Below are 144,179 nucleotides of genomic sequence, written 5' to 3' on the forward strand. Positions count from 1 at the left end.
GGTATCTCAGAGATTAGCAACAACCTATTTTTATATTGCATCCACATGAGGGAGGAAATACTGAAGCAGCTAGTGTTCGACCACCTGCAGGTACCCTGTTCCAGAAAGACAAGAATGTTTTCAAGCTGGCTGAAAAAAATAAAGGCGCACTGGTATATCTGGCTTAGGAGCAGAAAAGAGAATTTTATTGACTGCTCTGAAGTTGCATAAAATGGTAATGCACTTCTGATTTGGAAAATAGGAACTGCTGCACAGCAGTTCATTTGAAATGTACTTTTAAGCTATATAATCTTCATGTCTTAAATTTATTTGTATTTAAAGCCCTATTTTCCAAGACTGGGAGACAGATGGACACACATCCACCATCCTCTGTATGTTTGTAGGTCACAGGGATGAGCAGGCTCCAGAGAGCAGGAGCCTGATGCTAGAGATGATGCTTGTGAGATACAACTGCCAGTATCACTGAGCTGGGTGGAACTTGCTCCATTGCGGCCCCAACTTCCAGACTACACACCACTCTCCTTGGTTAGCAGTCTGCTCATCAGAAAACTTCTTCCAAAGCAAGGCTGTTATTATTATTAAAAAGCACACATGCATTGACTTTGTGCAACATATCTTTTTTAAGCTGAGTAATTTCCCTCTTATTCAAAACCTGAATATTCACATTGTCAAATTTATTTCCATCTTTGTGTGATTCTGGATCTCAGGAAAGACTATTAGGAAGGCTGCACTGAGGTACAATGAATAAACAATATGGAAAAAGCCACATCTGTTCTGTCTAGTCTGTGTATCACAGGACTTCCATGGCAAGAAAACGCTCTCCACTCCCAGACAGTAGTGCCCTCTGCGGGAGGCACCGATCCCAGTGCAGGGGCTTCCAAATCCCTCGTTACTACCCCAGGGAGAAGGGCAGGCTCAGGTACCAATTCTTTAGGCAGAGCCCTTGATTTTGAACTCGATTATGAATTCCAACTTTTCTTGTTTATGTACATAGCCATGCGATCACCCACCCCTTCAACTGTCCCATACTCCAGTTTGGATTACTACAACCTATTGTCGCCTGTGTTTAACCAAGCCTGTGGCAGCTGGTAGCCAATAGAGAAAATTGTCACTGTAATATTCTTTTACTAGATCTTAACAGTAGTCACAAGATAATCGCCTGGTCACATCTTCTCTTTAAACATACTACTGAAAACTAACTACAAAGGCAACCTAGCCTCAAATCTCTTACAAACTTTTATACTGCTATTTGATTGACATCCTATTTCTTAGGGCTGCCTTTTAAAAAAGTTTACTTCTAACTACTAAATTAAGGCAGTATTTAACAATTCTGCAAGAATTTCCTAAACAGAATGTCAACTTTACCAATCAGCTCAGAAGAAACAATAAAACTATTTCCGAAGGAGAAGGCAACATCAGTTTTAAGAACATGGCAGTGCAGTTTTTGCTTCTTCAAGGTACTGCATGTAGCATAGCACGTTGGTATTTATGTTATTAAAGCAAATCAACTCCCATTACTAAAGCACAAGAGATAGGGAAGGTAATCATTGTAAAAGATTTCACTGAGAAAAGATCAACCGCATAAGCAAGAAAAAAAAAAACTTTAAATTGTACAACTTGACAATATTTTGCAAATATAAAGTAGAATTTTATAAAGAAAAGGAGCCCAAAAGCTTTTGATTTCAATAGATTGGCAATGTTATTCTCAAATACATTGCATGAATTAATAGTAACAACCGGGGCTCCCATTTTTGCTTTGGTCAGAGCCCTCCCAAGTCCAGAGGAACAGAGCCAGACTGCACGTGTGTTATGCTCCCAGAAAAAAACAAGCTATAAGCAACCACTGCAACTGTGTGTTTGCAGTGATTTAAGTAGAGTATTAAATATTAAGCAGAATTTTTACACTGGAAGTTATTCAGGTTCTTTCAATCCACTGTTTTTAAACACAACTCAGTTTATGCAGATACAATAAATAGTTTATTAATGGAATGTACATGAGTTTCTCTCTCCCATCCTTCCTCTTACTCCCAGCACCTTACACACAGTTGTCAAAGCAGCTTCCAGTCCAAGCCGAGGACAAAAGTTAATTTCAAGGCAAAATGAAGAGAGGTTGAAAACTAAGACTGGCACCTTTGAGTGCCTGGTTCCTCAAGGGTTTGTCTGGTTTCCCAAACCTGCAGGAAAATGGGTGTTTCTTCTTTCCACACCTTCGTCTACCTGCATCTTCCCAACTTGTGCTCATTTAAGCTCTTCTTAGGCAGGTTGCATACTCCATCGGGGATGGTATAAAGTCACACCTGCTTTAACACTCCTTCAGCTATTGCAATATTCCTTTATTATATTATTTAAAAGCCCTACTATTATTATGCCATCTCTTTCTGATCTTCTGTAATAGTTCAGTTTAGCTTTGGAATTTTACAAAAAAGGAAAGAGTCTTTTTTTCAAAATATAGAGCACCGTGGCCAGGAATAAGGCAAGGGCAAGAAAGATTAGCAGCTTGTCCGTCAGTTCCCTGCGATTGTACTTTGTTATTAGCTTTCGCCCCAACTGAATTGTCCCAGACATAGACTTAAATTCTTCATTTGCTTCCAGGATGGTTCGTGAAGAATTGGCTGAAATTAAGGGGAAAAAAAAAATAAATCAGCTGATTGCACTTCAAAAACACATCACAAAGGATATAAGCATGTAATATTTGGCAATACAGATAGTGTTTGTGAAATCCTTGTGGGTCAGACTGATATATGGGTAAGACAAATGCAGACTCTGTTCTTGCAGAGGCTGTCACAACTCGGTAGTCCCGATGTGCTAAGAAAAATTGCAAAGCAAAACAAGAGTACTGAATGGCTTAAAGATCCTGTATCTTGTTCCGGGATTTTTAATTTTTAGGTTACCAGATCAAACCTAGGTCACATTTTTTATGAACAAAGTCAGTGCTACCTGAGAGCTTTCTGGAAAGAGAGTAAAATAAGAATGGTGCTAGAACCATCAATTTAAGAGAGAGAAATCACCATCACTATCAGCATCAATTCTAGAAGCAGCAGGACAGGTTGATATTTGAATATATTAATTGCACAACTGCAACTGTTCCCCCAAGTCAGAGCAGTAAATCAGTGGGATTCAGATGGGGTTGCAGAAAGTGAAAAAGCAGCATGCAACAGTAAGAGAACCTTAATTATTCAGCTCAAACAACTGAGACAGTTTTTAATACTTATATTTGACAAACATTTTTTTTTTTTTCCCTAATAAAAAAGAGAAAACCAACTAAAGGAAAAGTATGTTGATTCGTCTCAACTAAAGATACAATTTGAGAATATGACAAAACAGCAAGATGGAACATCAGTCCCTTTCAACTTCTCTTTTCCTGTGAGAAAACAAACAAGCAAATAAATGCCCATAACTCCTCAGCCTTCCCCCTTTCAAACTGCTACATAAAAGCAAAAGCCCAGGAGTCCCCTTTTTCTTATATCACAGAATACACACCCTGTATGACAGTGAATGCTGGTGTATCACTCTATACTGAACTGACTGATCACAGAAAGGTCAAACTCCAAGCATGTTGTCTGGTTCACAAAAACAAGGGTAGTAGAAATAAATCTGTTATATTTTGCAAACCATTACGTCCCATCTTAAGAGGCATTTTGATCCAAGTGAAAACAGAAAACTTGTTTCCCATCATTAATGGCAAAGCAGAGCTTCCCTGCTTCACAGCCACATATACTCACTGCATACTAGAAAAGGATTTGATCAGAAAAAAAGAAATTCTAACTACTGATTTGGAATTTACATCTGGGTTTTGTAAATGACCTGTGATAGTTTTTCTCTTGATGAAATCCAAGTGCTGTTCAGTCAGAAACAGGCTGAAAAAGCATCTGCCAAACTGTCTTTTTAATGGGAGAAGAAACATGCTACTTCTTCATGAACAAACCATGCCCAGCTGCCATCCTCTGATGGGGGCAGAAAACAAGCAGGGCAAAAGTTGTGTTATTTATCCTCGTCTTTAAAGTGTCCTCTCTTCTGCACAAAAACACAGCTAGTAAGAGGCCCAGGCAACACAGATCCAACATCTAAATGCTCCAAGAATTACCAGTTCTGACAGGTCACTTGATTTATTGTCTTGGGAGTCTAGGCCAAAGAACTGGGTGAAATCATGGTTTCACAGTCCCTGATGCACTGCTGACAGAGCAAGTGACCCCGGGTTCAAGTCACTTGATCTCCTCGTCTCTTAGTCATCCCAGCTGGAGACTGGGTGAAAACAGTCCTCCAGCCATACTAAGTTTCCACTGTGTATGGGCTTGTACCTACGCTTTTATTTCCTCTGCTATTACCAAATGCATGCCAGGACAGTAACACCAAACACACTCTTAGCACCATGTGAACTCGCATTGCTTTTACAATTGTTTTTATGAGAAACTCAAACAAAAGCTCCTCTTCCTACCCTGTTTTCCTACCTTCTTTTCCGTTTCATAATCATGAAACACAAACTCCAACAAACAGCTCTACACAACATACATTATGATTTTTTGTTTACATCCAACTGTTAGAGCAGTTCTGCTGGACAGTTCTTTAATTATCATCGTAGTATGTTCTCCTAAATAAAGCAGGTTTCCACTATGCTCCACACCATATCAGATTGCCTCTCCTTATCCTAACAGCACCATCCTAATGTGGAAAGGTGCTTTAATCATCCAGTCCATACCCAAACACCCAAGTAACACCTGTACCTAGGGTTTGCACGGTCTCCTCACTCTGCTGCACTTGCTGTGACATCATCCTGCTAATGCCCATCAGACTCTCTGTGATGTTACTTGCACTTTCTGCCAAGCTTTCCTTTGTAGTCTTTCTGAAAAAGAAAGGGAAAAAGTAAAGCAGGAAGGGATAAAATTATGTCTTTGCATACTGCAGGGAAAAAGCTGATGCCAGGTCGCTTAGAACAGAGCTTGGCACCAAACATCTCTGCCAATGCACAAAAGACACAATTAGTTTTTACTGCATGAGAAATTCAGATTGTCTTCACTAAACAATAAAAAAAAGTATTAAACCCATGAGCCAAAACAACTGCTAGTGGCTCAGAATCTCATGTGGGTCCATATTTCACCATTTTTTCACCCATGACAGTACAACTTCATGAGCTGGTATGGAAATGCTGATACAAACTACCACTTAATTACCCTAGGTATCCCATTTGTCATTTCATGACACTAAATATGCCAACTTTTCCATACAGAAGTTATATAAACTTACATGCAGTTTTGCACGTGAAAACAGCTTGCACAATGATCCATTACCTGTTCATAACCCTGAATGGAATTAATGTAAAAGACAGTCAGAAAAACTAGGAAGGCTAACTATCCCCCTTTTCACTTAGACAAGCCACATGTGAAATTGTGTGAAATTATCACAATCCTTAACAGTTTAAATCTCCATAAAAGCAAAATGCACTCATAAAAGAAAAGCTATGTTCCAGATATAATAACTTTAAAAACATTACATCACTTCCATTTAAAACTAGTGAATATAGCATACACTGTTTAAATCTCAGATTGTACAGTGGAACAGTCTAGTACCTTTGTCTTAAGGAATCTCTCCCCTGAAGCAGTTGATCTTTCTCAGAGTTGTCGATAGCAATTTTGCAAGCTAGATTTGCCTTTCTCCAAGCTGCCTGATTGCTGAAATGACAAGAGTACAATATTGTTACAGATGATAACACCTTGCAATCAAAAACAATTTTCACAATGCAATCACCACTGTAACCGAACACCTGACACACGTGCATGGACTTTCTCTATATAACGCCACAGAATAACATTATATTGTCCTGTTATTTCTTTTCCTAAGCGTACTGTTTATGGAACAAGGGAAGAAGAAAACTGCCAGCTGTCAAATGACAGACTCTACTTACATACCCAACCGTTCAAAGGGATGGATCATGGTTAGAAAGCCGTGACAGGAAAGGAGAAGGGAGTCCTACCCTTTCTATCCCTGATCATCTCTTCATCTTGGGCAAAAGAGCATCATGTCAACAGCCACATTTGCAAAACAGCATCCAAAAGACGCTGCGCAGACGTCGGATTATCTCTGGTCACCTGTAAACAGCACTGGCTGCCCAACCCACCTAAGCATTTGTTTCTTATGGCTTTCCACTTCCCGCAGTAAGGCTTGTTTCTCCGATTCTTTATCTTGCTCCTTTGCCATCTGTTCAAGCTCCTTTGGCAGAAAGCAGAAACACGAAAATCTGACCAACAACTGCTGCCACCTGCAACCCGCACACCCCACCCCCAGTCCCGGAGTGAATTAACAGCAGATTGATCCGATAAATTAACACCCCGGAACCGGGACTCCCCGCCTCGCACCGGCCACCCCCGGGCAGCCGATACGGCGCGGCCTGCGGACAAAGGCCGGCCGTCTCACCTGGATGCGGTCGCGCAGGTGGCGGAACTTCTCCTTCACGGCGGCATTGAGCTCCGTGAGGGCGCTGAGCGGCCCCGGGCAGTCTCGGATGTCCTGGAAGACAACGGCCCGGTCAGCGCGGCCCGCGGCGCCCATCGCTCGGCCCGGCCCGGCCCTGCCGGGGCTCTCCGCACAAGGCGGCGGCCGCCCCGCAGCCCTGGGAGGGGGGACGCGCCGCGGGGGCGGGCGGCGGTACCTGCACGGCCGCCTTGATCTCCAGGTCGAACTTGACGATCTCCTGGTGGCAGACCCGCACTGGCACACAGGCAGCCGCCGCCATCTTGGGCGCGGGGAGGAGGCGCGGTCCCGCCGCCGCCACGCGGGCGCCCCCGCCGGGCACCGAGGAGCCGGGGGGAGCGGGGGGGTGGGGGTGTGTGTGTCCGTCCCGCCCGCCGCGGAGCGGGCGCGGAACCTCCGCGGGGTGGCGAGCGGCGGTGCTGTGCCTTCTAACGCCTATCGTGTTCCCTTAGCGCTGCCAGGATTGCAGATTTATTTATATATTTATTTTTAGTTCTGCGGGTAAACGCCCCTTCACGCACAATATAAAGGCGTGAAGGGGCGGTTGGGTAGCTGCTGAGGGCTAAAGTGTGTCCCTTAGCCGTCAGAAGCTAAAACGAGAGCCCAAAGCAGCACCGGGGCTGCACGGGCCTCGGAACCTGCACGGTTTTATTCCCAACAGAGCGGCCACGGTTTCGGGGCGGCCAGGCCTGGGCAGATGAGGTCTTTGACCCTCAGCAGCAGGGATGATGGCTGGTGTAGATGTGAGGAGGCTGAGGGAACGCCAGCTACCTTCTGTACCCCTGAAAGGAGGAAAGGGGAGGCAACGCAACGGTCCTTTTGTTTTTTCCACCAATGCCTCCCCCTCGGGCAGTGCTGTGGGACAGAGCCCGTCTGGACTAAGCTGGCAGGTGGTGGAGGCCACCTCCACGGCAGAAAGCCTGGCAAAGGACCTGCTGGGTTGCAGTCCCAGTTCTGATGGTCCCACCACGCTGCCCAGCAGCCTCGCACGGCAGCTGTTTCTGTGAGTGCTGACCCCGGGGGAGAAAACAAGTTATTTCCTTACCTAGCTCTGATCCTGTCCAAAGGAAAGTTGCTGACAAGACCAGGAGGCTCAGAGCATTTACTTCAACAGACCACATGTCCTTCGCTATCATTCCACACATACAATGATTCAAGACAATATTTCCTCCACAATTTTTATTTTAAATTACAAAGGATGTTGCATACATTGATGAATTGGTATCTGAATAGAAGTGCTAGGGATCAAGGGTGACAGAGTAAACAAAGTCAATAGTTTAATTGTGCCTCTTTTCAAAAAAAAAAAAAACTGCACAACTATTAACCAACATTAAACATTGCAACTCTTAACAGATCATGCTTTTAACAAGGTAAATTTATTTTCTAACAGAGACAAGACTTTCAGTAAGTTTTTTTAAGCTCCAGTTGGAAGTTGATTATAGAATATCAAGGACAGCATTACAATCATGACCCTAAGCATAGGCAAAACAGGATGCCATGTTTTGTTTAAAATGCTTTTTTTTTTTTGCCTGTCGACCATCTACATCTGCATGTGCCATCAGCCTTAAGAGTTCACCCAACCACAAATACTGAGCAGAAAGTTTTACTTGGACATAATTGTCTGGGAGGACAGATAATTAAAATCAGTACGTATGAATATCCATTATTATAAGAAAGATTAATAAAATTGCTACTACTAGGTTCTGTTTTTTAATCAGAAGATTGTGATAGGGCAGTGTGGTTTTGCCAATACCAAATCCAATCCAGAAGTTTTCCCTACAGTAGCTAGTTAACTCACCCAAATTTGACTTACACAGATACCCAACTCAAGAAAAACTCTGAACACTGATGTTATCTAAAAAGTTTGGAGTTTTATTTTTTTATATTTAAAAAAAAAAAAAAAAAAGCTCTGGCTCCACTTCTAGCTCCACAGCTCATTAGAAAGACAATAAATGCATAGTCAGTATTTGCTCTTGTGGAAGTTCATGAATGTCTATGAGGCTGAGGATTATAATTCAGTGCGCACACACACCTTCTTATCATGCTAGAAGCATTGGGGGAAAAAACATGGCATATTGTGAAATGTAAATTGTAGAAAGATAGAGACATTTTTGTATGCTGCAAAGAAGATACAGCCTAAAAGTGCCATCTTTCATTAATGACATTTAAGAATCCCAGTTTATATTGGGAGATATTCAAGAGTGGTGTTTTCTCAACATACTAATGCCCTTAATACAGTTACAAGAAGAATCAGTCACTGAAGCAGTAACTGTTTGAAATGTACTTCACACGATCCCTGGGGTAAACAAAATAAACCTCAGCTGTGTGCAAGGCTGTGTCAATAAGCCAAGACCACATCTAGCAGCACACTTAACTGGATAATTCCAACTGAAGCCTCCAACTTAAAAAGAAAATAAAATCATGATTAGATGCATTCTTAAAATTCAGGTCTCAAGGCCAAATACAGATCCTAACATTCACTGTACATAATTGGGTTATGCCTCAACAGAATTTCAGGAAGACTAGCAAGCACATTTGAGGAACAGAATTGCATTTGCTATTTCTGCTGAAGGCAACTTGTATACAACCCTTTGAAATTCTCCTGATAAAGCAAAAAAATAGGTATGTTTAAATGATTTATGGAAAACAAAAGCACATCCAGTCTTTATATCTGTGAATAAGCTAACTGTTTTATTAATGAAGGCAAATATCAGATAAATATTAGGGGGGGGAAACTTTTTATAATAAAATCAAAACTGACACCACTGTATTTCAGAAGTGCCTGGTTGCTTTTAGGTTAGTTTAAAAGACCCTTCATCTATTTTATGGTTTGTTTGTTTATTTTAAAAAAACCTTTTTCCTGGCCCTCTTAGTGTGGAGAAATTACTATCTATAAAGAATTAGGAACTGAACACAGTTGAGCCTGACTCTCACATCAGCTTTACAGCAATGCAACTTCATTAAATCACAATGATTTCAACTGGTATGGTAAGAAAATCCAGCCCATCCACACGTAAACATAGCTTTAGTAGTAAGTCTCTCTCATCCAAAAAAAAAAGTACTCACCAAGTATCAGTAAATGTGTTCAATAAACCATAAAAGGAAGCGTTAGCAAAAGGGGTTTAGGGCTAAAAAACCACCCTTCATGAGCACCCCCACATTTTGCAAGGCCATTCAAAAACTGGTCTTCCATATAAATACAAAAGGACTACTATGGAGAGAAACTGAAATCAGATCTATCCAGACTTTCTTCAGGATGCTTTTATCAGTTCTGATTCAATTTCAGAAGGGTTAGGTTTGAAGAGTTCAGAGGGAATGAAAAACATTTAGTTCTAGATGTACAAGTAAGGCACAATATAAAGCCACATCATCATCTGTCATAAAGGAAGTAGGAAAGGACAAGAATCATACATGGTACAGTAGAACAAGCAGTCCATCAATTCAAAGTGTGGCACCTAAGTTCAGACTGACGAGATCTCAACAAGAGCAGTTATGACAGCATGCTTTTAATATGGAAACAAGTTCTAGAGAATCCAGTGTATCAGAAAAAGGAAGAGCTTTTGTCTGTATTAAATCAAAAATGTATAATTGTTTTTGGATATAGGATTAAAAGTGAATATTCACAATGCCTACACTCAAAAACAAACGAAAAAATCCAGGACTTCATTAAGATCCACATACCATGTATGAACACTGAAAATCTTTAGAAAATGGTCTTCTCTAAAGATCATCCAAAAATGCATGCCACAATTGCCAAAAAACAGAACATGTACATTTGTTGGTTTTTATAGCCTTATAAGATTTTTGTTTGTGATAAGTATACACTAAATGTATATATTTTAATGACACTAGAGGAAGCAGATTGTTACTGGCATTAAAGTACAACCATTTCTAGACGGTTTAAATGCCACAGAGTCCCCTGGTTAAAATGTAAAGCTGCACAGCTTGCCTATGTCACCTTTATGATAAAGTTAAACCAGCAAAAGGTCTTATCTTTACTCTACATTTTACTGCCAGGTTTTATTTATATCAAGTATCGCTGCAGCATTCTGACCAGCCCAGAGTTAGCAGCAAGTGGCAGGAATCATATAAAACGCAGTTTCTTTTTTTTTTTTTTTTCTTTTTTTTTTTTTTTAAACAAAGTGCTTTTCTAAGATATACATACATATAAATAGGTACAAAATAAAGTGTCAACATTAAAAAGCTCAACTATTTAAAAGCTTTAACTTAAAATAATACATAGAAAACACTGAAATGCAAGGGTATGGAATTCACTAAAGATTCAGAGTCTACTTTGAAATGCTAGACCAAAATCATATTCTGGTTTTCAGACAAAAATAAAAAGCTATAAAGTCGTATTTGCCCGGTATTTCTGAGCAGTAAAAAAGGGGCTTTTTAATACCTTGTCAGTTTAATTTGTCACAGAAGTTTTTACCCAATTGCAAAACTGCTCTCTTAATGTTTAGAAATGCTGCCTTGTCTACACAGTTAGGATATAGCGTAAGAACCTTTCGTATCTGAGCAGTGCATTAACACCATTCACGAGAAAGTAACAACAGTATTCAAATCTTGGTGTAGACACGGACTTAACTTCACAAGAGACATTCTTTGTCGGGGTTTTATGGGCCGTATGCATCTCCGGAATAACTGCAACATTGGCAATAATTACAATAGGAATACATCGGACCCACTGTGTAAAGCAGCAGCCAACCCTCACCTCACCCTAACAACAAAAACACCTGAAACAAAAACACCCACATTCCACTCAGATTTTGCAAGTCTTAAGTGGATTTACAAAGTTTTGCCTAAATTGCCCTGGGTATTTGTTCAGTCTCTTGTAGGAAAGACTTTCTGTACAGCTCAGTAGTGGTATTTTGGCCTCCTCCTCCCTTTTGAGTCTTCCAAAATATTTAGATACAAAGCAAGCTGTGTGCAAGTATGTGGCAGGACTGCCACCTTCATCGGCCACTCTTACTGCACTATTACCGATTCAGACTTTTATAGTACAAGCTTGGATATAAAAATAATCTACTTATAAACAAAAAGGAATCACAGTACAAACAAACTTAGACAAACTAGAAATGAAGTGGAGAAATTCCCCAAAGGGAGTGGGGAGAAAGCCTTCATGGACTTTTGCATTTTTTTCAGCAGCTACATTTGAAAATATTTGGTATTTCTATTTTCAGTAAACAGTGTTTTGTCATCTTTAAATAGGGAAAGAAAGAACGGGGAGGAAAAGAGGGGGGGGTCCATGAAACCAGAGAATGATCTTGCCTTGAGATAAAGGACTTTCTCATCAAAGGCTAAAGCTTTTAATCTGTACGTTAACACTGACTACAAAGCCAACTCTTATTAGCAGAAAAGCAAATAAGAACTGTTTGTTAATATTCCTCAATCATAGAAACTACTGAATTAACAAGAATAAGTCACATATAAGTTTGAAGAAGCTAGTTTCGAAATACCTGTACAAAAATATAAAAGTCTATAAATTTTTTTTTTGTTTGTTTTGTTTGAAGCCTGTGTTGATCCTTGGAAACATCACATGCATAATAATACATCAACTGGAAAAGTGGCAACTAAGGAATTAGATATTTGTAGCTCTTTTTTCTCTTTACATATATACACATTACAATAAAAATAATTTTATTTTGGTTGTTTGGTGGAAGTATACTACAACAAGCTAAATATTTTTTTTAAATTCTCGAAAACTATTTTACCAATACCTTACTAAAATCCAAATATATTAAAATCTCCTACAGTAAGTGCAGAGAAAAAAGATTTAAAGACTCCGAGACGGCCACCAACTTATCTACCATGGAAGCGAACTACAAGAACAGCAAAATAATATTGTTATGTATGAATGCTCCTTCTGTAGATAATTGGACCCAAACAAAAAAATTCACAGTTCAGTAAGATCCCTAACCCTGACCTTTAATTTTTTTTCTTTTTTTTTCATTTGTTTTTACATTCAGTACAGTATCATATAAGCTGTGCAAAACTTTACTTAGACTGGCAGTTTGCCATATCAGTTGCATTTGTCTTTGGTACAAAAATAAACAATCGCATTAATGTGCAAGTATTTGTTTTCTTCCGGCCAAAGTACCGAAATTGAGTTTTCTAGAGCCATCTTTTATACAATACATAGACTCTGTGGCATATATCTACATTTTCAACATATTCCTATATACATTCAAAAATTTTAAGAGCTGGAACAAATACATTAAAACCTATAATCTTACCATCTATACATCTTGTTTTTTCCCCTCAGGGTTTTCTTCATACAAAACTTTACCAGCTTATACTGATAGCTCTCCCCCCAAAATACAAGGCACAAAGAATATACTTTTTTTTTCTCTTGCTTGCACAGACATTTAAATACTATATTAAGCTCAGAAAATTAAAATCTTATATGGCACACTAGCTCTAATGCCACGTGTGCTATGTACAAGTTAATGGTTGCAAAGAAAGCTTACTGGTTTTTAAGAACAACAAAAGAAAATCCAATTATTGGGAAAAAAAACCAAAGCAAAACAAACAAACCAAAAGACTCCCTAAATTGACAGCTTTACCAAAAAAATGCTTCCTCTTATTTTACTTGGAGCATAAACCTGTCACAATGTCTGGCAAATGCTAAAAATTTTTGCTAGCAAAAACATTTTTTTGCTTCTAAAACAAAAGTGATATATTCTGGTCCTAGATAACTTAATTTTAAAAAGAATCCTCATCTCTGTATTTAAGCTTAAAGCAGCTTTCAAACTATCTGGTTTATGGTCCAAAAATGCTATTAAGCATTTCATATCATGCTTTGATTTGTTTTACTACATTGTTATTTAAAAACAATGGAACCTAATTGTAAGTGTTTACATAATGCTAAACTGCCATGCAGACCAGAATGCAATTTACAATGAAGTACTTGATAACACAGGTAGAATCTGACCGATGAGAACAGCAGAAGTCGTGTCTTAAACTTTTGACATTGGTATTCGTAGCCCTACAAGGCCACCAGTGGGATCTCCTTCTGCAGTCTTCTCTAAAACTTGATTCACAAATTCTGATGTCTGTCCAGCTACAGGTAGTCCTAAAAAGGGAGAGTAAGAAAATGTGCTGTAAGGTTACTATTCATTGCATGCACTTCCACATTCCTATAATACAAAGCCAACGAACACTTTGGTTAGTAACCAACCAAAAGGCACAGACAACTGAAACGAACTAGGAAGTTCTCCTTTCTTTTCTTTTCTCTATTTCAGAAATTGTTTGCAATCTAACATATTGTGGATTATACATCTCTTCACATACATGCAAATACATTAAGTTTACTGCTTACCAAGTGTGTCTTTAATAAGTACGTTCAACTTTTGTTCCATGCTGACTCCTCTATCATCTTTAGGTACCTGCACCCGATTAACTATTTCTTGTTTAATGGAATTGATCACAAACAGTAAATTATCTGCAAAGGAAAAAACCCAGATTAGATTTACAGCATACTCCCCTGGAGCACGAGATCCGCAGTTGTCCACAAATAGTTATCTGTAAGTGTCAAAGGTGTCACATCACACTTACTGTAAAATTAAGATGTAAAGTTTACATCTGTAAACATATTTAAAAAAATAATTACGTTACATGCATACATTTAAGTAATTTACATCTGTAAAGTAGCTCAACACTGCAGGTAACCCAATTTACATGTAATTTATGGAGTGGACTGCTTTTGTATGAACAAAATTTTGGGGTTTGTACCAACCCTGTTTTCTCTCTAAGCTGCCAGGTATGACCCAGGTTACATGATGGTGCAAAACACAGACTTGTCTGAACAAAAGAAAAATTAAGATGTGAAGAGTTGTATTTACCATATTCCGTGTTGAGACCCCAGAGTTTTACTTTATTGGCTTCATACTGGGCTTTCTTTTTTAGTCTACAAGCCCTATAGTAAGAAGAGGGGAAGAATTAGAACACTAACAAAAATTCCAGAATACTCAGAGCATCTGTTTGTTTGCCACAGAACTTATCAACCAACACTCCCAGAGCTGTGATGTACAAAATCGTCTATCTACTCACTCACCTTCACTGAAAGCACTCTGCTACCTATATTTGCTTACATTTCACACTTGTGGATTTTATCACTGTATCAATCATTTGCCCGGCAGCTAAGTAAGCCAGCTTCCAGTGGAAATACATCATTATCTAGGGAACAGGCAAACTACATCTCCAAAGTGCCAGTTGCCCTGCTTTTTGACAAACTGGTAATTAGCCCATTGCAGGAACTGCCATGATGAAGCAGGATCTCTTGAGACAAAAATTAGTTAGACTTTAATCATACAGTTGTAGCAATCCAAATTTACTCATCCATGCAGTATTATCTAATATATACCTGGAAGCCAGTTTGTTCTTTTCTTTTCTTGACCTTGGTCTGGCAGTTAAAGGAAGTTCACTGACTGGCGTCAGGTCACTGATCACCTTATTCAGCTTCCTCAGTTCATTACCAATCTGTAGAAGTTTTCTGGGGTTGGGAGTCAGGTCTTCTACATCAGTCCTCCGTGATTTCTTTGCTGCATATTTTCCTGTTTTAAACATGCAGAAAATTGGGTTGCGAAGTGACACAATACGTACACAAACCTGTGAAAAAGCATTCTTAAATATGTATTTTTTGGGGCACAGTTTAAGTTCTTTTGTTCGTTACAAGAGAATGGACTGGAATCATGTGATCCCTATGGCCTCTCACAACAGAAAGAGCATTTCCAGACAAACTGCTTAGCACAATTCATATTACATCCAGATCAGATAAGAGCAAATACTGCTGGCCAGGCTACTGGATGTGACAGACAGTATACACGCAACTGTGCTGAAAAATATATGTTACAAGTCCAAACCGAGTTGTTTTGCCCCAGCTGTAACTTGCTAACTTGTGTTCAGCCAGTATATCCTCTTGAATGCTCAAGTTGATTGAATTCCTAAATAATCTTATTGCTGAAGTTCTGTGTTAGGAAGGAGTGTCGAGGCTTGGTACTGAAATGATCTTCAGTGATACTGAGTTTAAATGATTGACATAAAGGCTAGTTAACCCCTTTTATAGGTATGTGAAGCTATTTAAGGCCTCGTTTTCTTGAGGAAAAACATGTGGTCGAAACAAAATCTTTATTCCTTAAGATGGTCTGCAACTCGTCTTTTTCTAGATTTCTACTGAAAATGCCGGTTGTTCCAGACACTTGCATGAAAAAAACCTGCTCCAGAAATATTTATTAGAGAGCTGATAATTTAGCATGATTTATCTGAGGTAGTAGATGAACTTAGTACATGTCTGTATATGAAAATAAAAAAACCCTGCACGTGTTATATTCTGTAGCTTCTGGATGCTAAGTAGTGTTTGATCCTACAAATCCCTTACATATGCACCTGACTTAAAGGTCAGTTGCTCCTCCAAGTGTCTGGTGGGACTGAGTCCTCAAGGCATGTTTGGTTATTTGTTGTTTAAGAACAAGTATAGATATAAGCCTTCATAAGAAGCAGCAGTGATAGGGACTTTACATACTGATATTTCACTACAAGATAAGTAAGCATACAAAAACTAAGGAGATTAAAAAAAAAGTTTTCCTCCCTGAATAAATACAAGTAAACAACAACAAAAAAATCTGCTGGTTTAACAGAAGGTAAACTGCCATATTAAAGATAGTAATTTTCAACTGTAAGGGAACGTTAACATTACAACCAGGGAAGCTGGTTTCATTTTCTCCTCCAAAGCCAAGATCAAGTTGAGCAGCCTACCAAAGAGGTCCTGTGACAAGAAAACAAACATTACTCTTAAGAGTGGTCTGTTCTGGGTGATGTTAGTCATCTGTGCAGTACAGCAAATTGCTCATCAAAAAGTTACGGGAATAAACCACAGTTATTAAACCAATTGGTTTAAGTTTCTAAAAGGGTAGTTTAAAGAAATAGTTTATTCACAGAAGAGTAACTGCTTCACTGTGCTGCATTCATATAGGTGGGAGAAACAAGTAGGGAGGAGCAAAGAAAGACAGTTACGCCTTATTGCTTGTCCTTTAGTTCATACTGCAGTTAATGTGAACTCTGCATCTCAGATCGCTTCCAGCTTACTTCTAACACAAGCAAGACTGAAACTAACAGCTACAAGGAACAAATACTGGTCAAGAAACCCATCCAATATGTTTACAGTATCGCACTGAGAAAAATTTTGAACTCGGGGTTTCTACTGAAAGGCATTGGAAGTTACAATTCTCAATTCATCCACTTTCCTCTGAAAGAAACCACACTGAAAGTTACTACTGTATGTTCACTGTGCCTTCCTTGGACACTGTGCAGAACTCTGCTAATTGAGCAACAGACCTACAGTGTTTTAATGATTTATTTTCATGGCCAAAACACAACTTCTCAGCACTTGCAAGGATGGGCGTTTGGCTACCGAAGGTGTCACAATTAAAGACTTTCACTTGTAACTAAGACTCTTCTTACCATGATGGAGACCATTCTTTTGATACATGTTACTTGGTAACGTATCTCGATTCCACTCAGATGGTCTCAGCATTCTTTCTTGTTGTGATGGTGTCAGTTGCTCGCTGTACTCCCAGAAGTATCTTCGCTTGCCTCTTTTCCGAGAGGATATTGCAGTCATTTCTTTTAAATCCTCCACAGAATCATTTTCATACCCTAAAAGGATGCATTGCATTATTTATATAATGTTGACAAAACTGCTTCTAGCCCTTTAACAGTGGACTGAATATTCAAGTTAGGAGCAAAACCACAGACGAGGCCTGTTTTATATTATCTAATAGAGTTGGTTTTCAGCGTCAGCTACAACTGGGTACTTGACTTAAATCCAGGGATAGACATTGAGCTAGTGATGGTGCTTCATTAGTTGAGACAAATTATTTATGCATTGAAAGCCCCTTTATGTTCTTTGACCCCTTAAGCTCTATTGCTCTTCTCCCCCACAATCCTACCACTGCAGAGTAGAGACAACAGCTGTTTGGAGAGTGTTCTTCCATCCTTATAATTTTCTCCAAGAATTTACAGGAACATAATCCTAACTCGCCTCCACATTTTAATTAATCTCTAATCAAATAGCATGCTAAGAGAAGCAGATAATAAAGATAGATTACAAGAAGACTAATAAAGAAATAAAAATTATTCAATCATAGAATATTCTGGAGTTGGAAGGGACCCATTAGGATCATTGAGTCCAACTTCTGCTCTTCGTTGAGTTTGCGTATCTTCGGGAAATAAATCAAACCACGCATCTCTATTAGACTAGAGGAAGGGGCCTCTGTTATCAGGGCAATGACCCAAAGTCCGTAAAAAAAGACCATCTAAATTGAAGGGATCTGGACACAGGCTGTTCCATCTCTTTCTTACCTATTTAGTGGGATGAAGAGAAATGATTCACAGTAAAGCTACACAGTGTTTTAGAGCTATATTATGAGGCACTTAATATAATAAACTGTTCATGAAGTACATGGAAGCTGTAACGCCACTATCCACGTTGTATACGTATTTATAACATAATTATGTAAACACAAACCACAGTTTTCAAAATCCTATGTATGCTTTAGCAAATAAAGACAGCCTACTCTAAGGTTAAAAAAACCCAAACCACTGCATCACCTTTTGTACTAAAATGCTATATAATAGTTTACATTTACTTAAAAAAGAATGCATTTCAAAACATCACATACACTGATGAAGCTTAAAGAAAAGCCAACCATGGAACAGACTGCAAGTTTAACAAGCCTTGACCCGATCTGCTTGAGCTCTGCTTCATCTTTTAACAGTAGCACAAAGAACACTTTCTTCTTTTTAAAACAGTCCATTCAATTAGTCTGTTTGCACTTGAAAAACCAGTTGAAAGAGGAAAAATAAACTTTCTTGCTTTGGTCTGACTCTCACCTCATAACTCAAAGTATGGATGAAAGTTAGGTGAGCAGAAGAATAAAATAGGTTCTAAAGTTCTGTTTCTAATCATTATTTACTTTTTAAAAGTAAATTTGCATTTACTTATTAAAAAGACTATTTTAAAGGCAAATCAAACAATGAAACATGCTCTATAAAACATTTTTTCTTGTATAGCCAAAATTATTATGACAATTTACATTATGGTTTCAAATACCATATTGTTAACTATACTTCCATTTTACCCAAATGCTGTTTGACATAAGTATCAAAATACTCTTTAAAAACCCACTTATTTTCCACTTGAAAAAACATGTCAAGCTATGTAACTCATTATATAGATATGTATAAATTTAGCCCATCTTCATGATAACACAGAATTAAGCCAACTGATGAAAACAAATCTCTGTAAGACCTGATGTGTACAAATGTACCAGGTTAAAAATCAAGACTTCCTGTTTGCTTATTTAAATTATAATTAAGTTAGCAACTTACATTATGTTGACTTAATGCATCCTGCCTTGCAACTCTAACACTGACCTGCTGTAAATTTAAAGTTACATAGAATAATCTAGTGCACAATGTCCAAACCTAGTCTGTAATGTACAGAAGTGCAACAAATCTGTTTAGCTGTACTGCACTCTATTAATCTTCCTTGAATTCTCCTCTTAGCAAAGATCATATAGCAGTCTCATCACTTTCTTTGGTGGGCTTCTAAGAGATCTGAAAGGGTTCTTGTATTTACCTTTCAAGATGTTTGCAAGTACCTCCTAAAAAGCTTTGTTCACATCCCTTACTATGGTTTTAGGTTTAAATTCACCAAGGTTAAATTAAGTAAAACAGAGAACAGAGTAGACACGACTACTGCATCTTCCCACATTAAAAGTAAAAACAGCCCCACCAAAACCAGCGAAATCCTTCTCTTTACCATTTAATCATACTGACTTCTGTCAAACCATTTATGAGTATTCTTTCCCCCAGTTGATGGTCCAGGTGCTCAGAACAGATGCAATGCAACTTCTTTAAACAATCTCCATGTCTCTACAAGCATGCTTCCCTTTCAGCTATCTCTTCTCCAGTGCTGCTGAAAACTGAATCACTTGTTGCATCTCCCATTTCTGGAATCTCTTTACTACTTGATGGGAGCAGCAGTCAATTACAGATCTTTCTATTAAATGAGATAGGTAAAAGGATACTAGTAACAGCAAAAAAAGTTTAAGTGCTAGAAAAGGCCTGGGCTGATAATGGCCGTAATAAATTTCCTTTGCAGGCAACTAAAATTGATAAATCTGTATCATGGTGATAATAAAAACACTGTTGCCCAAGCTTGCCCAACAGCCAGTCACACTTTTAGTTATTTCTCCAAGTTCCCGAAGTTCACTATATCTAAGTATTTCCTCAGACAACACTAACACTTTAAGAAAGCATTCCATGTACTCCAAGCACTCCAAAATTATACATGAAGAAGAATAAACAAAAGCAAACTGTGTATAAAATACAAGAGAGGGTCAGCAATAGCTATTAAGTTTTTGCCCTTTCAGTAAATTACATCTTCACTCTAAGTTTATCAACTGATTTTTATTTCAGTACTATGGAAGATTAAATCTTCCTGTGCCATGCCTATTTTTAGAAACTTTATCCATAGTATTTACCTTTACTCTAAAGGTAAAAAGCAACACAAAGTACCAGAGTGACATAATTAAAATACCTGGAGACATTATCTTCTAATATAATCAAAACATATGGTAAAACCTTTAGTATCACCATACTCAAGGTGAATGGCTTTATTCACTTTAAGTTCTAGCAAGCTTGTATAAGCCAAGTTCCTCAGTTACTGTACTGCACAATGTAGTTGCATTTAAAAGGCAAGAGCGATTGCCTGTCAGTAAAATTTTAACAAACGGCAAATAGTTAATGTAATTCCACCAACTGAAATACCAGTATTTTAATACGACATCTCTTTTTCAAGGTTACCAGGCTTTCTATGCAACATGCCTCCGTGGGCTGCACAGCACTGTGCAGTACAGCAATCATTACAGAGCTGTAATAGCTACTCAAAGCTCCAGAAAGTAGAGGGAGTTCAGTTCAGAAGAGGGGAGGAAGAGGTTTTAAAATGCTAATAGAAATGTGTTATGTATAAGTAAAAGTAACATAAAGGCATAATGCTTAATAAGTTTAATGCCAACTCAGGAAATCTACTTAGAAAATAATTTAATCTGAGAGTTCATTATGACAAATACTGACAAGCTTTAGGGAAGCTGCTGTTTTTAAAAAGGCAGAATTTCAGCTGCTTTCCCCCCTGAAGTTACATATTGCCATATGTCTGAATACCTTAATTCTTATACTCTACTACAAAGCATTTAAAAAATGTGAATATTATAATACTTCTTACAATGAAACTAATACTTGGTTACAGTCCTGTCCCTTTCCCTTCAGATTTTATTTTTACACAACGTTACCGCTTTGTTACCTTCTGGATGAAGGTTAGAACTTATTTCTGTTGTTAAGGCTCCATTTCTACATGCAGAAGAGAGGTACTCAGTATCCTTTGAAGACCCACTAAGTGTTACTGATGAAAACCACCGAGAAATGGTTCTATTAGTTTCAGTGGTAGATATTCTTTAGTTTCTGTGGAAAACTGTATCTACAGTAGGACTTACGTAATTATGAAATTATTTCACCCAGGCTATGATTTCATACCAGCTATCAAGGGATAGAACTCTGGATAAATTAAAAACAGCAACCTACTGAAGCACTATCTATCATCAAGCCACAAAAAAGAAGACAGTTGCAGGTAGTTGCTCTATAACCTTAGGCTCCAAGCTAGGTTGCCTGTATTCTTTATCATTATTTTTGTTGCATGAACACAGTTTATGTAGTTTTTCTCAAAACAGGAAAATAGAAACCTTGTATAGTTTTCATTAATTACATTTTTGCAATGCACTTAGAAAATCTGAAAGTTCATAGTTTAAGATTAGTGTTGCTCATCTGTAATTATAAATCATTCAAAAGCATTCTTTCCCACTTGGCAGACAAATCCATCAACATCCATGTTAACAAAGCCCAACATTGCTGGTACCTGGTTCTGAGAAAGTGTCACTGATGTCATCATCTTTATCATCCTCATAATCTTCTTCCTCATCATCATTTTCAGACAGCTCATGCTCACTGCCAAATCCTTCATCATGGTCCTCATCTTCAATATCGTCCTCATCATCTTCATCTTCCTCAGGGTCTCCTTTGGCTGACTGTTCACCCAAACTGTCTGTTACAAAAAGAGAGTAGTTGTGCTCTTCTTTTTTCTGTGAAGAATCTGACACCGATGTGCTGGCAGAAAGACTGCTCTCCCCGACAATGAGCCCTGGGGTTTCCTGGGGCGGGCTGAGGAGCAGTTCTTGAGTCTCTTTGAAAGGCAAAATAGTAGGCGTACTGTGACTATGTGGGGACTCTATTCCTTTTCTTTCTTGTCTCTTTGCTACAGCACCACAATAGCAGGTGTTTTCCTTTGATGCATCAGCATGTGTCTGGCTCAGCACTGGTCTGCTCTGTGGTAAAGGATTGATCTTTACTTTTGCCTTTTTAACGTAGTCTTTACATTCAACATGAATGTTCACCTTTTCGTTATTGTACACGTTGGTCTTCACCACGATTTGTGTACTGGAAGCAGGCTGAGTTGCAGGTTTGCTTGCCTTCTGAACACAGTCCGACAGAGGTGCCTCAGCCTGAATGTTCTTGGAGGAACAGACTGGGGCTGCTGCTCTGGTTGCAATTTTTTTGCCAGGTAACAAAGAATTTAAAGGGTTTTGTTTTACACTGAAGAGCAAATCAGGGTAATAGAGTGAATCAGAAACAGGTTGGGAGTCCTCACTGTTAAGCTGAGCCAGTGTGGGTGTTTTGCTTATCACCTCTTCATCTTGGTATGGGCTTGAAAAGTCATCAAGGCCCAGGTAATCCACCTCTTTTGTTCCCCAGATGTCACAGCTGGTTAATTTAGTGTACTTAGTTAAGTCTTCACAGTAGGTGTCCCACTGCTCCCACTTTGAGGTGAGAGCAGCTTCTTTGTCCAGGATGTCCGTAAAAGACTCTAAGTTCTCAAGGTCTTTGCAGTCCTCCATTGAAAGTAAGTTGTCTCTGGAGCTTTGCTGATAGTCCATTTCTCTGTCCTGTGCATAATAAGAAAAGTTAAAAATTAATAAAAAAAACCTATCAATCATCTCTGTCCTCTACTTAATCTGGTACGCAAATTCAATTCCAGTGAAGTGTAAGAAAGTGATAACATATGTAGATACCTCAACTTCCAACTAAAAGCTTCTTTTGAGGGTCAGCATGAAGTCCAGCATATGTGCTTCAGCAGCAGATCCTTCTGAAGAGATTGCTAAAGATACAAGTCAAATGCTGCTGGATCCTTTTCCTGCTATTGCAAATTCATCTGGTCATCAGGAACTGGACTAGTACCAACATCCATGTATTTTAAATATGAAAGACATCACAAGCAAGCTGTTCTAGTCTCTAATAATCTAACTCAATCTTTCCTATGTGCTTAACAGAATATGTCCAAGTTTACCAGTTTATGGAAAACCTCATTCTAACATGATCAATTAATGACTGTGAGCTACCTTTCTCTTTTGATGCAGAAAAAGAAAAGAAAGAAAGAAAAAAGAATTCCAGTATAAGTAGCTCATGAGTCAACTTTTATTTTGCTTCCCCTGCATTCACAGCTTGGGTGAAGTAGCATATAGCTGCTTGCTCTTGCAGAAAAGATTGTAAGGAACAGTCTCAAGCACCATTATATAACATCAACACAGCTCTATTTGATACTTATCTATCAAGCCTCTCCTGATGGCCAGCTTTAACAAGCGTCTATTAAGGAAGCATCACATTTTCTAGACAAGCAGTTAGGCTCTTCCCTAATCAGTAGCTAGTAATAATGAATACTCTTCTAGCATTCCTGAACAAATACACCTTTATTACTACTACTATTATTACTTATTACTACTATGAACTCAGGGTACTAGTCTAGGAGAGGAAGTTATGTACACACACAGAAAGATGACCTACCAGTTCATACATGAAGTCTGGATCTGAACTGCTTGCCAAGAGGTCCGTGCTCATCAGAGTCTGCTCTGAAAACACATGGCTCCGAAAGGCGTCCCCAAAAGGAGGGTCCATTCCACTCACACTGGGCTACAACAAAATTGATACTGACATTTGAAGCATGTTATAAAAAGGCGTATTATTTTCTTCAACAAAACATAAAGAGTATTGCCATTTCATCTAAGTCTCTGAACCTGTGCTTTACTTCCATCTGGAAGGTTTTTACCTACACAGATAAGCATGTAATTTCTCAGAGCAAGAGAATGCTTTAAGAGCAGCTAATAACATGCAGCTCTAATCAAAGGACACATTTGTATTCATCATATAGCTGCAAGAGCATTGCTCATTCATTCTTTTTTGTTGGTTTGAAATTCTCATGTGTTTGCCAAGTTTAGGGAAATGTTAGCATTTGTAGAAGAGGAAAGCGAGTACTGGCAAGATCTGTGAGTATCAATAGGCTCTACGCACTTGCAGGGCCTTCACCCTAATACAAACCATTTTGTACTAAAGCAGTGTGTTGCCTGTTTTTAGAACCATCGGAACACATAAAACTTCCATCTGAGATTGTAACAAAAGCAAAATTTATTACAACTAAATCAAGAGTGTTATATCTCTCAAGAATAAAGTGGAACTTTCTGAAAAAACACGCAGAATGACTGGGCATGCAGGGAATGGGCAGCAAGGCTTTCTGCTACATTTAATTCCAGACCTCTATTTCTCTTCTAGACACATTAGCCCTGAGGGTTGGGAAGGGAGAAACACTGTACTGCTGAAAGTCATTCAGTGTGCTGATGTGTGAATCACTGCAGTAATAAGAGGCTGCTCTCCAGGCATCCACCCTCATCAAGACGACAACTTTGCTGAGTCTCCCTGTGTGAACAAATACCAAGAACAGCAGCACAGCTTCATCCATAGACACTACTGGGACCCTAAAAAACATACACCATTTAATATTTTCTAAATTCTCCTTGCTAATGCCAGTCAAATTTGCCTTTTTTTTTTTTTTTTGAACTAAGGAATCAGAATTATTTACAGAAGCAAATAAAATCATTAACAGACTTACCTGAGGCATTTCCAAGCCCAGATTCTCCAAATCCAATTCCAAACTTTTTGTTTTATTCACCTGTAGATTCCTTTCCAGCTTTACTTCAGTCTCAGTGAGTTTACACAATCCATGCAATTAAATTTTTCCTTAGGAGAACTTCAGTTCACTCTGATGGAGCTCTTCTATTTGTAGACTTCTGTGTAGAATAAACACAGCAAACCCCCAAGGAGGTAAGTAATCCTTCACCAAAAAGGTAGTGCTTAAAAAACAGCCGAAGTGAAGACAAAAAATTCCCCCCAAAAGTGATTATTTCTCATGCTTGAATGTACAGCAATTTTCTTCCTCTGCCATCTTTCATCAAATGAAAAGCCACAGAAGCTACAGAACAAAGTTCCTGCAAAAACCTTTCTGGCTCAGTTATATTTTGTTGCCTTTTTCCTCACTACTGAGAGCATAAGCTCTATAGACATATGAAAAGAAAAGCCTGCCTAATTAGAAATAATGACTAGCATACTGCTGGGTATACAGGAGAGAAAAAAATCTTTATGACTAATGTAACAGAGCAAATAAATTCTAAAAATGTCTCAGGCAGACATCTCAAAATACTAATTTCAAAATAGGCAGAAATACTGTTTCAGTGGTATCTCCTCCTTTCCTTAAGAGATTAATCCATCCAGCACCAGATAAGATTATATCAATCACTCATATAGCAACATCTAGTGGTAGAGGGATTACAGCAAGCATGCTCACCGTTCAGCAACAGAGGAAGGGAACGGACTTCCCCAACAGAACAAATTAAAAATTGTGTCAAATACAGAGTTGCCTAATGAAATATCTTCTCTAGTAATTTCAAGTAAGGCACATGTTGAAATTAGTCCAATTTATCTATTAGTAATTTTACCAGTTTAGTAGTTTCTATAGACCTGTCGCTACTTCAGATGTATATCTAAATACTCTTCCAAGCCTCATATTCTGCTTAATCCTGCATTTTTAGCAACATAAGGAAAAACAGAGCTGTAAAAAACCAAGCACCTTAGCACAAACATCAGTAACTCTACACTAAAAGTATGACAAAAGACTCATAAAATAAGCAACAGGAAGTAAAGAACAATATTGTACAAAAATAAATTAAAAATAATCCATGGTACCAAACCTTAGTATCTAATGTAACCACACTGTCTCCAAGATTTTCCTTTCTTACTGTCTTGCTTGCCTGCAAGATCCCTACCCTCACATAAAAAGTGTCTAACAAAAAAGCAGCATTAGAAGAGCATAATTAAAAAACTGAACCATCATACTCGTACAGTTTTTCAGCATTATCAGTTAAAATATATTTGTTTTGTTGAGCAGAATTCTTCACTCAGCATTGTTCTTAAGTCTGACTTTGATGCAATCTACTCAAGCTATGTTTATTCTCTCATTTTGAAAAATAAATAGTAAAGTAGAAGTGTTCTCCCAGAGTGGAGCTAAGCTCAGAACCCTCCTCTCACCAGTACATGACAGCATCCCCATGATTATTTCTACTTTCAGATAATATCTCAGCTATTTTGTTATATTCAGCATATATACCATCAGAGTGTGGTAAAAACAGACATTACTGAAAAGTCTTTACTTATCAAAACATACAGCTTTTCAAAATGCAGCTAGAATACAAAGAACAACAATTACAAGTCCGTTACACACAAGTTCTCAGTAAAACCATGCTACCACTGCCAAGCAAGCCATTCCTTTTGTAGGGCTGTGTGTCGAGTTCCTCTTGAGGGTATTTTGTTTCTGCTCCAAAACTTCCAGGGAACTCTTTTTACTTATCTTAAAGTGACATTTAAAGTTAAGTTTGTGTCCCAGAGCAACGTGCCTCAACAACCTCTATCACTCTTCACCCAGCAAAGGCCACACCGCAGCGGAACTAGTCCTTCCTACGCTGTTGAACATGGCACGAACAACCAAATCGCTTTTCAATCTGGCCTGATCTAGGAGAAAGGGCCTGTTCTTTAAAACAAATAAATGATGTTCTCCTACGCAAAGAAAGAGGCAAGAAGGAGATAATCTTTATTACCAATCTGCACCTGAGTATATCTTACTTTCTTTCCATACAGAGTGGCAGAGATTGATGCCTTTTTCAACAGAACATCAGATTAATACTCTGACGTCAACACCAGACCACCACGCTCATCTGCATTCACATGGGAGACTGGCAAAGTTCTGCCATTGCATAATATAAAGGGGATAGAAAAATATTTGCTGCCTCTTTACAGGTTATTCTTTGTTATGTTTTTGTTAGAACAGGCACCTAAGCCTTTCCAATGTGTTTCATACACAACTAGGAAAGCAGGGTGAAACTTAATCTGTACTGACGCTGATTTCAGTAGCAAACGACCAACGCTTCCAAGTGTCAGGACCAGGGAGCTTCTGGATCATTTACAAATCCTCAAAACAAAGGACTAAGCATTCAAAATACTTTTACCATCTCAGAGATGGGAGTGATCTTTTAGCTCTAAATTTACAGGATAATTTAAGAATGACAGTATATGTCCTCCCAGGTCAAAGCAGTATATCAGCTAATCTGATTGTTCCCATAATTATCTTTATATTTCATTCTTGACGTTTTATAGTATTAATATTTAAATGTGATTTGAATCCTATTAGGATCTAGTCAAGTATTCTACAACATAAGATTTTTCTTGGTAGCTCTATGGAGGAGGGGAAACATGATGAAGTCATAAAAAGAAAGACACTGCTTCAGGGAGCTGCACATTCAGGCATGGTTCATGCTCCCAACAAAGCAGACTTACTTCCAACTGCTTTCTGAATTTCCCAGAATCATCAATATCTTCATTAAAAGACTCCTGATCACCGCACCTAACTACCAGCATTTTTTCATGAACTGGTAAATAAAGATGTATAGTAGAAGTCAATGACATATGTGGAAGCACAGATGTAAAATCTGAACTCACTGTAAAGGAAAGTAACTTTGTAGACTGCAGCTGAAGTCCCATTTTTACAGAACTTATTATTGGCACTCTCAGCCCAAGACTGAGGAAGAAAATAGTACAGTTGTTACATTATCTATAATGAATACAGATTTGAATGAACTGAAAGATCTATGGCAGAACTCAAGAATTGCAGTATAAGATAAATACAGCAGGAATTTCTACTTCAGGACAATTTTCATTAATGCCTTACATCGGCCCTTCCCAAATGCAGAGATACAGAGGTGAAATCCTGTAGTTGCTTCCCAGCAAATGAATTGAAGGTGGAATACACAGCCCAAGGCACCAGGCAGGGTGCCGCCACTCCTTTTGGCAGCAGCCTGCAGTTAAATCAGATTAAGGTGATTAAGGAACCAGTCCCTGACTTGATTCTGTCTGCAGATTCTTTAGTCACATCAGTGCGGAGCTGTGCCCCTGCTCCTGGGAGAAGGCTCTCTCCCTCATTTGGGCATGAGGAAGGGCAAGATGTCTCAGGAACTGCTATGTTCATCTAACATTTAAGGATCTGGGGTACCAATGGAGGCATGCATATATACATTGGTTAAAATCACCATCAGTCATCAGTAAGTAAACAAAAACCTGTTTCATAGAGTTAATAATTCATGAATTTTATGACAAATTCTAATAAAAACCCTAGGCATTTATATTTACTTTTTGAAAATGTGTATTTAAAATAGTTTAACAGTGGTTCCAAGACACCTGGGAAGACTGAACTTCAAACAAATGGCAGGGTTATTACACGACATTAATGATGCAGCACTACCTTTAAATTGGCAGACAGCTGGACCTAAACTTGAAACACGCAGCATTAAGGAGACGCACGGCAGTTACCACGCACGTGCCATTTCCCTAGACTGATGTGACAATGCATTATCTCCAAAGATGCTCCTATAAGAGAAAACCTGAACTGCCAGCTTTCAACTTGACAACTCTGAAAGTCTTCCTCAGTCACCTGTATGAATCATTTGTGCTGTAGCTATAACTAAAGTTGCTATTTCTGTCTCAATTCAGATGTGTATTTTGTACAACTTGGAAAGCACACATAGCATCGCTATACCATTTTGTTGATTGTACAGTGCTTATTATCACAGCAGCTAAATGCCTGTTATAAATACATCACACGAACAATTACACTTTCCATGATGGTGACTGCACCATACAGCACAGTTTGTCAAAGTTAAATTTTTGATGCAGATAAAAAAAAAAAGCATGCCATGAGAGCCTGGCAAACTCAGGCTAAAACATTCAAAACGCCCAACTCTGAATTTCAGAGAATGCACAAAAACTATAACATGTATTTTAAAAGAATCATTATGTACTATGCAATGTTTGCTCTATCTGGACATTTTATGAAGTATTACAGTTAGAGATGCAAGAAGTTCTCCTAGGCTTCTCTTAGAACTTTTTTCTCCTTCCACAGTTTGTGCCAGTTTGTTTCCTATTACAGAACATAATCTGCTCAGTGCAGTCTTCAAATGCAGAATGTATTCTTCTTAGTTTTGTTTTTGAGTGTTAGGGTTTTTTTTTTTTTCTCCTTTCTACATGTTTCCTCAATTATTAGCCAGACTTAAAAATATTCATTTACTTTTCTCTACCACCACAAAGACACTAAGTTTTCTTTTGTGGGGTTTTTGAGTTTTTTTTCCATAGCAGGTGAGCAGATACTCTTGCAAAAGGTGGTCTTCTGCTTCCACCCCTCATAGCTTAATTCACCCTCTCATCCAAAGAAACCAAGTCTCTACCTTCTCAGTGATGTATTTGTATTAAAATGCCAGCATAAGTCTTTAAGACATTATGCCCTTTGCTTTCTCTATCCTGAAGTGCAAACAATATCTGCTTAAGACATACAGATCCTAAGTTTGATGGAGCACTGCCATTTAAAAGAACTAAAGACAAGACTGTTTCACTTCTTTTAAGCCTCTTCCCTTCAGGAGGGAAACTGCTACTTCACTTCGTTCCTTTTTGTCTGCTGACCTCCCTTCCCCCCCTTATATTATTTTTCTAATCCTACTTGCCCACAGCAGACAGACTTCAAGATCTGGAAGTGATACCACTAAACAGAAGCTCTGGTCTCCAGTCCCGAACACAACACCTCAGGTGAAATAGCTGATGAATTACAAAAAAGAATACAGCACCACATTCTTTGTTTGAATTAATACCCCTACAACACTTCAATGCCAGCTACCCATCTTTGGAGGGGTATTCCACTTCAGCACGGCTGTGTGAGCAAATAGGCAGATACCAGGAATTGATCATCATGCACGAGGCAGAAGAAAAAAAGTGATTTTAAAAAAGAAAAAACAAACCAAACAAGCAATGTATTGCATCTGCATAATTTATAACTATGCTCAGAATAATATATTCCTACCAGAAGCGCTAGCTTTTCTGTATATTCTGGAATAAAGACTGAGATTTTATTATTATTTTAGTGCCAGGAGTTGTATGTGCAGCAAGTTAAACTTATTAGAACTATACTAACACACTTCAATTAATTTAAAAAACTTTTTATATTTAAAATATTAATTGCATAAACCTGTATTAAAATACCACTGTAGAGTTAGGAGAGTTGTTTGCACGAGAGAATTAGCAGTAAGACTAACATTCGGGTTTCTTTTTTTTGAGCCAGAGATTTCCCCTGAAGCAGAGTGCAGCCAAAGCAAAGACAGGAAACAAAAGCAAAACTAGACACAGCTTTGCTTACAATCTCCAGCAATATTCTACATTCCTACATGATGGTTGTTTCTGTATTTTTTTTTCTGACAGTGCAAAGTCTTTCAGGTTAAGAAAAAAATTAATTCTATACTGTCTAGAAAAAAATCTTGTGATTAAAGGAATGGCACAATCTAGTCTACTCTTCATACTGTAAACTATGTTTTGCTATACTTTTGTTAGAAATGGTTTATCAGTACAGCATATGTCAAAACCAGCAACAAATCAGAAAAACGCATCAGTCAAAATAGTCCAAAAAGTAAAAAAAACACTGTAAGAGTTCAAAAACAGAAGATTTTTTTAAAATATAATAATATAACCAGGGAAATTATTATAGCAAGATCTAAAAATCTACAATTTTCAGAAAACTTTTGGCTTGACTTTCAATCCAATGCCAACTTTCAAGCAATTTTTATGAAATGCCAAATATCCTTATCAAACTTCTATTTTCAACTATAATTAGGCTTCACAAACCACACAACATGGACATGCAAGTCACAGGAATCTAAAGCAGTGCACTTCTTTATTCATACCACACTATCAGTCTATTAGTCGGACAGAAGCTTCTATTTACTCCCAATTAATTCCTGCTGCGGCTGAAGGGACTTCAAACCTTTGTCCTTCAAAAAGCTCTTTTGTCACTCACTTTAAGAAAAACACAGTAAGGATATTCAGTGGCTTGATGACTCTGCTGCAGATTTCTCTTATCAGTTAACATTCCCATCAAACACAGAACAATTCTTTTTTAGCTCAGGTAAACCACTGTCTAAAAACACTGTAGGAGGTCTCCAAGTTATTATTCACACCTTTAAAAAAGTACTGTCACTGAGCGCTGATATTTCTACAGGAAACCTTTCCTGCTAAAACAACCACCCAGTATATTTCCCCCCGAAATTCTGACTTCTCATTTAAGTTGCCAAAAATAAAAATCGACCAAGTTTCTAAAGCATTTGGGTCTGTCCCTCTTTAACTGTTACTATGCAAACATAAGTGTAATAATAACAATTAACACTCCCCACAAGGAAGCTTAGAAGCACTTGGTTAAGCGACCTTAGACCAGAAGTCTTTTTATCATCATGTTTGAAAGACAGTATCAGAGTCTGATTCTGTTTTGCAGGTTATGTACTGCATGATTTCAAAAAGTTACCCTCAAGTTGCAACAACATGAAGACTACGCTTCCCTTAAACGGGAAGTTAACATTTCAGCTGGCATAGCTGAATGATTGAACCTGTTCAGCCTGTTGCATGAGGAAGCCTGAAAAAGAGCATGTGTTTTATACTGGAGCGTGACACAGTGAATTCTGGTCATTAAATTATCTTTGATATCTGATCAGTTATATTAGAGGGTGCCCTGGGAAGCAGTGTGGGGGCTGGCCAGGCCGTGCCGCCCGGCTGCGTTAAACCCTGCCAGCTCCCAGGGGCGAGATTAGGGCACGCCAGGAACATCGTTACGTAAAGTAACGCCCAAACTGTGGACCGTCAGGACGGAGGGGAAATAAAGTTCAGGCTTCGGTCCTGGGTGACATGAGAGGCTTTCGGCAAAGCTGTCCCCGCCTCAAAGCCTGCATGAACTTAACCCAGACCAGGAGAGGTGTCGAAGACTCGTGTGGGGAGATGCCGAAAGCCAGAGACACGCCTAGAGGCAGCTCCTGAGGCGGCCTGAGGAAGTTACCGGTATTTTGTAAATCAAGTCAGGGGGAACTGGCTCACAGAAGGAGGCGGGAACCCTCGGAGGGGGTCCGGAACCACCTGTGCTCGGGCACCGGCTGCCGGCCGGTTTCGGCCGCGCCTGCGGACCCCGGTGGCCCGACCCCCAGAACCGACGGACTGCGTGAGGTAAAGCGCTGCAGAAGGACGGTGCCGCGGGCACCCTCCGCAGCCAGCGGCCCCCTCTCCAGACCCCGTTCCCGCCCCGGGCTGCGCCGCGCCCCCGCCCCTGACCCACTAACACACCTCCCAGCCAACATGGCCGCCCCGCCAGCCAGCGCGGAGCGCAGCCTAGCCCGGCCGCCACCACCCCGCCCCGCCCTCCCCGCCCGCTCAGTGGCTCGCTCCTCAGCCACGCGCGCTGCCATTCGCCGCCACCCACGCCGCTCACCTGCCCAGCGGCCCTTTCAAGCTAGGGTGAGGCGACATGTAAACAAACCCCCTTCCGCCGCTCCGGAGGGGATCGGCCGCGGCCCCGGGCCCCCCCCGAGCAACACCCGCCCGCCGCCACGGCACCGCGCAGCCCACGCCGGCCTTTCCCCCGGCCCTGGCCTGGCGGGGAGGGCGCGGAGGGCTCCCCGGCCCCACGGGAGGCAGCCCCCGCCCTGCGGCCCCCGCGGCCTCCCCCCCACGCCTTTACCTGGGGGCAGCTCCTTCGGAAGCGGCCGGGGCTGCCGCTCACCGATGAAGCTCCATAACCCCCGGGCCAGTCCAGTTACATAAAACGCCGTGGCAGAGCGGGGAAGAGTCCCTCCCGCCGCCCTGCCCCGCCACTCGCACACCGCCCGCCGGCTCCGGACCCCCGCCCCCGTCTCCCTCTCCTCTGGCCCCGCTGCCTGCCCCAGGGACCGCAGCCGCCCGGCCGGTCACCGGCATGCCGCCAGCAAAGCCACCCCCCGCACCCAGGGCGGGTCAGCCCCTGGCCGTCCCGAGCATTCAAACAGGTCGAAAGCGAAGGAGGCGACTACGAGCCTGAACAGCAACAGAGCGCAGGGACTGGCCCCCAGCGCGGCAGCGCTCGACCGCATCGGCGCCGGGCAGCCTCGCCGTCCCTCCAGCCACACAACCAGCGCGACCGGTCTGCCCTGGCAGGACGGCGCTTTCGCTTCCCCGGCGCTCGCTGCGCGACTCGCTTTCCTTGTAAAGGCACGGGCCGCGCCTGACAGATAGAGGTTGGAAAGGACGCTGACAACTCCCTGCGAAGCCCGCGCTCCGTGCTCTGACCAGCCCGCCGCCTCCCTCCGCAGCCCCTCTCGCCGCGCCCTCAAGCCACATCGGTGCAGCCCCCTGCCCCCAGGCCCGAAACCTCGGCCCCAGGAGCCGGACACCGCCCCCCACCCCCCACCCCGCCGCGCACAGCTGCTCTCCCGCAGCCACACACCGCCCCCCGCCGCGGAGCGAGGGGAGCAGAGGGCGCGGCGAGCTCCCGCCGCTCCGCTCCCCTCCTGGGCAGAATCCCCGGACTCCTTCTCCTCGGCGCCCGGGAGCCGGGCTGACACACCCCTTCCCGCGCCCCGCCGCCGCGCACACACTAACACCGCCTCCTCCCCGCCGGGACGCGCTCCGCCCGCCACCCATCCCTGCAGCGGGGCGGCAGCCGCGGCCCCGGGGCGCCCCGCAGCCCCCCCCCACCCCCCCCCCCCCGCCGGCCGGGGCCGGGGCCGCCGCCGCCCCCCGCGGCCCGCACTCACCGGGCGGCCAGGGCTCAGCAGGGGGCGCCGCCCCGCGCGCTCCGGCCCGGACCCTCCATGCGGCTTCGGGGTTTGTTTTGTTTATGTCCCTTCCTGACGGGTTCCCGGAAATCGCGTGACTCGCCCCCCTCACGTGGGGAGGGCGGGCAGGAGAAAAGGGGGGGGGGGTGGGGGGGAAGGGCCACGCCAGCCAATCGCCGGCCGCCGCCCCGGCGGCCAATGGAGCGCCGCCCCGGCGGGGCCTCCCCCCGTCACATGAGGGCGGCGGGGCGCGCGGGCGGTATTTAAGGCCGGGTGGCGGGCAGCGCGCGCTCGCGCCCTCAGGCTGCTCGTCTTTTGGGCTTCTGCCTCGGCGGTACGGTGTCCACCCTTCACAATGACAGGCGGTTGGCCTCCATCGGTTAAATTAATAAAAAAAGAAAAAAAAAAACACCAAAACCCAACCATTCTTATCTTAGTATTTGTAAAGACTAATTCTTCTATAATTTAGATGTTTTTTTGCATTTCGCAGGAATAAAACATCTTCCCACTGTATCTAAACACCATCATGCCTGCCAATACGAATTAAAAAAGCAGGCTTCTTTTGCCCAAGAGACTTCATAGTACATGATTCTGGAAATAAAGGACCAGCCACCCACCTCTGATAACTAACTTAAAGCCCTTCACATGAGGAAAATGCTTCCATGATTTCCAGTAGAGGAAAAGCAAACCCCCATAAACTCTTCAGGACAGTTTTCTGAGGTGCCTGGATGCAGATATTTGAATTTCCTAAACAATACAAGCAAAAGAATTTAAAAGCATTTGAAATGACCCGACTCAAACACTTGCTCTACATGCTGCCAATGTTTATGACAAAGTCTTCGACTTGACTGTGGAGTCAGTTTCCTTAATCCTCCTCACCTTTTACCTTCCCCCCAAAATCCCCATACACATAGGGAGAGCAGACCTTTTCCCTGCAGATCCAGGCCTTCTCTCTGTTTCAAGGACCATCAAACTTCCTTCATATATACTTTAACATTTTGTGTTCTCTTCTGTTGTCACAAAAACATGAGGAAACTGTTAAAGGCTTTGATACCTGTACTGTTTGTTAAACACCAGTGGCTGAATCTGTCTGCTCTAATTTCCTACAGTCATGCAAAAAAATAAATTATCTGAAGCAGTGTTAATTCCTGGCACACACGGAGCAGGCCACTCCATAATCACGATGCAGACAGTAGGTCACACAACATTCAGCAGAACAGAAACAAAACATTATTTTTTCAATTTCAATCATGCTACTACTCGGTATCTGTTTCAGAGAAAATATTAACCATTTGGATAAGGAGAAATTTATCTGTAACACACCTAAATAAAAATTGAACTATGGCTTGTTTGTCCAGACTTTGAATAGTTCTTTACATTAAATTCACCAACAGTGAAACATGCCATGTGAACTCTGTTTTAATTCTGTATCTTCTACAATGAATGACAGCTTAAGAACCTAAAATAGAAAGCTTGTTACAGGGAGTGGTAATACCAATATACCTATTAGTCACCGGATGTTTTCTGATGTCTCACTTTAGGGTAAATACAACAGGCAGATCAATATATTTTAAAAACTGTGACATATTCAAAATTGTCAATGACGTCTTGAAGCATTTCTCCTCGTCCTGGCATTTTCTCGATGTCAACATGTATTATCCTCCACAGACTTTAAAAAAAAAACAACGATCCAACAACCTACACTTTTGTAAGATCATTTGGTTTCCAATCTTCTTAGTCAGTATTTGCCACAGACTATATAGTATTGTGGTGTACAACTTCTTGCGTGTTAAAATACAGCTCTCAGTAGTAGGTAACTTGAAAAAAAAAACACTATTCCAGTCCCAATAGTCACTATGATTATTTGTAGTAATGGATGTGTTCTTATTTCTTTTGCAATTCATGCTGTCCAGTTTTCGATCACTGCAAGTTACAGCATTTTGTCATGATCTCAGAATTCCTTTATAGTAATGAGTACCATCCCACTGAACAAGTTAACAGTGCCATCCAAAAGGAAAAAAAATGAACCACTCTGTTATGTCCTTAAGTGTAAACGCAATAAACAGTAAAACACAGTAAGGAATAATTGCATTTTATCTGGACACGATGTAAGGAGGTAAGAAAGTATACATGAAGACTCCTGTGCATGCAGCAGTATTTATAGTCTTTGAAGTTATTCGTTAGCAAATGACTTTCTAGATTCATTCCCAACCCAAAGATTCAGCTGACATCGAGGAGCTTCACCAATCTTTCATCTATGGCCTACACTGTCATGTGCTTCATCAGGTCTGCAATTTCAAGTGCAAGTGTCCAAAGTCAGTATAAAACAATTGCTACATTTTCTGTTCAATTCAAATTGACTGTTACTGTATGTATCCTCCAAAAAGGCCAGGGAGTAAGTCAACGTCCTATCAAAATTACTATTTACGCTTAATTCAAACTATGTTACTTCTGCTACTGAGTCCCCCTAGCATCAGATAATGGAAAGTTCAAGAAGAGGCTCGAGCTACACATTCACTTCTTCCTGCAGACCACTCAGCAATTTTAGATAGCAAATTCAGTCCTAGTTTAGAACTACCCAAGAGGTCTTTATATAGGCAGCAAGAATGCTCATCACACTATATGACTTTATTACTGTTTATCCACATCATCTAAGTTTCCTCAGCTCAAGTCTAGCCAACAGTTGTCTGATTAAAACTAAAGAAAAACACGTAACAGTTAAACATGGCACGAGAGCATTTTGTATAAAGTAGAGGATGAGTTTTATTTCCAGGCATGAGAAATTTAAGACCAAATTTCGCAAGAATACAACTGATCTTAAAAAATAAATGCCACCAACATGTGGCACCACTGCTTCTCCTTTCCTCATACAGGTTCATTGCACACATTTTTTTCCAAGTGCAGTCAAACAGAACAGGTTTGAACAGCACAGCAACAGACAACCTAAGACCTATAAGATATATACAGTGTTCCTATGGAGTAACATGAACAGGAAAGCTGACTCTATGATCCATAAAAATTTTAGAAATTTTCATCACATCTGAAGTTAACAGACAAAAATTTACAGTACTGAAGAGAAGCATAAATTGCATTAGGCACACCATTGAACGGTATAGTAGGAAAAAATACAGGGCTTTGAAGAAGCCATTTGAAGCACAATGGAAAGGTTAAGGCATTAATGCAGGCTTGGTATCCAACCAACTATGTTAAGGGCATCTTTGGGTCAGTGGAGTTTTTCATCTGGAAGAAATCTCTTCTTTACCTGCAAAGCAAGAGGCAACTTAATTATTCCTTTCCACGAAGACAATTTACTAATCGAAGATCTGGTTGTTAACCACAACTACTTCCATTCTGCAAGTGCGCTGAGAAATGGTCAAGAACTGTAGATAATTAATCTGTATGGAGCTTCAAGAATAATCTCTACTTTCTCGCTTTCTTAGCAGTTTAATTTCTATAGTTACTGCAAGTAGTTTTAGTTACATTATAAGCATGTAGAACAACTATTTTATTAGAAAGTTTTCAATGCTGTGACAGCATACAGTCATCTGGATGATAGCTCTTCTTCCCCTTGCATAAAGAAAGTTCCTGGTTTGCGAACACAGACTGTAAGTTGGCAAATTGAAGGAGAAAAGGTGGTGTTAGATCACATTGCTTAAAAGAGGCCACAGCCCATATTTACCACAGCTACAGAAATTTGCATGTTCTTACATACTGCCATCAAAGCCATTAATTCGATTATATAGACAAGTCATCTGACACATCATCATCACCACTTGAATTGGAGGGATACTGACCCAAAAGAGTGCCAAATTACAGAAGTTTGGTCTTAGATCAATCAAGACAGCATCTGTAGAAGCTCTTCACTAAAATGCAGTAGCCTTCTGTGTGCATTTTCAGCCTGCTCTTATTGGTCAAGTAAAACGGGTTTGCTTAGACTATCCTCATTTTTAAATAAGACCTCTCCACTCTGGGAGTTAGTACTTCATTCCCTTTGCTTTAACTTTTTGCACTGTCCATACTAATCCATCCAAACCTCAACTGAAAGAGAAATAGGAGGGAGAAAAAAGTATAGTACACACACCTTGGGTGCTGGAAAAGCACATCCTAAAAGCCGAAAATAACTGGTCAAAGAAGAAATGGTAGCTATATTTATGGGATTCTGTGCCATGTCAGATATATATCCCAACTCTTTCAGATGGAATCTAATTCACAGCTCCTGTCTAGTGAGAAATTCAACAGGAGGCTCTCAGTGCAGAGGCACACAACAGCAAAAGACAGGACATTGAAGCCTGATCAAGGCAGCCATCTCCTTGCCACTCAACACTACAAGAGTAATTCAAATAAGACCGCGGAGAACAGTATGTCTTGTAATAGCACATTTCTAGCAAGAAAGAATATTATACATAACTATGATATTTGAGGATCATTATATACTTTTACATTTTTAAAGGGTTCTTTTTCACAAAGAACCTTAATTCTATTCCAAAATTAAGTCAATGAAGTCAGACATATAGGTTAAAATAAACTGCTTCATATAACACAACAGCATACACTATATAGGTCTCAAATTCTCCATTAGTAAGTTTTAAAATGACAGCTCATCACAAACTTTCTGGCCATCCTTGAATGCATTAGTTCCCTCTCTTCCTTGGTACAAATTTACCTCTAGTTCTCTAGAAAATCCTTCACTGAAAGCAGTGGGAAAGCTCTGATTCTTTTAGCAGGCACCTAGAGTCCAAGAGTTGTATCTCATCTCCAGTTTGTCCTTTCTGGTTGCAACACACAGAGCATTTATCAGTCAGAAGGAAACCCAATCTTTAGATCCAAAGCATCCACTTGTCCAGATAACTACACTTCAATTACAGATTCCAGGTAACTGAATTATCCTACAGGATTCAGGGATCTGTATGTCCATTGCCAGAATACACACGTCTCTGCTCTAGCTAACGAGCAATGTGTTAACACACGAGCAGTGAAAATGCACGTAGGAAATTCAGCTTGACTGACTTAGCTAATTCCAGGCCTCGAAGCAGGGCCAACTCTACCTTTAGCTTCTGCTTGCTGCTTAAAAGGGAAGATGCAGACACATACACATGTCACAGTGACAACACCACAGTTCAGATGAAGCCTACTTTGAAGCAGTGGAGCTTTGCTGCAGGGTAAATGTTCAGGATGCTTTACAGACAGTATTTAACTGAGCAATAACATCAACTGTCATCTGTCTGCTGCTATTGGACTTCTGTAAACAGAAGTTAAAAGTATTAACAAGGGGGTAGGCAGTTAAACCTAAAAGGACAAAGAAGAACCCACGTGAACAACTAAGCATGTCTAATTATTCAGTTACCAGCATAGAAACTAAAATCATGGGTACTTCTTTCCACACCTATCCTTCATTTGAACCTTCAACTCCAAATACTGCCATTCTAGAGAAAACTGAAGTCATCATGGTACATTTACTACAAGACTTTTTTATTTTTGCTGGTTGTGTCAGAAAGCATGCCCAAGAACTGCAATGGCAACATTCCAATAGCACTACCCAGATAGCAACCATCAGGCTCATATATGATTAAAGCTGCACATAGGCTATCATTAACAAAAACAACCCCCCAAACAAAAAAACAAAAGAACCCCATTCATCTGTAAGATCAGTGTTCATGTTATACATTGACAGGAGAAAGAACCATTCTAATTGCAGTTCTCACTCTGACTTCCCAGGTGAACAAGTGCAACTGTACATAGCTTTGGAAATCTGGACAGGTCTCGGATGAAACGGTAGTAGACTTGAAAGAGGTTTAAAAATTGTTAAAGATTAGGAAATCCACTTATGCTAGTTACTAAAAGACAGCCCAGCCTGATTTTTTTGTGGGAAGAAATTTACAGTTCTCCTTACATACCCCTGCTTACTGAACATAGCACCACATGACACGATAGAGAAAAATAACTGATAGAGAAATGATAGAGAAAAATAACAAGAACTCAGTCCAAGCTTTTCATGGTATCCAGTCAAGATTAACATCCAAAATATGTTTTGCTGCAGCCTATAGAAAGATAGATTTCTCCTGCAAAACAGCTAGCAATTCTGAACACACTGCTTATACTACTGTTCAATTTCTCCTGAAGCTTTAATATACTAAATATAATAAATCTGATCATACTCACCTAGTCAATAAATTGCAGCAGAGGACAGACATCCTTAAGGCCAGTGATACTTAAGATACCAGATTGTTTCATTGCTTAACTGTGGCCCAAAGAGAGGGTTGAGTTGAGCCAGAATCGCAATCAGCCAACTGCAAGACAACCCCCCCAACCCAAAAGAGAGAACATCAGCCAAATTATAAAGCTTATGATAATGGCAAAGCTTGTCCAAAGTACTATCAGAGAAGAAAAGAAGATTTTCAGGAAGGTCTAGTATCAAATCAGATTTTACTCAAGCTCATACACAAAGACCAGATACCAGCAATGAAGATCTGGTACCAAATTATTCTGCAACTGAAACATTTATTTGCCCTGTTCAATTTAAAGCAACACAAAACCACCTGACAGCATTTCTCTCGTACTTTTTCTTTGACAGGAAAGTGTTCTGAGACATATGAAACTCAGGTATTTGTGGGCTTGGAAGATACAAACACAAGAGACAGACCTTTTCAGTGCCTTTGAAGCATCCTTTAAACAAAAACCTCTGAGAAACTCTCTCATTTGCACTTACTTTCAGCATATGACAACCTACCCTTGCAGACATGGTATATTTTTCATCAGAGGTTGAACAAAAGTGAATTTAAACCTGACACAGAGGTCAACAGGGACGTGAAGCAAAAGGGTATGATGCTATAAGAACACACAAAAATTTAAAAACCCACAACAAAACCAATATGACAACAAACCCCAGATCATCAGCAACAGCAGCCTTGTCATCAGAGCAGTTCACAAACTAACACTGCCAGAGCTGTAGCCAGAACCGAGAACAAGAGGAATGTAGTTTGTGGAAAATATCCAGGAAAAGCTAAACAGAAATAAATATTCCACTGTTAAAAGATGTATTTGCTTTGTAAGTATTACAAGATTCAGAAACAGTGATGGATGCTTCCATGGATTTAAATCTATGTTAAATACTAACTATATAAACACATTTAATGAACACACTGGCTCATCTGTCTGCTATTTCTAGAATGCTTTGTAAGGAGGAGAAAAAGCAGAGCAGCTTTGTAATGGGAGCTGCCACAAATGTATCAGAGTGCTTCGGCAGTCATGGAAAATTCCACACAAACCTTGATGCTCTGACCAGCAAACGAAGTACAGGTCGGCTGTAAAGTGACTAGAACAGCCAGGGGCAGAAGATGTGGGCCAGACTTAAAGAAAACACATCAATCCTCTTAAAATTTACCAATATTTATTTTCAATGCCACTTTCAGTTTTTGCACAAAGTAGGATCTATCTAAAACGACGTGCTCAGCCTGCAGCAGCCTATCACTCATGCAAGACTTGAAATATGTAGCAGGCTCTACAAGGCGATTAAACCATCAGCAAGACACCACCAAGAAGAGCCAATAACCTTTAGGTTGACATGTCTCTACTTTGCTGTACAAAGTGATGACAGCAACGTATTCTGAAACCATGTTAATCATTATGTTAAATTTACTTAAGGGAAAAATCAAATCAGCTCTTAAAAATACCATGGAATTTATTTTTCACGGGTTAATTTTCAGATACAAAAGACAGATCGAAGGGGTGCCAGAGCACTGTACCATCTGCCTTTAGCATCCTGAACTAACAGAAGTGGGAGGAGGGTAGGAACACTAAAAGTCTGTTAAAGCACAAAATTCTATCTCACTGTACAGAAGGAAGGAACTCTGCACAAATATCTCACCTCTCTCTGCTTCCTGAATTCAGACCCAGCATGGTTGTGAATTAAATGAGCTAGAACCACATTCAAAATATCGACATGTCCCAGCTGTATAGCCATGCTTTAGGCCAGCACTGTGCAGAAGCTATTCGTTGGGACCGTGCTAGATATCCAAGCTACAAGCCATAGTGGCATTACAGGTCAATAGTATATTCCTCCTCCCCGCTCTGCTAGGGCCTAATAATTTAGAGCAGTAGTTAGGCACTGAACTCTCTGACTCCCTTGCATTCAAGATAAGTAATGAAAAAGCTTTTCCCACATTTTGCTTAAGTGATGCTGCTTTATACAATAATTTATCATAACAACGCAAAACAAAACGTGGCATTTAAAGACAAACAAAGAAAGCCTCTGTATCCAACATGTTCTAGAGTTGCTAAAATCAGGTATGGCATTCGAGCCACCCACAGGTCCTTAAATTCCACCAGATACCACTTACAACAGCTAGTGTTAATTACCCAGCTCAGACAAGGAAATTAAAGTCCTTATGTTCTACCAGAAAGACTTTTTTAAAAGGTCCTTCTACCATAACTGCCATCTGTCTATGTTGCTTATTACAAATAAAGGTCCTGCTATCTCTGTTTAAATGTCAATTTGGGCAACCATATTTTAATCTTTTTCAAATCAGTAGCAAATACTCCCATTTTCAAGTACCCCTTCCTCTGTTAGTAGAATATCACGGTGCTGCTTCGTAAGCAGCAAAATAGACTTGGACTTTGACAGTACCTTGCAACATAGCATAACCTATAATTTCTGCAGCAGTAACTCCTTATGCTTTGCTTTATATTTTATCAGGTTCCTGAGGCTCATGTATTCTCCTTGAAAATGCTGCTGGGTACATCTGTACGCAACTTATGCACTTACCCATGCAAACATTTTCCATAGAACAACCAAACCAAATTAACACCATGTGATCAATATGGTTATTCAAAATGATCACTGTAAAATCTCAATGTAGAAGAAACAGCTTTGAGTTGAAATGTGATTGACTTAAAATTTAGTTAGCACAAATTCAGTTTGATGAAAATCAATTTGTCAATCAAGTGGTGTTTAAAGAAGTCAGGAAATTTTTTTTTCTTATTTTTAGCTGGAAAGGTAACTCAGAGTATGAAAGTAGGTCTAGAAGAGTTCTAAACAACTCTGTGAAGAAGTAGGTAACAGCACCAGCCACCTACTAAGGACACACAAATACAGAAGACCATATCTGGGATAACACAAATTATTTTAATCCTAACATATCCAATGAAGAATCCTCTGAAACCATTCTTTCAGGCTTCTTTCAAGACTGGTATGAAAAATTAGTCTCCTTAGTCACTGAAATTAAGGTCTGAAATTTTTTCAATGCCTTCCCCAAATAAGGAAGAGGATAGGGAAGAACAAAAACTTACAGACGCTTGAATAAAAAAGAGGAAAGAAAGTTTGAACCAGATGATCTTTCACGGTCCTTTCAAACCAGGGCTGTTCTATGATTTTATACAGAATTCATGGGGGAAAAAAACAGAGACTGTGTGATGAGGCAAGTTCTATCTTGGAACAAGAGGAGAAAATCTGCTTTTTGTTGTATTCTGGCAATCAGAAACTATATATGTAATTTTTGTGGCCAGATATAACTACTGATGGTTTAAAATGTAGAAAGATTTTGCTGCTTCTCTTTTTTCAAGGTGTAATTGGAGAAAGCCAAAGGGAATACAGAAAACAAATTAGAGCCCACAAGATTATGAAAGAACGCTCTCAATGAACATGCAAGGACAGATTCTAAATCATGTTAATGACATTAGATTTATAATAGGTCTGTTTTGGTACAAAAAGAAAATCACTAAATTTACAAGTGAAACACCACTGTACATTTGAAGAGTTTATAGCGTTCAGTCAAAGTTAAGAAATACTACAACAAATACACTCCACATCATAATCCAGAGGATTCTGCAGATGCCATGTGGCCTCAACTTCAAGGAAACTATCCTTCTTCAAACAATAAAGAAAACAAACCCTAAGCTTCAAGGATTTTAGAAGAGTAGGACATAATTTCTGTTAAAATACAGAGTAAGAAAACTGAAGTGAGAATTTAAACAAAACCAACACCCCCCCCAACTTGTTGTAATGTAAACATAGTAACTTAGTAAAAAAGAGCATCCAGTTGCCCTTTCTTAGCCAAGCATTGGGGACCTACCACAAAATTAGGCTGCTACATAGTTTATGTTCAAGCAAAGAGGCATTCATAGCACCAAGTTACCAAAATTTCAATCCCAAATTCAAGTTGCTGGCACTAAAAGCTCAAGTTTCTACATCTGCTCAGCAAAACTTAATAAAACCTGTCACAGATGCAAAACACAGAACCAAGTTTGCTGTACTTTTACAATTATCCAGAAGGATGATTTCCTTTATATGTCAAATACTCTGAATAAAATAAAATAGACTTAACTGGTATAAAACCTGAATATTACATAATTAAACTAAATTAAACCTGCATAAGCCTGTGCCAAAAGCGAACCCAACATGGAACCAAACAGGTCTCTTCTGGAACATGCTGACACTGATAATATGGCTTTTGGCTGCCAGTTCTTAAGAATGAGTCTTGAGATTAGAGATACATCTCCCTAATTATTCATGTTAAGTTCCTTAGAGTAGCATAAATAATGCCTAAATACTTCAGGAAAGTACAAACACCACTCAGATTCAAGTGGAACACTGAATAATTATTTTATTACACGATTACTAAACATCTAACCACTTTTACCAATTTACTTTCCATATCAAATTATTTCAAAGTTCCTTCTGCATAGCATGTTCTTTGACAAGATCAGGAAAAGAAGAAAAGGCCAGAAGGACAAAGAAAAAAAAAAGAAAAATAAAAAGAAGAAGAAAAAAAGTGAAAAAAGAAAAATGAAGAAAAAAAAAAAGAAGAAAAAAAAAAAGAAGAAAAAAAAAAAGAAGAAAAAAAAAAAGAAGAAAAAAAAAAAGAAGAAAAAAAAAAGAAGAAAAAAAAAAGAAGAAAAAAAAAAAGAAGAAAAAAAAAAGAAGAAAAAAAAAGAAGAAAAAAAAAAAGAAGGAAAAAAAAAAGAAGGAAAAAAAAAAGAAGAAAAAAAAAAAGAAGAAAAAAAGAAGAAGAAGAAGAAGAAAAAAAAGAATAAGCCCACTTTCCCTTGCAGACTCCAGCTACAGCTGGCTTACCTCTTGACAAAAAGCAAACATGATATGAGGAGTTTCTCAATAAATAATTTTGTCATTTCTACTAATTCTCTTTACAGAAAAGAGGCAGCCTCAGGATACACTGTGCATTTAAACAGAAATGGCCTTAATATATCAAAGCATCGCAAGTCTGTCACAAAAATTACTTGTCATATATAAAAAACCCCCCACATAAATTTTTCCACCTACTGCTCTGCCAGATTTCAAGAATATATTAGTCCAAACTAAATAAAGCAAAACTCACCAGTAGGTTTAAATTAGTATCACCTTAGAAATAAATGTAAGGTATAAAGAATGAAAAAGATAAGAAGTCATTGCTCTACTGTGAATCGGAAAAATTCTAGAAGTGAGAGAACAAGCCAGTGAACTGGAAGGTATAATATCAAGTCAACACAGAGCACTATTCAACAGTTATGTGTCAGAGGACAATAAAGAGGAATTCAGGCTTGTTTTAATTCATTATCTCCTAACAGGAAAATGTTTTCTTCAGCATGTTGAAGGTCTTTAGAACTAAGAATTCTAAGAACTGTCAAAGAATACCATGTGTCTAAATCTCTGTGATATATGTGAAAAGCTTCTTCCTGGATGCTTTGAGGATATAATAAATGAACTTTTGATTACATCAGAACTGTGCCTTGACTAAGAGGCAAGACGTTATTTATACTTACAACAGGTAGCAGCAAACAGCACATGTCACCAGCATTGTGTTGATAACACTACAGAAAAGGAGATAAACAGCTGATTAGGTGTCATGTTATGACTGACCACAAGATACATTGGAAAAAAAAAAAAAAAGAGCAAACAAGTTCAACTTTGATCATATGGAAGGTGACTCAACATGATTGTTCTAATTTCTTCCAGCTGAGTAAGTTGCAGAGGCACAGTTAAGACTGCAAAAGAACTGACACAGCTCTGGCAAACAGAAGTATACAGCTGTATTTAACAAAAATTACTCCGAAGAGGAGCGAAATCTTATGCAGTCAGTGTCCTCGCTCCATTTCACAGTCACTTCTATCAGCAAGTTAGTAAACTACTGAAGCTGGATGTTCTAATGCTAACAGTAAACAAGAAACCTTTTCTCCATTTGCAAAATTTTGCTTACAGAAAATTTCAGTATCAAAATATATATTTTAATTTTATATAATGAATGACGGTTTTAAAAGTTGAATACAAAATAAAATCTCAAAGCCACATGAAATTATCTGCGGGAAAAGATTTTCCTTCCTTGCTGAAAGAAAACTGTCAGAAACCATAGTTAAGCTGAAAAGAAGCAGCTCTTGAAATTCAAAATGGTAAAACTGCAGCTATACACACACATGATTTTGAAATGACAGGAAGGGAAATGAGATTTTCTAAAAGAGTGATCTGTACTGCTCTTGGAATTTAGCAAAGTGGAGGGTTTTTTTTCTCTTTAAATTATAAAAAGGGATTTCCCTCTATATGTTTCCACCCCAAACTGAGTAACAAAACCTCATGCTAGGTGAGTAACTTCCAGCCCTTCTGTGACATGGATAACATTCAGTATTTTTCATCTATCCATACACACCCACCGCGTCAAATTTCAAAGAAATGCTACGAAGCTAACATAGCCTGGATTAAGCTTCAAGAAACTCTCCTTTCCAGGGAGTCCCAGAGTCATTGTCTGGGAGTTTTAACCTGTGCAGAGTGAATTCTTAGGTTAATTAAAGTTTGTGTTGACTTCTTTTGTTAGAAGAAAAACAAACCTCTTCAAAAGCGGGCTTTGGGTAGAGTTTTTAGTTTTTTTAAGAATATGAGAAGTTAACAGACTACACAGTGTTACTATAGATGTGCTATAGTACCAGAACACAGCAGTGCTCTATTCATATTTGTTAAACAATTGCATTTTTGAATAATGACAGAGCATCTGTTGGTGACCCACATACTTTAAGGGCACACCTGGAAGACGTATTTCCAACCTATTTCTGAGGACAGGCAAGTTTTCAGGCACAAAACACGCTTCAGGTTTCAATAAAACTTGAATAAAATTCCTCCCAGTTTAGATAAACAACTAAGAGAAAAGACAGTTGGTACCTGTGGAGTAGAGGGGATGTCAGAGAGAGGAAGAGAGATTAGGAAGTCATTACCTCCTAGAGAAAAGAGAAAGACAAAAACTTGTATACTTTTTAATCTGAGCAGCTACGATCACTGCAGGAAAAATGTCTCTACTTGGATGTCCTGCTTCTGTCCTCAGGCCAGAACAGCTACAAGACCATTCTCGGGTGTTTAAGCACAGAACAGAGATCTACCAGAGCCACTTTTTCAGTCTAATCCAGCGTGGAACTAGAGGATGGTGGAGTAAGTTAGAAGAGATCAAGTAAGGAAAGAAAAAGGAAGTTATTACTCAAACACCATCTAACTTCACAATAGACCTTGACACAGGACGCCGCGTATGCAGACGTTCGCAGGGCTTGAGGGGAAAACTCAAACCCGTGAGAGATCATTAAAGCAGGGAAACGCCGCTCCCGGCTCCGGCCCCACGCTCGGGGAGCCGCCGCACAGCCGTTCGTTCCGGCCTCCCGCTGCCGGCTGGGTCCCGGCTGGCAGAGGCGCCCGGGTCCGCCCGCCCCCCGCGCTGCGGCAGCCGCGGGGCCCGCAGGCCGGGCTGCGGCAGGAGGCGGCGGCCGCGGGCCCGGCGAGCGCTGCAGATCCGGCGCCGCGGGGGAAAGGGGAACCCGAAAGGCCGCGGCTGCCCGGCAGGTCCGCAGGGGCACGGCGCGCCTCCGCCAGGCCAGCCCGCCTCGGGGTACCGGCACCGGGCCCGCCCCGCCGAGGGCCTCCCCACAGCCCCCGCCATGCCTGAGGCGGAAGGGAAGGGACCCACCGCCCCCCTCCGAGCGCCCCCCCCCCCCCCCCGGTCACTCACCCGCGGTTGGGCCCCTTGGGTATGAGCCACGGCAGGACCCCGCCGACCACCCCCCAGAAAACGCTCATGACGATGATGGGCACCGTCAGGCCACCGTACGCCATGGCGGGGGCGGCGGACAGCGGCTCGCTCCGTCCCGGCGCCTCCCCCGCCCCTCCCCTTCCCCTCGGCCGGCCGCTGCGCCCCGCCCCGCCGCGCCCGCCAATCAGCGCCCGCAACGTCCGCGCTGCTGGCGGCGGGAAGCCGCCCTGAGGGGGCCCGGCGGCCCGGAGCTCCTCGGGAGGAGGGTGAAGGGTCCTGCAGGGCAGCGAACCCCGAGGAGCTGCTCGGCGCATCGACCCGAGGGGGAAGAAAAATCCCGTGAAGCAGCGGGGACAGCGAGGGGTGAAACCTCCGAACCTACACGAAAGGAGCGGTGTTCAAAGCCCGCTTGCTAAAGCGGCCGTCATAGGAATGCCTATACATGACTTCAAAAGTGCAAATATAATTTTCCTCAGTTCTCAGCACCCAATTTTTCAGATTGCATTGGTGTTCAGGCAGGAGGTGAATTTCTTTCCCTTTGTATCAGCAATTAGAGGGCCATTCACTGAGCCAGTAAATTCACTTAATTGCAGGGCTGTTTTCAACACAAAGCATCTCTCAATTGCGTTTGTATAAAGCGCTAAAAACCTGATTTCCTCTTACTAAAAAATTAAACCAAAATAGCATTAGCAACAGCACTGAGCCTCCCCTCACTCCTACCCTGTTCAAATCAGGCAGCTCTACCTCAGCAGCAGTGGTGAGGTAAACCCTGCCTTCCTCAAGCTCTAGCATGAATGTAAGACCCCAAGACATCACACAGCAAATTCAGCGCTGTGGTTGGCCGTAACATGCCTGGTGAACCTCTAAAATGTCATCCATCACTGTCAAATACATAAGATAGTTGAAAAAAAACATAATGTAAGAGGACTACAGAGAGATTCATGGCCAGAAATAGCTTACTTTGTCCGATAAAACAACAAATACATAGAGTGCACAGAATTTACATGTTACTTAGATGTGTCCATGGTTTTAAATCAAGTGTTAAAGATCAGTGGAAGAGACAGAAGTAAAATGGTCAATAGATGCATGTGTTCAGGACTGAACTACTCTTTCTAACATTGGTTGAAGCATTTTTTTATAGGGAAAAAGCCTTTAATTTTCTTAAAACATGTATAAAGAACTTTTTAATTTAGTGGAAGTATTTTTTACATAGCCAACATCGAAATATGAGAAAGAACATTCAAACGCTAACCAGACACATCAAGACTTTCTAAAGGAGAAGACACAACAATAGGTTTCATTTTAACAGTTCTTTAATGGCGTCAAATAGTAAATCATCTATTCTTGCATCTTTTCGATTGTTTCTTCTTTGTATTTGCCCTTCTCCTTGCCAACTTGGCGAGATTTTGCTTTACGCTCCAAGATCTTTTTGCGATCTTTGTCCAGTTTTAGCCTAGTGATCACCACCTAGAGAAAGGACAAAGAATTTAGTGTCTCTTCAGCATTCAAGTAAAGCAACCTGACAGAACTGTGGTAACATAGCATGGCTCAGGAAGATCACCACTGACAGATTGCACCAAATCACCCCAGTATTATTTCCAGTGACTATCTAATTTGCTTTGAGTAGAACACAGGTGCTGAATTGCCTTCTGTATTTTAAAACACTGAGCTATTTTAATTTTTCTGGGTACAATCAGGGATTGGAACATATGGACATTTTTTTCAGTGCACAGCCACAGCATTTGGACAAACTGAAGAGCAGCCAAATTTCTATTCATCTACATAATAAAATAATTACTTTTAAGTAAATCTAGTTTACATTATGCTGCTCAAACACGATAGATACTACATCCAGCTAAAACACAGCATACAGTTGGGTCTTCTTCCCACTGCCACAAAGGCAAGTAATGGATCATTATTTTAATTTTTCCATGCTTTAGGCAACGCTACCTAAATTTCAGCACACCAGAAAACCACGCTGCTGCTGGCCATTACTGTATCATTGCTGTACTGTCTGGAATAGCCAATACATCTGACAAAACTATAGGCAACAATAAAAGTTCATGCACCACAGTGTCTCATATAAAGACACTTTAAAGAACACAAATGCTACTGAACAGTTGCACCAGGCAATTATCAAGTATTACTAACATGGACGTGTAAAAGGCAACTTGTGCCAGCTATTTGCTGCTACAGCCTTAATATTTCTAAAAAAGCAGCAGCAAACCAAAGCTCTGATATTCAGCCCCTAAGCAGCCTTCGGTGTTCTTTGTGCCCCCTCAAGCTGGCAAAGAAATAAATGTGTTGGTATTAGTGAAAGGAGTACTTAAAAAAATACAACTGACAATCAAATCCTAACTAGAAGAAACGTATAGGCTGCAGCAGGGCTGCACACTCCTCCTCAGTTCCATTGTGCATTTAGGTGTCTCTCAACTGTGACTAATTCCTACCTCTTTACCTAGGAGAGGCAGAAACTCTTCATCCACCCCCCTGCCCGGTTGCAACAAACAAAACATTCTGCTGTTCCATTTGCATTAATAACCAGAATCTTTATTCAAAGCTTTATCAAGGTCCAATTCCCAATTAGAGAAATATTTCGCAGAAATAAAGGACCAGAACAAAATTAAATTTCTTTCACTGTTATTTTCCACACAAGCAGTATGTACACTGGCTCCATCGCAATGTCACCTTGTCCGTCAAATGTTATTATTGCACACAAGTCATTATGTTGTTTTGGAATTATTCTGCTCTCCCTCTGCTGCACATACCAATCATTTAGACCAGAAAACCTGTTAAAACTGGATTTCTTCCACCAACACAATTCAGTATGCGTGTCCACATGGCAAAGCTGAAGCAGACTAATTTCATCTGCTTCAAACCAGGTTTTGGCTAGTTGTTTAGTTTTAAATGTTTTCCTATTATTATCAAAACATGCATTGCCTGGCTTTCATGAACTCTAAACATTGTAAATCACTTCAGGCTAAAACCAGATTCAGAAGAACTTAGTTCACAATAGCTCACAAGAACAAATCACGATTCTGAGCATCTATCTAAATGTTTCTAACACCTCCTTAACCAGTGCAAATGACACACAGCAAAGATGGACTGTTCTGAACAATCTGTTTTGTGCTTTAAAAAACACTAAGTTCTTCAAAAAAGTATTTTAGCAAGACTCTAACGTCTCTAACAGCTTCTCCACCAAATAAGCCCTAGAAACACTGAGTTCTTGGCTTCAACTGTCACTTCTATACTGTCATGACACCGTAATGTTTCTTTGCTTATGCCCCCCTCCGATGCTGGAATATCTCAATCCATTATTCCATGTGCCATAACAAGGTTCTACTCATGGCAGCAGCAGCATCTTCACTTGCCAACAAGGCCTCCTCATGCATTTCACATCTCACTTCATGCACAGTACCTTGCTGGGATGGATCCCCACGTGGACAGTTGTGCCATTAGCCTTCTCACGCTGAACACGTTCAATGTAGATGACGTATTTTTTTCTGTACACCTGGACCACCTTGCCAATCTGCTGTCCTTTGTAGTGTCCTCGGACCACCTAAACACAAACATTAACACCACATTATCCCATACTTCAAAAACATCCCTTAAACAACTACCACTTCTTAAGAAACACTAATTATCCCAACAGAAAAAGCAAACTGCATGGTTGAAATCCCAACTCGGCTCTTTGTATACACATGCCACAAAGACAGCAATTACTGGACAATTTCAGCAATCACTAAAATAAAAAAATATAATGGATCAGAACCGTAGTTTTCTCTCATTTGCCCTGCAGTAAACACCAATGAAGGAATTCCGTATATTTTCAACTGGAAGGTCAACTTCAACAGTTTTTCGACTATAATTGCATTTTAAATCAAAAAAAGCCACTTAACTTGGATTAATTTCTAAAGTGATCTTTTAAGCATCACACGTAGCTAACAGTCTAGAAAAAAATAAACAAACCCTTATCAAAAACCTTTAATCCAACGTGATAATCAATGCATGTATCTAAAGTACAGTAAAGCTGCCAGCGCATTTCTGTTCCCTGTATTTTCATTCTCACTGATGTGATTTCAAGAAACACTCAGCAGGCCATGTCTATGACTATATTAGCTTGCATCACTTCTGCAAGACCCATGGCAAAGCTCCGGCATCGATTTGAACTGGTCTAGCTCTTCCCTTTTGCTCAGGCAATACATGAAAACGAAAACACAGACAGAAGTTCACATGTGACTAGAACTTAAAAGACAGCGCAGTTACCTGGACTTCATCATCCTTTCGAATGGGCATAGAGCGGACATTGTATTTCTGCCGCAACTCCTTGGAGAGCGGGGAGGACATTATTTTTCTTCTAATGTGTGAAGGTGCATTGAAGTGTCGCTTGCGGTTCTTGCTGCGGTCTGAGGTCACAAATGGATTGAACTTCATTTTGGCTGCGAAAAATAGTAATTTGAGAGATACTGGTAAACACTACTCTGTATCATCTACCCACACAAAGTAGTCTATGACACAGTACAGCAATTTCAACTATTCTTAATCCTACCCCCAATTCATATACCCTTACAAACTGGAATTCAAATAAGGCGTAAACATCCTCCCTGATTGACAATGACACTGTGATTGTCAGACCTGCTACACACACGCACATCTGACAATTCTTTCTAATCCAAAGCTTGCTGTTCTCAGAAGCCAGGACGCCTGACTGACTAGTCTTAATTTTGCACTGTAGTATTCACCACCTTCACGTGTAAAGCAAACGTGTATTTTGTACTCGCTGAGAGAGGGGATTCATACTGCTTAGGCATGTCCAATAAAGCCCATCACCAGACTGGCACGTGTAGCAGATCTGTAAAGCCAAGATACTTTTGGCCTTCCCTAGACCGTAACAACTGCGCTGCAAGATTGCCTATCACGGCAGAATTCATCCTGACTGACGAGGGCTTGTCCATGAAATGATGCTTTTGCTGAACTCCGCAGCTTTCAGATACTACACACTTCCACCTCCTGTGCCCGCCAGCCCGGCCACGCTGCAAACCAGGCGGCCAAACCAAAGCAGGCTGCCGGAGCTGTGTGAACCGAGCGAGTCCCGGTCCAAGAACAGGCCAAAGGGGCCTGAGCTGTGCCAGGAGCCCGAGCTCCCCGCCGCGAAGCGAGCGCAGCCCGGGGGCGGGCCCGCCGCGCCGGCCACCAGCTCACCCGCCGCCTCCGCCCGAGACACGAGCGGCAGCAGCGGCCTCACCCTCGGGGCGCGCCCCGGCGAGCCTGGGCAGCGGGCAGCCCCCCCCCGCGCCATCGGCAGGGCCGGAGGCGACCGACCCCCCCTTCCCCCCCAACGCCCCCGGCCAGCCCCCGCCGGGTCGGCCGCGGCCAGCGGAGGGCAGCGCGGAGCCGCCCGGCGCAGGATGGCGGCGGATGGGGCCGGGCCGGGCCGCGCCGCCCTTACCGCCCCGCTGCTGCCGCCGCGACGGTCACCGGAAAAGAGGGAGAGCGCCGCGCTTCCGCTTCCCCAAGCGGCCGCCGGGATCTCGCGAGATCCGGGGAGCGGGGAGCCGGGACCCACCGGCGCCCCCTGGCGGTCGGCGGCCGCAGGTGCGGCGGGGCGGGGGCCGTGGCCTGTGCCCAGAGCCCGCCCGGGCATCACCCCGGGTTGTTCAGCACCAGCTACTTCTCTCCAAATCCAGCCCTTCCCCGAAGGGGGATGAAAGCAGCGACCCCGCCGCCGCCCGGCTTGGCCACCACGGAGACCCCTTTCCCGGGCCTTAAGCCAAGCTCAGCCTCCCCAGCCCCGGCCGCGCCCCTCCCCAGTGCCCGCTGCCGCCTCCCCCCCCCCCCCCCCCCCCCCCCCCGCACGCTGCTGGCATTTCAAGCACATCGGGTGCTGCTACATCTTTTCCAGACACTACTCGATTCTCAAGGAGAAGCAGTTATGGCAGAGCAGATTGCTGGTGGAAATGAACCAAGCAGTACGGACGCGGGGTTGGGTTTTGGTTGATAAAGATAGACTGGAAAAGTTTCCAGACTGGGGAGTTGCAGCAGGCTGAGAGTTGGACAAACCCCTTTCCCAGTGCTTTTAGTCATCCTTTACACGGAACAAGGAACCTTCAGCACCATCCTGCCACTTCTGGAAATCTGAGTTTCGGTCTGTATGTGAGGTTCACTGGAAGCAGGCAGAATCTCTTCCTTCATGATGTTGTACTGCAGGCACCAACGTAAGCAAGCAATACCAGAACTTAAACAAAAATGGTTTCTTAATATGGTGCAGATATACAGTGCCCAAATTCACTGTGTTGTAACCCTTTACTATTTAATCTTTCATAATTGCTTCAGACACTTATTTCTAAATACTTAGAGTGAAGCAAGGCTAAAAGGAAATTAAAGGGGGGGGGGAACAACACAAAAATCAGGTTATTTTATATACCAACTGGCACAGTGACTAAAGCCAAACCCAGCAAGTTCCAGGCACAGTCCACTCACCTCTCATTAGAAAAAGGGAGGTTAGGACACTTGGTACTGTTCAAATCCAAGCACTGAATGTCCAGACATGACTCAGTGCTGATTACAAAAGAGTTTCGTGTTAACTTTCTACACAGTGACCTGGCTTACAGTGATTTCATTGTGTGATAACGCTTAGTTCACTGAAATAATAATTAAAAACAAAAGAAAAAAAGCCCTTTTAATTGATTTTGCAAGAGTAGTGCAACAAGAGGATGATCAAAACACGAGTTTTATTTTTAATTATAGAACTAAAAAGGCTAATATTTTATTAACATAAGATTGCAAATTTAAGAGAGAAATGCCAGAACTCCTTAATAATTTCCACTGTAAAAATGCAAGAGACCTGTGCTTTAAACATTGCTGTAACATACTACAGGACTACGTCCTCCTTCCCTTCTTCCAAGAACTACTGAGAAATACATCATTGACATATTCCATCTGAAACTTCAAATGACTATTCAAAAGAAGATACTCATCACAGTCATTTTCAGCCCAAACATTTTGTGTATCACACAGATAAAAACCAACTTTAAATGAGAGACACTCAGAAATTAACTACAGACATTACCATCTACACTGCAGATTTCACTTTTTACAGAGTAGTTGAATGCAAACACTTGATAGATCATTCACAAATTCAAGTCTTCCAATTTTTTTCTTACCTGTCAATTTTTTTTTTTTCTTAAAAAATTATCTTCAGCAGTTTACCTACTGCCTAGAATATACCTAAGCACAGCTTTCTCTAGAGCTAAAAATTTTAACTCCACCATTGCAAAGCATCTTATGCCACAAGTTCTCACTGTATGATGAAGCACAGATTTAGAGTGACTTATTTTGACTGGAATATATACAAGTTCTAAATATTTTACTTTCTACAGGGATGTCTGTCTTGGAAAACCACAAATACTTCTGTCAAAATACTGACTTGAAAGAGCAAAATCGGGAATATGGATGAACACCTACAATCGATGGTTTTCCTTCCACTGTGACTTGAAAGCATTTTTGTTTGCATTGGTGTTTAAAAGCATAATTAAGGTCATTTTGTCTCTAGAAAGTGTTTGAAAATAAAAGTGAAATCTAATGAGACATGTATGCACGGGGCAGGACTGCTGTTAACAGTTAACTACCTCGCTTTCACATTTGGAGAGATGAAGAGCAGATTCTTCTGTAAACACATGATGCAGCATCTTTACATGACCCAAGCCAGCCATGTCTGAAGGACAAGCTTGCTACAAGTTACAGAAGACCTAGAAGGTAGCCTTGGCTTGGCTGTATTCAAAAGCTTAGACCTGGTTTAGAGAACTAAGGTGCAGACTGTTTCTTCAGCAGTTTTGCCAGAACCTAGAGTATAATTTTGTTTCCACATCTAGTGAAAAAAACATGATTTATTAGGTTATTGCAGTGGACTTTTTCACAGAGAAGGCACACACACTGAAGTATACATCTGTTATTTCCAGAAAAAGCCAAACAATTTCACTGGTCTAGTTTAGAGAACTGGCCTGGACTGCCCAGAAGGCAGCATTTAATTCTGAAAGAGGATGGGGAGAAGGGCAGAAATAACACACCAGGGACAAACAAGAATCTGCAACCAGCTTTGCTTGTTTGTGTCGAAGAAGTTGTACGAGGGAAGAAACTTCTGAAAACTAACAGTACAATCCACTGTGCTACAAAGATCTTCTCTTGCACAGCTCGGGAGAAGGACACATTGCTAAGATACTAAAAATCACATTCTAGCTAAGACACAACAAATTCAAGAGAGAAAACCAGGACATTTTTTGCTCTAAGCTTCAGCTGGTCACAGTGGATTAGGGGAAATCCTCTGGCCATCGTGAGAAGCAATTGCAATGGAAAATCCCAGCTCCCACCAGGCAGCCGCTGCCATCCAGTGGGTACCGCTCGCGGGCACATGGACGCACGCACCGAAATGAAGACAAGCATCTCATTTTCAAGTTGATTTTTGTAAATGGAAAAAAATGTATAAAATCTATCCATACATTAACAGATACAGGAAGTTACACAATCCAGTTTACACCTAAAGTAATATCAATCAGTCCATAATAAGAGCAGGGAAAAATTCCAATGCTGTAATTTGTCCAAAGTCACTACAGGGCAGAGGACAGCAAGGGGAGGGTGGTTGGCTTCTTTTTTTTTTTGGTGTGTAGATAAAACTGGCTACCTTCCCTACTTCCAAAGCAATGAGACAATTTCAACAGACATGTATTCAGAATACTTTTGAAATGCATCTGACTCTATCATTAACACTGAATATTCAAAGATTCATATTATTACAGCATAATGTTGGGATACTTTTGCCTCCAGGAAAGGGCAGTGGGCAGTAGATATTATCCAAGAGAAATCCTGCACTCGTCTTAGAATTTACAGCATTGATTGAGTTAAAGATTTTTATTTTATAATTTTTGTCCATCCCGGAATACTTGAAAATCTGTGTATCCTCATCTCAGACACTTACAAAGCATGCAGAGACTGTTACTACTCAATTAACAGTTAGGAGGCTATGGAAAATGCGCTGGTGGGTATTGGTCTAATTTTAGTGAACTCATGTCTATCATTACATGCAAGCCACACCTGGCAGTAGTTTTCCTCTCATGCCTCCATTTACTGGAGGCCCCAGAAGACAAGGCTTGAATTAATGGGCATGGAAGCTCAGGTACCATTTTAAACAATAAAGCAAAAAAACCTGCTAGCAGCGGCCAGCTTGTGGGGATGCCTGCCCTGCTACTGGTGTACCTGTGGGTGAACAGTGTCAGCCTAGTGCTCAGAAAAGATGCCTGAATTTTAAAGAAAAAGAGAGGCACCTTAAACCCTGAAAAGACAAGACTTCCTGTGTTTGACAGGTGTATTCAATATACACACTCAAAGCAAGACAGTAAGCTGTGCTCATCCACCCAGAAGTCTGCACCATTTTTCTGAACACATACAATATACAACCCCCTTTCAAAATAACAACAACAACAATAATAATAATAATAATAATAATAATAGTAAAGCAGAAGTGCAGAATCCAGACTGTTGGGTGGTCTGTGTTTAAAAAACATAAGAAAGAATAAAAGCTAATGCTGTAAAGACAACTATTCCCTTTCAAAGCAAAGGCCACATAAAACTGTGTTGCTCAGTTTGGTTTTTACTTCATGCCACCTGTAAACACAAGACTGGATATTCAGTTTCTGGGAAGAAATTAAACCACTTTTACATCCATAGTAAAAGAAAGGCCCTCCACTGCCTGGATCACAGATTACCCAGGAAAAGGTAGCTGGAGGAAGGCCTCCTCTTCTTGTTTGCTCATTTCATTAGAAAGGTCATACCTGAACAAAAGAGCTTTCAATAAAAGCACAAAACATTTATTGATGTTATTTCTGCCCTCTGTCTCTAAAGTTTGCTACAGGGACTAACACTTCCCACTCCTCACCAACAGATACATCACCTTTTTGGCACCATGGGTGGAATTTCTTCCTAATGTATAATTTTACCTTATACAGAAGTCGATTGTCTAATCATGCAAATCCAACAGAATTCCAAAAAGTGCCACAAGACAGCTCATCTCTTTGCAATCTACTACCTAGTTTGTACACTGCCATAGGAACCTCCCAGAGAACAGACTGTTATCCTTACTTAGATCTGATGGTGTATTTCATATATGGCATTTCAACCTCTCTTTCTGGGGGAAGAGAATCGAAATCCACACCCTGATTCCATTGATTTTTCACTCTCAGAGATCTGAAATGCATGGAGATTTCTTTGATTTCTTGAAGACATCTTCACTGAACAGCCTGATTAGAGAAAAACTTATTGATTCAATCAAATAGAAAATAAGACAAAAACAGGTAGTGGTAGATTTCTCAATCTTTGCTCATGTCCTTGGAGACTAGAGTAGAGTCACCACTACTGCATTTTCCCCAGCTGGATCTTCTTCCAGGCCTCTGATGCTGTGAAAATGCAGGAGTCGAGGATCCCAGCTACAGTAAATGTTCCTCCAATGATAGCACATATCTGAAATGTACAGAGAAAGGAAACAGGTTTGTCAGTGATGAGGGAAACTTTTACACAGCCTGAAACTAGGGGGAAGGATATTATTGTGTACTGCTAGGGTATTTTCTGGAAGCACAGTAAGAAGTGGGTGACAGTACTGGGGACGTAATTACGTGACAATTATTCAGGAAAACCATTCCCTACAGTGGAATAATTTAGTGCTATCCTGAATTCATCATAGCCTGAGCTAATCATGAATCCCAGCTCCTAGGAGCTTGCAGCATGAATGCTGTTCCTTTCTGGGCTAAACTCCACCTAACAAAGCTTTCTAGAAGCTCTGTGTTGCTCATATCTTCCAACTACTGTTTTCTATTATAAATACCACAGTCTTGTAGTCTTTTCCCTATTTCACAAGATACAGCATTCACAAACAGGCAAAAGACACTTAAATAGCTGTGAAGGACAGTGACTAACAGAAACCTAGCTACCAGTGACACCTACAGCTAAGTCTGTCTAACACTTTCCATTACAAGGGCTGCTTACAAAAGCACTGCCAACTTAACTCCTTGTGGGCCAAAGTTTTCCATGCAAGATGTCTTGGGTTGAATTATTTAAACACCAGTAAAAACACAGTAATTTTCAAGAACAGAGTTAGAGAAAAAATTAATCTCCTGATTAGCACAACAGTCTGCTTCAGTTCTCAAGTGCTAGAAAAACACAAAAGTATTTTGACATGTCAAACCAAATGTGCTTTGGCTTGGAGCACTCAAAATCAGGGGGGCACCAGTTATGGGGTTTGCAACAGACTGCTTCAAATCCCTTATCTATGAAATGGGGACAATGCCTAACTTGCCTCTCAGAGAAACCGCAAAGGAAAACACATCTGAAGGGTTCAATACTATGACGATACCTGTCTCAGAGTCCTTGTGGAAACATGACTTGTACTCAGGACTGGGTTAACACAAACCTGTTAGTAACAAGGCAGCAAATACCGTAGGATGGGAAGAAACGCTGCTCACAGTGTGCCACCCCCACCCCGCATACTGCACAAGGCAGGGTTCACATGGAAAGTGTGATACACAATAATGCAACCTAATAACGTTTAACAGCCAAGTTATAATTACACAGGACCTGGCATTTCCTAACTCCCACATTTTTGACTTCATAACTGTAATGCTCTATTAATTTGATCTTTTACACTGCATAGGATTAGGTGGCTCTGAGAGAAAGAGACACCAGGTCATATCCCAAGAAGGGCCTGCCTAGGAAAAGGGGGATTTTGCTGTGAGCCAGAAGCCAAGAGAGAGAGAGGAACCCAAAATCAGTAGGTCAGTGTAGCAGGGTATCAAGGAAATGCAATACAACTGACACAGAAGGGAACCAGTGCCACACTAGGCCCGTGTCATGTGTTGTCCCACACAGCACTACACCCCATGGGCAAAGTTCAGACAAAAGTGTGACAATAATAGCAGCAGTGTTCAGCTCTGCAGGGAGTTAGCAGTGGCAACAGAACAAACAGTTCATTAATAGTGAAGGAAGGCAGCAAGAAATAAAGCACTCATTTACATGCGTATTTATAACCAAGATATATGAGTTTAGAGAGCTTGGTGAAATGAGGAGCTGCACTAAACAATGGCTTTTGCAGGACAGTCGTCATTCCAGCAGATAAAGGCTTGAAACCAGCCTGAGACAAAGTTAGAATTTTTAGGAGACAAGTCCTGCTCCTGCCCCCTATGCCCCCCCCCCGCTATCCTTCGGAGCACGACACAGGGTGACTTTTCAGGGAAAATGACCGCAATGTAGTTGGGTTATTTCAGTCCACAGCAGCTCAGCTGACAGGAGATGTTACACCTCAAATAACAGAAAACCCGTCCAACACTAAGATTTTGCATCATATGGTAGGAAAATCTGATTTCAGTGAAGCAGTACAAGGGGGTGGGGTATAGAAAAAAATATAAATTCATCTGCACAGCTCTGTACTGCTGAGTGTTTATGAGTCACACACACCTGGCATTTGCTTGGAGCCTGCATCCCAGCACGCACACAGCCTTCATTTCATTGTGACAAAAAAAAAAAAAGGCAGCACCAGGGTTGGTCCCTAGGTCAGCATAGAAGCTGCACCACCATGTTTCTTTATCATCATAGTTCTAATATGTATGGAGCATTGTTCCTTAGCAGCACTGAAGGAAGATAAGCATCGTGCACTTACTTATATTTAATGGAGTTTTATACTGGGAATGATCTGCATTTGGCACCATGAGGTTACAGTTTGACTCAGGCCCAACCATTAAAGGAGGAAGAAAAAGAAGTACATAAGTGTAATAATTACAGCAGTGAGAGACTATGCAATGTGGGGTACTCACAAAGGTTTTGAACAGAATACGATTATAGGATAGTGGCTGGGATGCAGGCTGAAGCATAAAGGAAAACACGAGCAGATATGTAGGAAGAGGCAAGGCTGCAAGCAAGATGGCAGAAAGGCAAATGTCAGATATGTGACTGTGGACCTCTGGGATGTCTCAAAATCTGCAAATTACTTTTAAGGACTGAGGGCATCAGTAGGACCCCCAGGTAATCTCTAGTAAAGTAAGCTGCAGAATCCCACCCAGAGAATTCTGGCTGACCTGCAGCACATCTTGTAGAACAACACTGCATTGGGTTTTAAAAATGCTATGGGACCGTCTCTATGATACCTCTCAGTAACAGGTCCCATGGTTGAAATAATTCTCCTTGCAACCATTCCCCCACCCATATTTCCAGTTTAATTTTTTTCACACCTAGAGGGCAGATGAGTCCTCTCATATCAGGAAAAAAAATATCTATTCTTTGGATTTTGAATGCTTCAGCAAAACTTTGTCTTGTTTTCTGCCTGCTCTCCCCTCCCAGCCACTAGACTGACCTCATGATAAAACCTTCTTTCAGTTTGGCCACTTACACTCATAAATTTTCAGCAGTGAAACTCTACCCCTTGCTCCATAACCTCAACCATAAGCCCATGAATGGTTTCTCTTTATGGGGAGATGCCTTGATTTTACACAGTACAGTTTAACAGGCAAAACCTACTGTGTTTAACACTGCCAAGTGTCTGTGGTTAACCTTGGGATCCATGGCAAATTCATAGCACAGAGACAGTGGCAGCACTGACCCTTAAGCAGTACAGAATCTTATTTAGTACTGATTTTTTCTGAAGCACGACTTGTAAAGTAAAATCTATGCTAAACTAATGCCTTTTGTCCTGCACAGGAAGCACCTCTCACATGATACAGAAAATGAGGATAATTCTTCATACCACAAAAACTCAAGAAGCCGGCATGAGTTCAGTGGGTCCGTTGGGAACACAGAAGACCTAGGAACATTGCTAATGCCTCTCTTAGTGGCACTGCAGTTTTTGAGAGGCAAACTCATTACTAACAAAGAGCATCAGATAACCTCCTACCAGCAGAATGAGATTCTTTTGGCTCTCTGCTGAACAGGCAACACCCCTCTATCATCTGACCCTTCCATATGGGATCGTCTCTCCAACATTGAGACTGTTTCCCCCCAAAAGTCTCTTTCAAGCCCACAGGATCCTCCCCCATCCCTGGAACACATTTAAATTTACTGGAAGCCACACAGGTGCCCTAGTAAACAACCTGCTCTCTAAAAGGAGTCACAGATGATCCCCCACCCTACACCAGAACTCCTCTTGTGGTTTTTAAATTAAGCAACTGCGGCTCAGCAAAAGCAGCTGCTTTCCATGGCCAGCCCCGTTCAGCAATGACTCCAGATGCCCCAGCACAATCTCTGTCTGGCCTTCAGCCCAGTGCTGATCATCACTAACTGGTCTCCAGAGCGACTGTGATGCAAAAGGCCACATTGGAGATACAGGAAGGGGCTAGAGCAGTGGAAAGGACAACGGAACAGATCATGTCATCAAAACAGGGCAAGGAAACCTAGGACAAAAGGTGTTTTGATCCTCTGCAGCACTGCTCCCTCGCCCAAAACTTTTCAATGCCACCTTGAACGCTGTAAAGCTTTAAGTGTAGCATATACGTAGCCAAGGCTGCCCTACTGTAAAACATTCCTAGCCTAAATGAGAGCAAGAGCAGGTCATCTGTACCAGGGCCAGATGGCCCAGACTGATAACCACGATACAGCATCTGTAACAAGGATCTGCCTCTAAGCCAGCCACGTCTGACAAGGGTCTGGCACACCTGTCTGACGTTCTGTTTATCAGCTACTGCAGATACCAGTGTCAGCCACGTGTCTCCATAGGAAGGACGGTCAATTGGAATGGCCCCAAGTGAGCTGCTTGAGACTACAGCCATTTATAAGACCAAACAAAGTAGACAAAAAATCAATTGAAAAAACCCTTCTTCAGCAGTCTAGTAGCCAGCACGTGCCTGGCTAACTTTACAGACAGAATGGGGCTGGGGTCATCTCAAATGCAAAAGGTCATTGTGGCAACCAGTGAGGAAATCCTCTCCTGTGGACTCCTTACGCAAACTCTGAAGCACGGTATCAAATTCAACAAAGATGCTATTTATATGCATACAATGGCATATCAGCAGTAAATCAATGCTAGCAACGGACATGACAAAGAATAATGCCAGCTATCAATAAATTCCAGACACCGTTTCCTGTTAAAAACACCTCCACACCCTCACCCCCAACAAGATGCGTAAGAAACCCATGAGAGCATATTGTTAGGGAAAGCAGTAGAGGCAGTATGAGGTGCCAAGTCATAAAATGTTGATGTTTGACCTTTTTTAGGATTATGTTTTGAAACCAAACAGATGTGCTAAGAAGAGGTCTTAAACCACGACATTTAGATTTTGCTTCAGTTCCTTTCTCTTAGTATTTATGTATCCTAGAGATCACACGCATTTCTAAAGTTAAGTAAAGGGGACATAGTGTTTATCAGAAGCTGCAAAATCAAAATCTTTAGTGCAACACAACCACACTGTTTATATTACTTTCAATTAAAATATTCAAACAGTTTAAAAATCAAAATCCAGGGTCTTCATTCCAGCCATTTTATCAACTACTTTACATTCTACCATGCCTCACTGACACAGCAGACTGCAGCTTAAATTTTAAGCCAACTCACTCAGGACACATTTTTTAAAGTTCTGCAAGATCTTTAAATAGCTCTTTGCTCAACTAGCAGTTTGGACAGTAGAGCTTTGTTGCAGATGCTGGGATCAGTACTGCAGGATGTTATCTGGATAGATCAAATCAACCCGTCAGGAAAATACCTCTGGAATTTGATAATACAGCTCTTCTCCACTTTTACCCAGGAGTAAATACCTGGAACTGGCATACCCATATTAAGCCAAGCAGTGGCACTGAGTAAAACAACTGCCCTGAATTCTCTGCAAGTTAGATCTCATCACTAGAGAGACAGTTTATTGCAGCATGCTTTACTGCATACCACATTATCTTTACTTTCAAGTTTCTGACACGCTGCAATAGTGCCCATCTGCCTAGACAGATTTTGGTACTTCTGGAAAAGGATAATTTTTTTTTTTCATATGCTCAGCTGTTAAAACAAATTGTCAAACATAGGGTTTACTAGCTACCTCACTTATACTTCAGTACAATTGCAGTGAAGCACTGCTTTATTTCATTCATGTCACAATGCTCAGAAGCAGAAACTCAATTCTTCTGGACAAGAACGGCTCAGAAGAGAAAGGAAAGGCAGGCAGGAGAAGGGAGAATTAGAAGTTTAGAGTAACTCACCGATGTGATAAACCTGTACAAAGGCTGTCGCCTCTCTGTGTATTTCACTGTGATGGGGCTCAAATCATAACGAAACCAGATGGCTGGGATAATGCGGCCAGTGTGACTGTAGGCTACATACTCCTAGAAAAGAAAGTGGGGGGAAAATGGCAGAAAATGTGAGCAATCTCATTCCAGGTAGAGTGTCTGCCTCTGTGGATCTGGCCCTTACTCCACTGTTTTGTACTAATGATCAGACTGAAAGAAGCAAACAGTTAATTCCTGTATGACTGCTCATGCCTCATCCTTATCAAATAGGAAAATAAGTTCTTTACAGTCTGATGATGATATATCTGGGAACAGAGAGTATTGGTGCTTACTCTCACCTTCATTCAAAGTTACAGAAGTAAATGGAATGGCTATCATTGATTTCTCTAGCTTAGATCTGCTCTATTTAAATAGAAGCGGTCTCTAAGTGGCTGCAGGCGAAGTTTCTGTACTGCCAGTATGTAAATCACATATATTCATCACAAAAATGGAATTCAGTTCTCAAGAATGTGAAAATCCCTTATTGTCCACACACTCACAATAGCAAGTAGCAGCTCCTGTGTGTAAGGTCCCCTTTGCTTTGGGACCAACAATGTGAATGCTTTGCCCACTCAGCATGAATCACTTCGAGCTGTGTTTAAAAATCATGCTGAAAGCCAAAATGAAACTGAATACAGAAAAATATTGGCAAAGGTTCAAAAAATATTCCAAGCTGGTTCAGAAAAGACATCTTCAGATTGCCACTGATAATTTCCTTTAATCCATTTATTTAACAGGTACGGTGCAATCAATCAGCCACAGGACAACAGCCCAACAAGACATACAGCACAATGCCAATGTAGAACTGATATTAACATCAGCTTAGTGTCAAGAAGTCACATCTTTTTGAGTTAGTATTTTGTTTGTCCTAAATATGGAAATATGTATCAATTTTCAAGGATTGGGACATTTATCTTCACAGATTAAAGAAAACTCAAAGAAAAGCAGGCTGGAGACTCCACAATCTCAGGAGAGCCATCAGCACTGGCACGGCACACACTGTCTCTTCACTCAGCTCCTCTTCCCTTCTTTAGCCCTATGACATGCCTGCCAACTCAAATTACCTCTTCTTTTTTAATTCTCCTCCACACAGAGTCAAAGACAACCTCAAATACTTCAGAAAGATGAAGAAAGAACAAGCAACAGGACACTCATGAGCATGATACAAAAAAGATCATTTTACTCCCTGTGACCTCAGAGGGAGCTAGTGAAACAGCATCTACCTCCTTCATTAATCTCAGATAAATCCCAAATTTCCCTCTATTTAGTTTTTTTTTTCCATGATGACAAGAGAAGCTGAATGTGGCTGAAGTCCCTAGCCATAATATTTTCAGGGATCTTACTGCAGAAGTTCTGCAACATATCTTGGGATAGTGGTTATCTGGGGAAATGAGGAAACAGAGGGTCTAGAAGGAAAGAGGGGAGAGGAGACACAGTCCATGCTTAAGACTATTCATCTCTTCATACTAGTCAATCTGTTCCAGACTGTTCCAATGGCTTACGATTTCTCTTTCCCACTGATCACTACAGGAGTCAAGGACTAGAGCACCGATAAGAGGATTTTTATTTTTAATGAGAAGAAAACGCAAAGGCAGCACAGTTTCTCTTCAGTTTTGATAGAACTGACCTCACTTTTTCCATCCTCTCCCCTTTTCCCCACCAGCAATCCAGTCCTAATGAGTCAGTCTTGGCTGAACGCCCCAATTTGCAACCATGCTCATAGAAGTGTCAAAAGCTCCTGCTGTCTATTTTCCAAATTACTCTCAGAACTTGCGTCGCAAAAGTCTTATCAGAACAACAGTTGTGACATTAAGCAGAACAAATACATGGTAATCTGAATAGAGGGAGACATCCAAATTGTTGGGACACACTGTACAAGCAAGCCAAAAAGTCACTAGACAGGAACGTTAATCTGAGAACTAGTCCATGAGAGCGCATGCTTGATTCTCAGTTATGTCAAATTATCAGTAATTAGACATTATAAAAAGATTTTGTATTTTCATTAAGCACCTGACTGGTAAATCATTTAAAATTGACAGAGACTTTTTACCTTAAAGGTAAATAGGCTCTTTTTTTTTTTTTTTAATGTTCAATACATTGTATTATTAAAATACAAATATCTTCACATTTAATGTAAATTAATTTAAGAATGATAAGTTACAATAACTACCGCAATTCACTATAATAAAGTAGGCATTGTGAAATAGTCAGCCAGTACGTATTTGCTGCTGCAGGTTCAGTGGCTTAATATCTGAAATTGACATTTGTAAAAAGCTAAAAACTCTGCTAACTTATTTGTCTAATACATCCATCACAATCGAGACTGTTTTATTAATAAAACCATGTGCAAGTGCTGTTTTGTATGTTTAGCTGGATTGCAGTTTCCATACAGATGGATCTTGACAAAAATCACAAGAGCTCCTGCAGCCTGTAAAAATCTTCCACACAATTTATAAAACTCTAGATCAGTTAAACTGACATATGAGAAAGTCAGGAGTAAGAATACCTTTCTCTAGAATTAAAACAATACCACCACCTGCTCTGACAAGCCCTCATAATCCCAACCCTGGTAAAAGCCAGCACCAGGAGCAACAGGAAGCCCCATTGTGAAGAGCTTCAGTTCCTCCTTCTCCCAGCAGAGGCTACTGCTCACCTACGAACAAATGTACATGGCTGCAGAGCAGAGGAGCTAGAGGGAGGAGGAATGGAGACCGAAGATCCCTCATGCATCCACTGGGCTGCAATGAGGAGCTTCTCTGAGAACTACCTGCTTCTTTACCTTATTTGCTACAGTATATTGGTATGAGTATCGCTGCTTGCCGCTCATGTCTTCGTACACCGTCGGGACTATCTTCAATATGTAATCATGAGATGCAAGAGCTGGGGTCAGAAAAGGAAAGGGAAGTATATGTTAGCATTCAGAGAAAAGAATCACAGCCTACACATTTCAAAGTAAATGTGCAAAATCATTTAAAACAAGTCATGTCACAGAAAAGGTATCTCCCTCCTCCTTATCTCAGGTTCTGTGTCAAAGTGACAATTTCACATCCTATGTTTATGTCCTTTGTACCAAACTTTGTAAGGTAGTTGGGTAACACCAGAACCTGCCCACCATTCCAAGACTTCTGTGGTACCACAACCCATGAAGATGAGTTTGGGTCATTTGAACCTTCCTAACTGCTTGCAACTACAAATGGTAAGACTTGTCCTGGTTAAATCAAGAACCAGCTAAGGTTAGAGCTGCAGCTCACTAAGCTTCTTTTGACAGAAAAAGCTGTGACACCACAACCTGTTTAGTCACATGTCTTGTGCACCCATCTTTCTTTCTCTTCTTCTTTCTCCTACAGCTGCTTTATAATTATTAATTTATCTTTTTTTTCCTTATTTAAATGGCTTGTGCCATTTCTTGTGTCTGCTGAAACAGTTCTAAAACAGAGTCCTAAATTATTTCTCTGCAGGATCCTTTGGCCAGGTGTAACGCGATGACATTTGGCTCCTGGAGAAAAAAAAAACAAACTCCACAATTGTCTAGCTTTAGGAACAGTGATAGAAATTTTGTTCCAAGAAGCGGACAAGACAGATATCCTGCAGTAGCCTGCATACTTGAAGGAGAAAAAATACGCTGAATTATAGCATGCACTGGAAATTTATTTTTGTGTTACTGGTCATAAAGAAGGGCAATGAAAATGTCTCTCCTTCCAGCCACAGGGTAGAACTTAAATTAACAGCTAACTTGCAAAACAAGAACAAGTAGTTCTGGTAGTGATGACAACAGCAAAGGGAAGCTATAGGAACAGGATATGGATAAAAAACTCAGTAATTCTGAGTCAGACATAACAGAACTGGAGACAATGTCCAGGTTGCAGAAGGGCTGCAAAGGACCTTTTGGGCTAAGCCTTCTCTACAGTACTGGAGAAAATGGAAATGTCAGTCAGCAGTGTCTGGATCTTTTTGGTTGAAGAGGCAAATTAAAGACTTCCTGATGCACTGAGTTGCATGAATGGACCTGTTTTCCCTTCTGTAGAGTGGCCAAGGCCTGTAGTTGCCAAGAATACATACGATTTGAGCTGAGTTTGTCTGCTCCCTCCAAGGCATTGAATGCTCCATGAACGTTATGGACCTGAAAAGCAAAAAGTTGTATGAAGAGACAGTACTCTGACTTGGTACTCTTCATTTTTGCTTCCTTATCCTACCCTGTAACAAGGAGATCAACCTGATTCAACCTTTGTGAAAACAAAGCCTCAACCCAGTAAAAGATGACTTGAAACATCTTTCAGTGACCACCATCACAGAGGTTGGTTCCAAATAAAAAAGTTGATTTCACAACGTCTTAAAAGATGAAACTCAAAAACCACTCCAAAGCTAAAGGAATTGCAGTTGGAAGAAGCCAGTTGTGAAATTTAATTGTGAGATATTTCCTAAGACCTTTGCATAGTTAACTGTGAAATTAATTTATCATGCTGAAAGGGAAATAAATGGGAGTCATATTCAGGTTAAATCTCAGAAGTTCTCCTGTAAAGGTAGCTCATGTCAGAGCAGTTGGGCTTGTACAGCTTTAACTTATCAGCCCAGCTTTCACACCATGCACACTATGCCCTTGGAGATGGGAAGGACACATGCCAACACTGCCATCCATTCAGCTTTTCCTGCAGCTGGTCCCAGGCACGCAAGTATCTGTTTGCCCAGAATAACAGGATTTCCATCCCATGCCTTCCACATACTATGATCTGGAGACTGATGTCCACCAACAGAATAATCAATTTGTGAACTCTCTAGACAGGGAAATCCCCACAGCAACAGCTGTAGATTAGAGGTTGCATCATTCACATAATGTACAGTAAGCTATACAGAAAGGACAAATAATTCCACAACCTAGAAATTCTTGACCTTAAGCCAGACAACAGGGAAGAAGAGTTTGGAAGAAGTATTTGGTCATGGGCGTGACAGAGTTTCACCTCACTAAAAGTGCAATGCAATCTCCTTCCCAGACCCTCTCAACAACTAATAGCATGTGGATGTATTTGTCTCATCCCAAAGTCTGTTTCCCTGTTCTGAATGTTATGGAGTGGATGATGGTTTGGAGGAAGCAGCAACAGAACCCGTTTCTCTCCTGCGAAAGGAAATTCTAGAGACAAAATCATCAGCAAGTTCAACTCGCAAGGTGCTGGTAACAAGCACAGAGCAAAAGCAACAGCTGAACCTTCTACAGTGCCTTTCAACCAGCTGGCATTTCAAATATTTTACACAACAACCACCATTTCCAAACTACACATGCAGACTGTTCATATTATTTACTCATTGTAAAAAGCATACAAAGAAAGAGAAGCCCCTGGACTGGGCTACAGTATTATTTTCCATTCTTGATACAGCTGAGAAGTAAATCTCTTATAGCATCGCTGGGCCAGAGACTTTAAGGCTTGCTTCAAACACTCTAACAGTAAATATTTGAGTGGTTCCTCAGCAAACAACTGTATCTATCCTGTGAGGTACCTGTATATTTGGACTTACATTCTTGTCCTTGGCTCCCCAGCATCCACACTTCTGATTATACGTAAAAGTTGTCTGCTCAGCATCTCTCTAGACAGTGAGTTTGCAAAGCTGTGAGTAACAGAGCTTCCACGCAGACAAAGCCACCAGACATCTCCACACCTGCCTGTTTCTGTGCCATCACGTCCTTTGGTGCATCTGCCTCCCTCATCTTTGAAACAGGGATGACATTTGTAACTACCAGTCTGATGTTTTACCATGATTCTCCTTGTGAAATATTCTGGACTCCCATTAAAACACTTGTTGTCCGTAGATTGCTAATTAATCTCTGCTCTACAAAGTGCACAGGTGTGTTCCTTGGGGGAACATACTTGTTTGTACCTTGTTAAGTACCTGGAGGGACTTCATCAAGGAGTGGGCTTTTGGCCACAGTAACAAAATTGCTTTGCAACAGAAAACTTAAGCAGACCTGTTTAGCCAAACATTCTCAGGACTGTCCTGCAGTACCAAGGCCAAACGTAAAGCTTGGATTAGTGGCACAGGAGACTAGTCAGTGGTTTAACAGTGCCAATACTTTATTCTCCTGCAACATGGACCTCAAAAAGATGCTTGCCAAGGCCTTGAAGACCTTAGGCTTTAACCTCTACAAACACATACAAAGACGTATAACTGGACACATAACTCAGGCAGAGTCGAACAGCAGGCTAAAATAGCTTCCAACCTTGCAACTAACAAGGGAAGACAAGACCTCTCACAAGGTTAAAAGTAGGATCATTCAATACCATGATCTAGCACTCAAGAGAATTCTATGATTAAAAAGGTATTATCTCCTACTTTCCACATCTCTTTCTTTACTGGATTAACTGACATGCAAGAACCTCATTGTTCCGAATTTTGGTCTCATCTACATGAAGGAAAAAGGATTTAAATCTCTTATTTCAAACAGACTGTTTTTTCTGGAGAACACAGCATGTACCTTAGTGGATCATTCTGGCAGAGTTAGTAACAACCTAAAAGAACTAACTCCCAGCACATGACAAGTGAACGAGAAGCTCCTCACCCTCTTGAAGAAATATGAGCATAAACTACATCAAAGCAGGTGGAGATAACCTAAAGTATTCAAAGGTGTATCTAGAGAGATTTAAAGCTCTCTGTACTTGCTGGCTCTCTACACTGCTTGCTGAGTACTTGCTTGGTAGCACCTGTTTAGTGAACATATCCTTCTTTAATTTGTGTTGTTGAACTCATGTATGCCTACAGGATCAGTAGCACCTACATGCTCCATTCTTGTGCATGGAGATGATAAGTAGTTATTTTGAACTTTGAAAATACTAATCAGAACGTGTCCAAATCAGGAGCCAACTACATGTTTGCTACACAGGTTTCTCATCACCAGAACTGAAGATGCTTGCTCCTTTGCCCCCAACTGTCCAGGCTTCTTGTCTCATTCATGCTGATTCGCACTTCAGCTCCATTAGTCAAAGGCTCCATGATAAAACAGTGGGAACGCTACCTCAGAGCACTGATTTCCCACGCAAACTGCAGAACTCCCTATTAGCACTTACCTAATATTTTTCATAATCTCAGTGTGCTTTACAGACATTAGGCCAAGCTTATTTATATGCTAATATTTCAGCGTTCCCACACAAGATATTTCCTAAAAGAAGCCGGGAGCAGAATCAGAAGACTACAAAGCAATGCTTAGACTTGTTAGCATGAAAAAGGGTTTTGGAAGTGGGTGTACAAGAAGCAGACTAATGAGACGTCTGTGCTGAGGAAAGAAGATTACAGAGAGACTATGGGTAAAGCAATGTTTAGGGTGAGTCGCAAACTGGGTGTGCACATATATAACTCCCACCTATGATGCTAACTCCTTGGAAGTAGGCTAGAGAAGTGCTGTAATCTGTCCTTATTGAGAAATCAGGAATTATTACATAACTTGCAACACCTGGTGAAACTCTATCCACTGGGCAAGTGCACACATTCAGCTTCTTCCCAGCAGGGAACTGGCAGTTCTAAGTCTAACTCGTGTTTCATAGAACCAATTTGACTAATAGGTGTCTGCTATACAAGTACAGTGAAGTGAATTAAAAAGAACTTGACTGGTGCCATGGTAAAGACAGTAGCGAGCACACATCTTCCCTTAGTACACTCACTGCTCCTCTGCAAAGGCAGTCAAGATTTGTTTTCTGTATCAGTACTGCATAGGATTTTGCAAAGCCATGAATCCTCATTTCTACTCCCTGCAGGAAGATAGCCACATAGTTTTCCAAAAGCACTTTCAGTTTCAGATGAAAACAGCAAAATTACTCTATGACTGAACACTGCTCCTTCCTGAAGTGGTGGCATGTAAACAGTTTGCAAACTCTTCCAGACTGAGTGTACATTGCATGAATTCAAGGGATGGGCTTGCTTATCCAGGTAGTCCTTTCTTATGTCCTCCCCATACTGTACATGGCCCCTCCACAAAACCAAAGTGTCTAATATTAAAGTCACTCTCATTGCATTCATTCCCCTAGAGCCAGGGAATTTTCAGGAAAGAGAAAACCCACCTGCAACTTGTCCCCGAACGACAGCTTGTGGATGACGTGAGTCATGTCAGGATTCTGAGGCTGTGCAGTGGCACTATGCGTTGACACGTGAAAGTTACCTGGGACCTAAAATTAGTCAAGACAAGGAAGACAGGATTTCACATTTTATCCCTCAAGGCATTGCTTGGCTCTGTGATATGAAGCAGAAATGCCTGGATCCATCCAGCCTGGCAGACTGCAGTGGACAACCTTTGGCATGTCAGAGAAAGGCTCTAAAATACCTTCCTGCACTTTACCAGCATCACCATACTGCATACAGAGCAGAGATCGGTTACATCCCACAGCCCAAGAGTTTGGCACCCTCACATTGCTACTGCTGCTGACTAGGAGGTGATGAGTGGATCACTCCCAACTTTAGGGATTCCTAACACTTAAGGCTATATCTTTCATCCCTATTAAAATAAGATTCATGTCTCTGACAGGCAACAAACAGTTGCTTAACGTTTTACTCCCACATCTCGCATTTGTAAATGGGCCCACTGCTGCAAAACAACCTAAGAAAGCTGTGGATATATTCTTATTGTAGTACTGGTCATGAGCAGCCTTACATTCGAGAATACTGTGCGCAAGAATGAGTTTGATACAAAATTGAAAAAAAAACATCAAAACCAGTGGGGCTTCCCATACAAACAAAGCTAGATCTTCAGCTTCTAGCCCTGGCAATACCCCTTCCAAGTACAGGATTTTCTGGTTTTAATTTTTCAAACGGAGTAAAATACAGAGTTCTGAAAAATACAGATTTCACCTAAGGACTCAGTTCCAAGACAGGAAATGAGCACTGGTGTCATTCTAACACGATCACTCTAGCATGCACACACTTTTCAGGTCACTAGCCCTACTCTGTGAAGTTCTTCAGCAGATTCAGCTCAATCACTGTTACAGAGAATACAAGAATTTTCTCCTATCAAGAAAAGGTTGGGAAATTAAGCAACACTGAGGAGCAATCTGGCATTGCCTAAGACAAGAGCAGGAGGACGGTTATACAACTGGTGCCCATTGTGCTCTCTGCAGAAACACCTCACCAGCAGGGCCATGGGAGGCCACATGCCGGTTCCATGTGCTTTCAGGAAAGCTAATTTAAATGACTTGAGGAATGGTAGCGTACTCCTGGGAACACTTTCAGGTGTGGACACAAGCTGTGTCATACACAAGCCAGGTAAACAGGGTGGCAGACTCTGCAGTAAGTAGTACACACAATCACCTCGCTGTTACCTTGTCCACCCTCTTCAGGTTTGAGAATAACATCCTAGTGCAACCCTTAGTCAAGTTTCACAGGCCGGCCATGTCCCACTCCAGATACCAGCTCATACAGAAACCTGTACAATTCCTGCCAAGGGACTGAAGACTTCCAGCTCATACACGAGAGGTTCAGGTTTTCAGAGCCAGAAGTCCTGGTCTGGGTCCAGTACCTTTGACAGCAGTCCCGACCACTATATAAGACAATGCAATTAATGGCCTTTCACTGATTAAGCAGCAAAGGGAGCTCCTCACTGCAACATACAGCAACCCCCTTTTGAGTTGCTTTGGTGAGCAGAACATGCTACATCTAGCAGACAAAACCCCAAGTATTTCAGCTCTGTGCTTTCAGAATCAACAGAACAAGAACTACCTTTCAGGAATCCCTTTCCCAGTTTTGTGGACTATCAACTGCCAGTAATCTTGGTGGCTTAGAGTCAAGGGAAGAAACGTCCTCTTTTTAAGTCCCTAATCCTTTCCATGCCATAGAATCAGTAAGAGGTTCTGCCTGTTATTTTTAGATGCGATTTAACATGACCTGGGAGGAAAAGAAGGAAGTAGGATTTTGTAGCCTGTGGTACATGAGGAGGCATGAATAAAGGGTGTGCCCTTCTTAGGACATCAGTGGGCTCCACCACTGCCTCCCCCACCCCAGCTAGTCATCTCCAGCATTACATAGCAAGATTATTCAATTCTGAACACACCCATCCCAGAGAGGAGCCTCCTCCAGGCCTGGATTTTAATTCTTTGAGACAGAAGTGGAGCATCCCGACAAAGCATGCGCACAGGCCGAGTATATGTATTCCAAACATCTCAGCATGGAGCCGCTTCTGTTACTGGCAGCCTCTAGTAGGGAACATTCCTGTCATTCTGCAGCTCTCAGAACAAAAGAGCACTTGGATAGAGACATTGCCAAAGACCTCTGCACAGTGAGTCACATTTTGAAGGTGCAAAAGTTGTGACGAGTAAACACAGAAGCCATCCAGCATTTGTAGGGAGTTCACACATCCCCTAAATGTTAGGCTGCTGCACTGAATGAGGCAGCACTAGGTGCAACACAGAGCTGCTCCCTGCTGTTAAGCAACGCTATCTTGATTACCTGTTTTGAAGAGCGAAGAAAAAGCCTAATCTAACACATTGTAGGTGGGTCTAACTATGCAGCCACCTCTGCCCACACTGTTCTGCTGCACCAAGAGACTTAACCTTACCACTGACTGGGGACATGAATATACACTCTGCAGGAAAGACACTGACACACAGATTTTCATGAGTATTTTACAAATCTTTCCAGCATTATATCTTGCTAGCATTTGCCCAGCCAGCACACACTCACCCACTGTCATTCCTACTCACTTTGTTGATGCTGAAATGGCCCTCAAACCTGCAGCCATCCCCATTGTTGAGAGGTATCTTCATCGAGTTGTCAATATGACCCACTTCGTGCCTTCCCATTTCATCTTGGATGTCTAGTCCAACTACTGCATGGGTAGGAGACAAAAATCAAACAAAATGAAGTAACAGGAAGGTTGCATAGGAAAAGCATGCACTGCTTTTACTGGGAAAAAAATCCACATCTTCTTTCCTGACATTTGACTAAACAGTGCTAGTAACATAATTTGTCAACTATTAATTGTTATACTAGCTCTTTAGAAAGAACTTTGTAACCAAACTTTTCAGACTGCTTATTTGACACAAATATACCTCCCACAACCTGCCAGCTGACTGCAATCTCAATTATAAAAACAGAAAAACGTCAGGTGGACAAAGCAGGTGGTTTGTGAAAAGCCAACAAGTAGCTGGTGCATTCAGTTACAAATGAAACTTGGGAGGTTTCTTGCTCCCAGAGACAAAAAGATTGCTATGAAAAAGAAAATGAGTTTTAGAAAGGAGCCAGTGAGGGAGGTGAGCCACTAACACAGGCTGCAGAGAGAGCACAGGGTCCAAGCAAACAGGTGTCCTGGCCTGGAACAGAAAGCAATGGAGTTTTGGCAAAGGCTGCAGTTACTTCATCTCCATTCACCCTATTACAGAAAAAGGGCCACTCTACCAGCTTGGGCCCATTTCAAGGATTACTTAAAATACAAAGGAAAACTGCTAAGTGAAAAGGGGTACTCACGTTCACAATGCAGGTTTGGCAAACTGATGTTCAAATTTACTTCTATTTTACCTCCACTGTCTTTGTCTGGGTCATCCACATAGAGCTCATTAACTCTGGAGGACAGAAGACACAGGTGGGTTCAGGTACATAGCTACTTTCCATGGCAAAATACAACAACAATGGGAAGGGAAAAAGAGACTGTGAAGCAGGGGGGGTTTTGACTGTTTGACAGCTGCAACAGAGTTACAAGACAGCAGGAAAAGACCTCCACAACTGCATAGGGGCAAATAACAATTTAATTTTACTTCTTGCTTGGCAAGCACAGGAGGCTTCAAAGAAGTCCCTTGCACCAGCAGAAAACAAAACTGCTCTGATTTATGCTTCCTGTCACCTTCTGTAACCCTAGTTTCCAGAGGTGATACAAAACAAGAACCTAATGTGGAAGAGGTGGAAGGCTACTGTGCTAGCCCTCCACATATCTAGGCTGTTACTCCTTTTAGGAAAGAGGAAAGCACGTGCTTTTTTATTTGTTTCATAGTTTTAGAGAAAGGCTGCTCTCAACTATCCCACAGGAAAGCTTATTTGTGTAACGAATTGCCATTTGTTATTGCCACCCAGTTGACAGAGCAGTGGTAAGAGAAGACAGCATGGCATACTTGTATCTCTCCCCTTAATATCTCATTTCGATCTATGAATGGTAACCAAAAGCAACGACTGGAATTGAGGAGAAGAGGATTTAAGCCAGGAACAGATGGGAAGAAACATCCTGGACAGCAGGATCTAACACACTGTGCAACAGTCTCCCAAAGAGTAATGCTGTTTCATAGCACTCACAGTGCTAGCACATATTTCACAAAGACAAAATACAGATATAGAGTAAAAGAAATACAAGAGTGGAAATATTTATTGACACTTAAAATATAAACAAAAAACCCCAACGGAAGCACAGCCAAATCAACTGAATGGTCCTAGAGAATCCACTCCAGGAAAACCCACCACCCTGAACTGAGAAGATGGCGAGAACACCTAGCAGCTCTTTCTCTCTCAAAGTCCAACACTGTTCAGTTTGATCAAATAAGATGTGACTATTTATCTCCCAGTTGGACAGATTATAAAGCTATGGGAACTTATGTTCAAGATACATAAAATAAACTGCCTTCCCTAGTTAAGTGCTCTGTATTATTTGTATTTAATGCTCAAAGTGCATGAAACCCTTTGCCAAGCCCTCGCTGAAGAGTCTATATGCTAATAGACAAACCAGACTAAGGGCAGCTACAAAACAGATTCAAAGTGATTTTGCTCTGGTGATACATCTCTGGACCATAATGAACTGTTTGCCCTGTGGATTCAGAAGAAACAAGCCTTCACACTGAGAAACACACAGCTGCCAATTTTTTTGGAGGTAATTACTCACAGGTCAGTGGGGTTTACAGACACTCATTTAAAACCAGCACAGCATTTGTCTTCAGCTTCACAGCCCTACCTTTCTCTGGTTTTAATTGGCTTGACAAGTTGCTTGCAATCATTACTCAACGTATTTTTCAAGTGATTAATAAAAATGACACAGAGGGAGGGGAAAGATGGCTCATCAGTGACCTAGTTAGAAGCTTGGCTGAGCCCTCTCCTCCCAGGTGGAATGCATTAAATCTTCTACGTGTTTATTACTGGCAGATTGGGTAGCGATTGTGATTAAGTCATATGTCCAAATACGGTTCCGAGGAGCAGCTCCAGCCAGGGCAGGCATTAATCCCTCAAAGCAATGCACCCTTCTGTGCTTCCCGAGTCCTCCCATCAAGATCTCAGTTGCTAGCCAACCTGTTTCATAACAGCACCTAGCTTCTTCCCAGCTCTCTGCTGTCTGAGATGTTGGCCATGCCCAGCCAGTGCTGCAGGCAACTTGATATTATTGGCAAGAAGGAGCACTCGCACCAGGGCTGGCAGAGAAGCACATCAGGTTCAGCAGCACAGCTGAACATCCCAGCTTTTTGGAGGAAAGCTCTAGGAAGGTCAAAATTTGTATTTGCTGACTTCCAGTTCTGAACCTGTCAGAAAATGTGCAGTCAGGTGTGGTCCATAAGCAAAGGTGCACAAGCCTTTTAGTGATAAGCAAGTGAGAAGCAGTTGCTGGTAGAAGTCAAAGGATAAGATGTGTGCAGGGAGCCTATGGAACCTCTCACATAGAGGTGAGGTCACCCAGTTGCAGACTGGATGACTGAAGCAAAGAGAAGTAGGCCAGTTTGTGCACGTCACACAGCCCATTAGTAGCAGATAAAGGAGACTGGTTTTCTGTCCTGCACTCCGGTCACTGGACCAATGGTCCCCAACCTGTCCCTTGGGCAAGGCTCACAGCCACTTCCTCCTCCTCCTCCTCTTTACCTAGTAGCCCCCTGCCCCTCTCCTACTCATGTTCTCAATTTCATAACCCTACCTATCACTCCTTAGACATCTGACAGCTTGTGACAGTTTGTCCTTCCTACATTAGGCCTGTAGCGCCGCCTTTCACGGAGCACCATGCCTGCTGAACCCTGCTTCTCCCTCCCAGCTCTGGCCACTGGTGCCTCCCGGCAGCATCAGCTCTTGCAGAGGACCCAAGCCAACAAACCCATCAAGGCTTCTTATCAAGGTCTCCAAAGGGCACCCTCTGTGCTGAACTGCTCTGTTATTGAGGTTCCCTCTCACTACAGGGAACCAAGGGCACAATGACAACACACCACAAGCTATGCTTGCTGGGGCAAACCTCAGAAGAAACATCATCATTTTCAACAAACTGGAAATTTCACTCCCAAAATACATTCTGGAAAACTCACAGGTAAAGCAAATTTCCAGGGTCAAGGCTACTCCTTCCAGGATCTTCCCATGAACCACCGCCACCTAAGTCTGGATGGAGCTGGCAGAGAACTGACACTCACGCCTCCCTTGCTATCCTCCTCCCCAGGGCCAAGAAGCCAAATTGCACACAGCCTTCCTATTATTTAATCAGTCAATCCTGGGATGTTGGGAAAAGCAGTATTTACCACCTCCAGCAATTCTCCCTGAAGGGATAATGTTTCCAGTGGAAGAAATAAAGTTTGCTCTAATTTATAGCTGTCCCTCCTGGAGCATAGAATGTCCCAAGAGTGTTTATCAGTGAATCTGGGATGGTCACAAGGGAAATAAAACCTGAGGTCAGGCAGAAGGACACTCTAAAGGCAGCTACTTCTATGGCTGTTTAGAGAGGCAGCATATAGGGTCATATTGTGACTCCAAAGATGACCCATACTTCCTCCAAATACCCTAAGTATGCAGGTGTTGGTATTTTACTGGTTGCTGTTAAAGACTATTTGAACAAAAGTGGCACAATAAAGCAGGGGTGAGGTACAGAGCTATGAAAGTACAATGAGGGCAATAGGACAGGTGAGAGGTGGACATCTCCCCCAGTGGGGCCTCCCATTGCTGATTCAAGGAAAGGGAGGAAAGTTTCTCCACACAGCAGGAGCTGTGATCCACACAGAAAGAATCTGCTTCATTTCTAGAAAGAGCCACTTTGAAATACTTCACATTCCAGAGCAGCGCTGCTGGGCTTCTCAGTTGCTTATCCCGTTTGCTTACAAACTTGCAGCATTACACAGAAAAAGTTGGAGGGACTCTTTGGCTAAGATTACGGATCATGCAAATGGCACGCGAGAGAGAATGTGAGGGGGAAACAGCAGCAAGAGGGCTACGCATTTCTTTAAGATTTTACCCAAAGAAAGCCAGATCCATTCCCCATGCTTTAGGACTTAGATTTATGACACAACAGCTTTGTTTCCACAGAAACAAAACTTCCCCAGTACCTTATTTCCACCCAGCAGCCCGGGCCACTAACATTGGACTCTTCAGCACTGAAGAGCCTGTGGCTCTTTGAATATAAGAGGAGACACACTGCATTGACCTTTCAGAGCTTCACATGCTGCCCTGGGTGCTCTCTAAACACATCTTCCTTGTCCTCTGTACTCCTTGTCCCAGTCTCTGCTTCAAGTTTTAGCCTTTTTTATCTCCCTCTTTTACAGCAACCAACCAAGCACCCTCCTCCCTAGTCATGATCCATACAGAAAATACAAGCACTTACTCCAGTAAGCTGCATTTTACCTTGTCCTCCAACTCCCAGGAGGCACTCTCTGGTCTCCGGGACCCTAAGCCTAAGAGGGAAAATAATTATTCTTTCTTGAGGGAGCCCAAAACTTCTCAAAAGACTCTCAGGTGAGCTCTCTTGGCTCTGCTTGCCATTTAAGATCTAATCAACCACCTTCCAGAAACACAAGCATCCGAAGCTGAGATTCCTGCACTACTGTCTTTTCAGTTGTGTCAGACCAAAGAAGACCCAACACAGGACAAACAACCCATCTTCTCAATTTGTGCCAAGAAACAACAAGCAGGTCAGAAAATTCTCTAGTGTGTAATATGTCTATTGCTCTGCCATTTGTAATCTTCCTTCTATGACCTGAATCTCAATCAGTTCTTCACTGAGAAGGTCTTTGTCCCAGTTTAGGTCTTGGCTCAGCTGTGAAAGACAGAAAACACACTGTCCTACAAAGGAAGGAATTGCAGTTCTCCAGGAGACAGGAAGAAGGAGAAGGGTTTGAAAGACGTCAACGTAGATTTGAGTCAGAAATTGCCAATGACATCATGACATGACCTTCCGCTTCCTGCTAACCCACACATGTACATTAGGACAAACGGCATAACAACACTTCACAAATATATAACACCTTTTATTAGGTAATCTTCAAGGTACTATGCAAACATTAATTAAGCTTCTTAGCACCCCTGAGAGGTAGGCAGCTAAGTATTACATCCTTCTACAGAAAAGTGTCTGTCTCGAGGTCAGTCCCTGGCAAGAGCAGGATTACAACTCCCATTTCCCTCTAACTACTAGGCTGTATTCCCTATGCTGGTCTAGGTTGCTGCAGCATTTTATCTGCCTCAACTGGATGAGCTGGTAGAGTTGGAGTTGCAGCTCCAGCTTAGTGTCAGAACATCAGTGGCAGCGGTCCTGGTGCAGATGGCTCATGCTCTGAGGTTACTGTTTCCAGCAGAAGGAACTTTTGTTGCACCAGGATCACACTCTGCAACTTACAGCAAGTGCAGCTTGACCATGCAGGTTGTTATGAGAAATTTTCATTGGCCAAGAGGCACAAGACACATTCACATACCTTGGAGAGCTGAGGGACAAAAAAAGTCCGAAGGCAGGTATGATAACAATTCTGCTTCACTACAGGATCAGTACTGGGCATGCAAATGAATCCAGTGTGAACAAGCAACGTTGGTCTCAGAAGCTCCCGGCATTTTGCTCCTTCCCACGTTTGGGGTAACTGACAGTCTGCATGAAGTCATGCTGTGCTGCACATGATGTGGCCCTGGCATAGGAGCTGGGCTGTGTGATGTGATATAGATTGACCAGCTTATATTTCATAAAGATTAAAGCAAGCAGGTATCCCCAGTGAATGATCTGGTCACTCTAAATGAACAAATGATTTGGACATAGCTCATTCCTTATGCTTTTATGCAAAGGTGCTATTTTTATTACAGATATTCTGCTTAAGTAATTAACTGCCTTGCAGGGGCGCACAGCCTTCCAAGTGGCAAACTTGTCACTTCAGACTGTTCTTTGCCTGCTACTACATTAAAAAAAAAAAAAAAAGAAAGAAAAAGGAAAGACTGCCAGGAACAGTCTGTTGCTTTCTACAGTGTGCTGTGGCAGATGAACTATTGTTGAGCAGCTACATTCATACCGCAAGTATCACATTCATACCCTCCTACCCCTTCCCTTGGCTGCCAATGCAAGGCAGACTAGATTAGTTAATTACATCTTTCCTCCTTAATGATGGAATCTTGGAAAACTCTTATTGATCCTACAGAACATAATTCATGACCTAATTACAGTGATAAAACTGCAAGATTATCATCTTGCCAGCTATTAACTTCTAGCACTGATCTGAGTTAATTAGAAAAGAGATAGGCTATTTCTACATTCTTGATTTGCAACATAACAGCATGATGAATGAGGAAGGCTGCTAAAGGTATGCTAAGCAATTTCTAGCTCTCAATCTACTCTCAACTCTCAACCTGCTACCAATCCTGCCCAGGAAATACCAGACACATTTAACACTTTAGCTCCATTTCTTTAGCCATTTGAGTTATTTGCTCAGTGGGACAACCATGTTTGATACTGCCAATTTTGCAGAAGTTCAAATGTCGAGTATGGGCTTCCTTTTCTTTATCTGTCTTTTACAGAATTCACGAGGTTAATCTAGGTTCTTGTTTTGGATTACCGCTTCAGTCACTCTCAATCTGGACAGGAAAGAAAAAAAACAAAAACAAACAAACAAAAAACCCCCACCAAACTAAAAAGGTTGATTTCCAGAGTTAAACTCACCCTCCCCTTAAGCGCAATGATGAGTTGTGGCTGAGCAAAGAAAGAAAAATGTCTTCCCTCACGAGCCCTTCACTGTGCTTTTCCTGAAAAGGATGTTGCCCCACCTAAGAACCAAGCTTTGATTTCCTTCTTCATTGCTCAGAGGGCTGCCTGTCAGGGTCATGCAATAAATCTAGAAGATGAGAATCTAGGAGTTTTCTACCCTAGGCTCGTCTACACAGGAAGCTAGTCAGCAGCAAAATAGGATGTGCACTTGTAGTGCGTTACCTATGCCACAAGAACTTCCTGCATGTCCGCTGTAATGCGCACAGTGTCTTAGTTCGGCTTCTTAAACTGAAGTAAGCTCCCGTGCACCGACGCAATCTCAGTGCTCATTAGAAATGCCCACACAAGTTATGACATAGCTACTGTGATGCACGCTGTCTTCCCCACATAGGTAATCTGCTTGGTTTTAGTGTTATGACTGTTATCCTCAAGATCAGGGTATAACTTCTTGGCTTCCTGCCACCCAGACAAGTCTTTAGCAGTGGAGACCATAAATGCTAAGACAATGGGCCAGTCAAGGAAAAACAGCTTTGAAGTTGGGCAAGAGTGACCAAACTGAGATTTCTAGTAACACCAGGAATTTAAGTTGGTGTAGCCATATGAATGTAGAAGAAAGTCCAACAGAGGGTAGAATCCAGCAACCAATAGGGTTTAGAGTATTGTGGAGGAGACCTATTTTCTCATGTCGCAGCATCAGTTCAACAAACCACACCAACCTCTCCCTGTAGATGCAGATACCAAAGAAACCTCTTGCTGGTGAGAGTTAGACAGTTAATCTTGTGGGTACCACTGCTGTTGAGGTTGCTGCTGACTTGCCCTGAAGCAGGCTGTCAATGCATGCACACCATGCACAATTACTCGGCGTAGTAGGGCTATGAGGTAAGCATGAGTCCACATCAGTGAACCTGGTATGTCTCTGATGTAAGCCACCACGCCAAGTGCTCTCAATTTCACCTTGCCATCAAAAATGTGCAGCTATTCCCATGCAATCCAGCTTTGTCAAACGCATGACTGCTTTAAGGGAAATATGACACAAGAGAAGAAACACTGATGCAGTCCCATAGTACAGCTGGCACTGACAAAAGCAGGAAAGCTCACCCCATGTCAGTGTATTAGAGTAATCATTCAGATCCTGGCTCACACTAGGAAACTTCAAGCTGGGAGAGATCATCTGTTGTAGGAGACTCTTAATACGAAAGAAACTCGAAGCTTGCAATAGAAGTTGATGGGAATTTAACAGTTTGCACATAAGGAATCTTCCATATCTTCAAAGATATTTAATTCATGGGCAAACAAGGCTTAAAATATCTTTGTGAGAGAGTATCTTCCCCATTATTTGCTACCATCCAATTTAAATGATGGCAGTGTTCTTGCCCTGTTTGTTCCAGACTGTATAGAGCTCCACACTTGTGCACCCTTATTCTGAATGATGAGACTATACTGACTCGCAACACACTGCCAATAATACACACTTGAATGGGAAGCACAAAAGGTTTGCAGCATCCTTTAACACCTTCAAGGTACTGGGTTTCCCTGGAGAGAAAGTAGTGAGTAAGAAATGGAAAAAGAAAAGTTTACTTCTACTTTAGACATTGCTGAACTGGGAAGCACTTTGTTACGTGACTTTCTGAAGTATTTCCGTTGTTACAGGGGGAGCCTATTTACAAATGCTGTTGGTGATCTGTTCCCAGCATGAGAGATTTTGATGACCTGTAACTCATCAGAAGGAGGTTTTCATATTCTGCAAGCTATTGTGTTGGAGAGTCCATGACGAATCAGTTTCCTGCATTCATTTGTCTCAGTCTTCCATGACATCCTCTCTAAAATTTTATTGCTTTATTGCTTACAAACACCTCCTCCCCATACAGCTCCTGCTGGGAAAGGCAGTTTACCATCTCTGACATTTTAATCAGAAACTTGTCAGCTGAGCATGCAGAAGCTTATAGCACCTCTGATATCTTTGTGGAAAATGCATCATCTCGTTAAGAAAAAAAGTATGAAGAGGCCTCAGAGAGTCATACAATTTTGCTGTTCAAAAAGAAATCTCTAGTCAGGAAACTACCACTACATAAAGACATGTGCACTCAAATAACTGGATCAAAAGTAGGTAAATATTACTAATTCCTCTAGTAAAGCATTAACTAAAAGAAAAAAGAAAACCAGATGAGAGAATGAGATCTAAGAGGAGAGCAAGAAAAAGCACTATTTTACTTGAAGCAACTTGTCTTGATTTTCTCTATTTTTTAAAACAAGAAAACCAAGAAAATTCAGGTCCTGAGAGAAGTGGGTTGATAAGGTGATCCTAGTATTTTACAAGCAAATGCACGGAACTGAATTCAAAGAAACAGTGAGTGAATAAGAAACCTAAGATACCATCTCTGAAGTAAATGTGCAAATGAGCATAAAAAATTAGCTAGAGCTAGATTACACTCCTGTCTTATGGTTAAACATTACTCAAAGTTAAAATTATTCTTGAAATTATATTCTTGACCCAAGTCAGAGCTGCACAAAAACAATGAAAAAGCCACATGGTTATCAGAAGCCACGTAAAGCATGGTCAGTCTAAATACGGCACATGACCTCAACGCATTTCAGCGCTTTTTTTGCTCAGCAGTGACATCTGTTGCTACCTGGACCATCATGTAAGTCGGACAGAAGTTCCACCCTTCCTAACTATCCAGGAACTGTGCATCACAGTCCAGTGAGCTCACTGCCACATCAGCAGGATGATGGAGAATGTTTCCTAGAACCCAAAACAAAGGTACTTGTGTTAACAGTTACTAAGAATTTACTTCAAGGCAGAAGAAACACGAGAACAGGAAAGAAAAAATCTGATTAGCTAAAATACTTGTTCTATGAGCAATTTTTTAAAGCAGAGATTATTTCCATTTTGCTCAAAGCAACATCCCAAAGAAGTTACCTGGGACAACTTGTCTTCAGGCACAAGACCTGTCAACTAGGTTTTGAAGTAAGGCTCAATATATGAAAGGAAAGATCCATGCATGAGTAAAGCCATTGCATGCATAAGAGGTTCATCTCTGACAGTGAAAATAAGGTGTTACAAACATTACACTAATAATCATTTGTGTTTTATGACATTCATTTTTCAAAAAAGCATCTCCAAAAACATCCAGTGAAGACTGGCAGAATGCGATACCCATTTCATCCACAAGGAAGCAAGGAGAAAACGTCTTGTCAGAGATCCCACCGTATCTGCAATAGGACCCCACTGCCTCAGAGCACAGATCATGTCGATTCAACCAGCAGGCACCACACATTTAAACATATGGTATCACTGATGAACAATATACTACCTTTTGAGAATCACTTTGAATCAAACAAGCACAGAGGAAATTGCCTATTCAGGAGGAGAGGGGAAACAAATCTCAGATGAAGACAAGAAATCACCAGGCTAAGGAAGAAGAGGGAAACTGCAACTGACTGGCATTTATCATCTTGGCATTCATACTACCTTACACCTGATCACCAGAGAACTGAAAAGGGTCAGAAGCTTTTGATGTGATCTGTGTTCACATGAAAAATATCCACTGTTCTCAACAGAGAAATTCAGTATGCAGCTAATAAAGGATCAAGCAGGTCTGGAACAGTTTGCTCTATCAGAAGTATTTTAGAACCAAATTTGCCTAGCATACTTTAGTAAATTAGAAAGCTGAATGGCTGACTGAAAATTTGGACTCAACCAAAAGGAATCCAAAAACCATTAGATGACTAACTGACCTAGTGAAATTACAAGCACATTTTTCCAAGATAACAGAGTAAACCTGTAAAGAATCATATACACATATACATTCAAAGAAAAACATGTTTTTTACTTACATTTCAGTGGCTATGAATCCGGTGAGCTCAGACAGGAAGAGAAACAGTATAAAGAGACAGCAGCAGACAGAGACTGGAAAAGAGGCAAGGAGAGGAAAAGGTTAGTTTCATATCTCTAACGAAGACAAAAACTGTTTTCACACAGGCATATTATTCACCCCATGCATATGCCACCCAGACACGCTGAAGAACTAATGCTCTTTAGAGGCAGTGACCCAGACAAGGCCAAGACAGCAGTGACTTCAATGACAGGCCAATACCTAACACTATGCTGGACATCTTAATTCTTGGGTCACATCTTCCATCAAGATTTCCATCTCCCCATGGCTCCTGCATTCTCCAGCACACAATGTTGGTCCACCAGCTCTCCCTCCTTCTTGACAAAGCTGCTTGACAATATGACTTCTTTGGAGCCCTCGCTCCAAATGTAATTTTATTACTACTAAAACCTCCAAAAGGAAAAAGAATCAGCATCTCCTTGCTTCAAAAGCATGTAGTCAGCTACACAGTGTTTTGTGGATCAGAAGACATTCTGGTTCTTTGTCAAGCTCTAAGGCTATGTGTAAGTCATCCCACAGCCTGCACTACCTGCTAGATAGAACTGGTACAGCAGAAACATGGCAATAATGGAATAGTCTAGTTAATGCCCGATACTTCTCTAATTTCTCCATTTGCCACTATATTGACTCTTCGATGAGGTAAAATTCCCAGTGAAGGAACTGAAAGTACATGGACAACAAGTCCCATGTCTTTTCTAAGAATACAGAGTTAAAAGGAGGAAACCCAAAGTAACTGGCATATTACAGGTTATTCTTCATCAGGAAACGATTCAAAACATTGTACAGTGACATTCATGCAGAAATGACAGTCATTGACCCACACACATGGTGCTGGAAGGAACGACAGATGTAAATCATATTGAACAGGGATGATTGGAGCAGACAAGGATGTGCCAACTCAAGAAGACAGGGCTGCAATGTGTATTTGTATTAAATAAAACACCCAAGTTCACCATGAATCACTATACGAAAGAATAAACGAGTAAATGGCACATGACAACAGGAGTACAATCTCGCTCACCTCTCAATCCCAGCAGAGTTTCAATGACCAAGCACTCTTTGGAAATGACCACTTTACCATAGGCACTAATTATGACTGAGAAACATGTAAGAAAAACCCTGTTCCTCAACTTTATTCCAGATGACCTACACAGTCTGAATACCCCTTCCTTCAGGAAGCTCAAGCAACAACTGGCTGGGGAGCAATTTTATCATACAATTGCTCCTGTCCAAACTCCCTTGGTAGAGAATGTGAGAGGCAAGGGAAAGAAAGAGGAGATACTTAAGGCAAATACCAAGACAGACCCTCGAGTGACCTAAAGCCTTGTGTCTCATTCTTCAGATTAGTCAGTTTATAGTTCTGAGGAAAGAGAAATGAGTTGCTTCCCCTTCCTCATCAGAGTCATTTCAAGGGTGGATTAATTTACTGACCCTCTGAAAAGTGCAAGGGATTAAAAGAGGTGTCAAAAAATCCATTAGCTAGGATGAAGAGAGAAAAGGGAAAAATAACTTCAAAGACCAGTAGGAAAATGGGAAGAAAGAGGGGATACATTAATTTCTAAAGAGAAACCTCAGATGGTTACAGAGTTGTTTCCAAGTCTTGGCTGTCAAGACACAGAAGAACAACACTGCTGTAACCCAGCTAAGCCATTGGCACGGTGCACCATGAAGCATGGAGGAGAAGAAAGGTCTACTTAAGCACAGCAGCAAATTCTTATGAGAATATATACACCTACATAAGAGCACAAAAACAGCAACCTAGGCACAAGACTAGTTGATCCAGTGTTTCTTACTGTTAATCACTGAACAGTAGAGACACAAGATCTCTGTTCTTTGGCAGGATGCAGGGGAGAGCTTTTGACATAGATACAACCCTTTCTTCTTTAATTGCTTCCCATTGCTTGTTATCATCCTGTAAAGGCACTCCACAGCATCAGGTAGACCTCTCTGCTCTCCAGCACTTCCATGCAAGGAAGTGGTACTACTAACTGTAAATTCTCTCCTGGAGCTTTCCCTCTCCTCCAATGTGTAAACTTTCTCCTCTGACATTTGTTTCATCAAATTATCCTCTCCTTTTCCAGTGTACAAAGTATTTGCTCCCTCAAGTCCATCTTCCACTTCAGCTCTTGCAGTGAAGGCTTGTGATAATACTTACCAAATACAGTACAGTAAAATTCCACTAACCTATATCTAAAAAAATCCTGCAAGAATGCCCTGAAACACCTGGCAGGGACTGACTTTCAGAGCTCCTCAATGCTTTTGCCAGTCTTCAAACTGCATAGTCAGTTTTCAACCTGTAAAAGAGATTACTGAAGGTGGACATGAGAGGGATATATACAGTCATGACCAGCCTGAAGGAGATGAATGGGGAACAACCACTCGTGGTCTCTTCCAGTATGGGAATGGGAGGGAAAGGAGAGGTTAAAAAGAAGAGGAGGCTTTCCTTTACACAATGCCTAACTAAATTCTGAAACTTCTTGACTATGGATGTTGAGGATGCCTAAAAAAAGTCTGTAAGATTTCAAAAAGGAATCATACGTGCCCAGCAGAAGAAATCAGTTGATGGCTACTAAACCCAAAGGACCACCTCTAGCTCAGGAAGTTCAGAACTGACAACTGAGTGAAGCCTGGTGAAGTGTTTAAACTGCCCTCATGCTCTGTCAGGCACCTGCTGCTGAACGCCCCTGGCAAGAGGACACTAGGCTACACAGACATTTGCACTGACCTAGCTAGGCTGGCTGCTCTTGTGTTAAGCTCACACACATTTTCAAGGCAGGTGGGTGTCTTTAGCATGAGACTTATGTGAAAGTCATATGCGTTAAACTGTCTCTAGAGAGAGCAATTTTTCAGACACAGAACATGAGCTCTCCTTAGCGTGGAGCTGTAGGCATATACGATGTTTCCAGCATAAGAATTTACGCACACAATGCTTCAGCTACTGATTTCATAGTGAAGGCCTTTACTTGCTTCCATGCAAATGTGCAGCTCCTGCCACCCACATTTGACAACTGTATTATATTTCAAAAAGTAGATTAAAGGCTAGGATCAGACAGAATAAAACAATTCATGCATAAAGCTTAGTTAAACTGCAGGAGCACTGCAATGTTCCCACAGAGCCTGAAGGACCATCTAAGACAGGTTTGTTAAAACTCTAATATAATAACATGATCAATATATCAAATGTTGCTGGTGTTAGACACACTGAAACACACTGCTGTTGGCTGATCAATAATCTCAAAAGGATGGGAAATTCTGCCAAGTTTTTTTTTCCTACACTAGCTTTGACAGCCTAACCTTTTTGCACATATGCCTTCTGATACATACCCCATTTATGTACATTCTTGACTCTTCCTCCCCACCCCACAAGAAAAGAAAGAAACGCAAAGTGTTTAACACATCATGCAGACTGAGAACGTGGATCTATGTCTATATTAAGGCATAAATTTAATAGTATTTATTATTCAATGGAGCAAACTGCTATGAAGTGCAAGGAACGGGTCTTGTTACAGATTCCATGTGAATCATAACTTTGATATTTCCTGATGTGTATTTAAAACTCCAGACTCCAAACAGCACAGAGTATTTCTGGATAACATTACCATGTGTGCATACAACATGTGCATGCAAACTATGCCTCTACACTGACTGTTAAATAGCAGGATTGCTACAGCAGCTGTCCAAATTGCAGGCCCCTCTCTCAGACTGCTCCTGTCCAGCCAGATGCCAACTGTCAGCCAGCCAGAGCATGTGCTGCCACTGCCTACATACCCAAACATGGCCAAGTTGTCACCACGCTAGTCAGGTCTGTTAGAATGGCCGTGTGCTGGCATCACAGACACGGTGGGAAGGCCTGCAAAGACTGGCACAAGAATCTGATGGAAGAGAAACAACAATGGCACAACTGGCTGAGTGGCACAGGGATTGCAATGCTGTCTGAAAGAAGAGATCTTTATTGAGAAAAATGAGTCGGTAACTTCTGCACACTTTTCAGAGAAGTCCACAGCAGTGGGTATGTTGTTCTATACAAACTTCACTCCAGTAAACTGCAGTGGACTGTTCTTGGTTCCTTCATTCCTACTAATTTTTAGTAGCTGGAAGGGTTGCTACACAGATGTGAAATATCTTGTATGCTGCGTTCACTGCAACTTTTGAATTTACAAAACCCTACATAATAGCCTCAATAACTCTCCAGTTGGCTTCTGAACTTGCTTGCATTCAAGATTGCCTGCTCTTCTCCACCAAAATACTCTAACATTTATTCTACCTGAGCTGCTTCTTTTCTAGAAGAGTTGGTCACTTTAGCCCTGGTGGTCAGAAGCAATTTTCCATCTCTTTTCTTCTGTAATCTGATCTACGCCTTCTTCCCTAATAAACCTCAAACTTCTCAAAAAAAGGCCTTTTTACAATCCAGAAGCAACTACAGGAATCCTGCAGTAAACCCACTCCTATTCCAGAAAGTCTTCAGCACCAGAAGTGATACTGAACTAAAGTTTCAGCAGAAATCATGTGGGAGGGGCCTAAATTAATGGTTGGCTACTATGGGCTATTTTATATCTGCTGTGTAAAACACGGAGGACTTAAAGCCAAAATAAAGTTGCAGCCATAGTCATTTCACATACTTACTAGACCCTAAAAGATTTGAGAGACAGAACCTTCCCCTATCCTCAAACCCCCAATGTTATTACAAGCTGACTTCCCTAAAGCATTCATTATGAAATCATGCAACCTTCCCAGGCTTCAAACTGGCATGGCAATGGACTGGTCTCATTTATGGCCTCCTACAACATGCAAGATTACTGGCTTTCAAATTACAAGTCACAGGCTTGGTCAGACAGAAAGCCCATTAGGAAAGCTGCACATAAGATCCTCACATGCAAAGCCACCACAGTTCGTTGGCTGCCTGTGTGGTTCAAAAGCTTATATCAGCCTGTCTAAAACACTCTGACAAAAAGAAGGAGAACCAGTTAGAGAAGAAAATCAAAGCCTGAGAAGCTGCAAATAACAATAGAGAGAAATAAGTCAGCTAATAATTTTAAGAGTCACAGCCTTCAAGCCTTCCCACAACAGACTTATCACTTGAGCTGTTTACTGCAGATCAGAAAGCCTAACACTGGATGGCCTTTGATGTTTTTTTTGTTTCTAAAACATACTCTTTTGCAGGTGATTCATAACAAGACAAATTCTCAAAGGGAGCCCAGTTATAGTGTGGGAACCCTGAGTTTCCAAAACAGAAGAGAACGCAGGATCACTAACAAGTTCAAAGTGTTCTTTCAAAACACTCAATCTCATACGCCTCTAAATTAGCCAACAGTTTTATTCAAGCCCTTTGTTCACAGTTTCAGCAAACCTAAAAGGGAGTCAGCATACAAGTAATTCAGCAGTCAGGAGAACATGGAGGACAAGGACTCTCTAAAAGTAAATATTTAGAGTAATGTGCTATCTTCTTCATAGAAGCACAGAATAGTTGTGGCTGGCAGGGACCTCTCTGGAGATCACCCCGTCTAACTCTCTTGCTCAAAGCAGGGTCAGCTCAAGCAGGTTGCCCAGGGCCAGGTCTAGTTGTTCTGAGTATCTCCAAGGATGGAGACTCCACACCACTCTGGACAATCTGTTCCAGTCTTTGACAATCCTCACAGTAAGGAGTAAGAAGTTTCTTTAGCTCACAAAGGGCTTTCCTTTGTGTCCATTGATTCACTGGTATTGACTCAGTTCTATTTGATGCCTGTTGTCACCAAGGGATATGACATCACTCACGTCAGCAATGACATACAAGGCTACTGACCCAGCTACAAGAATGGATGAATGGAGCACAGCTACATGATCAAAGGAAGTCACTGTTCAATGGAACAGGAAAGCTGCATTAGGCGTCTAATTACAGGTCTGGCAGGATCAACCTGATCAATGTTTACCACTCTGCACAGTGTGCTCACTGCATATAATTGTGTGAAATTGCATTACTCAGCCTACAGCCTCCCTCAGGAGGAGGAAGGAAGGAAAAGGGGCCCAAGGCAAGAGATTTATATCAGCCAAAGTCTGCATTGATACATGGGAGTGAGAGTGGATTGCTATCAGTGGTTTCTGACCAAGCAATTTTTCTTCTTTAAAAGCATGACAAATAACAACAAAATAAGATCTCTGCTCATTAGTCCCACCTACAACATCAGATGAATCCCCTGAGTACGTTGTGAGAGAAGTATGTGTTTCCCAAATCATCTTCGCCGCTGGCCACCGCATATTGCCACCCACACGGCTCCTTACTGACCCAGAACACGGATTCACTGTTTGCAGTAGTTTGGTTCAAGTCTCTTCAAGCAAACATCTGGGTACACTAACTGTGAATGCAACTGTTGCCAGCTGGTTTTCACACTGACTGAGGGGATGCCTATCAGAAAGAGGTAAAAAAAAACCTGCAGTCATCCCCCCCACCAGTGTTTGGAGCAGACTCTCAGCTTCTGTTCATGGGAAGACACCAGCAAAAGCTCCTTAGCTACCTCAGTAGATGGCAGAGTAGGTATTTCAGTACTAGCTTTTAGGAGCTCCCTTTCATGACAATGTATCTTTCCTACTTTTTGTTGAGATTCTGAATCCATGCAAACTACTCCACCGTCTAGTATGACCTGACAGATAGTGCAAGATGAGCCATCTCAGCAACAAAGGATACCCTTTCCAGTGTTTAATATCCCTTTAAAAAAAAATTCCCCAGAGACAGAGAAGCCAAATGATCTTTAATTTTAGACCAGGGGTATGCAAGGACATCAAAAAGAAGTGTTACTTACTAATAGCCCCTGTGTAGGTTGGCTGTGTAAGGTCTTTTGGCACCTTCCTGTAGATGTCAAACCTGAAAGAGGAAAAGCAACAGCCATAAAACAGGTGGAACATTTCAACACATTTCATGTCCCCCACAGGGATGAATGATGCTGAAGTTTTTCCATCCAGCTTTCCAACAACATTTTTTCAGTTCGCAGAAGGAAATGAGAAGGAAAAACAAACCAAAAATCCTTTTTCTTTTGTACAATTATGTAACTGTGCTCCTTCTTGGCTCCAATTTCCAAAGCACTTCTTGCCGCCTCCCTCTGCCTTGCTGTCATGGATCTGTGCAATTTGAACTGAGAGAGGTGCCAGGGAAGAAGTCATGCTGGACAGTTTATGGAGCACCGTAAAAGGAAAAGGATACTCTACGGACTCCTAAATAAAGAGGCCTGGCAAAAAAACAGTGAGAGACAACCTATATTGCCCCTTGCAGTTTGTATCCTGCAATAGCCAGAAATTGATACTACCAAAGTCAGAAATCAAGGTGTTAAGACAAGAAACCTACCCTTGGACACTGGATACACAAGAGAAATTAACCCAAGAAGTTTGCTACTCCCCCAGCAAAATCCAGTTTAATATTAGACTCTTGTTTTGATTCAGTCATATCTTTTAATATCCATATGGATCAGCTTTGCTATTTTAAACTCTCATGGTTAAACTTTCACTGCCCTCATGATGTTAGCTGTATTATTTCCTACAACCTTGTGTTCCTGCACATCCAGCCGCAGTGCAGCTCTGACATCAGTTTTTCCATCACTCGATAAAAATTAATTAATGCATTAAAAAACACACACACACCCTAAAGAAGGAAGTGACTGGTTCTCCCCCAAAATAGACTTTTTTTGGATACACCACAAGTGGATGAGATCTGATGCTTTTTTCCAGCCCTAGAGAGGCATGAGAGACATCAGCTTCCAAATTCCTATTCTATACTGCACCAAGATGAAACACCCCCTTGTTTATTCAGTAGTTCCCACTACACTAAATATTATACTGAGAGTTTAAAAAACACCCCCTTGTTTATTCAGTAGTTCCTACTACACTAAATATTATACTGAGAGTTTAAAAACTAGATAATTTTTCTTTTCTTCACTCTTCATCTATTGAGATCACTTACAACTTGGAGGCACTCTGGGTGAATAGAACAACATTTGCCTTGGATGAGATTAGGAGGCCACTGTTGCTGTGTTTCATTCAGGAGTTGAAGCCAGAGGAAAAAAGGGTAAGAGAGAGGAGAGCATGTATCAAGACAGTTCATCTGTCCAGCTCAAGTCCTGAACAAACTATGTAATCACTTCACTGTTCCAACAATCCAATGTTTGACAGAGCATGCTGCACAGGATATGCATGGAGCTATATGCTTTTATGACTCTATTCACTGCCATCTCCTAAATATATTAGTAATATTCCTGAACCAAACAGTCCATTTATGGCTCTCCAGCTGCCCTGGGAACATCTGGAAAGTGCTGTTTACATTCTTTCCACATACGCCAAAGCAACAGCAGCAACGGATGGTAAAGCAACCCAGAGTAGCTGATGACATCATGGTCTCACAGGCAGGGAAGTAGCTGATCATTCCTGCTCACAGCCCATTAAACGCTGAAAGCTGGCGTCGTCTCGCCAAAGTCACTATAATAGATCAACAAGGCTAAAAAAATGGAGAGGAAAAAGAGAGAGCGCACATGAACACGCAAGAGCTGCTGAGTGTGAGTGAACAATTAGAAATAGGAAATAGCTCTATGCTGGATTCAATAAAAACAGCAGCATATGGATACTATAAAAGGAAGTTTGTTCTTACAATGAGATAATATTTACTAGTATTAAAATGATGACCCATCACAGTATTAAAAAAAAAAAAAATCTAGCTTTTTAAATAACTCGGTGGAAACTTGATGTCATGGCAGGGTTCCCTTCTCTCAGACTGCCATTTTAATCACAGAAGTAATATCCAGACCCCACAAATTAAGTTTTACATGGCATAAGTAAGCTAGGATTAGGCAAAGACATTACAGTAGGCTATCAGTGGCTCCCAGACACATTTATTGCCTGGCTTTAAGTGCTTAAAAGGCAGTCCACCCTCTGTGCAATTCTGCTTTCCATCTTTTCTACCACGACATTCCTTCTCTCTTCTACTACCATGACACACATCTAAAAAGTGCTTTAAGCAAGTCTCTGATTTTCCTGGAGTTTTCAACTCTTGGGTCTATACTTACAGGCTGAAGCCTCCCTGCAAGCATAGTACAACACATTCACAACAGTTACCACATGAAGCCCTTAACACACTTTAAGGATCACTTAATGTATGAGCACAGCAAGCGTACACAGCTTGCTAGGCAAAGAACATCAGGCAAACAGCCCCCCAGTCTTGAACTTTACAGTCTAGAGGCACATACAAGACAAGTACAGAACAACCCAGGAGAACTGAATAAAGCTATAATGGCTTTATCTTGTATCATTAACACATTATTAGGTAAGGACAGACACTATGGAATAACACAGAATCAAGAGTGGACAACTTATGCAAAAGAGGCAATGAGAGCAGACTGGGTGGTAGGGATGAAGGAGGAAAGCCCAGGTAAGATCTTACGGATGAACACAAAAGCTTGAAGGATGACATCTAGAACCTTGCTCAAGCAGCAGAAGGAAAGGCAAACAGGGGAGGTGTATTTAAGCTTGCAGAAGGATGCCGAAATGATCACAATTAACATTAACAGTAAGGGAAAGGAAAAAGACAAGTTTGGAGTAAGAGACAAAACACTGCTGGCTAGATTTTGCGCACTGACACGTGATACCAGTAAGCCCAAGTGACTACCAGACCAAAAGAAAAAGGATTGCCTATGTACAAGTATCCTGGCAGAACATTCATTTGCTTGGAAAAGACATGCTCCAGATTAGGAGGGTTTATTATTTGACAAAGGAACAATACACTTCAGGGTACCATGCATCTTCCCATAAAGCATCTGATACTGGCCACAGCTTGAAAAAATACAATTTATTTAGTCTGATCCAGAATGGTGAACAGCAGTTGGGTTTACACATTCAGAGAAGAGCAAGTTGGAAGCCCAAAATGATAGCAAGACATCAAAGTCTGAAGAGAATGATGGAGATGCTGGCATGGCCAAGGAATAGAGCAATCTTGTTAACTTTAACCCCGAGTTAGAAAAATATATAAAATGCATAGGATTCAATGACAGCTTGAAAAATATGTTTGTGAGACACCAGAGAGCTGAAATCCCAGCAATAAGTAGAAGATGAAGCCCCAAATAAGGCCTCATTAATTGCATATAATTATAATAAGTAAATCAAGCAAACTTCTTAAACAAATTTGTGAAGTTGACAGGAATTATTGTAACAGGAGATAGTGTAAGACACAAGAAATCAGAGATTTGTGAAAGCCATAGCTCTTATAAGGCCTAGGGGTTAAAAATCTGATTAACTTCTAGACTTGACTAGACAAACCCTTCTTTTGCCACTGGCTTCTTGTCTATGTCACAGAGCTCAAAGCAATTTCAGGGGATCACTTGCACCTTTCTGGGAAGAGAAAAGAATGAGGATTAGATACCACAGATGATTTGTAGTGTATGAGGGAGGAGGCCATGGAGTTGCATGCACAGTAAAGGGGAACAGGTTTTACTTGCCCTCAGGTCAGATGTTCCTTCAAGCACCTGCAGTAAAAATTCCAATAAGCCTCCAGGTTCTTGAGGTATTGGTCACTTGTAAGAGTATTTGTACCCTGGGAACAGAAAGCAACCTCGTGCTCTGTATATTGCAAAAGCTGCCTTACAGATTTCTGATACTGGCACATTCAAAGCAGTGGAAGATATTACTAATGCTGGAGGAAGATGGGATACTCAGAAAGGTTATACCAGCCAGCTCATAACACAGCAAGACACACTGTACTACACTGTGAATATCCACTTTGATACTCTTGTAGTCATATCCTAAACAACCATGAGAAACCAAGGTGTAGATTTACAGCATGTTCACTGCCTCACAGTAACTGCTAAGTGAACTCTCTTAACCTGCAGTACTGTGCAGCAGTTTACCCTGCTTTCATGAAGGGATACATTACTTTACACTTAGAAAGCAGGCACACGTACAGTTTCCACAGGACAGCCAGCACGTTATTTATATATAGCTTTTGGCAACTGTCCTCCTTTTCTCAGAAAGGCAAGACTTGTAAGGCTAAGTAATATCTTTGAGTTAATCAACTGACAGCTGCAGAATGGAAACAACAAACTTTCTGCTAGGGAAGTTCTTCCTCCAGGTCATACGTATCCTCATAAAGAGAAGGCTGGACCTTGCAATACCAGAGTACAAGGCTGAAGATAGAACGAGGCTGTCATCAGTATAACAAAGGAATTTCTTGACACATCTAGTATATCTATTGTAATTTCTTTCAATGGAGAGCATGGTTGCAAACAAAGAAATAAAAAAAGGCTGTTTGGCAATATCAGAGTTTTGCAGGAACCGAAATTCATACCTAACATGAAGGAACACTACAATACTTTTTTCTCAATCCAATGCTGAAAGGACATAACAAAAACTTTCTCACCTTCCTGATGGGAATGTCAACAAACAGGTAAAACAGCACTGTAAAGAAGAGCAGCACTATTCCTAATTAGGTTCAAACAGAGAATTCACATACATTAGCATGATTAAGCCAGGTCTGAGGCAGAACTGCAGCTGTCTGATGGACAGGTGTGCAACAGTCCTCTCAGAAACACAGAAATTACATGTATGGTCTCGTCTTACTGCAGTTGCACAAGTGCAGATGGGTACACCTCAATGGAGCTGAACAAAAGGATGGCAGATTTCAAGTGCCAGTAAGTATTAGAAGGACTGCAAAAGCTATATCCAGACTAATATGGGATGTTGCTATTCAAAATTTTTTTCTTCAGACAGAAGTATATAGATATATATATACTCACCTATATATCTATATCTATATCTATAGAAATATATATATATTGATATGTATCTTCATGTTCACTCTTCAGGATCTCCCAGAGCCACAGAAAGCAACATAGTGTTTAAGAAGCCAGAGCCAGATGCAGTAGTGCTCATGGGAGTGGGACAGCCTGACAATCCTGGCCAGGGCTGGCTATGGAGAGACAATGGTAGGTCAAACCCAACAGAAGCAGCAAGTTGACGTGATCAGCCCTGGGGTGATTCCTGACTTTCCTTTCAGATCTATTCGACTGACAGGGCAACATGGATGACAAGGAGGGCAGAAAGTATCTACCCAGACACTGCATTTTTTTCTAGAGTAGATACTTTGAATGCCTACCCTGAGAATGGGGATGAGCTCATTCCCTCAGCAGGAGCTGCTAAAGGCAGGGCTTCCTGCCAGGGTGTGCTTTATATACACCTGAACAGTTTCAAGTCTGGATCTGAAATATTTCAGGAAATGAAGTAATAAATACATTATTTCACTGACGATTATCACCCCTACAGAAAAGTCATCTCTGACATCTTTCGAATCTGAAAAAAACTTCAATAAGATACTACAGTAGCATCTCTGTAAAATGCTGTTAACTTTTTCATGATCAAGAAGCAAAGAACTCGAGGCAATAGAAGAAAAATGAAAAATATTTGGAAGTAGAACTAACTAGAGAGTGGTTAAATTTGAATGCCTTGTAGCAAAGGGATGATAGCTAAAGGAGTTCATATCTGAGAAGGAAGAACACTAATTCCTCGTTCAGTTTACAGCATTTGTTGCAACCCTCAAGCATTCCCACCCCTCCCTGGCACAAAGGAGCAATGCACTGGCCATGTCACCTAGGGCAGACATTCAGAGCACAGCTTATAAATCTCCCTACACTACTGACTCACTGTGAGGAGTCACTGCAAAGAGACAGCAGATGCTTTAGCTCTGTCTGTGGAGCACTGAACCACAACTCTGGAGCGAGCAGCAGTGGCATGTTTTCATGTACCCTTCTGCAAGGCCTGTTTTTACTGATTTAACTAAGGGGCAAGGAAAAGATTATTTTGCAGTTCTTGGACTGTATTTTGGATTCCAGTTAATCAAGCAGCCAAGCAAAAGCACAACACATTCTCATGAGGCACTTGGTCACAGAACACCATTCAGGCACCTAAGTCAGCAGCAAACAGATTAATTTTCATCCCTTTCCACTCCTCAGATGAATCAGAAATTTAGCTTTAATGCTCACAGACAGGGGAAAAAACATTTTTGTTCTTCAGGCAGATTATGTTTTTCCCCAGAAGAACCAAATATTTAAACATTAGTCTTCTTTTTGAAGCATACTGGCTCTACTGTAGGTACTTCTGCACCCCATACTGAAAGGGGAAGGTGTTTAGAAGGCACAATCATTCATTACAGCAAATTACATTTCTGATGTCAAAGGTGATTAGAAAAAAGTAAAAAATCAATATCATGGCTGACATTCCACCTTTAGCAGGTCAATGGTGGCGTAAATACATCATGTCATCTTGTCTTAGCAGCAAGGGTCCATGGCTGTGATTCACACAGAAATATGTGGGTGTTGAAACAACACTTGATTCTCCACCTCCCATACTAACCAGCTTTTAGAAGTGGCATCTATTTTTCAGCAGATACCACATTTGAAGTTGAGGTCACTAATTCCTGGTGACATTACTCACTCTCAATAACGAGTCCAGTGCATTGTGAACAACTACCTTAATTGCATTATACATCAGTAGCTTTGAGATGTCTTTGAAAAAAGAGACGGCCTGGTGCTGCTGAACCAAGATGCTTCATTAACAAATAACTAACTTACAAGAACAACACATTTAACAGCAGAAACGTAATTTCACTATTAAGTTAACCAAACAAGTGACAATTCCACAGCAGATTTGACTAAACTAGACAAAGGGGGAATTACTGAGTACAGATACAAAAAGTGAACTTTGAAAATATTATAAAGATTATGTTGTTACTGCAGTAAGAAATTTGAAGAACTGTGAAGTCAGTGTGCGCATTCCAACATGCTGCATGTTGGAGACCCAGTGCCAGACAAGTGCTCATTCATTATGAGTAGGGAGCTGCATCTCCATCATAATCTACCAGTTACCATAATGTCACCCAAAGAGAAGGAAAAGGCTGTTGGGGAGATGTCCCTGGGGTTTCCAAGATACAGGGGAAAACCCAGATAAGAAAAAGCCAACTGGTGAAGCCTTGCAGCCCGAACTGTCCCGAAGGACTTTTAGGGTCAGCAAAACCTCCATCCCTGATTGTTTCCTTCTTGGTAAGAAACACAACTGCTCTGAGAAACAGAGGGGCTTGAAAAAGAGAAAGGCAAGGCAACTATGACACATACACAGACAGACAGTTTGGTTGTCTGAAGAAATGAAGAACAATACACCTTCCCAAGCTGAGATGGCTTCCTGGATCAACAAAAGCTCTTGGTCAAGGGCTCAAGTTTAAATCACAGCACAAAGGAACAAAGAAATAATAAACCCTGTCTTCACTGGCAGTTGGCACATCAGTGGGTGGTTGTGGGGCATTGATATGGGTTGTATCACTCAGATTTCTGTTGAGATTCCCTCTTCTCGCACAATTTTACATATCTGCAGTACAGGTTAATTCATTCCCAAGACAACTGCATAAGTCAGAAAGAAGGAATAAGTCTGTCTTTTCAGAACCTTGTCAAAAACGTAACTGTGTCACAGTAAAACCACTGACCCTTCATATAGCAAGAAAGCAAGCTCTAGAACATGGCACACCAGCTCACACTGAATTTGTAGGCCAAGCTCTCTGCTCTACAAAGTGAAATAAGATTAGGCTGGCCTCTTAAGAACTATTCCATACAAGAAAAGTTTCCTTGCCACTGCACAGGGGAATACAAGTCTGTTAAAGCAGTTTTCAAAATTTGTTTCCCCTTCTGTTCCTGTTCAGGTACTGGTAATGCCCTTATCCAGTTTAACAGCAAGTAGCACACTTAGAAACTGGAGATACATTTAAGTGAGATATTGCTGCTGTTTCTTCCGATCTGTCAAGTTCTTCTTGCAAACCAAAGAAAAGTAGATCAGAGTATGGCTGCACGCCTCAAATATCAAGAATCTGAGAAGGCATGATGTCAGTATTTCTACACACACATGCCAGTTCCTGACTAATGTAACAAAGAGCTTGCCTGTTCCTTACAAAGTCCATTCATTATGTACTCACCAGTAAATGGAATTAAACGTGGAAGAATTTCTACCATTACACACTGTACTTGACATGTTCAAGAAATAAAATGACACAGAGGTATCCCATGCAAAGTAGACACATTAAGTTTTAAGAAACTCATTCTTCAAAAGAAAAACAAGGTACTTTTTGTCAAAAGAAGATAAAGTACTCTATTTGTTAATTACACTGGGTTTCTTTTTCAGGTGGATAGAAAAACTGCTGCACAGTGCATTTCTAAGAATGTACATTCATTCAAAACAACAATCCTAGAGTGCTTTTGATGAAAACTATGTGCACTGTGGAAGGTACACAAAGAGCAAGGCAGGTGCCAAACACAACCTTGGACAGTCAAGCCTATGCCAGCAGCCATTTCATCTTCGATAAGTCATCTGGAGGCAGCTGTGTCCGATAACAGGTTAGAAAACTTCTAGTGTCTTTTCTTTGAGAGCATCTACCATTTAGACATACTAAATAAATTCATTTTTAAGCCACATCTGAATTACACCAGACTCTTTAATTACTTCATGTAGACATCAGTGAATCCAGCCAACTAACAATTTCTATTCAGCTGACATTGAAGAGACAAACCATCCTTAACTTTGAGAAGGTTTAATTTTCCCTGGAGACGAGGACATAAGCTTGGGATTTGTTACTCTACATACTTCTGTTCTTCCTCTTACTCTTTCCTATCTGCCTCCTTGAATATTTCTGTTACATTGCTGTATTACAGACATATGATTCAGAGACCAGAGATGGTTGGTTCAGTCACTTTTATTTGGTTCCCCATGGGAGCTATAGATCTGGTGCAGAGACAGACAACGAGCTCTTCCCACAAGATTTGTATAACTGTATCTATTTTTAAGTTTGTCATTTCACAACTTAAGAGGTGCATTAGCAGTTCAGGAAATGAAGGCAGGTGTGAAGTGGGGAGAGGAGAATAAGCAACCTCAACCCCACTTCAGGAAACATGTTTAAGTGCACCTGAAATGAGCTGGAACAATGGCTCTGAAGAGTTTTAAACCAATCGGCAGTATGGGCTACCACACAACTTTCTTTCTTCATATTACTGCTGCTACCACCTCTGGAAGAAGTGCCCCCCGAGACAGCAGAAGAGTTTACTGACTATAATTCATTCAATACCCACTGCTATTAAGGCTCTTAGCAGAGATACCACTTATAGTTGAGACTCCAGCAATTCACTTTGCATAAAATGCTTTATCATTTATAAGGAGGACAAGGGAAGCAGGAAGAAACTCAGTCATGATTAATATAAATTGGATTAAGTCCATCTGACAAATAGACCCCATTTTCTCTCTCCAGGAAAACTTCAGTGGAGGTTGGTGTTACAAAGGGGAGATCATAATTCAATCACCATCTCTGTCTCTCAGAAGACTCCTTCTGCCCCCCAAAATCAGTGTAGCTTGGAGGTTGAAAGGAAAAAAAAAAAAAAAAAAAAGAGGCCATATTGGATATCATCTGTGTGAATTCATGGAATCAAAAGGAAGATGTGGAGAGACTGTTGTTAGAGCAAGATCGTTCAGGCTGGAGACTAATGGTAAAGGGGGAACGCCCTTCCTTTAGTACCCAGTGGTATTTCTAGAGAAACCTTCCCACCAAAGGCATGCTGTTTTGTGTCAAGGAGCATTTATAGCTTTGTGATCTGCTGACTGCTCGGGCAAACAGATGTCCATCATCTAACCAAAGCTTAAGAATCAGAAGTACAATGTGCACTGCCTCCCGACAGCTCAAGGTACTGCGGGGTCTGTGTTCACTGACATGTTTCAGGGATTTCATGAAGCAGTTCAGCAAAAGAGCTGGTTTACAGAGAGTAACCACTGAAACAGTGCACAGTAACTGGCACTCTCCATACTCCACACCACAAATATGAAATAAAACATTCTCAGTCTGTAGCTACTAGACTAAGAAGGGAAGAAATTGCTGCCCCAGAACTTTATCTCTCGGTGCTTCTTTAATTGAGAAAGACATTCAAAATAAAAAAAAAAAAAAAAAAAAAAAAGAGGGGGGAGGGGGATTACAAGGTTCTAGAAAAACTAAGAAAAACTAGGAAGGCATATAAAATACTCTAATGCTACTAGAAGAACAAAAGATTTTTAAACATAATAATCAAATCACTTAGCTAAGAGCTTGTTTAACAGGCAGCAACTGTTCCTGTTTCCTTGGGTCACTGCTCTCAAATAATGACTTTGGGACAATTCATCCTCTCTTTGTCAATAAAGCTGCCTTAACAGCCTTGAACACTGGGCAGTAGGAGCAGGTCAACCACAACAACTGAACAGCACAAGCCATCAGGCACTCAGCTGCAGGTAGCTTTTAACCTCTTCAGAGGCCATTTGACTCCAAATAAAAACAAGCAGGCTTACACACATGCGCTCACTCCACTCCGTGCAGACAGGTACCTCTGAAACAGAGCGTACCTTTCTGGCTTTGTTCCTTCCTACAAAGCACATCAGACACTCACAGATCTTTAAAAGCAAAGCTGATGCTTTTGTATAATGGATAAATCTAAAAACACCAATTCAGTTTTCAATATGACTGTTCAAGCTGAGGGAAATGTGAAGGTAGAACAAACAGCACAACTGAGTCACGTTTGCACACCCAGTGCTCTTTTGATTAACAAAAGACCATCCCCTTAAAAAATAAAATCCCAGGCACCTGTTTGAAGTTGTAGGGGGTACTTTTATTGTTCACAGTTGTTAAAACCACACCTAGAACTACCAGGACCAGGACCAGAGAGACAAAGATTAACCTCTTTACTTGTTGATTTTATTCAACACTGTAACAGCAGGCTGACTCAGAGGATATGCAGAGATGGCCTGCAAGACCCGTTACCCCATTCCATGTGCCTAATGACAAAATATTTGAAATAATCAAAACAGTAAAGATTATGACCCTGGAGAACAGCTGGTATCAGGGGCAATAATGATAAAGGAACAAGCGGGGCAAGACTCCCCTCTGCCTAGTGACCCTGAGAGGGATTGGACATCATCAGACTCCCTTGGGAGAGAGGAGATGAATGAGCAGGCAGCTAGCTGGGCAGGTGACACAGGAGACTACTCAACAATTTTGTGGACTGGATTATGTACCCCAGGTGCTTGAAGGTTGCTACAAAAATAAAGTCAGACCTGGTCAGACTAGCAGTTTGGAGCAAGTCCCTAATCTAGGAAAGCATGGATTTGAGAGAATACGCAACCCCTAATTAAGAGGGCTGGAGACCCCTAAATGACAGAGAGCGGGAAGCCATTTGACCCTCCATGTTCCCTACAATGTAATGTCAGAATGCAAGAGGGACTCTTTCTTTCAAGGACACCAGAAAGAGCATTAAAATCAAATTACAAGATTTACAGAGTAGAAATTCTATCAGAACTAATTACCTTGGGTTATTTTGTTTTGTTTTTAAACTGGGGAAACATCAAGAACAGCGTGTCTTTTTAAGTAAAACCTCTCTTACTTTAAAAAAGCAGTGACTTCCAACTCCCTATGCACTTTCAGCTTCTAATGTTCCTTGCTGTACCTGTGCTAGACAAAGAATTTTGTTCCACAGATCTACCACAGAAAGAATAATTTCTACATACCAGTAAAGTCACTCTAAAACATTACCAAGGAACTAGAGGTGCCTTATTCAACATGCCTTCCTCTATACATGTACAGGAAGCACTAATTCTTCTATTTTTATGGAGAAATATTAGTTCGAGGTTTCACTCTTAAATCCTTTCAATCATGCTGCTTTTCTTCCCAACCAAAGGCAAGCACATGCTCTGACAACCCTGCAAGAACACTTAGCTCCTACACAAACCAGCACAGATAAAAAGTAGTAACTCTTCTTCCGACAAAGTAGGTGAAATCTACCACCGTGTTTTACAGAGTGGGAAAACAATGGCAGGAGATCATCAGCAGGGGAAGAAAATAGGAACTACTGACTGAGCACTTCGTTTTGTGATTGTTAATCCTTTGTTTAAATGAAATTTCTGTGTTTCCTGTCTGCTGGCAGATGAGAACATGATGTACAGAGAGCAGCTCAGGACAGCTTCTGGGACAGCCACGCTGCAATCCCGCAGATGGGATGCAGAAGTAGGAGCCAGCAGACCTGAACTCTGTTCCGCTCCCAGCACTGACTCACTGCGCAATTTCTGTTCCAGTCAATTAAATCTTTCTTCTTCAACTTCTTCATTTTGCAGTGGCACCTGGTAACATTTGCCCACCTTTCATCATGCACATTGAAATCTACAGATTAAAAACTCTGCAAATACATGAAACATTACTGACCAAATTCCAACTTCTTTGAAGGTATGTACAAGGAAATCTGCAGGAAGATGGGCTTGTGAAAATAAACCAGATGTGCCCTGCAAGAGCTAAGCCTAGGTTCAGTAACAGAGTTGTGCCTAGAGTGCATGTTTATGAACAATTGATCGGGAGTGGTTTTGTGAATTGGGACGCAAACTTCGAAGCATGTGTAAAGTAAAGTAAGTGATCCTATTAATCTCAGTTTCACATAGAAAGTAAACACTGAATACACAGATACTAAAGCCTGGCTCTGAATGTGAGTTCGAGATGTAAATACAGATTCAAAGCAGGACTAATAAGACGATGCTTGTAAATACCAAGCAGTTATTAACACATTTTATAAGATTAACACCTGCGTAACAGCAGATAATGTACAAACATCATTAAGTAATCAACTAGTCCTCATTTACACAGAATATCAACACACATACTGCAGAAGTTGAGCTTTAATGGACAAACTCTCAAGGCTTCAAAACTGTTTAATCCTGAATTACTGTGAGCAAACTGTGATATGTGAAGAACTGGACAGGGAGATGGAGGGGTTAAGGTAGTTTTAAATTAGTGTATCTGTACGGCAAGCAGGTGAAGACTGCAATTTCCAAATTCAGTATGACTGACTTTTCACTCACATCACACCAGTTTTCAAAGCATGATCAGCCAAATATTTTTTTTTTATTTGACCTGCTGACTCGCCACACTTTTAAGCCCAGGAGTGAAATGTAGGAATAGGTTTCCTTGCCAGCCAGCTCCTCCCTCTTAATTCTAGTTCCAAGAACATAATGAAACTAACAGAGGAAGTTTCTGAAACAAGGAGGAGTACTGAGAACAAGAAAACAAGGTTAGCCAGGAGGACTGTCATTAATTATATAATCCAGCCTTTGGGTAACTGTACATTTAGGGAAAGGGGCTGAGAGAATGTTGGAGGCACCAGCCTCTGCAGCATTATGTCATCTGGTCTGCTAGTTACTCAGCAGGTACAGGATTTGTATAGAAAAAATGCACACCCATTAATTTATAGGACAAAAGACTATGAATCCCCACACTTTCAGACAGAGGGCACAAAAAATTAATACATCCTGCTCCCATTTAAATTTATTTCTTTCCAAGGAGCTAGTTCTCTTGTTTTGTTCCTTCTGCCAGCCTCCCTGACTCCATTGTGCTGTCCTGCATAGCACCTTTTTGTGAAGCATGGTCTAAGTATTGTGTTCTTATTCTTTCAGTGGGTAAGAAACTGGCTCTCTACCGTCCAGGAATACAGAGCAGTTGCTATTGCTGAAATATGCCAAAAGTGCAAACTATTTTAGGTGGTACTGAAGAATGGAAGAGAGGAAGTGGTACATCACATTTTTTTTCAAAATAAAATGTTAGGCTCAAATAGATTTCAAAGGTAATTAGGAGAAGGAAAGTATTTATAATCTCAAATACTCAATGGTAGAGTCTTGCCAACAAGCATTTTATTTCCTTTAGGCAGTGAATCAGGTGTCAAAATGAAGGATGGAAGAGAAATGTATTTTTAATAAAGTGAGCAAACTATACACTGCTTCATCAAAACAGGAGAAAAGTGTCATGAAGAAGAAAATGTTCAAGTAAGGGGACAGGTATTTAAAGGGATCCAGCCCTTCACTGGACTGTAAGGAAGAGCTATTGTACTTCTGAGTGGTAGTACTGTATTCTGGAGATCAGAGAGAACAGGAAACAGGATTAAACAGATATGGCTGCTCCCAAACCAAATAAATTGTTCAGATACTTGAATGTCACAAGTAGACTCTAACCCACCCTGTCCCAAAGCCTTCATCCTCCTTAGCCTCAGAGATTCTCGCCCTTACAGCTCCCCAGCACATCCCAGTGCCTCCCACTATCATATCCCACAGACACTTCATTCAGTGCCATTCCTCACCCATTCCCTCCTTTGTGAGCCTCCCAGTCCTGAACACTTCTTCCTTTCCCAACTCTAGATCTGCCAGCTCAGGGTTCCTCTACCTCCTGCCCTGTTCCTCCAGCTCTATCTCACTGCCCACTGTTGCTGGTTCCCAGTATTGCCAGTGCTACTGGCCTCAGTAGCCAGCTCCTCCCCAACTGACACAAAGTCCTGATCTCTAAAATCTAGACACCGAACAAAATTCAAATTTGGACTATGATTTCCAATAAATTACCTACACAGAACTCAGAACATAACCAGGACACAACTACGGAAAAAAAAGAGTTGTACCATAGCCTTTCCCATAGCTTCTAGGAATCACAAAACTTTAAGACTCTGTTGCTGCCTTGTATTGCTGAACACCTTGAAACAAGATCTGGTAAGATTAATTAAGCATCAGAACTGTGTAAATTTTATTTGTGGAAGCTGCTTTCTGAAAGGTTTAGGACCCAGCTGCAGTAGGACTATATACAAATCAGAGAATTGTACAAAACAGCATGAACAAATATAACATCCGAGGAATAAAAAAAAAAAAAAAAAAGAGGCAGGGGGATGTGTGAAGAAAACAGTTCTATCTATATAAGGCTTCCCTCAAAAGCACACAGGCCAATCCATGTTCTACTGCACGACAGAGAGACTTCTCCATATCAATAAGAGGAACTTCTAGACATCTGCTAGGCTCGCCATCTCATGCTGGACCACTCCAAGAAAACCACTCCAAGGAAAAACTGTTCAGCCACTGCTCTGTAAAGTGAGTGAGCAAAGTAGAGCCCCCTTGAAACAAATCAGTAACTGAAGCTCAGAAAGGGGTTGTTAGTTGTCTGAAGTTGACAAGAGTTAAGAATAGCAGAAGCCTGACTTGAGAGAGTAGACAATGGGATTCACTGCTGTATACACACACAAGGCTAAGCCTTCCTTCTCCTCCAAAGCAATTTCTATGGGACAAAAGTCATTCTTAATACGCAAGATTTAGGGGCAAAACCCCATACCTTTTCCTGGAGCATCCGGCAGGGATTAAAATATATTGTACTTTTTCAGTGTCTAGCCTAACAATATCAATAAACCTGCAGTGATCAGCTCAGGTTCTCCTACTTATATTCCAATCTAAGGAAACGAGAATTTCTGTACGCGCTTCTACAACTCAGTCCTATTTTTTGGTTGCGTACATCTGTATTAACTACAAGCAGGTACAACTTGTATATATCATCTGGCTTCCAAGTGAAGTTCCTGGTTTTGACTCAGTTTCCAAGAAACATCCATATTGGTGCTACCCCACTAGAAAAATGTGACTAATACAGACCCAAGATAGAGCCGCAACTTGTAGTTGGGGACCAGGTTTACCAGTGTTTGTTAATCCAGATGTAGCTTGTTATAATGCAGCAGCCAGATTCAGATTTCAGTTCAGTAGGCTCACATCTGATTTAGAGTGACGTGGAATCTAAGTAAAGCTTTGAGACTTTTCCTTTATCAGAAAATAGAAAGTCGCATGTACATTACTGGCTGCACTGGTGTTTTAGCAGGCTGTCGACCCCTGCTTTATTCATAGCACACAGTGGTCTACAGGGATGGACAGCAATTATGAAGCCAAGTGATCTGCCTTAGGATAAGACTGTTAAATAAATACTAAGTAACCATGACCACCTAAAATCCTGTTAGCAGTAATACATGCCTGTCCGTATTAACATAGCGCTTTGAAGGCTCTTCTATTAAATGCCATCTTTCTGGCTCTTCTAGATTAAATTAGATACATCTCATTTGGAAACATCCTTAAAAACCAACCAAACAAAAAAGCAAACATCCAAACACACACAACTGAAATGCAGTGAATTGCACTGTCTGACTAACTGCAGTTTTACTTGTGTGTGTCTGTCATGATTACTACTGAAATACTCATTTCAGTATAAGGAAGATTTTGTAGATCATGGCAAGACTGTGGTTAATTTTCTTGGCAGAAAAAGTTTTCCATTTTGGGGGCAGCTGGCTCCATATAGGAATACCTAGACAACACTTCAGGGCTTGTCTTGGATAGAAGACAAAAAAAACCCAGATGATTCCATTATTTCTTCTTTTATTGAAAAACTATTCTTTTCTTACCACCTCCATCATTTGAATTACATACTTAAAAAATACACATGCACACTTCAAAATACAAGTTCAACAACTTCCACAGCTTCTCAGTCCACACTGGTGGTATTGCTTCAACTCTGTTTACAACATGATTCAGTCATTTTCACAGCAATGAACTATGATGGCATGAAGAAAGCATCTGTGTCATCAACGAGTGAACAAAGGAGGACAGTTAAAGTTCAGAAGAAACAATACAAAACTCTCCTACAAAGCCAGACCCTAATACTTCTGTACTCACTCAGGAAATATTTTCTACTCCAACTATATTCTAAGAGAAATAATGCATTAGGGAGACTTAGGAAGAAGTATTTACACACATGCATGCTATGCCTAATCAGTTATTTCTGGCATCAGTAGACTCTGTCTCCACAACTCTGCTCGCCCATCTGACTGCTGTGACTGCAGAATAATTTCTCAGGTGCCCTCAAAGGGCTATTGTTGAAACAAAGTTAGTCATGGTACCGCCTGGCACCAAAATCAACTTTGGTAATTACGTAAGGTGGCAGCAATACCACTTGGAAGGCTTGTTTACCAGCGGCATTGCACACTGTGAAGTGGAACATGTTTGCCAGACACGGCTGCAGTTCAAGATGAAAATGCGCTCTCAGAGTTACCAGGCGCTCTGCAGCGGTCAACTATCGATTCAGAAGCTAGAGAGAAAAAGTGTGGGTCCCTGCAAAGTGTAAAGAGGCAACTATCTAACCAACACAGATACTAGTTATAATGTAGTGTATAACGTTACAGCCACTAGTTAGAAATGTAGACATTAACTTAGGAAGCCATGGCTACCAGCTCAATCACATATGGGATTTAAGATTTTGAACAAAGTCATTGTACAATAAGTGGCAACGTCTGTGGCTGTGGAGGTGACCATGACCATGCACAGCTTAGTACAGGGCACATGCAAACCTCTGATATGTCACTGCTATGCACAAACCTGTAGGCACAACTCATCTAATCAGGAGAAGCCGTATCAGCTGTCCTTAGCCGATTATTCTTCTCTCTTGTTCTCCCTGCACTGTTTCAGCCAAGAACACACCTACCTGCTGCTATCACCACCGTGTTCCTTCTATAGGAGAGGAACCATGAACTCATTTGTTAAAGATCAGCAAGTAATTTTGCCAAACGAAGCAGTGTATGTTAATGTAGCTAGTTAAACAACGTGCCAGGAGAGAGCAAGCAGGTGGGTGGAGAACAGAGCACTGTGATCCAATGAGAAACACAGAGCTGGCTGAGACTCCAAATTAAAACTCCTGAGCAAACATGCACATTTCCACTAATATTTGATATTTATTAGCCAGTGCCAAAACATCTTGTAGCCACCATTTCTGCTTAACAACTGGCAAATGTTCAAACACAGGCCAAACAAATTCCATACAAGCTTTAAGTGAGATTTCAGGGGTTACAGAAAGATTTTAAATTGTGACCCTCACAAACCTGTTGAAAGAAAAATGGTGGGATTATGAAAGGTAGCTTTGTTCCTTCTTTTCTTAAGTCTGACGACTAAAATAAAGCTGTTTTCCTTAGGCTCACAAGTGAATGAGAAACTGTTGTCCAAGGACAATAGTTAGTTCAGAAAAGATTTTTCTCCTGAGACTCCAGATTGTCTACAATCTACCATTTCACCCTCAATAATGTGGTCAGGAACGGGAGGCAGACAAACAGACCTCCCTGATGTTGCTGAAGCAGTCTGTATCACTCATTTTGCAATTGTACCAGGTCAGATGTCTTGAGCACCGGTTTGCCTATTAGCCATCACAACTCTTAGGCCTAAATTAAAACCAAACATACTGCCTCTCCTGAAAGCAGTAAGGTTGAAAGCGTGTCAGCTTCAGTTAAGATTGGACAATTTGATTTAAAAAAGACATATGGGAAACGAAGCAGAGACCTGCCTGTGTCCCAAAACAACAAAAATGTTTATATGTGAATCAGAATACCCACATAAAAAGTATCATTTATCACAGATGTGCCAAAGAACAGCTGACTGTGGGGGCCTGTTGTACTGTGCAGATGGAATAAGAGCCTTTGCTGCAAAGAACTTCCACTCTAAATCAGCATTTAAATCTAAATCCCTTCCAAGCCTGGCTCCTTTCTCATGACCCCAAAATCCAGGTATAACATCTTGTTACTTCATTCAGGTTATCAAGCTGTAAACCACCCCCCCCCCCCCAAAAAAAAAAAACCAAACAAAAACAACAAAACAATTAAAACATCATGACAATTAATTGTGGGAAATAAATTCTGAATTTCTCAGTTAAATATAAAAATAAGGCTTTACAGATATTTGCCACTCTGTGCCAAAATGTGGCCAGGGCACAACTGAGAATTGCCCACAATTAGAACAAAAACTTGATTTCAGAGTGCTCTATTTTAGTTTTTCTCAGTCTAATCAGTTAAAGCTACCAAAACAGTTCAGAAGTTTCAGTATCTGCTACAAACCCATCAGTAACTCTTTCATGCAAATAAGCTGATGCCAAGAAAAGCCAACAGATTCAAGAGAATTTGCAGCAACATTTCTCTCTACTATGTCCATATCCAGTGCACAGGAGTCACTTAATTTTTACTACTGTAATTCTCAACACCAGAGCAGTCTAAAATCCAGTGCGTGCATTCACTGCTGAAGCTATGCCTCCCTGCTAACTGGATCGCACACCGGGTGGGAAACCTTCTGGCCCACAATCACTATTCAAGATGACCCAGGCTTACAGTTTAATCTAATTATGATTTTAACCATCCACAGATGCTGCAAGTACGCAGGTGGCACTGGGTGTTAAAGGCTCAAGGAGTGAAATACCCTTTCAGCTCCAGTAATATAACTCAAAATACCCAATCAAATAGGTATGAAGCTGCTTTGCTGACACAAGTTCTAACAAACCAGAGAGGCAACAAGGGAAAATCTGTCTCTCTCTTGTAGCCAAATAGGTTTTAAAAAATAAGAAAGAACCAGGCCTTCCAGAAATACAAACTGATTTAGTAGTTCTGTAGGAGGGGTGGTGTCTTGTGACATGCATTGAACAGACCTGTACTGAAGGCTCAAAGCTGGAAGCTGAAAATTTGGTTCCCTACCAACATCACAGCAGGACTGCAGAGATTAGTGAGAATAAAATGCTTTGAAAAATTAAAAGCACTAGGTAACTACTAGGTATTATTAAAACCCTAAAGATAATAGGGACAGAATAATTATTATTCACTTGAAATTACTGTGAAAATAGTATTTTATTTATAAGTTAAATGCATTTTATATTAGCAAAGGGAACCATTGATAAGCCAAGAAAAGAGAAATCCTACAGAAAAAAAAAGGTACAGTATAAGAAACTATAAGTAACAAACAAGCTACTTCCATATCTGATACCAGGCAATATGCTTCAGACTCTGACCCACGGAGACAACTACCAAGAAATATGTTCAAGCACTTTGGGTTCTTCAGTCTGGCCAAATATGAACCCGTAAGTCTAGGAGACAGGAAACAGATTTAATCACATGGATGGAAACACCTTCTTTGACTTTCAGTTGGTGAGGGATAGGGACATTTTTGGTCATGGACTGTTCTCGTTACTTTTCATTTGTGTCTCCACCTTCTCTAAATGAGACTGTGATAACCTATTCCTCCTGGAGCTATTTTGTGTGGAAACAGAGCTCGAGTCCCAAACTTCTAGCTGGTATACTATGCCCCTCCCTACAACTGATGTTAGCTGTCAATGTCCTGCCACTCTAACATCAAAAATAAAGCCCCGAGTGAGGGGAGGATACAACAAAAAAAGAACTTGCCTTCCAAAATTGCCTGGAAGAGCAGTTAAGGACAGTGATTTCTATAGATGCACTAGCAACAGATCTGTGAAATCTGTGGCTTCCAGAAGAACACCATGTCTTTCCACTTGGGACCTCTGAATTTTGGACTCTAGAAGATATACAGGGGCAATTTTTAAAGTTTCTTAACAATCCAATCCTCTAATCATACATAGGCATAACATCCACTTTAAAGTGTCTGCTAAAGACGGGGTGCCAAACTGTACCTGCCAAAGAGAACATCCAGTTGAACTCTCTGAAAGAAAAACCTTGCATTTTACAGTCTTCATTCAAGAACTTACCACAGGTGGTAACTTTATTTCTCTAACATACACTGTATTGTATGTTCTATAGTTGATCAGGAAGTAACTGTACTTTTTTTAAAATGTATGCATCATACTTTACCTACAACAGTAAAATTTTCCGACCTCAGCAGATTTTGTTCCACTGACTGCACAATGAACAAAAACCACAATAGCTAAAAGACAGTCTCTAACCTTTGCAAAAATGTTCATCCTGAACTCTGCTCATGCTTCTAAAACAGGAAAGTGGTTTGCTGCACGTAACAATAGTTTCTCTGTACCTTTAAATATAAAGTTCTTGTTATCAATGGCAATCTTTTAAAAATTCATCTGTGCAGAAAAGCTGAACTTCAGCAAGCTTACATTATTTGAGAAGGTGCTTTGAAGTATCTATTTATAATCCTCCAATCTGAATGACAAAGAAGCTATTTGCAATTGTGAATCTTTAAAATGCAGATCTGAACTGATGCCTCTGTGGTTTTGTAACGCATTAACACAAACCCTGCAACTCAGCCTTTACTTAATGTCTTTGTTCCGTTCCAAAGTGAAGCACTAGTGCTGTCTCTTAAGGTGATTATTCTTGGTGAGCCAGTGTTTCCACATGCACTTTGTGAGACCCAGCAAAAATTACATTTTTCAGGTATCTGAAATAACATTTTCTTTATGTGCTATTACAAAGTGACAGCCAGAGCCCAGGATCCCTTATTGTTCATGTATTGTACAAGTCTGAAAATAGATGGCAATGGGATTTTCAGCTGGCAGAATGTCTCCAAAGCTGAGAAGAATTTTTCTAACAAATTTTACACAAAAGCAGAAATGAGGCTCTGGGCCCCGGATCCCACATGATCCAGCAGATGCTGTTTCCAGCTTCAGCAAGTTTTCATTCAGAAGCAACTGCCTCCATGTTCAACAGTGCCCCACGGATCACATACAAGATCCTGTTAGCCTGTATAAATGAGAGGCCTGATTTAGAATTACAGCAAAAATACAATACACAACTTTTGTTTGGGAGAACTAAAAAACTGCATTATCACCATTTTCTCCTGTCATCTCAAAGGGATGCAAATGTATGGTTCGTGATGGTCCTTTATGAGAAGCATCAACCAACCACCATATCTTGCTACTCCCAAAAATATATGTATTTTTTATTGTAACGTTAATGGTCTAGTAAAACCTGCATGAGAAATCTTATCTATGCATCTTCCACATAGCACATATGAATTTGGAAAGTTACAGATCTTTGGTTCGGGAATGGCTCAAAAATAAAATTAGTCCACAGCTGCTATTTCAGCTCTATTTGAGACAAAGGGGTCTTTTTCACTTCTGCTTTGGTATGTGAAAGTAACATCTATGGCCCACGGGATGCAGGAGCCCCACAGTGAGGCCAAATCCCACAACTCACACCTGCTCAAAACGCCCAAAACCAAAGGTGAAGACGCTGACATTGTTTCCTAGCCATCAGAGACACGGCTTTACTCACAGGTAGCCACACCATAACGAGTGACCTCCTAAAGCTGCTCTGGGAGCCCGGGGACCTGTGGGAGGAGAAGGGGCCCAGCGCCTTCACCCCGACACCGGCCACGGTGACCCCCTCAGGCCCCACTGCTCCACCCTCCTGCCCGGGTGAGCTCGAAACTCTGCATACCTCCTCTTCGCTTTGCACAACACTGTTATACAATGACAGCCACTCGCAGGGCAGAGCCTCGCAGCTTCCCACGTTCCTTCTTTGCCCAGAACAACTTCATCCATCCATCCATCCATCCATCCATCCATCCATCCATCCATCCATCCATCCATCCATCCATCCATCCATCCACACATCCATCCACACATCCATCCATCCATCCACACATCCATCCACACACCCTCCCTCGGGTTTCACCTCGCCAGCAGCCGGCCACAGGCCCGGCCCCCTCCTCGCTGCTGCGGGGCGGCCTCACATCGCCCAGCGCTCCCGGGCCGGAGGCGCCCACCGCCGCCCGCGCCGCTGCCCCGGCCGGGGGCGGCGGGGCTGGGGGAGGCCGGGCGGGGAGCGGCGGCCCCGCCGAGGGGCGGGCGGGGTCTGTGGGTGTCTCTCTCGGCCTCACTCACCTCCTGAAGTCAAAGGGCATGTTGGTGGCGGGCGCCGGGCGGGCTGCGGGCCCCGCCGCCCCTGGCCCCGGCTCTCGCCTCGCCGCCGCCGGCTGCAGGGCCAGGAAGTGACGGGCCCCGCCGCCGCGCAGCACCAGCCCATTGGGCGGCCGCCGCTTCCGCCGCCGGGTTACGGGCAGCGGCGGGAGCGGCGGCGGAGGGGGCTGCGGCCGGTCCCTTCGCCGGTCTCGCCTGCCCCGCCGCGCCCCAGGGCCCGCTCAGCTCCCCGCAGCCCTGGAGGTGCCCTCAGCGCCCCAGGGCCCGCTCAGCTCCCCGCAGCCCTGAGGGTGCCCTCAGCGCCCCACGGCTCCCAGCCCGCAGCTCCGAGGCCTCTGCCGGCACCCCGCGGAGCTCTCCTCAGGCCCCCGCCAGCACTCCGTTGCCCTGTGCCCCCCTCAGCGCCCACCGCACCGCTGTGGGTGCCCCACGGGCCTCCTCTGGCAGCCCAGGGCTCCAGGCCTCCGGGGCTGCCCAGCAGAGCCCCTGCCCGGCAGAGCAGGCCCGGCCCGGTGCAGCTGGCTGTCCCACAGTTATCGAGGTGCGTTGGGGTCCACCAGCTCTTCCGCAGCGATGCTGAGCTGCCTGCGGACACGGGCTGCGTCGGCCGAGCCAGCGGGACTGCCCGGGCCTGCAGGCAGGAGCGTGGCGGCTCGCGCGGGTGCGGTGTTCTAGGTTTTGTGGTGCATCTCTTAACACTGTCAGCGTCATGATAATAACTGCTTCTGTTTGTGAATGCAGCGTTGGCTTTTCTCTGGAGACAGAGTCGAGCCACAGTGACAGACGGGGAAAACTCTCACGCTTCGAAGTGCCCATAAAGGAAGGAGGAGCACCCCTAGACCACTGAGACAGGCACCCCTCCCCAGCAGAGGATGAACTCCTTTGGTGCCAACATGACTCTTCTGCAATTTTATTGGAGGCGAAGGAATTAAAAACAGTTCCCTATTCTTCAGGCGAGACACTTCCCCAGTCTTTTGCTTGAGTGCTTTTGTCTGACAGCATCCCTGCCAGGCTTAATGCGATGCACATGGCTCGTCCCGCACTGCTCCATGCACCACCCCGCGCTCTTCCATCAAGAATGTTGCTGGCCAATAGCATCAGTCAGGGACTTTTTGCTGCAGGTGGTGTGACCACTAAGAAGTGCTGTCACTCGCATACGTTGAATGTTAGATTACAGTGCAGGAACGAAATACCGCTCCTCTTGCCTTTTAAGTCTAAAAGCAGGATAAGAGAAAGAGGGAAAGGACAGCAGTCTAAATATACTGTGTGCGACATACTGCTTTTCTAATTGATTCTGCAGTTTTCTTCCTCTTCCTCCTGCTGTCTTCATCTCTGTGTTTAGAGATCCACATCTTTAATTTTTTTCCTTCCACCCAGAAATGAGGCCCATACATGGATAAAAAAAGAAATTCAGGTTGAAACAAGCAGAGTAAAAACTACCAAAGAGTGAAAGCTGTTAATCAATGCCGTAGTCTTTCAAAGGAAGAGGGAATAATTCATGCTGGAAATATTCAGAACTAAACTGGAGGAATCCTGACGATGAGATAACAAGGCACAGTCCCTCAGAAGCCCCCAGGGAATAGATAAAAATACTTAATTGGGTTTTTTTGATCTCAGATATCTAAATTATCCAATCGCATTGTGCAAGCACATTCAGCAGATTGCTAACTGATCAGCCACAAAATCCTGTTGCACTTTGCATTGTGTTCCAAAAGTGAACAACCCACTGAAATTAATGAGACAATTCTCATCTCTCATGAGGTCAAACCAATTACACAGGCATAGCCAGCGGGTACTATCTGTAGTGGAAAAAAAAAAAAAAAAAACAAACAAAACAAAACAGTGCCTATCAAGTTAGAGTTACACAACCAAGTGCTCGTCTAGGCTCCTGGCAAGGTCCTGGTATCATTAGCTCTTATTAACTGTCTTGGGCACAGGCATCAACTCTCTCAGAAGCCAAGAGAGTGCTGAAGTGATTACAAAAGCACTTCACTTGTACCATAGACAAATCTTGAGGTGGCCTTGAAGAGTCATTTGTTTTGCAGGCTTGAGGCTCAAGAACACAACACAGTGAGAGCTCACATTGTGAAGATTTTATTTGCAACTAAAAGGTCAAACTCTGAAGAAAGTAATAGGCTCAGAGGAGTGCCAGGACAGCTTTCCAATTGGGTCCAGATCACTTACATCCTTGCCAAGGGAAGAAGAAGTTAATGCCCTGAGATAAGACCCTCGTCACAATATTGTTTAATTACATAAGGCTTCTAGGGAGCCTGAGATAAGAACAGGAATTTGTCCACAGTCCAGCTGGGTGCGGCTGCTTAGATCATGTTGTGTATTAGAATGGGAACTAAAAGCACGGGGTTTATTCGAGGTGGTTGTCACATCATTAGAACTGGAATGACTAAACTGATACTGACAACTGATTTAAAAGTTAACTCTCTTTTTCATGGGAGCAATAAACTAACATTTTCCTGACAACAGTAGCCCTAAAACTATCTATTATTTCTCTTCAAACTGCATTAGGAACATTAATTGAGCCAAACTGCTACTATAAAATGAGTAAGTAAATATTTTCAGAACTCTTTTATCAATGAAGAAACTGAAGCAGAGGAATTAATTGACTCACCTAAGACTACAGAATATGATCAGCTTCAGCCCTAAAATTAGCAAACAAATCCCTTCATTCCTAATTCTGTGTTCATAATTCTTCTTGTAAAAAAGAGTATTTTCCTCACTCCAGTTCACTTTCTTATAGATAAATCAGATCATGGATGACTCTATCTGGATTCCTAACTAATGCCTCACAGCAACAAAACTGATACCTCCTTCCTATTAAAAAAAAAGTGGCCAAAAAGTGCTTTATTTTAATCATCTTCCTGGATATTTATTCCATAAATTTGTTCATGCAGGTAAAATGTTTTCTCTCTAGGTTTCCTCATATTCCTAATTTCTAGATGATATGTTAGTCTTTAGTTTTAATTTCATGTTAATAGAGTTTATACTAATCCTTGATAATTTTTATTATCTTTATTTTGTAATCTCAAAACTTCCTTTTTCTCAGAAAAGTGTAACCTTGTTCCTTACCTGTTCAGCATGGTTTTGGATAATATAACATCCTGTAACACTCATGTATGAGTCCCTGTTTTGTTTTGTCTGTGATTCCTTGCACACGGCTGAGTTTTATGTTAGCCTCTGGCTTGTGCTACTGCTCTTGCATTGGGAATGTACTGTAAGTGCTGTGACTGTGTCATGAGCAGCATTGTTTGCTAAAGGTAAAGCTGGGTACGTACAGTCATCGTTTAGGTCAAATAGGTTTCGTTCATCAATTGGGAATGTGCAGTGACTGTTAAGGAAGGTGCAGGGGTTATTCACTTATGCCCCTTCTGCTACTGAGGTGTGTTTGCTCCCAGCTGAAGTGTAGCTTTTTGTTCGGGATGTTGAGTGGCAGGGTACGCACTGCGACATTTTACCCTTGTGCATTTATTCACAGGATATGCTTGTAGCACTGGTGTCAGGGTGGGTTGGGGATTCAAGTGAGCGCATTGCTCTGCAGGGCGTGTTTGCTTGATTATGTGTTGTATTCTGCAGGGTGTGTCGCTGACTGCATGAAGCATTAAACACAACTGCCGTTCAGGAAAAGGAAAAAACATTTTAGAGAATGAAGAGAAAATGTTATAAAGCATTTAAAAATATAAATAACAGCGTGTGCGGAAATCTTTCTGAAGGAACAGGATGCGCATGTAGGTGCAGAATTCAAATACAAGTGCTGTGCTAAGTATAATCAGTAATGAAAGCTCGGCCCTTCCATTTGTGATTTTAGTAAGCTAAATGTTGACAGTACTTTCCAAATACCAGGGAACAAAAAAGTGAGCTTTAAGTCTTGTTGCAGTGTAGTATGTGTTTGTCATTATCACATATGTTATGCTGTCCATCTATTATTGTGAGACTGGACTTGAAATGGGTAGTAGAATAAATTAGTATGTACTCAACTTACTATGTAAGATCCTTCTTTATCGAGTATCTGAGCTTTTTCTTTAAGAAGACATAACAACCACCTCTCTTCTTCCCATTCAATGTGCAAAAGAAATAATCTGATTATTTGATACATCACGGGGCTGGGTACAGCTGCCATGTGTACGTTTGAGTATGGAAAATGGGATCTGTGCAGCCATGTGGCCTCTTTCTTGTCCTGTGACAGTGAGCAAGCACATCGTTGGGCAACGCTGAGGGGAATCTACCAGTCTTAAAGTCCCTAGAAAATTTGCCCTGTTTTTAATATGGTTTCTCTTTGTTTGCTTGGTTTCTTTGCTTTGGGTGCCAGGAATTTACTATGGGAAGGTCACAGTGAGCAGAATATTTTTGTATTTGGTTTCTTTTTCCACTGTGGAAATGAACTTCACAAAGAAGTTTCAGCTCCTGTCACAGGCATACCTCATGCTTTCACAGCATCCCTGTAGTGATTAATGTCTAGTGTAATTTAGGAGACTGCTAACACAGGAAAGGTCATGGCCAAAGGGAGATGCAAGTTAACAGTTAACCAGAGTGAAGTCCTGTAATAGAGGACTTTGAACACTAAAGCAGGGGGCCAAATCTGAAAGAGATTTGGGATTAGTAGCAAAGAAGTTGAGGATTAGCACCTGATCCTCAAAGGGGGAATGCTCTGTAGTGAGTTAAATGCCTAAATTCCCCATACACTGAACTGGAATAGTTAGGAACCTAAGGACTTCAAGTGCCCTTAGCTAGTACACCAAGTGGTGAGATGCCTAAGAGAAGGGAACATTTGAGTATCTCACTGTGAAACTCTGATACAGGACCAGAAAGTGTTTACTTATGGGTTTAAGTAACACATTTGGCACGGACACCTGAATTAGTCTTCTCAGTGGCAATATGCCTGGGAGATGAGCCACCCTCTCTACTTTAAATACTCGCCAAGCACTGCTTTTCAGAGCACTTCCCTGAAAGCTGATTCTGGACCTTTGAGCAGGGAGTGCTGTGAGAAACTTCAGGGAGTTCAGGGGAAGGGAGGAAAATGTGCTCTGCCCAGCCTCTGAAAGCTGAGCCACAGTATAACCAGGAGCGCAAAAATTTATTGTGTTGGAGTAAGGTGCCTGGTTCGGGCTCTTAGCTGGGAAACAGTAGCAATGTTGGGACTGGGATACTGGTGAAGGGGTGCATAATTTACTAGTGTTAAACATCTATAAGCACATAAGCACTCCTGAGAGTCCCCTTCTGCTGTGTACTTTGAGTCCTACTCAGTCATAGTATGCCTAGGGAATTGGGTTCTTAAGACCTTACTGGCAAAAAACTCCACCTGATTTCTGGATGGACTGAGGCAAGAAGTAGCTGACAGAATTCAGCCCACCCAGAACAGTGGTCCTGCTGGGCACAAAAAGGCTCCAGACCTTTTGGCGCCTAAAGATTCTTTCAGCAGAAACTGTAGGCACTTACAGAATCTGACATAGCTGAGGAGGGGCGGCAGAGCTTTCCTGGGTTGCTCTCATGAGCACAGGCGCCAGCAGTCTGCGTAAGTTGCACTTTGGTGCCTGAGTGCTATTTTGGATCTCTCCCAGAGACCTTGCACCGGCACGCTCTCAGTGGGGAGTCAGCGCGAAAGCTCAGCAGGGGCTGGGGATGCTAAGTGCCTGGCTTGCTGCATCAAGAATGACCTTCTCAGAATGGGTAGTTTCCTCCTAGGTATGAGCTGTAGAAGCCAGCTCAGGCATCCAAGTGTGAGGTCTGGCTGTGCTCAGCTCTCTGTCTAGCAGGAAGGGATGCTATCCTGCAGCCAGCAAAACATGAAAACCAGCATTTTTCAACACAATGAGTATGTGAAGATTCAGTAGCCCTGGGTCATCACAAAGGCCCTCAGGCAGTAAACAAGCTAATTAAACCAAAATCTTGACAAGGAGGAATTTTTCAAAGAAGGCGCTGGAAGCTTTGTTGGAAGACTTGCCAAATCCTACTGCAGCTCTCTGTGGGCAGCCAGTCATCTTGCTGCACCTTAGCAGGTTCTCACCCATCATTTGATCCATTGGAACCAGCCATGTGCGTGAGACATTGAATAGCACTTCACCGACCCACTTTTGGCATGCTCGTCTGCGCTGCCTTATCAGCTTTCTCAGTGGTTTCCTCTAGATATTGTGTAGTGTTCAGGGAGCTGAGTAAGCCCAGTGGGACATTTCAGACAAGAGATACATACTCTTTTTTCATCTTTTTCATAGTAAGGATATGGACTTTTAATTGTTTATTCTGTGATTTGATAGCAGGCTGCCTCTTCTGCAAATGACACTTGTGTTTTCATCATTCTCGCTTGGTCGCCTGGCAATCTTATGACAGTCAGTGTATTAGGGAGGCTTTCTCAGTGCTAAAGAATCTGTTGCAGAAGTCAGGGTGTGGCTAGAGAAAATCTTTTATACAGATATTTTTTTTTATTAACCCTCTAACAAATGAAGTCAGAGGTCATTGTTTCTGGCCCAGTATTGTTTTCACCTGGAGAACATGGAGTCAGCATTTCTGAAGTGTCATTGTTAGGGTATGATTTTTCAGTATCTGGCTTCTGATTTGGAGTGGAGTTAGTTTTGGGTGGTCAACTTCAGATGACTTGCAGTCCAATTTAGTATCTATCTTTGCTGCTGACTTCAATGATCTGCCATTTGGCCAAACAGAGACTCCAAACTAGTGATTATCTCAAAGTGTTGGCCCTAGCATCTGTGAGATGGAGATGGAGAGTGCTGTAAATACACAGGGCACACAAAGAAGCGTGGAAGGATACAAAAGAATGAAGAGAGGAACTGCTTGGGAAGTGAATGCCCAGCGGAAGGGAATTAAGAAGGAATGATAGCAGATATGTAGACAGACTTGTGTAAGAACTTAGAGGTGAGGATAAGAAGTTTCAGCCTATGGCAGAAGCTAAGAGGAGATGTATCTGGGGAGCTGATTCATCAGAAACAAAGCTCAAGTGAAAGGTCCCTTTCAAGTGACAGTGTGCATAATCAGAAATCCCTAAACCAAAGTGACTCGAACAAAGGAACAGATGAACACTTATAGAAAACTCCCCCTGCCTTTAGAGGAAGCCAGGCCTAGCAGACTTAACCCTCACCAAAGAAGACAGCTTTCACCCTGTCTCCTCTGAGGCCACTTCATGTCTTCTTGCTCAAGCTTCTCACAGAAGAGCAAAATACTGCCCTCCTCATGATGTGACAATAAGCCTGCAGTGGAGTTAGACAGCGTTTATTTTAATTGGACTTTTTTACTTTTTTCCTGGCACTTTAAAGTTTATGAACGGAAAGGATCAGCCTGACTCAGAGACTGGGCTACTTCCAAACATTAATCTTAGCTGCCATATGTTAATGTAGTTTGGCTCTGCTGTATCCTATGGTGTAAAATAAGATGTTTGTACCCTTTCATCTCTGGTGTCAGAGGCTACTAAAGGGAATATATCAGAGATATGGGCATATTGTGATTGCATGATGTGTGATCTACAGGCATTTGATGAGATTCTATGAGTAAGAAGGCCTAGAAAATACCCATATTCTGTTCTCCTGAAATTCATATTTTATCATTCTGCAATATTGGTTGCCAAATGATAACATCCAGGGCAATTCATTGGTGTGTGGTGACTCTGAAATCTATATACACGTTTTGATATCTCAATATTGAGCGCAAGATAATAAACCTTGGCATATTGTGTTGGGTTAACTGGTACAGTATTTAGCCTCTTCCCTTTTGGTTGTCTTCATAGTATGGGTATAACAAACACGTAAACAAAGATGACTGTCCTGTTCATGATTTTTCCAGCACTGAAACATGAGTCTCTCATCATTTGTGCTTCACTTTCTTCCATTCTCTCTCCCAAATGTTTCCATTCTACAGTAACTATTTTCAAATTTTATCCAGTCTTTGAGGGTGTACACTCAAAGTATTTGGTGTTTCCCTGCCCCTGCCTCATCTTCTTACTCACGCACTCTCTTCACTGAAATCATCATGGGAACAACCCTATGCAAAAAAATAGAGAAGTTTCCAATTCTACTTATTTTAATGGAATTTCCCTGCTGCCCTTTTTCCATATCACTGGATGTTTTTTGCTAGCAACAGTGGTGTGAACAGCGTCAGGAAGATGAAAGCTTCATTAGAAGGGCATTTGCAGAGACTAACATTAGTCTAATGAGTCTAATTTTCCTAGATTCCCTCTCAAGCCTATACGCAGGGAAGTGTTTTCTCCAGAGGCAATTCAGAGCAGTAACTTTATTCCATGGAGAACATAGGGTATCCAGAGAGATGAACTCCTTAAGTCTAAAACTTAAAAGCTTAAAAAGATTGAAAATCATTCTCATCTTCAGAGGAGTTACATCAGACATATACCTAAGCTGGCTGTTGTAGATGAATGTTGGCATTTTGTACTGACATGGAGAATGATGTTCTCAATTGGGTAGCCACTGCTTTATTGTATGGGACAAGATCCCTCAGTTCTCTTCCCTGCTCTGCAACCAATTTTCTAAGCAGTTCTGAGCCAGGAACCCAGGAACCCTCTGGCCTTAGTTTTCTGCATGAGAAATTATGTAAGTCATTTTGTTAATTAATATAAAACTTTTCTCCAGGAGGACAGAGATGTGATGGACAGCTGATGGCCATTCAACTATAGCTAGCAGAAGTTTAAAGTCGAGATGTTGGCTTCTGATAATGGGGGTTAACAATTAATGAATAGATCCCTTCCACTGCACAAGAAGCTAGACACACGACTTTCCCACACTGCAGGGAAATTTTATGTGCCCATTTTACATTTTCCTATTTCCCCACTGCAGGCACTGAGACAGCCCAGCCAACGTTTGTGAGCATATGACTGACGAATGGTACAGTATTTCACTTGCTGTCCAGAGACTCATCAGTGACAAGTTGAAGCCATAGAAGATAAAGATGACTCATGACTGGAGCTTTATGTAAATGAGGAACCTCTTCAGTTGCGTCCTGTTGTACCACTGAGGCCATGTAATGTTTACGTCAGTGACATTGCATTCCCATGTCCCCCTCTGTCTTTGAGGCAGGGCAGGAAAATGGGGTAAGATATGTGTGGTTCCCCCAGAGAGGGCAATAGGTCAAAACTGGTAGTGAATCTGAATGTGAAACCCCTGGAACTGAATATTCCTTCCCAGCAGCAATGCCCAGAGAAAGTTTGCTGTTGCCTTTTGCTGTCAATTGCAAAAGTGATTGAGCCTCTTGCCACTGACTGTAAATTCTGAGAGGGAGACAGATAAGGGGGAAGTAGTGAGTTTAGGCAAAGTGTTCTGTCCATGGGGATCAATCAGTTTGAGTAAGATTTATGGGTCATCTGTGACATAGCTAATAAACTCATTTAGCTTATCCAAAGCACGAGAAAAAATCGTGCTGCTAAGCAGCATAATACTACATGCTAAGCGGCATAATACTGCATGCCCTCTCCTAATGGCCTCATGTAGGCAGTGTATCCTAGGCAAGAGAAATGAGGAGTGGAAGCATGAAAAAGCAGTGCAGTTGAATTGTGTCTATCCAAAGCCACAGATAATATTATTCCGGGTGGAGGGCCAAATTCTCTGACTCACCCACACAAAAATCACACTGAAGTTTACTGAAGACAATGTAATTAATCTAGTATAAAACTAATATGAGAGAGAAAAATGGCAACCTCCAAAATGTTGACCTCCTTAGCTGTCTTATTTCTAGGGTGCCATGACTCGTGTATGTATATTGCTAGCAGATATAGCATAGTCTGACTACAGCAGATGACTGCAGAGAACCAAAATGTATTAAAAAGTTGACAAACTAGAAAGGATTTGTCTTGCATTAGATACATTTAAAATCAGAAGGAAGATTTAATTGACTCCAGTGGGAGTTTTGCTTGAGTAAGGACCTAGGAGCTGAAATGAGAGATGAAAAAAAATCTACCTTGCTAGCCCAGAGCTCACAGAAGTGTGACTCCCTTTAGCTACTCTATGTAATTCTGTTCAGACAGATGCAAGTAACTTTCCTCAAATCTTTTCAGAGCTCACATCACTTTTTCTCAGTATTCAGCACATTCCTTCTTATATACGGTTCTGTTCCTGTATCTGTAGATATTATCTGACTGAAACGCTATACAAAATTTTTCTCATCCTAATTTGATAGTGCTCAGTACATTTAGTTTATTTACCTCTGCTTCATTTTTTCCTATTCTAATTGACTCGGACATCCATCTATGGCAAGAGGTCCTACCTATTTTAACCCTACTCTTGTTAGTATTTCAGCTATAGAATTAATGTGTGCTTTGACTTCCAGAGAAGTCTGCAGTAAACTTCCCAGACAGGTGATGAATTGATTCAACTCTCATTTCTCACTGAGTTTAAAGGTCAGTCTTATGATGCTAAGAGTTCCTTCATGACCTAAGTCCTTCATATATTGTTGCTCTTTTCATTGCCTGTTCTCCACTCTGTCCCACAATGTAATGGCTAATAATTATGCTCTTTTCAATGGTATATTTTCTGGTCCGTTGAAGGTAGGACTTTTTTCTCAGCAGAAACCTGACTCATAAGGTATGCTGCCTTCTATCCTTAGAAAAAGTGAGTCACTAATGGATTTTTCATTATACAGTCAGGTACCATAGACTGAAATTTTGTCCTACCAGTCCAGTCCTGAGGCAGTGTTTGGAAGTCTTTTTGATTTGGTACTTTAGTTATGTCTTAGTGAGGCTCTATGGGATACAACAGATGCTGTACAAGGAGCTGGTTTGTATTATTTGCTATGAGTATTCCCATTACTTTCAGTAATGCCATGGTTTCACTCTTGGTGCGCTATGTGCTTCCCTAGCTAAGAAAACACAAAACTCCCTTTACACCTGCATCATGATGTGTTCGGCATCTGTTTCTACCCAACACAGATAGTTTACAGTTGTTTTTTAGAGCTGTGTGAAAGCTGAGGAGGCTGGGACATAACTAAAGTAATATGAATCCCATTGGTACTATTGCATTAATATAAATAGTCCTTTTGTTCAGGCAACACTAGTTTGGTGATCTTTCAGTCACTCAGTGAGGATTCACCAGTTCTCACGATGGTCCATGACAGAAAGCTAAATGCAATTATTTCTATTTTATAAACAAAGGAATTAAGGTTGGGGGAGAATGGGTTGTGATAGGGAGGCAATGGAAATATTGTGGATGGAGGCATCCTGTACATTTTTTTTCCAACACAACAATATTTTGTATCAAAGATTTTGCTGTATTTGCAGTCACTGCTGTTTAACTTTGAGTGGTGTCAATGTGAATGAGCATCTAGCAGAATCTGTATAGAGTTGCGACATAGTTTACAATTCACAGTAGAGTACCAGCTTTTGCCTGTCCATGTTGCATTCTGTTAAACTAGCTTTGCAGGGTATTTGGGGGTGGGAGGTCTGAATCTCTCTGATTCTGACAGAAGCTGTTATTTAAAACTGCATGATGAAGATGCAAAAGGGATGCTGTTAGGGTGGTTGCTTTTCTCTTCATTACACAAAAGTGGTTATGCTGCAATGGCAAGTTTGTAAATCATAGTTAGTTCCGTTCTCACACCACCCAATAACCTTACAATCTCTCTGTCAACTTCCTGAAGACCTTGGGAAGCTATAATTTGTGATAAAAATGGGAGTTAAAATGTTACGTGTATATCAAAGCTGAAAATTTGTGGCTGGCTGACCTTTTCATTTTGAGCAAATGCACTCATTTCCTTTACGTTGCTTACTGTTTCCCTCTGAAGCTTGGCATAATAGGAAATCCTCCATGATTGTTCTCCTTAATCAGTGGCTCCATTGTGCCGGCTTATGTTCCTTTCAGTGAGCAGCACAGAGGATCTCACCCATGCTCCTAATGGGGCATCACTCTCTCTGATCTCAAGCATCAGTGCCCCAGAAACTCAGACATTTCAGCTCAGCTGCCATGGATGAGCGATTACCACAAGTGGTGTGTGTGAAATTCAGTATGCTGTCAGAATAAGAAAACAGCCCCCTGATTTTCAGTTTAGAAAAAAAGAAAAAACAAACACTCACTGGACTTTATAGTGATATTTCACGGTGTTTGTGATTAGGCTTAGTGAATAATGAAAATGAAGAGTTCGTAAATTTAGATTTTGCTTCACTTCCGTATGTGGGGATAATGTCATTTGTTGTCATGTCACTGCTAATATTTGCATAGTCATCTGACAATTAAAAAGAAGGCATACGAATCTTTAGGACAAATAACTTCTCCAGAAATACATTCTGAAATGCCTGCTAATTATGACTAGCACATCATTTTTAATTTTCTGATTTATTTCTCGTTGTCATCCAGTCAAGGGACAGAAGGTCTACATTATGATTGTACACCACAAAGTGCAGATGGTGTAGCATTTGTATACATGCTTCTTGCTAAAAATTAGGCAAGTATTTAGAAACAAAAGATGTATTGGCAATAGCTTAAACCAGTGTATGAAAAAAAAGAAAGGCTAAAGTTGCCAAAAATATTATTTGTATTAGTAACCGCTACTTTGTAAATCATAACATAAACAAAAACGTAGTGATGGGCCAGTGTTCGGGAAGAGCTGATGGTTCACCAAGTCTTAACTTTTGCTTCCTGTTGCAGCACGGTGGTGTTGACATCATGTTCCTGCACATGCAATATGCAAAAAGCTCAGGGTTCATACTTCAGTGTTGGCAAAAATAAACAATTTTTTTCTTGTTACTATTGATTTTCTCCTGTTCTGCTTTTCTCCAATAAAGTTGATGTCTGTGGGGAGCTAGGTAGTCAGTCTCTGCAGACATTTCACAGTACATCCAGTTTTTTGCTTTCCTATCATATGGCTTTCAAGTGCAGCTTGCAATTAAAAAGAAAGAGCAGTGTCCAGAGGATTTTAGTCAGTGTGTAACCCATTCCTTAAGCAGAAAGTTCCCAGAGAAGACTGAGTGGGTTTGTATGACAGTATGGTTAGCAGAAATGGCGTAACAACCCAGGATACAGCTTCATGCATTTATATTGGAGTCAAATCTCTAGGGAAATTAGGTTAGTGGCAGTGATGATGATAATAATAAATAATGCACACTCCCCTTGGATCTTGGCTGACTATCAAGACAGACTTCCTGGTGATGAGATGCATATGTCTGTCTCCAGTCTCTTCAAGGTATCTGCAAGGCGCCATTTTTTGCAATTACAAAGGACTACGGATGAGAACATGCACCATAAGAAGCAATCCAGGAGCATTTGTCCCAGACTTCTGTCTCTGATTTCCATAATCATTCTCATCTCAACTTCTCAGACATTAGCAAGCCAAATCTCAGAACAGCTCTGTCAAGTGCTGACAGTGGTGGCAGTGGCTACCCAGAAGCCTGGAGGGATTTAGTTTTGCCTGTCATGCTGTGCCTCGTTTGCATGAGGATGAGACAAGAGGGGGAGAGGTCCTCACCACATCATGCTAGTTATAGATGGGGTCACAGAATATATCTTCCTTGCTTCCAGTAGGGACTGAGACTCTGCAAGAGCACGTTACCAAGGGATTCTTCATGAAGACTGCAGAAAGCGCCTGCCCCAAACCGAGCACAGCCATTGTCTGGGGAAGTGGCTTTCTGGCAATTGCCAAATGTAGCTGAAGTAAGGCTGAAGTGATGTGTGTGGCTTTTCTGTTGGCCTTGTTGCTGGCAATGCCACGCTGCTTCAGGTAGAAAAGGGGAAGGGCAGCCCTGTGGGGGAGCACTGGTTTGGTTGCAAAAAGGCTGGTCTCACCCCAGACCGCTGCTCTCCTCCGCAGTCATTCAGCTTCCACTGGCTCCGTTTCTGCCCCAGTAAAATGGGACCAGCTGTACTCCCCTTCCTCCCGGGTGCAGTATGGGCCATTTTGGTTTCTAAGAGAAGAACAAAAGGCATCTCAGTGCACTGGCATGTTTACAGGAACAGCTTCTTCACTGTTGCAGGGGACAGCAAGTTTAATTCCAGTAAATCATTAAACAAGATAAACAGACTTTGTCAATAGCAGGACAGACCTTCCCCCAACACATGGACCTATAACACTGCTCTGTGAGAGCAAACAAAATTCAACATATCTCAGTGCACTCAGGTATCACTCAAAAATATTTCTTCATCCGTGAAAAAGAAACAGAAGCTCGTATGTCCCTAATTTGGGATTAGAATATGCTTCCGCTCACTCCTGTCTAATCACATACTCACCTGAGGCTGGACTGAATGTCTGTTTTGGTTTCTTTTTCACATATTTGACGATGAAGAAATAAGTGCTGCTTAGCCCATCCTCTCTGACTCTTGGGCTGATTTTCTGTTGTTGGTTTTCATAATTTTATCATTGGTCTCGTGACATTGAGCAGTTCAGGTTTAGTTATAGGTGCATGTATCATTCTACATTACTTGTTTAATTAATGTACAACTGAAAATAACCTTTGCCTAAGGCATTTGGTATTGATTCTTTTTTTCATAACCCACTGTTAATCAGTGTTGTAAAATGGGATGACTTTTCATTACATTACTGCTAGAGATTGATCCTAGATCCACTCCCCATGAATTCCTTTGTCTCAGCTACACTAAGAAATGAGCAGGACTTACCCCTCCAGTCTCTCCTAGAAGGGAAGATGGTTTCTCAAGCACACAGAGCACTAGCAGGGCAACATGGATGAAGCCTGGATTAGTAGATCACCCTCAAATGAAATTTTAAAGGAGATTTGTTACCTAATTCTTGTTGATAGCTCCTGAAAACCTTGATAATCTCATCCTTAGACTGCACTGAATTGTCAAATAGAAACAGTAGCTCGTACCTTAGAAAGTCACTGTGAAAGTGGCAGCTTCCTAAGCCCGTGAGATGCTCAGGGCTGTGACGGTGAGGCCTGGGGCAGAGCCCTCTGGTCTGCCTTCAGGAGCGTTTGAAAGAGAAAGGGGGAAGGAGTGTGCTCGTGGGCACCTCTAAAGTAGCCCTCACACAGTGGGAAATTGCCTGGAAGACAGAGCAGCTTTAGGACTCCACTGTCAGCTCACCTCTCAATTTACCTATGTATAATGCCCTGGCACTGTAATTGCCACGTAAACTGTCAGGCATCATTTCTGGATTTTTTTTTTTCCCAGCCTTTGAAAACAAAGGTAAATATAACTATCCTTCTCCTACAGACAGAGAAACCAAGGCACAGAGGATCTGAAGGGCTTGTACAAAGTTAGGTAGCAAGCCACAGGCAGTAAATCACCAGGTGTTCTGATATCCTCTCACCCTTATGAATCCATAGAACTCACTATGTCCTATAATAAAGCTTAGCTCAGAGTCTTATTTTGAGATTTAGTTAATATGCAAAGTGCTTTGATCCCCTTTGATGAAAAATTCTATGTAATTTGCTATCATATTTTAAAGTAATACCTCTAATTGTTATGCAGCAGTAAAATGAAATACAGATAATTAATTTGCTATTTTTAGGGAAAGAACCAAATATTTTACTCCAGCAGTTTTAGGTTACAGTCATTTTCAAGAGAAAAGCTGTGAGATTTCTGCTCCTGTTGAAACATTTAGAAAGTGAGGATTAACAAGCATACAGTGTATTCTGGGATACTGGCTTTGTAGGGGTGAGTTCCCCCAAGAGGATGACTAACAGCAGGATGTGGGACATAATTTGCATGTTCTCTGACTCTGCTGCAATCATTTGTGTATTGGATACTTGAATTATACATTACACAGAAGGTCACCCACTTGCCAAGCTGACAGCCCCGCTGAACAGTGCATAGCCCTGAATGGGGGCTGAGGGAGGAGGGCTGATGTTATTTCAAGAAATGGTTAGTGCTGGGTTCAAAAAGGAATAGATCTGTGTATGACAGGACTTGGAATTTGTCACTGAATACTTTGGGGGAGTTATTTATTCATTCTGCACCATTCTCCTGCTAGCTATGACCTTCGGGTTTTTTTGCATCTGCTTCTGTTCTTTTCCTGTGGTGAATTTGATGCTATTGATAGGTGCCATTAATCGTCCCTACATGCTCAAATTCTCTCTCTGTACTGGAGCTTCAGCATTGGCAGAGGCAGATTTCCCCTGCTCTGCCTGCTAAGGCTGCCTCTGGTTTTTCTTAGGGAGACAAGAGAGTTCCCTGCTCTCATTGCAGTCTACTTCAACACTAGATTTCTTCACTGATAGAAGGACACCAGCAGGTGCTTCTTCTACTATTCTGCTCAGAATGAAAAAAAACAAAGCAAAACAAAATAAAACTAATAAAGACCTGCAAAATCATTTTTGTAGATCACCTGCTGGGGAGGAAAGATCTGAACATCATCTCCCATAGCAGCTAGCCTCTCTGAGGAATCATCTTCCACATATTAAAGTTTCAATGAGAGAAAAACTGATCACATATTTCCCCTTTGAAACATTATTTTTTCTGTCAGTACTAACCGTAAAAAAACAAACGAAAAAAAGGAAGTGATTCAAAACTAACTGACAGAGTGGACTCATCTAATCATCTGATTAGCTTTCTTGCTGATTCTCACACTACCTTGCTGTAACCTGGTTTAAAAGTCAAGGTCCTTGGGGCAATGACTATGTTTTACCGGCTCATGTGTTAGTACGGGTCCCTAACTCAGACAAAAATGCCGTTGGCAGGTGATGCTGTGTGAGCAGCCCACAGTGTGCAGACTCTGAAAATTGCTGGCTTATTGGAGAAGGTTTCTGATCCATCAGGTCACAGTTGAGGTGTCTAGGCTCCTGTGGGTCTGATGCCAGTTGTGGACAGGACACAATACAGACAGCAAAGACAGGGCTGGTGGTCAGGCTCTGCTGGTGCTGTGTGCCCAGGTGCCCTCCTGTATTCTCTTTCCCAACCAAAAAATTTATTCCAAACCAAAAAAATTTAGTTAAAATTTCCCATAAACTGAACTAATTCCTGTTGCTTTCTTCTGCTTAGGATTGGTTACCACTGGAAGACCAATGACAGTGGGAACCATTTTAGCAAATGCCTTCTTCCAAAACCTGTTTTGCAGATGAAGCCCATGGGAAAGACATGAACAATTTACTTCAATATTTCCACTGAGAACTCAAATCTTTTAGTTAAGAATTGTTCTAGACTACATTCACATTTCCCCTTCCCTTCCCATGCTGAGAAAGCAAAGCAGAGTCATATTTTACCACTGGAAAGGCAGTACATTGACAAGAAAAGAAAAGTGTGTAAAAGGAAATTGAAACCATCTATTCAGTGAGATATTCCCTCTGTGACAGTAAATACTGAAGTTTTCTTAAAGAAGTAACATGGTTGACTGGAAAGATTTTCCTTTAATTTCCAGCCCAGGGGGAAGTCAGAAGTTAGGAAACTCGTAGCAACTACAGTTATCCTGGATGTGCCCACTTTGAGCTTCTACAGAGAGAAGGGATTGTGATCAAGCCCCAAATCATGTATTAATGCTGTTTACATCTTAGGGGGCTGCAGTGTTGATTGGGCTTTTCCAGCTCCATTGCCTATAGATTCAGGCACCTCAATTCCACATACTAGTGGGTGATTCAGCACAGAGGTGTGAGGGGGAGAGAGGAAGGTGAGGAGTGGACCTGGAGTTCACCTGGAGTCCACCTCCACTTGCTTTGTAGACCATGGACACATTTCTTCAGTAAGCTGCACGCCCTCAATAGCAGAGCTGAGCCAGCGGTGAGGAATGTGCACAGGACCTTCAAACGGGTGCAGTCAAGGCAACATTTCTCCACTTGTACTTCTTGCATTGTTATTGTGGTTCACAGTGCCTTTACCATCTACCCCTGAGCCACACTTTTCACTATACCATGCATCGAGTTCAGAGATGACAGGTGCCATCTTTACCCTAACAGTTTGAAAACAGACTTCCTTTCAAAGTCTGAACTGAAGCTGTGAAACCCCAGATGCCGATGAGAATCTTTGAACCTTTCCCTATGAAATGACATTTTTCTCTGCTGGTGCTCTGGACAGAGCTGGAGACTGCTGGCTGACCATCCAGGCTTTCAACATAAAATGTGTTATGACAGGTAATGCTAGGTCTGGTTTTCTTATTTAAGTCCCAAATGTCTCCTGGGCTGGTGTATTTATGGGTAGATGACCATGTATCTCATAACCAGTGCCAGCAGAAATCAGAACCTCTCATCTCCTCTTAGAGTAACAGAGGCAAAGATCTGTTCACATAGTTGCCTGCTCTCCTTCTCACTGAGCCAGACTCCTGCGTGGTGTAAATCAATATTTTTCCATTGATGCTAATCCACTATTCCCAAATAGATTTACCAGGAAGACTACAAACACTCCACTCCCAACCTTCCCCAGGTGCACTGCTTGGCATGGCACATGCTGCTGGTCTGGTGCTGGGGAACTGGCTTTGTGGTCCCCTCAGTCCCAAGGTGACTCTGCACGGTGCTCCGATGGGCTCCATGGCAGCTGCACACATTTACGCCAGGCAAGAGACTGGCCCAGAGCAGTAATTCAGATATTGTGTCACTGACACGTTATAAACAAAAGTCATTGGTTTCAGCGTAGTGTGCCATCCTCCTGTTTCTAAGTAAAAGATACATCACAGTGTCCTCAGGGAGAAAGGTTGTGAGTAATAGCAATGGCACAGAGCCTGCAACCCAACCACCATGCCAAACTATATTCCAAGAAAATATTTCTAAGTTACAGAAATTGCGTAAGAGCGATTATTATTTTTAAAGTACAGAAAATGAAGTCCAGTTTCTAAAAAAGCAAACACATATTTTTAGCCTTGCTGGTCTCTTGATCTTACACTAATGGGAACCATCTGTGCTGGGACTGGCTGATGTTCCTGGTAAATAACCTTTTGCTGCAACATTCCAGATGTTTCAAAGGCTTCTTTGAGAAGAAGCGTTTGTCTCCCTGCCTGTCACTCTCCCTTTCTGCCTTTCCTGTCCATGTTTACTTCAGGAATATACATTCTTTTAAAAAGCATTTGTTAAAAATAGCTTGTCAGGATTTTGGCTAATCTTCATTAAGATTCTTTCTTGCTAGTGGAGAATGAAAGCTTTCATTCCTTAGTGTTAGTGGTGAAAGACTAAATTGGAGATTTGAGAAGGAAGCTGGAAGATTTAGACTAAAAAAAACACACCAAAAAATTAGTTGGCTGTGGATTTCTACCTCATTTTGATCCCTCTGAGGATTCCAGCTATTGAACAGACATATTTCTTTTGGTATTAAGAGTTTTTAATGTGACAAACTTGTACAGAATATACAGATGTACTTTATAGGAACAAGATACTTCACTAGAAAACCTTTGCAACTCATTATGTGAAAGAGTCTTGTGGTTTGCTTTGCTGCCTCTGCTGTGCTATATCCTGGAGCCGACTACCTTTCCTGTGTGCAGGAAAACATCCCCAGACACACGGGTCACCTTTTTGTCCCAGCTGAGCTAAGCTGAATGGTGGAAGGAAAATAAGGGGATTTTAAACCATCCTTTAACCTTTTTGTTATCTTCACCTAGAGTCTGCCTGAAATCTGATGTGTTACAGCTTCATTAATGCTGTAACTTGGGCTCAGATACAATTAGATAAGAAAAGCTGTGCCTCTAGTGTCAAACCTCCTACTCAGGTCTCCAACATGATGTCTGTATCATCAGCTAACGGTATGCTACTCAGGAGTAATGAACCCTCTGACATGTACACTCCAGTAGGTAATTCCTTTGTTTTAAAAACTTCATGTTACTGCCGAAGTGTAAAAGCTCCGGAAGGTAATGGAGAGTCTGTTTTTTAGTTTCTGAAGGATATGGGGTTATAAGGCTCCACAGTGCTCTGGTGTGGCTAGGGTGCTGCAATTGCAATTCCAGCAAACTCCAATTCTCTGAAGGTTCTGCAGGTTGGGGCATGCAGCAGAGCTGAGCAAGTACAGGCTTTTTAGGAAGGTGTCCCTTTGTTCTTTTGTTACCCGTTATCAAATTTGTTTCATAACAAAGGCTTCCTGAGCTTGGGGGTTTTGTGTGTGTTAATACTGGTAATATGATTTAAATATTCTGATGATTCATTTTCAGTCCAGAGAGCTGAATCAGCCATGTAGAACATAACTTGTTTCTCCCAAACCGCTACCTTTTCCATCCTTTCTCGTCATTTCTATAAGAGGATGATTCATGCTCCTCTTGTATTTACCATTTGAGAATGTGCCTGATTTCTTTAGCTAATTTCAGTTCTTGTTCCTCTTTTTCAAGAAAAAAAAAAGAAAGAATGCTGAGGAAAGCAAAGTGATTGCTGATTGATGTGATATATCCCACTGGTGGACCTGGCATGTGAATTAAACCTGAACTAGACAGAGAGGAAAAGAGAGGAAAAAGTATCTTGAATTATTAAATTGATTAGAGCCCAAACTGTGAAATTCAACCCCTGGCTCACATTTCACATGTTTTCCAAAGCCTGGGTGTTCAAGTGAGGGGTTGCGTTCAAATATAACTCCAGTATAATGATATTATTTTGCTTCTTTAGAACAAGTCCCTTATTTTATTTAGTTATTCAATCTAATTTGTTTTCTCTGAAGCCTCATTATGGCTGTGTCTGGCTCAACTGATTAACTAGGGGGGTGGGGTTAATTATTGATTTGCCTGTTTACATGCGAGAGCTGCCTGTTCTCAGAGATGGCCACAAAATTTGTAAGAACATCAGGAAATCTTTGTTGCAGGCCTTGGGAAAACACCTGGACTCTTGTCCTCGCTTTCCATCTGAGACACTGTGCTTCTCAGCATAACCTTGTGGTAATCGGATCAGTTTTAACATCAGAGAGCATCTCTGCCTTCCCTCTGCCACTGCCCCTCACCAGACTCAGGGCTCCCCGGCTGCTGCCACAGGTTGGGGCTCGCAGAGTCCCCGTCCACCCAAAGCTGTGACCATCATGGGGCTGCCTGGCTGCTCGTACCATCCAGGAGTTTCCACATTCGAAGGAAAGTCTCCCCCAACTTTCAGCCCCTTCCATTTTAGGGCTCCCCCCAGCGTGCTGCTTTTATGGTATGCCTTCTCCCTTTATTGGGAAGGGAGTTTTTTACACCACAGCAGCTGTAAAAAAATACCCTCTAAGAAGTGTATTCATGCAAACATCCCTTTGGCTGGGCCTCTGTCTAAACAGAGCTCAGCATTTTGTGTGGCGGCCGGGGTGAAATCACAGCTTGCGACGGGCTCCAAGAGCCGCAGGGCGTCTGGCCACGCGTGTGGCCACCCCCCGGGAAAAACGTCCCATGTTTGGGCAAATTTGTTTCAGCCAAAGCTGCTGTATGACTTCACTCCTCATTCATCCCCATCAAGAAACAGTTTGTCCAGCGCTTGGGAGAAGGACGGCACGAACGCTTGCTGGACTTACCTGAAGGTTTCACAGCAAGGCAATGAGATCAGCTCAACGCTGAGTTTTATCAAGTCAGATGGGGCATGAGCAACACAGGGAAGTCACGGGTGGCCGTGACAAGGCATTTCGTGGACAAAGAATTGGGTCGTTAGATCCCTCTCCTGGATAGCATGTCCTGTCCCACTCGAGATGACACTCAGAGGACACTACACCGTGAGTCACTCTGCCCTGTATGTTCTCACATACTTCTGAAAACAACACAGTGGACCAAAGTTTGGCTTTTTCCACAGCCTAAAGGTTTTCATATTCAAAATAGTCAAGTGTTATTCTCTCCTATGACTAATACTGTGTTTTCACTAACCACTATTACACACAAACATCACCTCACTCTATCACATGAGAGAATCATGTCATATTGCAAATATTTTAACAAACTGCATAGCAGAAAATGAATAAGTAGTTCCATATTTACTGATACAGGGGTATTTTTTAACAATTATAGATGAAATACAAAGATTGTCTATAAGTACCTTGGAAGCTCATACTAAGAAAGCACAGAAGAAGGTGCATGAATAACAAAGGGACTCAGAGCGTGTGTAATGTAATATCAACTGGAATTTCTTTGTGCTTTGCTTCCATTACAAGTCTCTTTATGTTTTTACATCCTCTTACAAAGTGTCGCTCTTGGGTCTCCACACTGAGTTACTCCATAGTCCAAGAATGCGGGAATCGTGGCTTTTGATAACAGAAACCTCACATTGTTTCAGACTGTTTACAGTTGCTTTTGCTGTTACATCCTCCCCTTCTGTTGCCTCAGCAAATAACCCCTTTCAACGCCATTAGAAGGTGAGACAGATTTAGTCCTGGGGGATGGTAGAAACGGTGAAGATGAGCAGTGTGAGTACACCGGGAGGGCCTGCCTTCTGCGTCCTTAGCACAGGACTTCAGGAGAAGGCAGAAGTACCTTTCCATCACCTCTGCAGCTTTCAGCCCTGACCATCCTAGATTATTCCAAGCTGCCTACATTCACCCAAAATTATTCTTGAGTTGAGAACAGTTGGTATGTGCAAGAACTATGAGCATGAAACTCTTTTCCACAGTAGCTGGTTGCACTGGCTTTACAGACCCTTGCACCCATGAGCTGGTGGGAAGAGATGTAGCTATAGCTAATGGAGAACAGGTTTGCACTCCCTCCAGGACAGGTAGCAAGATACCAGACTCCAGCTGTACCCCTTCCAGCTCTGATCCATCCTAATAGGCACAAGCCAGAGTAATCCCAGGCTCAAATTCAGCCCCTCTGCCCTTCTGTTGGTTACTGTGTGCCACGTACATTTATGAAGCCTTCATCTCTCTATAAAGATAAGAAGAACAGAAGAACAACCTACAAATGGCAGTGCCTCAGCAGCTCTTATCTCAATCTTTATGAGAGCGGATGGTTCTGGGAATTTGAAGCTCATACATAGTCACGGCGCCCACAAAACACTGACATCACATGACTAGCAATAAACCCAGCTCTCATGTTTCTGGATAGGAAAGCACGCCTCTCCCTGCTTCTTAGTGCAAGGTACGTCATTTGTTTTCTATTCAAATTCACCCTCCTCCCACGGAAACCTTGCCTTACCATACTAGCCATCAGAGGATGTTATTGAGAAAATACACATGCAAGCACTAGGAAGAATAATTTCCCATAAGTATATTTTTATTATATATCTAATACCTTTCATCTTGAAATATGAGAATGTTACAAATACAATGATTTTATTGAATAAATACCCTTATGTCTAGTGCATGGTATGATTCATAGCAGATTAATAGAGGCAATTAAATGTAAGATTAAATTGCCTAAACTGTTTGCCCTACTAAGCTGATCCCAGTGGTGTGAACTGTATCAGTGCCACTAATTCCCAGAGATTTTTCTTTGGGGGCAGGTATTTAATGATTTTGAATATCAAATCCATGGTATCCCAGACTGGCTGCCTAATGCCTGTAATCATGTTAAAATGCAGCACTAAGCAACTTGCCCGAGGCAGCTCGGTGAGTCACTGGAAGAGAAAGCAGAACTCCTGACTTGCATTAGCTGCTCAAGCAGACATGGAGCCACTTGCAAAATTATGATGGGGGACCATCCGCACTGCAGACTTCTCAAGCGTCTTGGGTTTCAGGCCATGAGATGCCATATGTCGGGCCCTGTGACAGGCACACACACATGTACGGGGTCATATGGTGCCAGGCGTGCTGTCTGGGCGCCTCGGGTCATGTAACCGAGCCGCAGATGCAGAGCTGATGGCAGGCCCCCAGCTGCAGCGTGGGGCTGGCTCTGGGGGGTCTCACATTTTTGAGCTGGCAGCATGTGGTGTGCTGCCCACAGCATCATGGAGCGATGGGGAGCTCATGGCTCTGCATCAAAAACACAGCAGAGAAAGGCTCATGGTGAGGAGCCTGGAGGCCAAGGAGTGACCGTTACGGTCCACGCTTGTGCAGGAAAGGCACCCGCTGCTGCCAGCGCCTGCTGCCCCCCCTCTGCCCAGAGCCCTGGGAGCAGACAGGCAAGCAGTGAGCTGAGATTTTCTTAGGCAAGGCTGGGAGAAAGGGGCTTTCCTTACTCCTCGTACATCTGTACTTGGGAGGTGTCCTCAGTCGAAATACCCAAGCCGCTACACCAGCTATTTTCCACTCAGCAAGAAACACTATGCATTGGATGTGGCACACAGAAATAAGGCCATAGCAGGTTTGCCAGGCTGTCTCTCCAGGAGTAAGACTCCAGCCCAGAGCTGGTTTTCATGCTGTTGGGACTGACCCTTCTTCTTCCCCATTCCCCCACCTGATCACTTCCAACATGAAGAATCTAAGACAGTCTGAGCTCAGCCAAACCCTGGCAAAAGGGTTAAATTTCAGGATTTAAATGCACAAAAAATAATGTTTTCATTGTAATATGACTCATTGGTAATTCTACATTGTTCATGTTCTGTTTATTGTAAGCTTTCATTGCTGAATCCTTTTCTTTGCTCTTTCTTTCTTTCTTTCTTTCTTTCTTTCTTTCTTTCTTTCTTTCTTTCTTTCTTTCTTTCTTTCTTTCTTTCTTTCTTTCTTTCTTTCTTTCTTTCTTTCTTTCTTTCTTTCTTTCTTTCTTTCTTTCTTTCTTTCTTTCTTTCTTTCTTTCTTTCTTTCTTTCTTTCTTTCTTTCTTTCTTTCTTTCTTTCTTTCTTTCTTTCTTTCTTTCTTTCTTTCTTTCTTTCTTTCTTTCTTTCTTTCTTTCTTTCTTTCTTTCTTTCTTTCTTTCTTTCTTTCTTTCTTTCTTTCTTTCTTTCTTTCTTTCTTTCTTTCTTTCTTTCTTTCTTTCTTTCTTTCTTTCTTTCTTTCTTTCTTTCTTTCTTTCTTTCTTTCTTTCTTTCTTTCCATTCTTTTCTTTCCTTCTTTCTTTCCATTCTTTTCTTTCCTTCTTTCTTTTCTTTCTTTCCCTCTTTCTTTTCTTTCTTTCCTTCTTCTTTCCTTCTTTCTTTCCTTCTTCTTTCCTTCTTTCTTTTCTTTCTTTCCTTCTTCTTTCCTTCTTTCTTTCCTTCTTTCTTTCATTCTTTCTCTATTTCCTTCTTTCTTTTTTGCCTTCTTTCTTTCTTTCCCTCTGTTTTTCCTTCTTTCTCCCTGCACCACTCCCCCCTCTTCTTTCTTTTCTTTCTCCTTCTGTTTCTTGTGAATCTGTGTCTCTGCAAAATCAAAATCTGTCCAAATATTTACAAAAGGAAATGCTGGGTTGTGAAACTGAATTCGGAGAAAATGTTACACATGCTGAAGAAATGCATCCAGCATGGTTTCCAAATGTTCCCACATGCATTTTTGTTCTCTGTCTCAAGTGTTGAGGCTTGATCCTTCATATCTTTATTCAGACAAAACTTGCACTGAGGGCAGTGAGACCCAGGCACAGGTCAGGTCCAATGGTGCTGTAATTCTGGCTTTGTTGGAATGGTTCAGGACTGATTTTGGCCATGGGTGACTCGTTAAAAAACCTGAATAACCAGTATTACTGGGTAACCAGTTTGTGCAATGGGCCAGTTCCAGGCCAGAGGTTATCTACACTTGTCACCAAGTTGCTAACTAATTGGCATTAGTGACAGTCAATGCAGAAACTGTCTGCAGCCCTCTACTACCCTCCGAGATAAACATCAACCAGGTTGCACTGAGAGACCCACAGCCTCTGGAGAAAGCCTGCCGGGTCTCCCGTGCTGCTGAGACAAAGACAACATACTCAGCTGTGACATGATGAAATTGCCATGAAGTCATTTTCCCAAGAAGTCCCTAATGGCATGAGTGAGGGCTCACACTCATGGGGCTCTCATGTCGTTATGGACTTTTACATATTCTGGCAGAGCGATGTGGGAACTGTTAAAGCCCAGGGGATAAAAGGGACTGAATGCTGGCAGTGGGTCCCATCTGCTCAAATCAAAGCATCACCTCCCACCCCCACACTTCATGCTCTTGTTTCTATTATTACTCTTACAATGACATTGTGGCCTGAGTGCAAACATGGATTGTTTTGGAGGAAGGGGTTAATTTTGTATTTCCTGGCTTTTGTTAAGACAGGAAATCTAACCCTTAAGAAAGTCATTCAGGTCAGAGTGAGCTCCTAAAAACCACTTCAGCCCTGTTTTGTATTTTCCTTTCTTTCATTCTTATGGCAGGTTTATTTAAGAAAAGAAAACAAAAATAGAGTAAAGCGAGGAAATAGCTAGTCCGGGATTACAAGGGATTAAGTACACACTGCCACATGTGATGAATTTTTTTCTTCCTGATTTGCACTGGGTGTAAACAAGATCAGATTTAAAAGTCTCATAATTACATAAGTCCATAGAAGAGCAATTATCATTGCGGAGGCAAATTCTCTTTGTGCAAAGGCCTCAGCTGGATGTCTTCCCTGCACTGTCTCACAGCAGCCAAGGTTCATGGTGTCTGGCCCTTGTTTAACATTTGTATGATGCTGGTTAACATCACAACTGGAGAGGTGGTTGTCATTGGGAGCACACTGTCACTTAGCTGTGCAGGTATCAGACATGGCAAATTCTTTAAACTTGGCAAAATTTGAGGTTGCCAAACTGGAGGAAAAAAATCAGTCTTTTAGCTTTGTTTTCAGTGTGGGGCACTGAGAAGAGTTTGGGGCAATGAGAGAAAAGGCTGTCAGAGGCATAGGGATACCTGTGTCCGTGAGCCAGGGCTGGCTGTTCCCACTAATGAGGCACCAGTGGCACAGCATCATTAAAAATACTGCTTTCCATTAAAGCGTTCAAGTGAAGCCTCCCAGCCCCCGCTCCTGCTCCTGGAATGCACAAGGCTTTGGGCTGGTTGGAGGAGCTCAACATCCCAATCAAGTCCCCTGGGAGAAGGACATTCCCAGCTCCTAACCCTGCAGGGCTTCTCCTCTTAGGCTGAGCAGAGTCCTTGCCTCTCCTGTGCTCCTGCCCAGTAGTACCTTAAATCACTCCTGCATCACACACCAAATGAGTAAAGTGAAGTGATTCCTGGGTGTAAGCTTGCGGAAGGGTCAACATCTGAGGTCCACATCAAATGATGAAATTTTCTCTAGGAAAAGATGATGAATAAAGTCCTGTCTTGTGGCCATCTGCTATACTGGTTTCTGCTGCAAAAAAAAGCTGGCAAGCAATTGATCACTGATAATTCCTGCTGTTCAGCTCCTTAGAGAGATCTGGGTAGGTTGGTGTTTGCCAGATGACGTGCGAGGTCACTCGAGCCTGGACGTGGCACGGTGTTGCAGCAGCACCACGTCTCACGAGGCGCCGGCACCGAGCGCATCAGAGGGGGACAGACGGGTCCGGTGCCACCAGCGGCACGGCCCCTGCTCCTGCCCGCCTCCCGTGAGCTCCTGGTGCCGAGGGACGCATGTCACCCACCCGGCTGGTGGGTCCCTGTGACTCACCCAGCGATCCTCTGTGGGCAGCTGCGGGGTCCCAGTAACAGAGCAGGTGATGGTGTGGTCGAGCGGAGTCATTTCCCAGCACTGAAGTGTGTGAGTGTTCTCACAATCTGTTTCCAACTCGCTGTTAAAAGAACAACAATAAATAAATGGAATGAAAAGTGCAATCCTGTGTTTATTTTTAAGCAACGTGTTGAAAAAACAGATTCACTTTGAGACTGCAGTTCTGGCAAAAGCCCCGCTGCTCAGCAGAGCAGAGACAATCCTGCCATAAGTGGGAGCTGACACTCACCCCGTGCCCTTCTCTGTGCCCCCTCTTCCCGGTCACCCATGGGAACCTGGAGGTCTCGGCCAGATACAGCGCCCAGCTGGTTTGAGAAGGTCTGAGGTGGTTAGAGACTGGGGGACACTGGTGGGAGAGCAGATAGAAAGTTTGAGAAGGAGTGATGGCTGGCAGCCTGCGAGGCTGGTGGGACAGGATGGTGGGAGAGGAGCTCTGGGGTGAGCGGGTGGCTGGAGAGGTCTCCTCCAAAAGGACGACCTGGGGGAGGGAAATGAAGCCAGAAAACTACTGAAAGGGGTGAGGAAGAAGCAGCAGAGCCGGGGAGGCAGCACAGCAGGGCAAAGGCGTCGCTGGGAAAGGGCTGGGGGGAAAGGGCTGAAGCCAGATGAGGTGCTGGGAGGGGGGCAGAAAGCGGCCAGGAGGGCTGGCGGGGCTGGGGAGGCAGCGCAGGGCTGCGGGGGAAGTGGAAGTGTTGCTGACTGGAAGCCCTGAGTAAGATATGTCCAAGCATCTTGGTGGAAGTCAGAAACCCACGGGGAAAAGAAAACTTTTGGGAAGTGCTGATGCACCACCAAGGGGGGAAAAAAAAAGAGAGCTCCCATGGCTCCACTGCCAGTTACTGGGCAGCCCCAACTTCTAGGGGTGTTCTCAGTGTGGAAAACAAACTTTTGCATGGGCTGCAGGTCTACTACATTTTTTTCCTTACACAAAACCCATGATGGGAACGGCTCTCAAATATGTGTTTGCACTATAAATACACACACAAATAGATGTATCCACATATATATTTATGTATATGTATGTCTGTACATGTATATATGTCTATGCATGAATACAAATATATGTATGCATACCCTTGTCTCTTTATACGTTTATTTTAGGAGAATAAGCATGCCTGCACCCAAGGCTCCACATCAGCCTGTGCTGCTTCCTTCCCCCAGCACCGCCCCGATTTCTGTGGGAAAGGGGGAGCGGCCAGTGCGGGGGGGGGTGGGCGAAGGCAGCCCCAGCCCAGCCCGGAGCTGGGGGGCTGCCGGCAGCGAGGTGCCCCAGCCCCACAGCGGCCGTACTGGGAGCGATGGGCGCAGGGCTGGGAGTGGGGGTGGGAGTGTGTGCGTGCGTGTGAGGGGGTGGGCGCACGTGTGCCTGTAGGTGTGCGTACATCTGTGTGCATGTGTGCCTGGGCGGACATGTCTGCATTTGGAGGTGCACATATATGTGGCTCTGTGTGTATGTATCTGTAGATGTGCATGTATGCATGCACATGTATAAGCATGTTTATGTGGGTGGGTACGTATGTATGCGTGCCTGTAGGCAAGTGTGTATGTCAGCACCTGTATGTGTTTGTCTGCATATGTGCATACATGTGTAGGTGCTTGTGTGTGCATGTGTACGCCTATTTATAGTTGTGTACATACGTGCTTGTGTGTACAGTACCCGAGTGTGTGTGTAGATGTGCGTGCAGATGTGTGAGTGTGCAGACGTCTGTGTGCAGATGTGTGCATGCACGTACCCACGCGTGTGCGGGTGCACCTGTGGGGGTGGTGGGGGTGCTGGTGCGTGTGTGT

The 144,179-nt window shown here is 41.9% G+C and overlaps 5 protein-coding genes and 1 long non-coding RNA gene across 9 annotated transcripts; 1 reads left to right on the top strand and 5 right to left on the bottom strand.

The window, feature by feature from the left end:
- Window positions 1–1,958: 1,958 nt before the first annotated feature.
- On the bottom strand, window positions 1,959–6,776 carry BNIP1 (BCL2 interacting protein 1). 2 transcript variants are annotated; one of them, XM_042790429.1, is made up of 6 exons: window positions 6,644–6,776; window positions 6,409–6,501; window positions 6,113–6,204; window positions 5,565–5,666; window positions 4,722–4,840; window positions 1,959–2,612 (listed from the first exon to the last, which is right to left on the bottom strand). In XM_042790429.1, exons 1-6 carry the CDS (start codon window positions 6,725–6,727, stop codon window positions 2,416–2,418), a joined length of 687 nt encoding a protein of 228 aa, XP_042646363.1. In that variant the 5' UTR covers window positions 6,728–6,776; the 3' UTR covers window positions 1,959–2,415. The 2 variants fall into 2 exon arrangements, with proteins under 2 accessions (XP_042646363.1, XP_042646362.1); XM_042790428.1 differs by having other exon boundaries at window positions 6,113–6,210.
- An 853-nt stretch (window positions 6,777–7,629) lies between these two features.
- CREBRF (CREB3 regulatory factor) lies at window positions 7,630–33,712 on the bottom strand. Of its 2 annotated transcripts, XM_033005738.2 has the most exons (9): window positions 33,600–33,712; window positions 24,521–24,698; window positions 23,422–23,547; window positions 21,443–22,526; window positions 16,930–17,124; window positions 14,834–15,023; window positions 14,313–14,386; window positions 13,790–13,912; window positions 7,630–13,543 (listed from the first exon to the last, which is right to left on the bottom strand). In XM_033005738.2, the coding sequence occupies exons 2-9, from the start codon at window positions 24,527–24,529 to the stop codon at window positions 13,428–13,430; spliced, it is 1,917 nt and encodes a 638-aa protein (XP_032861629.1). In that variant the 5' UTR covers window positions 24,530–24,698; window positions 33,600–33,712; the 3' UTR covers window positions 7,630–13,427. The 2 variants fall into 2 exon arrangements, with proteins under 2 accessions (XP_032861629.1, XP_042646009.1); XM_042790075.1 differs by lacking the exons at window positions 23,422–23,547; window positions 24,521–24,698; window positions 33,600–33,712 and adding an exon at window positions 22,653–22,818.
- A 1,309-nt stretch (window positions 33,713–35,021) lies between these two features.
- ATP6V0E1 (ATPase H+ transporting V0 subunit e1) lies at window positions 35,022–47,754 on the bottom strand. The gene is made up of 4 exons (XM_042790300.1): window positions 47,591–47,754; window positions 45,375–45,422; window positions 39,780–39,907; window positions 35,022–36,882 (listed from the first exon to the last, which is right to left on the bottom strand). The coding sequence occupies exons 1-3, from the start codon at window positions 47,692–47,694 to the stop codon at window positions 39,814–39,816; spliced, it is 246 nt and encodes an 81-aa protein (XP_042646234.1). The 5' UTR covers window positions 47,695–47,754; the 3' UTR covers window positions 35,022–36,882; window positions 39,780–39,813.
- A 1,152-nt stretch (window positions 47,755–48,906) lies between these two features.
- On the bottom strand, window positions 48,907–53,165 carry RPL26L1 (ribosomal protein L26 like 1). Of its 2 annotated transcripts, none has more exons than XM_042790341.1 (4): window positions 53,061–53,165; window positions 51,878–52,050; window positions 51,030–51,170; window positions 48,907–49,078 (listed from the first exon to the last, which is right to left on the bottom strand). In XM_042790341.1, the coding sequence occupies exons 2-4, from the start codon at window positions 52,043–52,045 to the stop codon at window positions 48,950–48,952; spliced, it is 438 nt and encodes a 145-aa protein (XP_042646275.1). In that variant the 5' UTR covers window positions 52,046–52,050; window positions 53,061–53,165; the 3' UTR covers window positions 48,907–48,949. The 2 variants fall into 2 exon arrangements, with proteins under 2 accessions (XP_042646275.1, XP_042646276.1); XM_042790342.1 differs by lacking the exon at window positions 53,061–53,165 and adding an exon at window positions 52,393–52,773.
- A 1,364-nt stretch (window positions 53,166–54,529) lies between these two features.
- Window positions 54,530–115,253, bottom strand: ERGIC1 (endoplasmic reticulum-golgi intermediate compartment 1). The gene is made up of 10 exons (XM_033005370.2): window positions 115,122–115,253; window positions 92,410–92,471; window positions 85,575–85,647; window positions 75,317–75,411; window positions 74,554–74,678; window positions 71,926–72,030; window positions 67,946–68,006; window positions 66,666–66,766; window positions 63,821–63,943; window positions 54,530–58,120 (listed from the first exon to the last, which is right to left on the bottom strand). The coding sequence occupies exons 1-10, from the start codon at window positions 115,139–115,141 to the stop codon at window positions 58,013–58,015; spliced, it is 873 nt and encodes a 290-aa protein (XP_032861261.2). The 5' UTR covers window positions 115,142–115,253; the 3' UTR covers window positions 54,530–58,012.
- An 89-nt stretch (window positions 115,254–115,342) lies between these two features.
- Window positions 115,343–116,997, top strand: LOC116964922. Its single transcript, XR_004409037.2, has 2 exons — window positions 115,343–115,698; window positions 115,899–116,997. It is a non-coding gene; the product is annotated as an uncharacterized LOC116964922 (long non-coding RNA).
- Window positions 116,998–144,179: the final 27,182 nt, after the last annotated feature.

Source organism: Tyto alba, unplaced genomic scaffold, assembly GCF_018691265.1.
Source record: "Tyto alba isolate M040663 unplaced genomic scaffold, T.alba_DEE_v4.0 Super-Scaffold_17, whole genome shotgun sequence".
Classification (NCBI taxonomy): domain Eukaryota; kingdom Metazoa; phylum Chordata; class Aves; order Strigiformes; family Tytonidae; genus Tyto; species Tyto alba.

Coding starts and splice junctions, on each gene's coding strand:
- BNIP1 (XM_042790428.1), bottom strand. CDS start 6,727: ATGGCGGCGGCTGCCTGTGTGCCAGTGCGGGTCTGCCACCAGGAGATC. Junction 6,502..6,643: donor AGATCAAGGCGGCCGTGCAG/GTACCGCCGCCC, acceptor GTTGTCTTCCAG/GACATCCGAGACTGCCCGGG. Junction 4,841..5,564: donor AGAGATTCCTTAAGACAAAG/GTACTAGACTGT, acceptor TTTCTTTTTCAG/AAAGACTACAAAGGAAAGCT.
- ATP6V0E1 (XM_042790300.1), bottom strand. CDS start 47,694: ATGGCGTACGGTGGCCTGACGGTGCCCATCATCGTCATGAGCGTTTTC. Junction 45,423..47,590: donor CCCAAGGGGCCCAACCGCGG/GTGAGTGACCGG, acceptor CCTTTTCTGTAG/TGTTATCAACACAATGCTGG. Junction 39,908..45,374: donor GCTGTTTGCTGCTACCTGTT/GTAAGTATAAAT, acceptor GTTGTCTTGCAG/TTGGCTGATTGCGATTCTGG.
- CREBRF (XM_033005738.2), bottom strand. Junction 15,024..16,929: donor AAAGAATGGTCTCCATCATG/GTAAGAAGAGTC, acceptor TGTTTAAAACAG/GAAAATATGCAGCAAAGAAA. Junction 14,387..14,833: donor AAGAACAAACTGGCTTCCAG/GTATATATTAGA, acceptor TTCTTACTATAG/GGCTTGTAGACTAAAAAAGA.
- ERGIC1 (XM_033005370.2), bottom strand. CDS start 115,141: ATGCCCTTTGACTTCAGGAG. Junction 72,031..74,553: donor GCCATTTCAGCATCAACAAA/GTGAGTAGGAAT, acceptor GACTAATTTTAG/GTCCCAGGTAACTTTCACGT. Junction 68,007..71,925: donor CGTTCGGGGACAAGTTGCAG/GTGGGTTTTCTC, acceptor TTTGCTTTTCAG/GTCCATAACGTTCATGGAGC.
- RPL26L1 (XM_042790341.1), bottom strand. CDS start 52,045: ATGAAGTTCAATCCATTTGTGACCTCAGACCGCAGCAAGAACCGCAAG. Junction 51,171..51,877: donor GAAAGGATGATGAAGTCCAG/GTAACTGCGCTG, acceptor GTTTGTGTTTAG/GTGGTCCGAGGACACTACAA. Junction 49,079..51,029: donor TGGGGATCCATCCCAGCAAG/GTACTGTGCATG, acceptor TCCTTTCTCTAG/GTGGTGATCACTAGGCTAAA.